Consider the following 139,259-nt stretch of genomic DNA (forward strand, 5'->3'; position numbering starts at 1 on the left):
GAAGGATCAGTGCTCACCCCATAGGTCACTCCTCTTGCCAGCAGCCCAGCACCAAGCCACCTTCAAAATCTGGATAAGAAGATGGGTTTGAGCTGGTTTTGGGGAGGATTTTGATGTATGTGTATATATATATATATATATATATATAAATCTTGTGTACACAAAAATATTTGTAGTACATTAAAATACACTATATAGCATATTGAACCTCACTATAGGAGTTTAGTATTAAATAAGTAGTGGTATATGTATCACAAATACATATTTTCATTACGTTGTGGCTCTGTCAGGGCTCGGAAGGGGGTTGGTGTTTGTGGTCCATACCAGCCCCCCATTTTCCCATCAGAAGGTGTCTGGGCCAGATGTGCCTTGAAAGGGCCAGTGAAAACCCCATCTGGAGCTGCAGGATGGGGACCTTGTGGCCTGTCAGTGAGGAGCAGAGCTACTCTTCTCTGTGCTGGTGGCTCTGGGATGAGCCCAGACCTCCCTTTCCAGGAGGCAGAGAAGTCCCCAGCCCTGGAATCTGCTTTCCCCACCCCATTTTTCTCCTGCTCACACCCTCGGCTGCATTGTCTGGAGCAGAGAGCCGCCACCCCACCCTGTTCTGGGGAGGTGACAGTCCCATCCTGCACCCCACTCCCTTTGTCCCAGCCCTTCGTGCTTCTCCCCATTGCTCTGCCTCATTCCAAGGGGGTACAGAGCCTCCTCCCACACCCAGCAGGGCTGTGCCTTCCCCGGCTGGCCCCTGACCCATTGCCCTCCTGCTGGGTCCCCACTGCAGGAGCTCCTGGATGGGGATGCCACATGCCCAGGGCAGCTCTGCAGAACTGGGTGTGTGGGGCTGCTGAGCTGCTCCTGGGGGACTGAGAGGGACTGGAGGCCATAAAATCATAGAATCATGCAATAGTTTGGCTTGGAAAGTCCTTAAAGCTCATCTCATTCCACCCCCCAGCCACTAGAGCTTCCACTATCCCAGGTTGCTCCAATCCCCATCCAACCTGGCCCTGAACACTTCCAGGGATGGGGCAGCCACAGCTTCTCTGGGCAGCCTCTTTACTTTCATTGTCAAACACTTCTTCCTTATATCCAACCTAAATCAACCTCTTTTAGTTTAAAAATGCCCCCTCCTTGTCCTATCCATCCCTTTATTTGGACTTAGCAAGAGGAGCTCAAGGCCCTTGTGCCCAGAGGTCTTGCAAAATCATTTTCCTCCTTGAATTTTGGGGAGTTTCCCCACAGAGCTGTTTGGTTGCCCCCTCCCCTCCCTCCCTTTTCTAACTTGTTGCCGGTGTGGGGGGAAATAAATGCTCTTAAAGAGTTTTGTGGCTGTAAAGCCTCTGGATTACACAGAGCCCTGGAACTGCCAGGGTGGAGAGGTGCTGGGGCAGGGCTGCAGCAGTGGGATGAGTTGCCTCCATCCCTGGCCCCAGCCCCTGCCTGGTGGAAAGAACAAAGCAGATGATTTCAAACCAGCTGAAAACCACCTTGGTGTGCTCATGTCCCTTTGGGAGAGGTGCTGCAGGAGGGGCAGTTTTTGCCCCATAGCCATGCCTGTTCTGCCTGAGCCACCCTAGGGTTGGGTGGATGCTGTGGTGGAGTGAGGAACCAGAGACCCAGAGAGAGCCAGAGGGGATGGGAAAGTCGGCGAGGGGAGGTGATGAACCCATGAGATGGGCTCTGTGAGCTGCCCCATTAGTGGGCCAGGTTTGCACGGAGCACATCCCTGCACCGTGCACACACCGAGGTGTGGAGGCAGAGCTGCTCCCTGCCTCGGGGGGGCTGGGACAGGGAAGCAGAGCTGCTCTCCCCACCTGTGGGTGCTGCTTTGGGGGTTGGGGAGCAGCGTGGGGCCATGGGCTGGTGGGAGCTGGGGCTGGCTGCCCCTTCCTGCAGCCCCCACACATCCTGGCTCCATCGTCAGCCTGACCCCTGATTCCACTCCACAGGCTCTGCATCGCTGCCGTTGCCCCAGCAACGTGTCGTCGCCACAGCAACCGTGACAACCTTATGCTCATTAATTTAAAAAGGTTCGCAGTGTAACAAATGAAATAGTTATAAGCTTGTCAGGGTGTTAAGGAGCAGGGGCTGACAACTTGCCCCCCTTGCCTGTGCTGCCAGAGCAGCCTGGCTCTGCCACGAGGTCCCCACCCCAGACCTGGCTTCATCCCAGCAGCTCCGAGTGCAGTAATTCCTTCAGGCCAGTCCTTGGAGCATCCCAGCAGTGCAGCATCACTCAGCGACCTCCCCAGGAACCACCAGGGCCCAGATGCAGGTGGGGGGCTGTGGCAGAGGTGGCTTTGAGGGGTTTGAGCCAATGATGCTTCTGTTGGGCCATTCCTGCTGGGATGGAGTCAGAGTTATCCCGTTGTCCTTCTCCAGGGTCAGCATGGGGTCTGTCATGGAGGATAATTATTTTAATGCCACATGTAGCACCTCAGTATCTGCACTATTAAAATTAATATCTTTACCTTTGTACCTAATAGGATTGGGAGGGGGAGGATGAACAGATCAAATACATGACTATACACACATATATTCCTTAGGAAACCTGGACAGATCACAGATACCCTGCATATCCTCAGCTGGGGGAAGTTAATCCCAGCTGGCTGACCCTGGCAGCTGAGGTAAATCAATGTTTCCCTTGAAGTCCTGGGCCAGGTTGCTGACAGGTACAAAGAGGTATTGGAAAGCTGAAGCTGCTGAAGCCAGGGCAAAGGACACCAGTCGAGGATTTGGCTCTTGCTTCATTATATACCATTTTACTGAAATCCCAGCAGATTTTAAGTTGACCAAACCTCTTTAATCTCAAATAAAGGCTATTCTCTGGCTTTTTGTAAGTGGAAACACGAAAGGAACTGTTTTTTAAAAAAATCCTGCCATCTCAATTCTGCTTGGCAAGCTGAGAATAAGGTCATTTTTCAGCAAGAAAAGTGTCCATTCAGTTAAAAATAAAAATGGTGAATTCTGGACCACGTTCATTCCTAATGGAAGCTGATGCTGGGATTGCACTGGTTTTTGTGAGCTGGGACCCAGCATTTCCCAGCTTCAACACAGTCCCTTGTGCCAGACAAGTGTTGGTTTAGGAATGGGGTTTGTCCCATTTGTCCCTCCTGAGCCACTCTCCTCATGACCACCCAGTGGTTCCAAAGCCCAGACCTGCTCCCTCCATACCTGCAGGCCAGCACTGAGCAGGCTGGAGCTGGTGGCAGAGGATTCCTGTGGCAAAGGGGAGGTGGCAACTGCTAGGGCCCTGCTCTCTGCCCTGTGCTTGAGGATGGGAAATCCAGTGAGCACCCCAGGGGCTTGTTTCCTTGCCTTCAAGAGATCCTTCAATACCTCTCTCAATAATTAAACAAGCAAGGCCTAAAAATAGCACCAATATCTATTATATGTGGCAGAATAATTTAAGAGGAGAGCAGGGAAGAAAGTGTCCTCAGTGTCCCAAACTTCCCCTCCCCAAGCTCAGTGATGAGTGCAGGGAGGCTGCTGGATGTCAGGAGCCCCAGGTTCTGGTGGCAGGTGGCTGGGGTACCTTCCAAAGCAACCAGGTTTGGGGATGTTTCATTCCCTGGAAGAGGCTCTTTGGCAGCTTTTTATGCCATGGTGGGTTTTGGAAGGGCATGGCAGCTTCAGCTGTGGGTCCCAGGCTGCAGTGAGGAAGGCCTGGGACCCACACCCATGGCTGGAAGCATCTTGTCCACCCTGGGCGCTGGCAGTGGGCACCCTAGGTCTACCCCAAAGTAAGCTGGTGGCACAGTTGGCCACCCAGCACATGGTGTGTGTGGCAGCCTGGGAACATCATCCCTGGGAGCAGCAGCTGGAGCCTTAAATCTGCACTCTCCTGAGCTCCTGCTTATCTCCAAAGCTCCCAGCACTGAAGAGGGGCTGTGCTGGAGCAGATAAACCCATCATTGAAAAGGGCTGCTGGAGCCTTGGCTCGAGGGAAAGGCAACGAGGTGAGGCCCTGGGCTGGGGGAACTCGGCCCTGGGGGTGTTGGAATTCGAGGCTGTGCCTTGTGGTCCTTGGAGGGGGCTCACAGTGTCCCGACTCCTGTGGAGAACCAAAATGAGACTCAGTGTCAGCAGGACCCTGGCACTGCAGTGTGAAACAGGACTGCCACTCTGAGGGCTGGTGATGGTCCTGGCTGGGAGCCAGCAGGGGTAACTGGGATGGCAGGTCGGGATGCCATGGCAGGGTTAGCCAGGATGCTGGGGTGCCATGCCAGATTTAGCCAGGATGCCATGCCAGGGTAAGCCAGGATGCTGTGCCAGGGTAAGCCAGGATGCCATGCCAGGGTAAGCCAGGATGCCATGCCAGGTTTAGTCAGAATGCCGTGCCAGGGTTAGCCAGGATGCTGGGGTGCCATGCCAGATTTAGCCAGGATGCTGTGCCAGGGTTAGCCAGGATGCTGTGCCAGATTTAGCCAGGATGCCATGGCAGGGTAAGCCAGGATGCCACGGCAGGGTAAGCCAGGATGCTGGGGTGCTGTGCCAGGGTTAACCAGGATGCCATGGCAGGGTTAGCCAAGATGCCATGGCAGGGTAAGCCAGGATGCTGGGGTGCTGTGCCAGGGTTAGCCAAGATGCCATGGCAGGGTAAGCCAGGATGCTGGGGTGCTGTGATAGGGTTTACCAGGATGCTGCACCAGACTTCACTGGGATGCTGTGCCAGGGTTCACTGAGATGCTGTGGCAGGATTCACTGGGATGCTGTGCCAGGCACACTGTGAGCTTGAAGAAAGCTTTTCTTGCAGCATGGAGAAGCCATGTAGAAAGGGAGCAGGGCTGAACCCTGGGGGATACCGGGGAAGATGAGAAGGGAAATGGATTAGGAAAGGACGCCCTGGGGCAGAGAGGAGGAGAGAACCAGCGTGCAGCTTCTCAATCCCCATTTGGGGCATCCCAGGACCTGCCCATTGCCCGGACAGGGTATCCAGCCCAGCCTCCAAAAACTCCTCACAGAGAAAGGCAAACAGCTCAGCCGTGCGTTGCATAACCAGGAAAAAAGGCGTCCTCGTCCTCGGAGCCGAGTGGCTGCCGGCCAACTTTGGCATTAAAGTGGAGCAGAGGATACCGGGAGGGGAGCGCGGATTAGGCAGGGAGGAGACGGGATCAAGTGAGCAGCAGCGAGGGCAGGCTGGGCACAGCCTCGCAGGGGTCACACTGCCCAGGGCCGGCAGGGATCCAGCCTCCCCTCCTGGGGCACAGCAGCCCTGGGCACCTCCTGTCCCTGCCAAGGGTGGGTTGGACCCACGGCAGCGAGGCTGCCTTGACTCACGGGTGATAAGGAACTCGCTCAGGAGAGGCTTTTTGTGTACGATGGGCTCAGTTTGTGCAGGTTTAACTGGCTGGGCAATGGGGAGGCGCCAGGCCCTTTCATTAGGGCCAGGCGTGTGTGCAGGAATCACAGAGAGCATCTCGAGGAGGAGGGGATGGAGATATTTGTGTTCAGCACCGAGGTTCTGGCTGCAGAGACCCGGGTCTTTGCTTTCTCTGAGCTGCTGAGTGTGGAGCTGCTGTGGACCTTGCACTGATTCAGCAAGACGTGAAGGCTTGTAACTTTTGGGAGTTCTTGGAAATTGAGCTGCTCCTAGTCAGCAGCTACTCCTACACATGGAGGAGATGCACTCGCCTGGGGAGCTTCTGGAGCTCTACCCGCTGGCTGCTGCAGCCACTGCCTGCACCACAGCGGGCCTGCCGTTTTATGCGGGGAAGAAAAAGGAGAGATGAAGTTAATTTAAAACTGCAAGGTGCTCCAAACTGTTCCCAGACTCCATTAGCTGATAAGCATTGTGCTGGGCTTAAGCCTCCTGGGTGCTAAAAGGTGCTTACCTAGCTGATAAACCCCCAGCAGCAGGAGGTGAGGGGTTCTGCTCTGCCTGTTCTGCCCCAGGAACTGCTGCTGTCCCAGCTGGAAACCTCCAACACAGACCAGCAAAGCTGCCGCCAGCTTGGGCTGAGCTAAACCCCAGCTGGGTTTGCTGCCTGCAGAATCACAGAATTATAGACTTGTTTGGGTTGGAAGGGACCTTAAAATTCATCTTGTTCCACTCCCCTGGCATGGGCAGGGACACCTTCCACTATCCCTGGTTGCTCCAAGCCCCATCCATTCTGAACTTGAACACTTCCAGGGATGGGGCAGCCACAGCTTCTCTGGGTAACCTGTGCCAGGGCCTCAGCACCCTCCACAGAGAGGAATTTATTTCTAGTATCTCATCTTCTGGACTTGCTCCAGCAGCTCCACGTCCTTCCTGTGCTGGGGCCCAGAGCTGGAGGCAGCTCTGCAGGTGGGGTCTCACCAGAGCTGAGCAGAGGAGCAGAATCCCCCTCTTCAGGTGATGCCCAGGCTGTGGGATGAGCCCCATATATGTGGGACAGCATTGTTTGTATTGGCTGCCAGTTTGTACTGCCAGGTGACATCGAGCTTCTCATTCCCCAACAGCCCCAAGTGCTTCTCTTTTGGACAGGGTTTGGCCCTGGTAGTTACCCCACAGAGTGTCAGCCCTGCTGAGCAGATCCCACACCCTGCAGCGGGGTGAAGGCAGCAGCGTGCTGGGATTGTTGGCAAATAGTCCTGACCAGTGGCCAGGCCAAGGCAACACTGATGCTTTACAACAGCAGTGGGGTCCTCCCCACCTCCTTGAATTTATCAGGTGCTCTCCAAACCCAGCAGACATGGCAGCCCAGCTCAGGACTGATAACTCTCCCCTTGATAACACCCTGAGTGGCGTGTCAGGGAGGATGAGGATGGTCTGTCCCAGTGAGTGTGCTGCTGGCCCCGGGGATGCTCGTGCAGTGCTGCCTCTGCCTGTTGCCCGTAAGGGGTGGCCCCCACTTATGGTGGCTGCTTTCTGCAACTTGAGTTATTTTAATTTTCCCCCTCTCTCTCGTGGTGGCTCCTGTTGGAGGGCTCACCACGATGGTTCCCACTCACCCATCTGTCTGCCTTTGGAAGCTGAGCATTCCTCAGGCTGGGTGCGAGCGTGGCAGTGCCGGAGGCTCTGGGCGGGGGCTGGGGATGCTCCAGGGGAGGAGATTCAGGGCTGCAGTTTTGTGCCATGGGGAGCTGAAGGGCGGCGTGTTTGCGCTCAGCTTTGCATCAAAACCAGGGTCAGAGCCAGGAATGTCTGTCCCCCAAGAGCCTTGCAGTGCCAGCGCCCATGGCATGCTGCCCAGGCTTCCCGGCCTTGGGTGCAGGATCAGGGCGAATCCCGTTTTAAGGCAAAAGGTTATGGGCGGGAAGGAAGCAATCACAAAGCAAACACCACAGCCTTCTCCAACTGCACACGGCTCTGGCACAATAAATAGAAGGAAAGGGACAAAAATAGCCCCCCGTGTTGCAGCATGGACACAAGCAAGGAAGCAGGGCTGTGCTTCGGGGTGGGGGGGTGTTCTCTGGAGTCACGGCCAAGGGGACATCCTGCAGCGCTGCCAGACAATATCCCGGAGCAGAAATGACGAGTGGGCTTCAGGGGAGGTACCTGAGCCCTTGTAAAAGTCACTGCACCCCGCACCTGAGCCCTTGCAAAACTCGCTGCATCCCACGCCCTGGTAGAGCCCTGGCACTTCCCCTGCGTGCAAACCCTGATCCCAGCCCCCCGGACCCAGCTGAGCTGCACCGTAACTCGGGCAGAGGCAAAGCCCAGATGTGAAGGCACAAGGACTGGCTGGGGGCCCAGCAGCCGGGAAAAAAACACGCGAGTCTGGCGCTGGCTTTGGGAGCGGGTTTGGGGAGCTCACAATGCAAGCTGCCTTCCCTGGCCAACAGAGCTGCCGGTCCCCATTTGGGGTGGGCTTGGAGCACGGCGGGGAGGAGGGGAGGACGCAGGCATAGACCTGGAAGCAAAATGCGTTCACGCTGCCGTGCAAGCCTTGGGCGAGATGGGCGAGAAAAAGCCTCATCTTCCCCCCAGACTGCGCTGATTGCCCCTGGGGTGAGGCACGAAACACCTCCCGGAGGCACCGGGACCCGGGTCCCGTTTGGGTGGGGGGTTCAGGGGGTGCAGGGGTGGCCCCTCCCCGCACAGCCCCGCTGCTGGGGTGCGCAGCTGGAGCCCTCCCAGGGCCCTGCCGCTTTAACCTGCCTCTCCCACGTGCTGTCTGGTTGTGCTGGAGACGGTGACGCAGGCAGGACGTCAATGGACGCTGTGGGAGAATTTAGACTTGGAGAGGAAGGGGGGGCAGGGAGGAAGGGAGCGTTTGCAGGAGCGGGGGGCCGGCGGGGGTGCACGGCCGGGGCAGGACAGACCCCGCTGCCAGCCCTGCAGGGTCGCCCGGGAGCATCGCTGGCAGCTTGGTCCGTGCAGTGTTCTCCCCCTCCCATCTCCCCGGCATATGCTGGGGCCTCGGCCAGCTGCGAGGGCAAATAATCCTCCTGCCGTGGCCAGGCCGGGGTGGGCAGGGGGGGCCCGAGGGGCCACGTGAAGGCGGCGCTTCCTCCCTGCCCCCCCGCCCTGGCACCACACGTGTGCCACTCTTGTCCTCGGCTGTGCCGTGCTGTGCCCTGGGCATGTCAGCCCAGCGCAGGCAGGAGGCCACGGGTGCCCCAGGACAGGAGCGGGGCTGGCAGAGACCCTGGCCGTCACCGGGGCTGTCCCTCGGCTCGGGGCTGTCCCTCGGCTCGGGGCTGGCGAGCTGGGAATGACCCCGGAGTGCATCTCCGGCTCTGCTCCTTGCCCCGTCCCGAGACGGGCTGTGCCACTGCCAAGGGCGTCAGCCCCACCCCGGGCCAGGGTCCAGCTGATGTGGCATGACAGGACCCCCATCCCCCTCCCTCGCTTTCAGCTCTGCATACCAAGGGCACTGGCACGGCCAGGGACAAGCTGGCAGCAGCATTTCCACTCCGATGAGAGATGAGATGAGCTGAGCTATGAACTTTGATTCCTCCCTGCATCCAATCCCAGTCTTTAAGAGCCAAATTGGTCTCCCCAAAACTCCCATGGAACCCGGCTCCCACTTGGTTCAGAGGGAGGAACACTGGCAGAGAGAGACAAAAAGTCGTGGCAAGGAGGCTGGAGACGCTGCTCTGCAATACAAGACTCTGCTCTCGGCCTCTTGGCTTTGCCACCAGCCCTCACCCCACGCCCCTCCCTGAGCTTTGTGCAGGAAAGGAACAAATGTCTTTCCCACTTTAGGTTTTTGGGTGCCTTTTTTTTTTTTTAATAGCCTGAAGGGTGTAGGTGGCTGCATATCTTGGAGGACTCAGGAGTCCTGCCTCCTTCCTGCTGGCATAGGACAAGGGAAAGCAGTTTCCACTGTCAAGAGGCTGCGCACCAGCTGTACAAAGCAGCAGCCTGGTGTGGGAAGGGAGTTACTCAGCATTCAGCTCCCAAGAGACAAAAAAAAAAAAAAAAAAAGAAAAAAAAAAGACAGCTCGAACTGACTTTCCAAAATACTTTGAGGTTCATAGTAATGTTCTTGTCTTTGTCTCATAAATATCCTGGGTTGGATCCTTCCCTCGTTTTCATCCCATAACTCATGGAGAGGCACCAGAGCGCGGCTGCTACGTATTATTGTGACTATTTTTATTTTTTATTTCTTTGGATACATGATCTCAGTTGATTGGAAAACAAACCCCAGAGAATCCTTGAGGAGAGACTGCAAACAGCTCTTGGTGAGATGACTAATTCCATCTCTATCTAAACCAACAGTGTGCTAAAAATAGCCTTATTTCTAACAATAAATATAATGAAATAACTAACTGACAACAAACAGCCCCAAAAAGCCAAACCCACTGAGAAGTCCACTAGAAATACATATTGGGATGGGGGAAGGAGCCAGCAGGAAACTGTGTCACTGAGTCAGAGGGGTGGCAGCAGCTGAGGTGCACATGCCACCAGCGATGCTTGGTCACATCCAGCCTCTCTGTTGAGACCATCGTTGCCTCTCGCCCTTGTGCCTTTGCTTTCTTTGTCCCAGATCAGTGTGAGGGAGGTCCATGGGCACCAGACCCTGGGGAAGCTCATCCCAGAGTCACTATCCCGGCCTCAAGCACTTGCTGAGAGCCCTGGAGTGGGACCCCCTAGCCCAGCTCTGGGTGCAGGTCCATCACCCCTGGCTTGCTCTGTGCCCACCAGCCTCCCCGGGCCCTGAGCTCACCACACACCTCGGGTAATTTGGATAATTTGCCGCCTACTTTCCACACACCAGGAGCCTCCCACACCCAGAGTGTTGCAAAACAACCCCCTCAGCTGAGTCACTGGCATCGGGGAACTTCTTCCTGCCCTCCCGGCCTGGGATGGGGCTCAGGGCAGAGCCGGCCGTGATGAGCAGCAGTGATGGGAGCACACCCCAGCCCCATCCCGTGTCACCCCAGGCGTCTGGGGAGGAAATTGGGTGTTTTGGGCTTGTACAGTGCCCTGTGTTGTGGAGGCCAGTGCAGGGGGCCCACGTGCTGCTGCATTCATGGCTATGGGCATCATCTGGCTGAAAACACAATAACTGTGTCCCCATGCCCAGGAGCTGCCCTGTGCTGGTTTTGTGCTCCAGTGACACTTGGAGCACTCGTATTCCCAGTGCTCCAGGGAACGTGACCCAACAGGGCTGGGACATCCCTGTCACTGCCCCCTAGCCCCCCTTGAGCTGGGACAGCGGCTTTGTATGTGACAGAGCCATCACTCAATGTTCTTATGGAGCACTGGAGTTGCACCAGACTCGTGCTGGCTCCTTGTCACCAGTATGGAAGGTGGACTGTGTTCCGCCAGTCGGGGGAACCCATGGAACATCTACCATGGAGGCTCTGACCAGTCTTTTCCTGTCAGGAGCAGTCCCACATCAGCCTGATTTTTATTTTTTACTGCTTTGTGCGGCATGTGGGAGCCTGTCCAGGCCTGCCATGCCACATGTGTCCCTGGGAAAGGAAAACCTATGTCCCACGCTGACCCCCCCAGCCCTGCCATATGGCACTCCTCCAGCATTCCCAGTGGTGGGAGAGCTCATCCAGTGGGATCACCAGCTCCCACCATGCCACTCAGTGCAGACCTGGGGTACAGGTGGGTGGTCTGCATCCCCCCAGCCCCAATGATGCTTGTGCCCACCACTGACTGCTCTGAGGCTGTGGATAAGTGGCACTGGACATGGTGGTGAGAAAGGAACAGAACCAGTTACCCAATCCCCTAAAAACCACATCCCTGCCCCAATTCACAGCCCCAAACTGTCGTGGCACAGAGATGGGAGTCACTGTTTGACCTGTTGGATTTCTCACAGGTAGCACAAAGTGATTTATCTGGATTGCAGCTACTTTAGGAGCTGGGAATGTAGAGCCCTGGCTTGGAGCAGGGTCTGGACGCTGTGGCCTGGCTGCCGAGGAGCACAAGGAGCCCATTGCTGGTGCCATGTGCTCGGCTGAGGAGCTGGTGCTGTGGGAAGGGCTGGGAGCCCCAGGAGCCCAGGGCAGTGAGGACACTGGAGGCAGAAGCACACTGGGCAGCATCGTACCCACTAGGGCCCTGCCAGGCACAGAACTGGGACCTTCCACTGCATCCAAGCGCCAGATCCATCATCCTGGCAGCACAGCTGGCACCTTCAGGGGCAGCTGATGGCACCCGTGTAGCTTTAGGGACACCCGGACCCCACTGACACACTGTCTGATCCCACCCCACCATGGAAGCTGGGGCAGAACCCACCATGCCCTCATCACCCTGGGGCAGCTGCTCCGTTCACGGCGCTGGGCCGGACGCTGCCGCCCACCCTGGGCAAAACGAGTGGGGCCAGGCCCAGACGCTGAGGGTGGCAGAGGGGAGGTCCCGGCCCAGCACACCCTCCCGCCGGCCACCATTGCCCCTGCCCGGCTCGGCGGAGCCCCGGGCCTGGCTCGGCCGCCGGCTCAGCCCCGCTAGGCCCCGGTTCCCCCCCGGCTCAGCCCCCCTTGGCCCCGGTCCCACCCCGGCCCCGCTCGCTCCCCCCCGCCGCGGCCATTGGCCGCCCGCGCCGCCGCCGCCGCCCCTGACGCTGGGCCGGGCCCGGCCATGGTCGCTCCCCGCCGGCTCCGCCGCAGCCCCGGCAGCGGCCGGTCCGCTCCCCGCTCAGGTGGGTCCCTCCCGCTCTCGCGCTTCTTCGCTGTCGGCTTTTTTCCCCCCCTTCCTTCTAATTGTTATTTTGTGATTTCTTTCAACGTTTCGCGATTCTGGCGCTACTTCCGAGAACGCTCCCCCCACCCCCCCCCCACGTTTCCCCGGGCGGCCTTAGTGGGGGGCGCGGAGCCCCGCTCGTCCCGGCTGTGTTCGGGGTGGGGGGAACGCAGGGACCCCCCGAGCCCCGCGCCGCACGGAGCCGCCCCGAGGCGCGGGGCTGGGCGGGGGCGGGAGCAGCGGCGGCGGCGGCGGCAGCGGCACATCCTCCCCCCGCGCCCCCCTCCTTCCTCCTCCCCCCTCGGCTTCAAAACAAACCGTCACCAAAATGGTGCAGAGGTGAAGGAGGGAGCGGGAGGAAGGGGAAGAGGTGGCGGCTCGGCCTGAGCGCTGCGGGGACAGGTGAGGGCGGCGCGGGACGCGGGACACGGTGGGGTGCGGGACACGGTGGGGTGCGGGACACGGGGGGGTGCGGGACACGGTGGGGTGCGGGTGCCGGGTGCGGCACACCGGGATGGTCCCGCTGGGTGCTGCCGGTGGGTGGGGGGCGGCACTGGGGGTGCCCATCCCGCTTTGGGGCGGTGGACGACGTGCCCGTGGGACCCCCGTGGTGACAGACCCTGAGCCCACCCGCGACACTGCGTCCACCCCCGAACGGGACCCGCTGCGGCCTGGCGGGACCCCGGGAGAAGCAGGGCCCGGTGGATTTCGGGGGCTGGGGGGGTGCCCTCCCTGGCAGGACATGGGGCGATGACAGGGGCACTGTGGGGGGGACCCGCCGGCGAGGCTCCGGGTGCCGGTGGGGGCTGCGTTTTGATTGGCAAGAGCAGATTTTGGGAGAGCCGGAGGTAAATCGAGTCCTGGAGCGTCCATGCCTTGGCCGTGAGCCGGCTCCGGAGCCGACAGCTGGGATTGTTTGTCCGGGGGGGCTCAGCGCCTCGGCTCCATCCCACAGCGGCCGGAGAAGGGCATCGTGGTGGGGCCACACCGCGTCACTAAAGCACGGCCTCCCCGGGGTGCCGAGCGCTTCCTTGGCCAGAGGCACCGGCGATGCTGAGCAGGGATGCGGTGACAGGGCGGCCGGCATCTGTGGCTCTTCGGCATCTGTGACGCCGCTTCGCCTGCAGCTTTTTCCTTCCCTGCAGCTCCCAAACCCCTTTGGCTTTGTCGTTGTTTTTTATTTTTTTATTTATTTTCCTTTAGTCCCCTCACGCACAAGAGCAACACACGGTCAGCACACGCCTGTGCCACACGTGCAGCTCTTCCCCCTGCACCCGTGGAGCCCCGTGGTACCCCCAGCTCTGCACGGCCACCAGCTGGGCTGTCCCCTCTTCATCCTCCACAAGTGTCGGAGCTGCCACGCAGTTTTGGCTGGTGACTCCCCCTTGCCGTGGGCAGGGGTCTGGGCAGGGGCAGAGACACCTGTGCTGGTGCAAATTGCCCTCGCACTTCAGCTCAGCACCTCTGCCTGTCCCCACCCCGGGAAGGCCGGATCCTCTCCCTCCAAAGCCGCTTGTCCTACAGTGCTTGGCCGTGTGTGGATTTTTGGGCTGGCGTTGTTTGACCAAGGTGGGTGTTCTCAATCCACCGTCCTAGGACAGCCAGCCTGAAATCTTGCTGTTGATGGGGAAGGGGCTGTGCCGGCCTCAGTGCAACGGGAACGCTCATCAGGCCAGGGGTGCAGGTTTTAGGTGTAGGTAAAGGTTATTCTGGCTATGTTCTGTCCTCCCCTGAGCTGATTTGGTGCTGGTGGCGCTGAGCTGCCCCTGTCTCTTTGGACCTCTAAAGTGAGCTGCTTGTCCTGCCCTCAGGATCACTGCCATGGGCTCCTGAAGGTCACAGACCTCTGGATGGGCCTCATGAATTCTCCTTTCCACCCCCACCACCATGCCCTTCAGCCCCTGCAGTTGTCACGGCTTTGCCAAGCTGAGGCATCTGCACTTGTGCCGGCTCTGAGCAGGTGGCCAATGTCCCCGCAGCAGTGGGGGCCACTGCTCGGGTTTCGCTGGTGCCTCTGCCACAGCAGGGATTTAACGTGCTCATGTCGAAGGGGCACTGGCTCCAGTGTCAGGTGGCTCAGGGCTTCCACTCCTGCCCGGGCTCTGCCTCAGCACAAACCGGCTCGGGGGCTCCTCATGCTGGGTGGTCACATCCCTATGTGTGCTCAGTCCTGCTGGGGGGCTCTTGGGACCTTGGGAAGTGCTGCCTTTGTCAGTAGGTGACCTTGGGCACATCCCTTTGCTTCCCCAGGCTTTGGTGTTGTTCTCGGACTGGGGGAGGTAGTTAATGTGTTTAATCCCCCCCTCCTCACTGCTATGGGGCTCCTGGCTCCTCTTGGGAAGTGCAACTGCAGAGCTGGAAAGGGCTGTTGCTATTTTGTGCTGTCCCTGAGCGGGCAGGGCGGAGGCATGGATGGTGCTGGAGTCACCCAGGGTGGATTTTTCCCAGGCTGCCAAGTGAAACAAGTGGGGTCTGAGTCTCATTTAATGCTGCAGCCCTTTACTGTGACTCTGGCAACATAAAGGAGCCTAAATATGGTCATAAACTGCATCCACTTCAAGGTCCCTTCGTGCTGCCAGGGCAGCCTCACGTCGGCTTTGTGAGAGGGAGAACAAAGCCGAAAGTGTCGGACGAGAAGTACGGGAGCGGGACGCAGCTGCCGCGGCGCTGGCGTGTGCCGGGAGCTGGTGCCGGCAGCTGCCTGGCAGGGAGGTGTCCATGCCGGAGCAGGCCCTGGCTCACGGAGGGATGGACGTGAGGGTGGGGGGAGATGGAGCTTGGCACATCCCGAATGAGCAGGAGGGCTTCAGCTAGGTGTGGAGGGCTCAGCTACAAGCTATGCATCTGGCACCCTGGGCGAGTCATTGGAACCTAAGAAAGCATCTGTGGTGAGGGGCAGAAATTGCTTTTCCCTCTTTTTTTTTTTTCCGCGCCAGAGTGCTTCCCAGGGTCAGGTTGGCATCGCCTGGAGCGTGCTGGGAGGAACCCGCCATGGGGTGCTGCGTGGTGTCTCTCCTCTGATGGATTGCAGGGACATTTTGGGAATGAAGGGGAAAGAGAGAGGGATGTGGGTTGCTGACATTGCCTCCACTCCCCCGGACCACTGCTGCCTCACTGGGTGCCCCTGGCAGTGGTGGCGAGGTACCGTGTGGAGCTGTGATGGTGTGAACTGGCCTGGAAGGTGGTGCCTGAGGCTCAGGAAGTGAGCAGGCAGCATCCCATTAAATCCTCTTAATACCCAGGAGTGCACACGGAGGTGACCCAGGCACGGTGAGCTGCACGGGCAGCCATGGGGCTGCCGTGTCGATGCTGTGCCGGACTTCCCCATCTGCAAACAGAGCTAAAAATATTCCCCTGCCTCACCCCGCCGCCGTCCCATCTGTTCAGAGGGTGAACTCCTCGGGCCAGGGGCTCTTTCTTATTTTTATCGCTATTTTGGCAGTTCCTGGAGGCTGAGCCGTCCCGAGTTCAGAGGTGACTCTATTGTAGATGACAGTCCTGCTCCCGGGAAGGTTCAGCTCTGCTGCTGAGCCCGACGCGGTGAGCAGAAAGCAAGTGAGGAGGAGGAAGGGGAGGAGGAGGAGGAGGAGGAAGGCTGGAGATGTGTGGCTGTTCTGGTGCCACGGGGTGAGTGCTGGGTGCCCCGGCTGTGCTTGCCCTCCCTGTGCCAGCAGGACTGTGGGGTGCATTGCCCCCTCAGCTTCACCCAACACTGTCTGGGACTTCACCACTCGATGTGACTCTCAGGGGTTTGGTTTTGTATTTTCCTTTCCTTTTTTTCCTCTAATTAGAGAAGCTTTCAGTAAAAAGCTGAGATTTGTTAATCACTTTGTTTGATCAGAGCACAGGCAGTGCTGAAGACCTCTAGGTTTTTCCCTCTGCCTGTGTGAGCAGCAGTTTGCTTTTGCTTTCAAGATGGATCTCGCCGTCTGCCTGCCAGCAGCTCTGCCTCCCTGGATCTGTCGGTTTGCATCTTGCACTCCACTTTGCTTTGCTTGTGGTTCTTCTTTAATTTTTCCTTTCCCCTCACTCTCGATGTCTCCCTGCTGTAGCTCCCCACTGCTTGCAAAACAGACAAGAGTCTGCATCCTTTAAAAAAATCCTAAAAAAAGTGCCCACGTGGAGAGCAAAGGTTTGACAAATACTCCAATTTGAAGTGATTTATTTTGGGGGGGTGGGGTCTAGGTTTGCTTTCTCTTAAATGGGAGCTCAAAAGAATGGGGGACTTGGGTCTCTGAGCTGCTGGGAACAGTTTTTTGGGGAAACTTGTCCTGTTTTTGTGTGGGTCATGACAAGGCTGGGGGGACACAACAGCTACTCCACGATTCCCAGGCTGCTTCTGAGCTATAGGTGAGCACCTTCCCCTATGTAAAAGGGGACAGTGAGATGAGGTGCATGCAGTGGTGGTGGGTCCTTGCTGCCGCCATTTGTGTCACCCTTCGGGAGATGTCCTGGCTGTGGTTGACTGCTGGAATTCTGGAACAGCTGCCGGGGCCTGCTGCCAGTGCTGGGTACTGCCATGGTGCCCAGTGGGACTTTAAAACAGCTTTGTGCCCCTCCAGTCCCCAGCATGTGGTGCTGCTCTTTTGCTGCCAAACGCGGAGCCCGAGCAGCCGGAGCGGTGCTGGGCGGGTGTCCTGGAAGGGTGGGATGATGCCTGTGCTGGGATGTGTCAGGCTCCAGCCACCACTCAGGAGCCACCATGGTGTCCCATCCCAAAGCAGCCAGGCTGCACGTTTCAATCTTTGTGTTGAGCAGGACACGTAGGATTTCCCAGCTTGCAATTAGCCGTGGGTTTTCCTGGAGGCAGCGCACGGCCCTGCCCGTGGCTGTGCGTGGAGGGGGTCGCAGCACCCATGGCCCGACCCTCCTTGCTTTTAGTGAGCAGCACTGGGAGGAATGCAGAGGTGGGGAGCTGAGCCCTGGCTGTGCTGGCACAGCCCAGTCCTGCTGGCACAATGGCTCAAGGTCAAAGCCGTGCACGGTGGCTTTGGGCTGCTGCTGGGCATGAGCCGGCACAGGGTGGAAGCACTCCCACCTCCTGTCCTGAGTCAGTGGTGGTTGGGTTTGGAAAGGGGGTAATTAAATTACCTATTTCTGGGCAGGGAGGAAGAGGAGGAGGAGGAATAGTTTCTCTTTCCAGAGCTCCAAACAGCTTCCTACAAGCGTCCGGCACAAACCCCAAACCGCGTCCAGGAGGAGATGCCTGCAGCCCCCCCAGCTTGGGGCACGGGTGGGGAGCTGGGGGCTGTGGGGAGGGGTGACCTCCCACTGCAGCACTGCTGTTGCATCAGCCTTTTTCTTTTGGAAGGAGGCAGGACAAATCCATGGCTCCCGAATTATATTTTTTTTTTTCCGTCCCCAAAAAGTAGTAATGAAATTTGGGGAGCGGCACCTGCCTGTGGGGCCAGGTCCCTGACCTGAGCCCAGCCCAGGGCTGCCAAGGGATCATCTTAGGATTCCTAGTGAGATTCCTCCTTCTCCCCTCTCCTTCTGCCATAGGGGGATTATCAGCATCTCCTGCATGATGGATCCTGCAGCTCACGGCCCTGGGGCCGTGGGCCTGGGGGTACCTGCTCTGGAGGATGTGGTGGAGCTTCGGGTGCAAGGAGTTATTGATGGATATAAGCAGTGGTAGTAAATAGCCCTGCTTGGAAATTTTCATCTTCTTTTTTAAATGGAAGTGCCTTTTGGAACAAAGTGACTTTCCTCCATCTTTTCAGAAGCATCTTTTTTCTTTTAATATTTTGAAGATAAAATTTTTCTTTTTAATTTTACATTTTTTCCTTTCCAATTATTGGAAGAAATTATTTTTCAGGGAAAAATTGCTAGGTGCCATACCCAGGAACACATCCCATGTCGTGCAGGTGGGGAAAATATGTGGAGTCAGATTCATCTGGTTTAGTTTTCCTTAAAAAAGAAATTGAGAATTGGAAATGTTCATGGCATCGATGAGAATTTTCTATCAAAGCAGATAAAATTTGAGGGGCTGAAAAAAACAGAGCTTGCTTAAACCTGCTGCATCAAATGCAAAAAAAACCCATATAAGTTAAATAAATTAATTGGATAAAGAACTTATGTTCAGTAAAAAGCTGGCAACATTTCTGGGTTTCTTTCTGGAATTTTTCAGTTGTAAAACCTGAAATCCTCCCCCACCCCTAGCAGTAACCTTGAGACATGGTGCCGGAGCAGGAGTTTCCACTAGCAGGGAAGAAAAAAATTACAATAAAGAATGTGGACGAGTTATTTTGACCGACCAGCCTTTTTTTATTTTGCACAGGCAGTCACTGAGACCGTCCTGCACCGCAGCTGCTGTGCTCAGTGCTGGGAGCAGGAGATAAATGACTGTGGTGAGGGGCTGGGGCAGGGAATGGCAGGGACCAGGCTCCAGGCGTGGGTGCTCTTGGTCTGTGGTGGCATCCATGGGGAAGGACCATCTGCAAGCTTGGGCTGGCCAAGAAATGGGTGTTTTTCACCCATTTTGGAAATACAGAGGCAGAGTGGCTGTGCATTTGTTTAACTATAGGTGAGGGCTGAGCTGTCATGCTTTGTCTAAATGTGATAAATGTCCCCATGGAACTGGTACCCGCAGGCTTCTTGCTGGCATCTGAGCGAGCTGCCAGCCCTGGGAGGAACAGCCCTCTTTGTCCAAATGCCAGTGGTTGGGAATGGTGTCCATCCCTGGGCTGTGGTGTCCTGTGGCACCCCTGGCACCTCCTCTGGGTGGGGACCCTGGTACTGCTCAGCTCAGTGGTGGGTGGCAGGTTGGAGTGGCTGAAGGTGAAGACCCCAGAGCTTGTTAAAATCCTGGCGTTGCTGGAGCCTGGCTCTGCCACCAGCACCCTCTTCCTGCTGGGAACTGTGGATTTTTGGCCTGTAGAATTCCCCTGCAGGGAGCTCTGGCTTTGGCTCTGTCAGACACGGAGCCTGACATGCAGCACTTGGACTGGTGCAGAACTTGCTGGAAAAACCGTGGGGGAAAGGAAAGTGTTTGTGTGTCACCAATTGTGTCTGGTGCTGGCACCACTGGGAAGGTCATGGAGGTGAGGAGGTGCCTCTAGGCACAGTTATCACAGACACATGGAATGGTTTAGGTGGGAAGGGACCTTAAAAATCATCTCATTCCAACCCTCAGGTTAATCCCAGGAGTAAACCACATGTTCCCTGGAGACACGTCTCTGCCCCTAGGAAAAGCCTGCCGTAGAAGCAAATTTATTTCAATAACTGGAACGGGATGTGGAAGGGTTGGGTGAAGGCAGGGCTTGCTTGGACGTGGGCATGGGGCAGTTTTCCATCGAGTATTCTGGTGAGGAGCAGCCCTTGGGATCACACGGACATTGTGAGCATGCCAGCTCTCCTCTGAGAGCATGGGCCAGCGTGGGGGCTCCCAGAAGGGCTCAGGGGGTTGGGATGCAGCCAAAGTCAGCCTTGTCCCTCAGGTGGTGCTTTCCCAGAGAGCTCCATGTGCCACTGGACATCTCACTTTGCATGACTTAGGAGGATTTGACGCCCCATCTCCAGGGTTTTAAGCACAGGGATCAGTCACGGATCCATCCTCAACCTCCCCTGACTCGCCATGGCCGTCCTTCCCACGCGCCGGCAATGAGCCGCCGGGAAAACTAGCACCTCTCAGCTCGCTCGATCAAAAATATCCCCAGTCCTGCGTGGATGCTGCTGCCAAGATGGGGAGCGGAGCCGGCGCTCCCCCTTAGCAGAAATATGTCGCCTTGCTCGGCGGTGGGGAGGCTGGGAGGGAGGCTGGGATCTGCGGAGCGCCGAGCCCCAGCGCTTTCGAAAATAGAAGCAGAACAAATGGTTGGAGCAAGATGCTGGTGGTGAAGGCAGCCAAGGCCCCTTCCCGCGGCAGCTGGTGGCTGCTTCTTGCTCCTCCATCAATCCTCTCCCCAGAGCTGGCGTTTCCTTGTGGGAGGGGGGAGAGGGGGGCGAGACGTGAACATCTGGCTCTTGGGGCAGCCTGGGGCACAGCGATGCTTTATTGGGTTCGGTGTGATGCCCTGGGGTTTTGGAATAGTTGAGATTTGAGTGAGCTGTGAGGATGGCAGGGCAGGAGGGGATTCAGTCGGTGTGAGATAAGGAGGAGACAAGGAGGAGACAGGGAGTCGGGTGGCGCCAGTTCCCGAAGGGACTTTGTCCCAAAACGATGGGACAGGTGCTGGGCTGAGCCACGGGCACCAGCAGGTGCTGACCTGGTGTCAGACAGCTGAGCACAGAACTGCTGTGCTGGGAGAGGTGGGGGTCCCAGTGGGATGAGTTCCTGCTTGCTCCCGGGGGCCCCAGGGGACGTGGGAGCTGCTGGGGAAAGGCCAAGGACTGGGTTCCTCCCCTCCTGCTTCCCCATGGGCACTGCTCCCGGGGGGATGAAGCCGCCTGTCCTTGTGCCAGACACTGGCATCCAGGAGAGGAAAACGGTGAGCCCAGCTCTCAATACAGATTGGGAGGGTTTGGAAAAATCCCGTTAGTTGCCCTCAGGTCTTTCAGCCTTAGGGCCAGATGTGAGTTCCTGCTTTATCGAGCAGGATTTCACACCTGCCTTTGTGCTGGAGAGAGGTGCTCCAACCGGACGAGGTGGAAGTGGGAAGGTTGGGAAGATGCTTTCCTTATGGGAAGACGTTCTTGCCTTGTCCTTTCCAGTGGAGAGGACCAGCCATGGCGAGCTCAGCATCTGTCTGGGTGACCTTCATCGCCTTTGCTTGGCGAGAGAGCCTGCTTTGCATGTCCTCTCCCCTGCCAGCAGCACTTGCACCGAGCATCGGGGTCTTTTTGTTATGCAAATGCAGCTTTGGTTTTAGCTTCTCAGAGATAAATACCTTTTGAGGCTAAATTTGGAGCTCGGGGCAGTGCTGAAAGCGCCCTGATGGCCCAAGGCCTGACAGGTCAGATGCTGAAGATGGTAGTTTGGGGGTTTGGCTCCCCTTCGGAAATAAAACAGTCACGATATTTTTTCCGCTGGGGTTACACGAGCTTTTTTGTAGTGAGGAACGAGCGCGTTGAGTCCTGGTAGAGGGTCCTTGGCATCTGCTGCCACCCCACACCTGGAGTTCCCACTTTTGCAGTGATATGCTGTGGTTTTGTTTAGGATTTCAGAGCTCAGGAGAACCTTTTGTCCCAGCATCATGGTGGGATTCAAGGATCCCCACTGAGCTGTGCCCAGGCACCGAGGCTGCAGTGCAGAACTGAGACAGTGATGTCTCAGTGCCCCCCAGCACTGGCCACCTGGGTTTTGTGGTCAGGATCTCTGTCCCAACCCTCAGAGAGGCTGAGGGGTGCAGGCTGCATGGCCAGAGGACGCGGTGCCAAGTGCCACGCAGCAGACCAGAGCTTCTTCTCACCTCCCCACTTGTGCGTGGTGTGGACCTGGCATCCCATGGGGCAGCCTGGCTTCCTCTGGGACCCTGTGAGTCCCTGGCAGCCCATCTCTCTTGTGATGGGGTCATGGGCCGTTGGTCTGGGTTTGGGCAGAGGTGTTTGTGTATGATCTTATTTTTATTTGTGCGTCTTTCGGAAATCTTTCGTCACAGCAGGTGCCGGTTCAGTGCCTGGCAATGGGGCGGGAAGGGCTGCGAGCAGAGTGGAAACGTGCCTAAAACTGGTTTGGCTTCTGTTCATACAGTTCTGCTATTTCTGTGCCACAGGAGAGCTTGAGGTCCCCAGGGTCTGGGGCGGGCTGAAGCCATCAGGTTCCTGGTTCATCCCTCCTGTGGGGTCACAGGTCACCTACCAGCCTGAAAACTCAGAGACACCAGCCCAGGGGCTCTCCAGGGCTGAACCAAGGTGGTGTGATGTTAAGAACACCCAGAGCTATCTCATGTGCTTGCAAAATCACAGGCAGTGGTGGTTTTTATTCCAGCTGAGAGCTGGACAGGAGCACAGGATCTCCCACATCCTACTTGCATGAGATACCTTGGGGACCTGCTATGGGCAAGGCAGGCAGAAAGGAAAGGTGGTAGGAAATAGAGGTAAAAAGGGGAGGGCAGCTCTTTTGGAATTGCTTCTTTGCAAAGTTTTGGCATCTGCTGGGTGCTGAGCTGTGGTGGGCTGGGCTAAGGCCACCCCAAAATGGGGTGCTCCTGCTCAGGGCCTCCTTGGACTCCACAAGGTTTTCTGGGGGATTTAGGACTTGTCGTTGTGTCCTGGCAGGGTGGCAGCCTGCATCCCCCAAAGCCCTGTGGGGTCTGGAGTATCCATGCCCAGGGAAGCTGCTGCCCTGACAATGCCCCAAAGTGGGTACTGTGGCTGTGGGACAGGAGCAGGTCCCATTCCAGGGAAGAGAGTGCTCCAGGTAAATCTTAGAGCCTTTTCCAGAGCCTAAAGGGCTCCAAGGGAGCTGGCAATGACTTTAGACAAGGGCCTGGAGTGACAGGACAAGGGGGGAGCAGTTTCATGCTGACAGAAGGCAGGGTTAGGTGGGATGTTGGGAAGAATATGCTCCCTCCGAGGGTGGTAAGGCCCTGGCAGAGGTTGCTTAGGTTGCCCCATTCCTGGAAGTGCCAAAGGCCAGGCTGGACAGGGCTTGGAGCAGCCTGGTCTAGTGGAAGGTGTCCCTGCCCATGGCAGGGGGTGGAACGAGACCATCCTTATGGTCCTTTCCAACCCAGCCCATTCCATGATTCTGTGATCCCCTGCATCCCTTTGGCTCTGACATGGCCCAGCCTCTGCTGCCCAAGCCGAGGTGCTGCCTTGGTTCTTTCTTTCTTTTTTTTTAATTCTTTTTTTTCTCTAAGTGCATTACCAGCGCAGCTCATCCATATTTCTACCACCTTCTCCCTCCTGTTCTCGCGCTGAAGTCTATAATGCTGAAATTATAGCATCCCCCTCGTCACCATGGCAACGCTCAGGGATGTATTTAAAAAAAAAAAAAAAAGACCAGAAGCCCTCCAAGGATTATGACTTCAGTGAGGGATCAGGCTGGAGGGGAATCTGGGTCACGGCTGGAGCAGGCTTTTCTTCCAGCCTGTCTTCAGTAATTCCCCTTACAGCGCCCGGGGCCACGTCAGGGCAGGGCAGGGCAGAGGAGAGCTGCCACTGGCACCCATGGGTGCCCTCGAGGGGCTCCAGCTGCTCTGGGAGGTGCTGCCTCCCTCTATACGAGATTGCTTACTGCCCATGTACACTCTGGGAAAGAGCATCCTCTGCAAGCTCAGTATTCCCACCCAAAATTGAGGTGTTTTAACTCAGCCTTTTTGATTCCCAAATGCCTGCAGGAGTGCCAGAGCCTCACTCCCCCTCCACCCCGCTTTGTGTGCAGTGCAAGCTTTCTCTCTCATCCCCCAAAATAAACAGCACTTTTTTTATATATTTTTTTTACTCCTCTTCTTCTTTTTATTTTTTTTCCTCCCTTTTTCCACACCCCCAGAGCCGCTGTTGCTGGTGGCAGGGAGCCCAGACTCTGTAGGAACTCAGAAATGCTGCGAATCCAAGCCCTGGCTGCCCTCTCCGTTTCGCAATCCTTTGGAAGGGGGGAGAGAGAAGGAATAAAATAGGAGGGGATTTTTTTTTTTTCTTTATTAGAGATTTATAGACTTTCCCACCAGTAGGGACAAGGAGCTGGAGCCGAGCGGCCAATTTCCTACAGTAAGTTTCCAACACTGCTCCTCTCTGGCCTCTGCAAAACCCTCTGCAGCCTTGCCTATGATGGGTGGGTTGGGTTAAATTTTTGTAAAACCATCGGAAATGCTGGTGGGGGGTTGGCAGGGTGAGGGGCTGCTGGTGTGGGGGTGGTGGTGCGGCTCAGTGGGCCAGCACCTCCCATGGGTTAGGTGATGAAAAATCAGCTCAGGTGGTGTTTTTGAGCTGTTAAAGCCTTTTTTTCATCTGTTTTTTGGTTGCATGTGAACCCTTGGGCTTGGGCTTCATGGTGGTGCCGTGATAGCCACTCCTGGTCCCTCCAGCCAGGCTCGGTGCTGCTGGGGCACGTTCCCTGCTGTCCTCATCCCCCTCAGCCATTTGGCCTCTCGAGGTTTGTGGTCCATTTATTTTTAGGTAATTGCAGTGTCCGGACGCTGGAGAGGCCGGTCGGTACCACGCAGCCGGACAAGGGAGGGGTTTGTTGGCCAGGGTATTTTAAGCAGTTGGTTTTTTACAGGCAAGAGCTTGTCCAGCTCCTTGCACTGGTGTGGAGGGGCCCAGCCAATGCCACGGTGGCTCCTGTCCCCACAGATGCCACTTTACCCGTGCCTGGTGCTGGACGTGGGGCAGGGTGCTAGGGTTCAGCTCCTGGCCTTTCTCTGCACCCTCGTGCAGGATCTGACCCTCTGCCAGTGCTCCTGCTGAAGGAAAAAATCCTCCCTTAAGCTGTGCCGGATGAGATCTGAGTGCTGGCAGCTCTGCTCCCAGTATCCAGTGATTAATGGGATTAAATTGGTGCCCCATGTGAGGTTTTTTTATTTTGCATCTGGTTTTCTCAAGACTTTTTAAGCAGGGGGAGGCCAGGGCCATGTCGCACTGAGATCTGATTAGATAAGGGAGAGCTGCCTGTGAACAAAATTCCTACCGGATAATTATTTATACCTCCGTGTGCGTCACTAATAAACATCTGGATCTGCTCCAAACATCTTCATTTGATTTGTTTTGTAGTCTCTCAACAGGCATGTTTCTCAGCTCCCCACCTCCCTCTTGTCGCGTGGCTTTTGAGGATTTGGCTGAAATGAGGGGTGGGTTTGAGCAGTCGCCCCACTGCTCATGGAAAGAGCCCGTCCTCCAGCACCAGCCTTGTTTGTCCATTTCCCCCTGGGCATTAGCACTCTTGGGGCTGGTTTAGCAAATTCCTGGTCCTGGATTTCCATGATGGGGTGACAGTCACGTTGCCCTTTCTCAGGAGAAGAAAATTTGTGGTGTTGGTGGTTGCTGAAAAAAATATGAGTGGTCAGAAGAAGCCAAAAAGCAACCCCAGATGTGTTGCCTTCTATTTTAAACATCCTCGTTTGATTTGGGGGTGAACCAGACTCCTGACCTTTCGGAGCACGTGGGGCTGGCAGTCACGCCAAGCTCTCCCAGGCCAGGGCTGACTTCTTGCTCTGTTTGTGTAGAGCCAAGAAATTACTATTAATAACTTTCCCTGAATGAGAGTTGAGTACCTGCTTCCCTGGGGCTCCTTGGAAGGCTCTGGCTCGGGCGGATAACATCAGCAGTCATTATGAACGGGATTGGGAGCATCGGGCGCAGCTGGGATGCAGATGGGAAGGGACTGGTGTGGGAGGGGAGAGATGAAGGAAGCCTCTGGCTGGCTGTGAAGCGCCTTGGGCAGGGCTTGCAGGCGCCACGAGCCATTTTTTGTGTGTTCCTCCATGGTTTTTACAGCCCTGGCCCCTCTTTGCACAAATGCGATGCGAAAACCATCCCGAGTCGCTGGAGCCGGCGGCGGATGCCAGCTCCATCCATGTTGGCTGTAATCCGTGTCTCACCTCTGATGGGCTGTCAGGAAAAAATTAAATAAATAAAAAAGTTTCAGTGCTACACCCAGACTTAATCTCTTTAAACTGTATTTCGCTAATCCTTCATTAGGATCTCATTGTGAGCTTGTTATCCCGTTAGGGCTGAGCCGTGCGTGGCGGCGCCCGTGGAGCCGGGTGGCCGGGGCTGTGCGGGCCCTGCCCAGGCCATGTGCCCCACCAGGATGTGCCAGCAGTGCCAGCGAGGTGGGCTCAGCTCTGTGGGGATGGGTGTCCGTGCTCCATCCTGCTGCTGTGACAATTGGGGTGCGTGCTGGGGAGCTGCTGGGTTCTGGTGATACCGGGGTCTTTGGTGTGAGCCGTGGGGAAGTTGTTCCTGTTTACCTTCCCCTGCATTCCTTGACGTGCCCATTGGGAGTGTAGGAGCTGGGGGGAAGGGGTGTCATGTGGAAAGTGCTGGTTTTGGTTTGTACCAAGGCTGGGTCGGTCTTTGGAGAGTTTCTGAGAGTTGCAGTGCTGGGGCCACACACCAAGGGCAGGGTTTTAGCTGAGGTTGTTATCCAGGAGGCTGGTGGGAGATGATCCCAAGGGTCTCACCAGGAGCAGGGCAAACTTGTTGTGCCCTGATCGCCCTCCCTGCTGCCACAGAGCGTTAGAAAAGGGCATCAGTTGGACCCAGCATGCTCAGGCAGATTCCTTCCTTTAGTGAGAGGTGCTCTCCTGCTGGGAGGCTGCGCTGGTGCCCTGCTTGGTGCTGTCCCAGGGGGCACAGCCATGCCAGCACCCTGCAGCACCCAGCCTTGGCACCCTCCCCTCCACACAGGCACCTTCTCGGAGTGACTGGCAATGGCAACAGCTCTGCAGCACCCAGAGGGCTGCGATAGCTGCAAGCCTTGTTTCTGGAAGTTCTTGGAGAAGGAGAGCGGCCCTGCACAAGGCTGTAGCACAGAAGTGGGAAGTCCACCCTGGCGGATAATGGAGCTGGGCTGAGCCTTGCAGGCTGCGATGGGCGAGAGCAGGAGATGGTCTGCAGAGCCGGTGCAGAAAGCAAAACAAAACCCACACACCCACACATTCCCACAAGCGCAGGCACACATGGCAGCGAGCAGGCAGGGAGGGGGTCTGCCGGCAGCCAGAGCCCAGACTCCACTTCATTTGGTGGAAAATGAAAACCATTGCGGCAAGCGAGAAGGTTCCTGGCTTTTCTTTTTCCTTCCTCAAAGAAAACATTAGGTGGGATTTTTACCTTCTCCGGGTTTTGTTTTGTGCAGAAACGTGGCTCTGAAGAGGAGCCTGGTGGTTAAAAGAGTTGCTGCCTGTTTTGTGCTTTCCTGCCCAGCTTCCTCCCTGCCGGAAGGTCTCGTGGGCACACGTGTCACCATGTCCTTGTCCACTTCTGCAGCGGGTCAGGGGAGGGAGGTGGCTCCTGTGACATTGCTCAGCAAGTGACAGTGAACTCAGCTCTAAGCCTGCACGTGGCTTTGCCCGAGAGCCTTGGCTAGTGTTTAAATTAATGCACATTTATTTGCCTCCAGGTTGGGGAGTGTCTCTGCAGGTCTTGCTTTTGGGCAGTGCTGGGGGACAAGGGCACACTGAGGGGCTTTTGCCGTCGTTCACCTTTGGGTGCTGGGGCTCTGCAGGGACCCCAAACAGCTCAGGTTCCAGGTGTGGGACTGACAGACTCTGGTTCTTGCTGTGGCCAGGGTGGTGCTGTACTGATGCCTGACCTGTGCCAGGGCAGTGAGGGTCCCGCTCCCCCCGAGGGGCTTCCCCTCTGCACCAGAGCACTTTGGAATTGTGAAGTATAGTCAGATGAGATTTATGCTGGCGCTAGGCTAGTGAAGTCCAGGAGGATGGGATCCCTGGGATCCCTGGGTTTTGCAGCCCTTTGGGGTACTCCCATTGGGGGTTGGCTGTGTCTGTGCTGCCCTGCTCCCCATGGCTGGGAAGGTAGAGCTTTCCCAAATGCCTCTCTCCCCTTTTCCTGTGCCTATAATTAGCCCTGGCTCCCCGCCACCATATACTGTACGATCCTGGAAAGAGGTCATGGCTTTGCTGAAATTCTTGGGAACAGAGCTGCCTTTGCAGCTGGGAAAGCAGCACAATTTCCAAGCAGATAAGAAATAGGGCAAATGCAACTCTGTTCCCTGCTGTAATTTATGGGCTCTGGGGATGGCATCCAGTGGCCTCCTTCCTCCTCTGGCTCTCCACGTGCTTGGGAGAGTCTGGGTTGGTGAAGAGGTTCCAGCTGGTTCCCAGCTCCGGTGCACTGTCCCATGGTGGTGGGTGAGGAGGTTCCTGTCTTCTCCTGGACTGCTGGGTCTGGTTTTCCCCTTCTGCTGGATCCTGTTGTGGTCTTGTCCAGGGCTGGAGAAGGAAACAAACCAAACCCATTTCTGGGTGTGCGTGGTCCTTTTCACTTCTAAAACTTCTCATTTTTATCGAGTTCCCCAGAATGGAACTTCCTTTTCAGCAGGAAAAGGATCATCTTGATGACCTTAAGGGTCTTTTCCAACTGAAATGATTCTGTAATCCTGTGATTACATGATCTCTGGGCAGGTGAGGAATAGGACTTGGTTTTTCTCTCAAGGAGGCCAAAGCCCACAGAAGCAGAAGGGCCTGCAGTGGCTGGAGAGGGTTTTCCCACCTCCAAACTCTCCTGTGCAAACTGGTGAAAAACTCAAAATGAAAAGAGTATTTTGAAAAGAGAAAACTCCCTTCTTCAGAAAAGAGATACAGAAACGCAGCAAAATCCCCTGTTCAGAAGTTTCCCAAAGTTTTGCTATTGTTTCTCTGCCCCTGGACAGTCATTCTGAGAAAAAAACCTGGATAAATCCACCCAAAAGGACAGGATTGGAGAGCAAAGACTTGAGTTTTCATTCCAGCCAGGACTCCACACGTGCTGTATCCCCCTGGCAGCGTCCTGCTGCTGAGCCAATCGTCCCTTTCCAAAGGAGAGATTAGCTAAAAAAATCATGAGATTAAAAAGCAAAACACTTTCCATTTGTTGTAATTGGCTTCTGGGCCAATGAGCAGCTTCCCTTTTCCCTTCCCTTCCCTTCCCTTCTCTCTCCCCTGAATTTTGCTATAGTGACTGAAGGGTTTTGCAGGGAAGAAGCACAGAGGATGCTGAGGTCCACAGGCTTGATAAACCCCTTTTTTTTAATTTTTTTTTTTATTTTTTTTTTTTATTTTATTTGGAATTTGGAACTTATTTTTGGTCACTGCTGTGGTTCTGTTAGAAGGAGGTGATGTGTATACCAGCCATGGAGGTTTGGTTGCCCCACGAGGGACTGAGTTGTTTGAGGAGCACAGGACAGTCTCCTATGGATTCATGCTGTTTGGTTGACTGATTAACCAAATTATGCAGAAATCTTATTTTTTCTCTGTAGGTGCCTGTAAACCCCCTTCTGCTCCCCCCTTGCTCCGGTGTACGTGGGGGGTGGTGTAGGAGTTGCTGACGACGGCATCGAATGTGCAAGTGTTTCTCTGCACCTCACTGGGGAGAAATATTTAAATCTTTTTATTTTTTTTGTTGTTGTTGTTGTTTAAATTTTCTTTTTTTAAATAGTGGATCTGAGTTTTGGGGAGTAGGTGCCCTCCACGCAGAGATTTGCCAAGGATGCAAAAGGAGCTGATCTTGAACTGGGAGATTTGGGTAACCCCAAGGATGATTTTGTCTCTGGCTCGGAGTTTTCCCCAGCTGGGTTTTCAGAGGGAGCTGGGTGTCCATCACGATGTGACACCTCCTTTCTGCCTTTGCAGCCAGTGAAGAGCCACGCTCAGCCACGGGACTCCGAGTTTGTGTGAGGGGTCAGTGTTTGCACACTGGCTGTGGGGTGAACACCCTTTTTGCTTCCCAAGGCTGAGCAGCCCTGGCTCTGGCTCAGGTCGTGTCTGTGCCAGGTGATTTTCCAGCTGCTTGCAGGGGTTTGTGTGGTGGTGCTGCTGTCAGTGGCTGGCACTGCTGGGCTGGTACTGGAGTGGTGCCAGGAGGGGTTGTTGAAGGGTGCTGGAGGCAGCAGCCCTGGCATAGCTGGCTCCACTCCAGACACACTGGAGGGGCCATAGCACAACCCAGAATTAAGTGGGAGTCTCCCAGGTGCTGGTATGTGACCATGGAGCCCCTCTCCTCCCCACAAGGAGCTTTCTTTTCTTGTTTGTGAGTTGCCCTTACAAACAGGTTTAAAAAAAGCTCTCAGCTTCCAGCAAGGGTGGCAGGGCTGGGCCAGGATCTGTCCCCGTTCCCTGGAGTGGGGGACAGCAGCAAGGGGCAGGTGGAGGTTTGCCTGGTCCCCCTACCTCACATGTGCCCACTTCCTCCTTCTTCCTTTTCAGTGGTGTTGGGAGGGATTTTGGGGGATCATCTGTCAGCCCATGCTGGAAAAGCTCTCTGCCAGCCCAGCATGTCACCCAGTTGCAGCTGAGAGGTGTCTTAGGACCTGCTACCATCTGTCACAGTGAGGAGATGGATGGGCTGGAGGTTTTGGACACGGGTGATGATGTTTGTTTGGTTTCCATGGGGAGTGACCGGTGGTAGCCTGAGCCGCCTGCCGAGGCTGTGGCAATGAAGAAGGTCCCCATGGTTGGTGGTTCCTGACTCAGGTGATGGCAGAGCAAGGCCATGAGGGGCCAGGGCTTTTCTCTTAGAGATGGTGATTGTCTCCCCCACCTGGCTCAGCACTCACTGCTCGGCCACACCTCACCCGGTGGCCCTGGAGTTTGGACCTGTGTGGCAGAGCCAGAGCTGGCCTCAACAGCAGCCGGGGTGGAGACAGCCAGAGCAGCTGGGTTCCCAGGCTCTGGGAGGGAGAAGTGCTGTGTCTGCCTGGGACAACTCCCATGGGGTCCTTGGAGACCTGCCCAGTGCAGGACCCTTCCCAAAGCAGGAGGTGAGAGGAGCTGGCACCCATTTGCCAGGGCTCCGTGTGCTTTGCCCATGCTGGGCATACACACAGCAGCTCCTGGTGCCTTCTGTGAGCCACTCACATGAATAGATCCACGTCAGTGCTGCCATCATGTGAATCCTGCCTGAAACGAGGCCCCTGGTGGTGGCCAGGCTGGTGCTGATGTATGTACAGGTGTGCTGGGATGAGATTGTGGGTAGGGTCCCATCCAACATCACCCACCTGCTCCTTGTGTCTGTCACCCCTGCCAGGGCCTCCCAGACCTGCTGCCCTTCAGGAACAGTGGCAGCTCTCCACGTGTGTGTTGAAGAACCACACTCTGTATTGATTTTCCTCAGGCTCTGATTGTGTAACCCATGGGCAGTTGTGTTAGTCAGCGGCCACGGAGTGTCAGGGATGAATTGCTGGTGTTTGTCAGCATGTGTGCAGGTGAGATTTCCACTCCCCCATGCCTCCTGTGGGGTTTGTGTGGATGGATGCAAGGATGGCTGCAGAGAGTGGCAGGGGAACCATCCCCCCATGTCACAGAAGGGAGAACGTGGCCTGGGGACAGGTGGGAATTAGATCCGTGGCCTCTGGGGAGAGGCAGCAGCAGACAAAAGAGGTTGTTGGGCGATCAGGAAGGCTTGAAGGAAGTCTAGGGGGCAAAACAGTTGATGATGCCATCTCTGCTTTACCTCTGCCTTGGAATGCCAGCAGGAGCTGGAGCTGCACATCTGGAGCAGCTGTCATCGCTGCTGTGAAGTCTCCTGCACCCCTGGGGCAGCACTTTCACATGGTGCTCCCAGAGAGTATGGGGGGTGTGAGCAGGGTGGAGGCACCCACAGCCCCTCTCAGCACCTCTGAGATGGGTTTGGGTTGCACATGCACTGTCCCAGGTTGCCATTAAATTGGATAAAATTAGTTCAGGAAAGTGAGCAGTGGCTGCTCCAGTTGGATGTGGCAGTGGCCCGTTGTACCCAAACCTAGACCTGGACCCAGACCTGACACCCAGCACAGAGCTCCTTGCTGTCTCCACCAAGGAAGGTGCCAGTGCCGTCAGCCCCCAGGGCTGGTGCCAGCAGGTGGCAATGTGGCCTGAAGTACTGTCACTGTGACCGGGCTGAGGGCAAGCACTGGGTGCTTGGGGTACACCCACATCTTGATATCCCTGTGCTCTCATGAGAGCCCCCATGATGTCCTTGGGACTTTTCTGGGGTCAGTTTTGGGGTCTTCCTTGTGCTGCTGTGTCAGCGGCTTTGGACAAGGAGGGAGGTGAGTGGCTTCGTCAGGGGGAAGAAATTGGGATTTGGGAGATGCTTGAGTGTCCAGCTCTGCAGTTTGCTTCCCTGCTCTGTGCCTCAGAGGAGGGACACTGCACTGGGAGGTGCAGGTGGTTCTGGTGCTGGGACCACTCCATGCAGGCAGTCATGGTCCTGCTGACCAGCACTTGCCCAATGGACTGGGAGTGCATTATCCTGCAGCAGTGTCAGCCCCTGGACAGGCCTTTGCAGTGGGTACATGCCAGCTGGAGCCTGCCCAGGTGTGGGTACCTGCATGCACAGGGGTATTTCTGCTCCCACCAGATGTGCTGGGTCCGAGGAGATGGGTGGCCCAGCTGTGCAGAGAGGGCAGAAGCAAGATGGGTGCTGTGAGCCAGAGGAAACCCCTGTCTGCTTCTGGTCTTATGCTTCCCCTGGTGCCCCCAGCGGCCCTTGGTCACTGGTGTGGTGGTGCATGGCTTTGCTCTGAGAGCTGTGCTGGTCCCCAGCCCTCCTGCACCTCCAGCCACCCCCACGTCCATACAGCTGGAGGTTTCAGTTCTGCATCTCTGCTGCCCAAGGGGAACTCAGCCAGCGAGAGTGAAACTCGGTGGCTCCAACGGTTGCACTTGTGCCCCCCCTCCCTGACACCCCCTCATGTCCCCTAGGTCCTGGCAGGCCCAGCAGCTGCTGTTGCAACACTTGCAGCGACAGCTGTGCCACTTGGCTGCTCTGACCTTCCCTGGAGTGTGGCTCAGCTCATGGAGAGGGATTTCCAGCTCCCCTCCCAAATCCAGGATTTGGTGCCATGCTGGGACCCTTGTGAGGCAACACCTCTGCAAGGTGACCTGGTGGAGTAGGGGTGTGAGCCCCCACAGTTCCTACCCTGCCTTGAGCTGGGGTACCCAAACCCCATCCCTGTGTGGGGTTTGGAGGAGCTCCAGTGGTGGTGGTCACACTCTGCACGTTGGCACAGCTGGCTTGTGCCATCGTTCTTGCTCATTGCTCACTGCTGCATTGTCGTGCTGGCCAGCTGGGCCTCCTGTGCCACTGGACGTGGATTTCCTCCTCCTGGCCCCCACGTGTCCCCCTTCCACAGCCCCTGGTGCTGTGCTGCTGTGCTCTGGCACCACTGGATGGTTGGGAGCTGAGTGGGGTTCCTCACTGTGTTTAACTGCCAGCCTGTCCTGCCTGATGCTCCTGCTTGCAGTGAGATGTCTCCCAGTTTGTTCCTTCCCACCACTTGGTGTCAAGCCAGAGGAAACCCAACTGGAAAAGACTCAACAGGTCTAATTAAACCCTGGGGATATTCCCAGTGGCTTGTGCAAACTGAAGCCTGGGCCATGGCTGAGATGCTTTAGTTTCGTGGGCTGGGGAAATTCAGAAAAATGGAGAAAAATGGAGAAAAATAGAGAAAAATTGAGAAAAATGGAAAAAAATGGGGAAAGTACTTTTTTCTCTTATTGTTGTTGGAATTCCCTGGATGGCACAGCTCTGGGAAATGGGGTCTGGAGTCTCCCTGGTTTGGGGTGGGAGTCCATGAGCACCTGGCAGAGGAGCAGCAGGCTGGGTTGGGAGCCTGAAGTGGGGAAATTTGGGTTTGGCATCCAAATGTTTGCAGCCCCAGGCCCGTTGCTAGAGGAAACACGAAAAAAGAGGAAGGAGAGATTGCGGTCACGGCTCTTCCCCTCCGCAATCTGCGCCTCCCTCTTGGCCCCTCCAGCTCCAGAGCTGCTGATTCTGCCCATCCATCTCCCCTTGACTTTCCAGCTGTGTGCTTGGAAGTCCCCATGGCAGTACCCACAGATGATTTATTTGGGGGTCTTATCTGTATATATGATGTAGGCAGGTGTTGTATGTATTTGGGGTTTATAGACATGGGAATAAATATGTATTTGGGGGTTTATCTATACATATGAGAATAGATATATATTTGGTGGGTTACAGATATGGGAATATGTGTATTTTGAGAGGGCTGTGTGTATGGGAATATTAATATGATATTTTGGGGAGTTATATATGAAGGAGTATATATGTGATTGAGGGTGTAAGCAAAGACCAGCTGTGGCACAGGGGCTGCTAAGCATCAGCTGAGCAGATATCCAGGGAAGTCACCAAAAGCCATTCCTGCACATCCTCCAGGATCCTCACGGGCAGGTTGGAGCAGCTCTTTGCTGCCTTTGCATGGCAGATTGTGCCAGCCTAACTGCATCAGTTAAAAATGGGGTCCCAGGAGGTTCCCCTCGTTCTCCTGCCCTCAGGAATTTTGGTTTGTTACTTGGTCAAACCAAAGCTTTGGTTTTCAAATAGGAGCAGTGTTATCACCTGCTCAGCATTTCTGCCCCAAGGCTGGACATAAAGATTGTCTTGTCTTTACCCCTTTCTCTCCCCTTCGTTTTTCACTCAGGAAAGGGAATTCACTTGCCTTTGCCACCTCCATCCCTTCCCTGTGTGTTTTTTTCCCCTCAGCTTATAAAATAACAGAACATTTTGAAAACATAATACTTTCCCCCTCCCTGGGCAGCATTTCTCTGTTGATAACAAGAAGGCTTCGAAGGCACATGTGTGGTGGGGTGAGAGCTGGGAAGTGCCCAGGAGCCCTGGGGGCAGCCAGTGGCCTGACCCAGCCCCAGCCCCTCACCAGGGCTGCTCTCACTGTGCTGGTCAAATGGTTGGTCACCTTTTGAAATACTCCAGAGTTTCTGGGAGCAGTGCCAGGATCCTCGCTTGATGGGGCAAAGGACATGCATGGACAGACAAGGGAGCTGGCAGTGCCAGTGAGTCAGGGCTTTGCTCCTTTGTACCAGCTCAAAATGTTGCAAAATGAGGAGCTGGGGATTCACTGGGGTTTGCTGGTGCTGGATGTACCACCAGGTCCAAAGGGCAGAGGCTCCTGCAGCTAGGGTGGGGCATGAAGCAGCCCGGGAGCTGTCAGGCTGGGGAGGGTCAAGGCCTCAGGACTGTCACCCCATGTGTGCTGTTCATCCCTGCCTCGGATGACACTCAGCTGCAACCCTGCAATGTCAGAGCTGCCTGCAGGCTGAGCACCCCAAGACCAATCCTGCTGGCCCTGGAGTTCCCCATCTTGGCCCAACATGGGGCAGCAAAGGCACTGCTGTTAGTGGTCACGATCTGGGGGCTGCGGCACAGCCAAGGGCTGTGTGGGGTCAGCTGTTGGCCAGAAGTTGTTCTCCTGATGGTCTGGTGGGTTGTGGGAGCCAGGGATGTGGCTGCTGCCAGCCACCAGTCACGGGCAGTTGTATCAGTGTGAGTCTGTGGGTGGTGATTGTGTGGCTGTACTGGCTGTCCCATGGCACCATGGGCATCCTGGAGCTTCTGGAAAAGGACATTCCTGGCTTGTCCAGCAGCATCTCCCACTGAGAGGAAGCAACTCTGTGTACAGACATATGAGGACTTGCCTGGCCACATGTCCAGTGCATCCTATTGGGCTGTAGAGTTGACCAAAAGCAGAACCGGCCTGGGCACAGACCTTGGTCACATCCTCCACCAGCCTAGCCTGTGGTCCCTGGTCCCCACGTGGCTCTGCCACCAGCACTGCAGTGCTGAGATCAGTGAGAGCTGCTCGGACAACAAGAGGAGGTTCAGGAACCCATTGAGAGACCCTTTGCATTAAACATCACTTCCCTTGTTCTGGCTGGGAGTGTGGCACTTGCAAAGTGGTGTTTCTTCCGTGGGTGTTCCTGTCTCCACGTGGTCAGTCATTCTGTAGGACACTCTGTTTTATTCAGGGAAATAAAGGAGTGGTCCTGGGGTGATGCCAGGTTGGTCTGGGCATAATGGGTGCAAGTGTGGCAGTACTGGAGCCCCCCATCCTTGTCCCCACTGCTCCTCCGTCGTGGAAGACAGACTCATCTGTCTGTCCTGATGAGGGAATCCCTGGGACTGGTCCGTTCACAGAACCCCAGCCCAAGTGCTGTGAGGTTTGAGGCTGGAAAGCCACTTGCACCTCGGCTGTTTAGGGGTGTCCCCTCCACTTGGCTCCTCGGGAGCGAGAGGAAGGTGCAGCCCCGGACAGAGCCACACGCTCCTCGCTCTGTCTTTGTTCAGGCTGAATTTTGTAATGTCAGGAAATGAGCTGGCTGTGGGAGGGGAGGCAGCCGGGGGAGGAAGGCTGGTTTTGTGGTTGGAGCGGAGGATGAGGACGCCGGAAAGCTGAGCACAATTCCTCGCTCTGTTGCAGGTGCTGGGGGTGAGGCTGCAGCTTGGGAGCTCGCGGTGCTGGTCTCTGTGCCTCAGTTTCCCTTTTGTTCAGCACCGTTCCTCTCATGGGAGTGTGCTGTGGTGATGGGCTCTGCACAAGTGCCAGATGGTTGTGACCACCGGTAGTGACCAGCACAAGGCCGGCTGAAGGCACTGGGCTTTGCCCCATGGGTCTCCTCCCATCTCCTAGTGGTGAGTGGGATGAGTTTAGGAGCTGCATTTCCTTCTGGGCCATGGCAGTTTCTCCTTGGGTCAAGCACATGTGCTGCTTGCATTCCCTGGGAGAGTGTCTGAGAAAGCAGATCAGTGCTTTTTCTTGTGGGATGTGCTTGAGAATCTTCCCAGAAAACACAAAGTTACCTAAACTTTGAGCAACTCTCTGCCGGCCACGCTGTCTGCCTGGGCCACATCCCTTGTTAATGTTAACTTTTGGTTTTATGATTTGTTTCATTCCTGAACTCTCTTTAAATTCTTTCCCTCTGGTCTCACTGGGATGCTTTCCACCTTGCATAGCCCCAGGGCTCCTGGTTCCCTGGATCCCTGCAGGTGCCTGGCCAGGTCCCATCCATGGCATGGCCCTTGCAGTGATGTTAAGGATCAGGACAGTGCAGGGGGGGACCTTGCAGCCCCTCTCCCATCAGCCAGGTCTGCTGGGGCTACTGGGCTCCCCTCACTGTTCCCTCCATCTGGCTGTGCTTGGATGGGACACATGGGGAGTCCTGTCCTTGCCTCTGTCCCCTCAGACTGACAGCTGCTTGCTTTGTCTTTGCAGTTGGATTGAGGAGCGGTGGCTGCAGCTCATCCCTGGCAGGAGCTGAAGATGCAGGAGGCTGCGTAGCAGGTACGGGGGAAATCCCGAGCTCTGGGTTCCTGCTTTCCCTTTGGGTTTGCTTGGCCACATGCACGTCCCCTGCTACAGGCTGGGAGCGAGCAGAGGGTCCCACAGAGGATGCAGCTCAAGGGTCTCAGGCTCCCACAGTGGTGCCAGCCAGACCCTGCAGCCCTGCTCCAGTGACAGGAGGAGCAGTGAGGTCTGGTGCTGGAAGGGCACAGAGAGCATCCTGCTGCACTGTGCACTCCTCACCTGCTCTGCATGGGGGGGTCCTGGTGTGCAGGATGGGGCAGCAGAACCTCCAGAGCAGGGCAGGGAGGTGGCACCCAGCAATGAGTGCCACTGCTGTTCTCCAGTGCCCGTCTTCCCCTTCACTTCCCCATCTGGCACAGCTCTGATGGCTCCCAGCCGTAGCCACAGCACTGATTTGGGGCTCTTTGGGTGTTTTGCAACACAGCCCCATGTATCAGTGCAAAGGAAGGTTTTCCTGCCCTGTTTTCTCCCAGTGTAGAAAAGACTTGTGGCCAAACCCGCTGTTATTTTGTCCCTTGCATTCCTCTAAAATAAGGCACTGCTGGGAGAGGCCTCACATCCAGGTTTTCTTCCTTTTCACCTTCTTGGCCTGTTTATTGCTCTTACGGTAAATGTTTGTGTCTCCTGTGTCTGCAGTGAGGTTGTGGTACAGACACCACCGTGGGCTGGTTTATGAGGGCTCTATGGTTTCATGTAATGCATCTTCTGTACCTGAGAGTGAAATCAATAAAAGGAAAGATTTTTAAAAATAATATGCCCCCAGCTCCTGAACGGAGGGGGCTCTGTCACGACTGCTTAGTGAGCAGTTTTGTGGGGTTGTGATGGCTTTTAGTGCTGGAGAGGGGGCAGGTGATTAATTTGGAGGCCTGGTGGTGGGAGATGGGGGCAGCGTCACTGCATCTTCTGCAAGGTCAACACCAAGGACTTCATCTGCTGATAGAAACCATGAGCAGCTCCCCAGGCTGGGTCAGGGGAGTGCAGCAGAAGGGCCCTGCTGTGTCTCAGTGGTGCTTGGGGTGTGCCAATGGCTCTCTGGGCCATGGTGTGCCAGAGGACAGGAGGATTGGAGGGCTGGGCCGGGTCTGTCCTGCTGTGGCTGAGCTGAGTGCTCCGGGAATGTTCTGGGGGCTGCTGTGGGACCAGCTCTGATCCACTCGCTCTGGGCACAAATGAATACTAGCTGAGGGCCACGTGTTTCCATGTGGTGAATGATGACTTAGAGTGCTGGGGCGATGGGTCTGTCTGCCGTGGCTGTGTGTGGAGGGCAGGACCCTCCTTGGCTCCCAAACACTGCAGTCCTGATGGACCGTGCACATTCCATCTCCCAGCCCGGATGCTGGTGGGTGGTGGCAGAATCTCTTGGTAACTGCCTTCTCCCCCACATCACTGCTTGCTGCTGTCCTGACCAGTGACAACAGCTCCTTGTTTTCTAGTTTCACACAAATTCTCGAGTTTTGGGTTGGCAGTGTCCTCCCGCAAAGCCCTCGTACTGCCACTGGTGCCAGCACAGAGTTTTGAGCGGGGAGGAGCAGTTTAGTGATTTCTGCAACTGCAGAACTGCTCGCTCCAAGGAGCAGCTCAGCAAGTGGTGCGCTCGGGGAGGAGGATTTTGAAAAGCGTCTCTGGGGACTGCTTTAAGACTTGTCCCCTTCGCTCTGCGAGTGACAGGAGCTGAGCAATTAGAGGAGCAATATCGACCCAGCCTCAGAAGCGTGTGACGGCCGGCACCGGGCGATTTAATCCCACTGAAGCCACGTCCTCACGTCCTGGACGTGCAGCATCGCTGCCTGCGATCAATAGGCATTTTGTCTGAGGCCAGCCCCGTTTGAGGCGAACCAGGCAAACCTTCTTCTGTGACAGAAGACTCTTCTAGGGCCTGTGACCTTAATTGAATCGGCTCTTTCATGTCCTGAAGACGGTCACATCTCTTGCTGCAGCCATGCTCGGTAAATCACGTGTCCATCCCTGCATGCACCTGCTTCTCTCCCGGTGAGATTTTGCAGCCTGAGGCTCATTTCCAGCTGCTTGGGAAGAGACCTTGGGTCACCAGGTCTGTTCCTCTGCTGTCTGAGGCCTTGCCTGTGTTCTTTGAAGGTTCATTGGCAACTGGAATTTGCACCTTCCAGGCTCCCACTGTGCTCGAGGTGTGAGTGTGCCACCTCACCTGGCACCTGGCTCTTCGCAGCTGGCAGGATCCTCCTGATCTCCAGAGAGAGCTTGTAAAATCTAGACAGTGGGTGCACTGAAACCAAATCCCCACTGCTGACCCTTCTGGATATGGAATACTGAATTTGGTAAAGCAGTGGCTTCCTGCTGTGTTTGCCGCAGCTGAAACGTGGCTGAGCTGCTGGAGGTCACCTTTCCAGTCCCCCTGGAGCCGGGTGGCCTTCTCTGGTCATGGCTCTGCCCTGCACTTTGGGTTCTGAGCTCATCCTCTATTTTGCCACTGGCGGGGAAAAAAAACTGTCTTCAAAGCTCTTTTCCCTTGGGGAAAAGCCAGCGTGGTCAGAAACGTCCGCGCAGAAATGTCATCTGATCCAGCAGCTGGCTCCCGCCTCCCCGGGGGTCCTGCGGCGTCCACTCCCCGCGTCCCAGTGCTCGGGCTTCGGGCTGCCGGAGGAAGCGAGCCCGGCCGCTGCTTTTGGCAAGCTCTGGCCGCTCCCTTCCCCCCGCAGGCTTCACCACCCCCTTCTGCCTCCGCATCTGCCTCTGCCCTTCAGCCGCGGCCCCGCTCGGGGGGCTCGGGGGGCTCGGGGCCGGCGCTGGCCGGGGCAGCGCTGCCGGCGCTCGGGGATGGCGGCTCCGGCCGGCGCTTCCTCCCGGCCGCCAGCGCGCAGCAGCCGTGGAGAAGGACGCAGCCACCCTGTCTCCTGTAAGTACCTCTCACTCTTTCCACTGGAGAGTTAAAATTAGCAACTTCTTTTTTTAAAGCAGGCGTCGCTTTAAACCTCGCCAGCCCAACTGGGTTTCCTTTTATTTCCCCCCGTCCCCCGGCTCCTTTTCTCTTGATTTTTTTTTTTTAATTTTGTTGTTATTGTTCAACGTGTGCATGCACTTTTCTCCCTTTTTGTTTCTTTATTTATTTTTTTATTGTCCCCCCTCCCCTTTTTTTTTTCGTTCCTTCCTATTTTAAACACGGGTGACGCTGCAGTGTCGGTGCGGAGTTTGGAGCCAAATAAACAGCCCGGCGCTCCCCCACTCCGATCGCCTTTCAGAGCCCGGGGCCGGAGCCCAGCTCCCAATTTAGCCCCTTATCTATTGTCAGACTCGGCGGTCGGCGCTGCTCTGCCAGGGGGGTTGCCCCGGACCCCCTAGTTGCTCCTGACACAGATCCTCGCTGTGAGTTTGCCGCTTGTTGTTTTCCCCTCTCCTTTGTGTTCGTGGTAAAGCACAGAAGTGCCCGTAAATCAGGATCCGTTCCTTTTTTTTTTTTTTTGTTGTTGTTTTCCAGGGCTGGGTGGGCAGGGAGGGAGAGGGGAATCCGAGTGATGTTGGGCTCCCATGCTGGAGAGACGGGGAAACTGAGGCACAGAGCATGGCTCCATTATGGGGAGTGGGTGAGCTGGGATTTCCTCTTTTTAGAATCAAAACAAACACAGAGCAGGAAGGCAAAGGCAGCAGGCACGGGCTCAGATGCAGGATCAGTGCCTGTCCCGGGGGATAAATCCCTTTGGGAAGCTTGTGCCCACGGTCCCCTGTGGCAGGGACGGTCCCGGGGCCCGACGTGCGGGTGGAGGGTGCCAGTGACAGCACGGTGGCAGTGACAGCACGGTGGCAGTGACAGCACGGTGCCACTGACGGCTCTGCCGTGGCCACAGCTCGGCTACGCCAGCACGGGATGGGGCCAGCAGTTGGAAGTGGACGTCCCAGCCCGGATCTGCGAAAGCAAACAGGAAGGCGAATGGGGAGCAGCCGCTGTGTTTACTCAGAGGTTATTTATTGTGGTTCCTCAGGGGTTGGTACTGGGGACTTTTAACACCTTCCTGCTTGGTGCTGGATCTTTTTGGCCAGAGCTGGATGCCCTGCAGGAGCATGCGGCCACACCGGAGCTGAGCCAGGTACCAGCACTGGGTGTCAGGTGAAGTGACACACATTGGGCTCTCTGTCCAGTTCCTTCTCCTCCCTGGACTGTTTCCTAAATGTTTGTTTTCCTCCAGAGCCCAGCCTGGCCGGGGTGGATGTGGTGGGGATGGATGTGGTGGGGCTGAGACTGGTCCTGAGCTTGGATCATCCTTAGAAAAATCTTTTTCCATTTGATTTTTTTCAGAGTTTTTATGCTGGTACTACTTTGGGGCAACAGTTAATAATGCTGATAGTCTTCATATCTATGTCTGTGAAAATGGAGATGCAGAGCCTGTAGGAAGGGGATCTTTCAGAAGTACTTTTTGTTTTTCCCTCCCAAGAGGGAGGGAGAAGTGTTTTCCTTCCCAGGCATGTGCTGGCCTAGCTCTGATGCTTATGGATCAGGCTGGAGGATAAATTTTGGGTGTACTTTGGGTTAAACCCAGCCCTTTACCCGTTGCTGGGCATGGGTGAGGTGGGTTCTCCCCTCCTGACTTGGAGGGACTTGTCACAAGGTGGTCTCCTTTGTTGTTGAACCACTACAGGGTCCCAGGATTCTGCTTTTGGAACTGAATGGCTGCCCTCAGTTCTGCCCTGTGCAACAGCAGCTGCAGAGTCCTTTCCTCCTTCTCCTCATTTGGGCAACTCTTTATTGATACATTTTTACATCCCCACCCTTCAGCAAAAATTGTGACTGAAATATTTTAATTTCTTTCTACAAACTCATGCCTTGCTTTTTCTCATCCCACCTTTGCATGGGGAGTATTGACAAAAAACTGTGGTATTTGATTTTCTTCCCCAATATTTTCCCTTTTCCAAGAGGAATTGTGACTGGTGTTAATTCATGACATTCCTGCACTCACAATGTCTCTTACCTGCCCTCAGGGTCCATCTCTGTGCTGCAGGAGCATCCCAGTGGCTTTTTTGCAACCCCTCTGGTACCGTGGCTGGAAACCATGACAGACCCTTGGCCTGGGCTCTGGCCATGTGTCAGTGATGCTCCACATGGGATTTTGGAGTGTGCCAGGCCAGGATGTAATAGTGCTCCTGGAAAGTGCCAAATGTTGGCATTTCCCACAGTGTCTGAGCATGCCCACTGCTCTCCTGAGCATCACCTCCATGCTTTGCTGGGGTGTCCTTGAGGACCATGGGGGCAACATCTGCATCCTGAGGACTGGCCAAGATCATCACTCTTCTAGCATGTGGCTTTTGGTGCAGCCACAGAGAAAGTCTCAGCTAGCTGGGGACCTTCCCCCACCACCTAAATCCCCCTTGTTGAGACACAGAGTTTGGCTTTAAAAAGTCTCCTTGTAAGACAGAACGCTGTTCCTCGAGGATGTGTGCTGGGATGGGCTCTGGATGAATCTGTCTCCGTGGGAGCCATCATCCAGGTCTGGAAGTGGCTGCCATGGGGTGGGCAGACATGATGGCCTCACCCAGTGCCGAGGAGCAGGACAGGATCTGTGTGCCTGGGACAAGAATGTGTGTCCTGTGAGTGAGCAGCAACAGCTGAGAGGCAGCTGTCCTGGTGGATTTGAGCTGCCTGATGAGCTGGGGCTGGATTCTTACCCCTCTGGCTCATTGGCATGTGGCTCAGGATGCATGTGGGTACAAGCTGTGGCTGAGCTGGGGAGCATGGTCAGGTCCTGGCCCATGGCAAAGCCTTTGTGGCACAGGGGGCATCCCCTGGTCCCAGCAGCCCTGAGTCACACTGGGGACAAGGGACCTTGAACTGGTTTGTGTGTCTCTCCCCAGCCTGGCTTTGGCTGCAGCAGCCCTGGGATGCTCCAGTGGTGCCCTGCTGGGGCTCTGGGTAGCAGAGTTCTGGTGGTGGCTGATATTATTTATGTGCTGGGTTGGAGACACTGTGTTTTCAAGGCAGCACAGGGGAAGAGGAAGTTAAAACCTGTCTTTGCCATGTGGCATGTTGTCCCAGTTCCTCCTGTTTGCTTAGAGTGAGTTGGGTTGGGGTTCAGTGGAGCCAGACCATGGTCTGTGCCTCCTGGTGGGCTTTGGTGGTGCCTCCTGAGCTGTAGATCTTGGGGCCAAGGGACACATTCTCATGCCCAGGGCCTTGATCTCTGGTTTTGGTGCTTTTACAGTCCCAAACAGCTAATGCTAGGTTTGGGCCTTTGTTTCTTTTATTAAATGGAACAACGATGTCTGGTGGTGAGCTGTAGTACAGCAGAGTGCTCTGAGCACGAGCCTGTGGCTATGGACCAAAGTGGGTTTTGGGCAATGTGTAAAGACCTCTGAGAAAGGCAGATGGCCACTATGACGATTTTTGTGGCTTTGTTTCCAGGCTAGAAGTGCCACGGGCAGGTTGGAGCTGTGATGGTGGAGTCTGAGCACTGGAATGGAGGCTGGAGCATGGTCCTGCCTGCTCCTGTTGGTGTTGGCCAGATTTTTCCATCCATCTCTCCTAGGGACTGTTCTAGTGAGCTCTGCTGTGGCATCACCCACATTAGCATTGCCTTATCAGTGACAAATTAAGATCTTTTGCTTCTTGTCCTTTGACTGGTCAAGTGGAGCTGGTCACCACTATCATCTTCCCAGCAATGGGAATCTCCTGACTTCACCAGCTCCTTTGCACCCCAGATGAGTGCTGGACACTGCAGCCCCTGGGGAACCTGGTGCTTCTTTCCCAGGAGCTCAAGACTTGTAGACCCTGATGGAGAGTGTGGCATGGGACAGTGCAGGAGCAACATCTGCTTCTGCATTGCCCGCTTTGGACCCGATGGAAGTGATGCTTGCCTTGGGCATGGATGCAGTCAGCAGTCGGTGGATGCAAATCAAATCAGCAGCCCCGTGACTTTAGGCACCATGGCTGTTACTCACCAGTGCTTGGGGGTGCAAAACCAACAAAGAAATGATTGTGGGAGACTGGTTTGAAAGATCTTGGTGGCCCTTGGGAAAGGGCTGAGCCTTGGGAATGGCACTGCTGGGAGGGAGGATTGGGCTGAGTTCCAGGATCACTGGGGACCTCTCGGCAGCCCTGGCTCCCGGGCTGAGCCAGCACTGGGCTTTGGGTGCTGGAGGGTCTGAAAAGCTGCTCTGGGGTGTCCCTTCCTGGGTGGGGATGGGACACAGAGTCATGGGACATGTGTCTGGGCTGGGGATGGAGATGAGCTGGAGATGAGGCTGGAAGAGCTGGGGATGTTCAGCCTGGAAAAAGGGGAATGCTCCAGGGAGACCTTAGAGCCTCTTCCAGTGCCTAAAGGGGCTTCAGGAGAGCTGGAGAGGGGCTTTGGACCTGGATGAAGAGGGACAAGAGCCTGGAATGACAGAACAAGGGGGAATGGCTTCCCACTGCCAGCAGGCAGGTTTAGATGGGATGTATTCAAATTCTTGCTTGTGACGGTGGTGAGGCCCTGGCAGAGGCTGCCCAGAGAAGCTGTGGCTGCCCCTGGATCCCTGGAAGTGTTCAAGACCAGGTTGGATGAGGCTTGGAGCAACCTGGGATAGAGGTAGGAATCAGTTTGAAGTTTCCTGCCAACCCAAACCATTCTAAGATTTCATGATTTGTGCCACAGTGCCCTTGGGCAAAGGGTAGTAGGCCTTTATATGTGCAATAAATAAATAAATATGTCCCAGGCTGGCTTCAGAGGACATATCCCCAATCTCCATCCCACTGACACAGGAGGGAAGAGCAGAGTTTCCCCTGGCACAGTTTGATTCTCAGCCATGTCTTTTGGGGCTGCTGTGGGTTTCCATTGCTCTCACAGATGGCCTGGAGCAGCAGTTGGGTCTCATGGAATTTCCCCTGGGTAAAACCCACCAGGAGGAGAGAGTTGTTCCCTCTGCTGCTGGAGGAAATCCTGTCCCCTTCATGGAGAGCCCCTGAATTCCCAGCAGGGAGGGCTTTGCCCTGGTGTTGCTGAGCTGCCCCTGGGAGCCCCATTGGGTCCCAGTGCTGAGATCCTGCCCCCTGTGCTGGAGCTGAAGGCAGTGATTGTCCCCCTTGGGCGTATTGTGCTTTGGGACACACAAATCACCAATGCCCTTGGTGACCACAGAGGGGACAGTGACCCATTGTAAAGGCCACTGGGGTCCTGGCTGGGCTGCTCTGGGGGATGGGGGTGCCAAGGAGAGTGGGGGTAACGTTGGGGTGCTGCTGTAGGATTCATTGAGAGAGAAAAGCCCTCAAAAGGAAACACCGCTGCCGTTGGGCGCTGAGGCTTTTCCTGGGCTCACATCCCCCCACCCCAGAGCGGCAGGCAGCTCTGTGGGGAGCAGAACTGGATGGCCCCAAGAGCTGTAGCCATGTCCTCCCCCTCCATGCCTCCCCTTTCCTTCCTGTGGCCTCAGCACCAGTGATAAGTCCCCAGTGTGGGGCTGGTTTGGGGTCGAGAACTGCTCCTGCTCCCCAGCAGTGCGGGGTTGGCTCTGACAGACTCCTGATCTGCCGAGTGCAGGATCCGACCCCGAATTCAGCTCCCTCTCCTTCTCGCTCTTTTTTTTTAATGAGTCAACCTCTCATCTGTCATATTAAACCTCCTCATTACCAGGTATCTAAATTTTGCTCTGACAATAGTGACAGGGGAAGCTGCGATCTCATTGCCATGGCGCGGGGCTCCGGGGAGCTGGCAGGTGGTTATTTCATGCCCTGCAGGGAGCCGTGGGGGTGGGCAATGGAGCTGGATAATGGGCTCTTGCTTCCCATCATTTAGAAAACCCTACTTAGTGCAGAGGGAAAAATTACCCCCAGTCTCTGACTCTGGAGCTGGTGATAGATAGAGAGCATGGGGGAAGTGGAACAGCTTTGGGGGTCTGGCTGCTCCTCCCTGGGCACGGAGGGTGGATTGGGATGAGTGGTTGGGGATGGAGGGTAAATGGGGATGAAGGGTGGATGGGGATGAAAGGTGGAAGGAGATGAGTGTGGCTGGGAGCGAGGATGGATGGGGATGGGGATGGAGGATGGATAAGGATGGAGATGGCACAGGGCTGCCCTGTGCAAGCAGTTGGTACCTGCTGGGGAAGGGGATGCTGCGTGCAGACTGGGGAGCCCTGGGGGTATGCAGGGTTCCCAGCCTGGATATGCACATGTGGGGAAGCTGCTGAGCCATGTGGGGGACCGTAGTCGGGCTCAGGGTGGTAGATGACCCCTGCTGCAAGGATGCCACCACCAAGGTCGCTGCTCAAGGTCGTGAGGCTTTTCTGGCAGCTGCAGGCTTTGGTTGATGTTCTCAGGGTGCTCTGAAGGTCACTTTAACAGGGGACTGTCCAAGCCCTCCTGTTTAACACCGAGACCTGCAGCGACTTGTCCCTGCTGGTCCCTCCCTGTAGCATCTCCAGGAGAGAGGACCAGTTGCCTCTCTGGGAAGCCACGTGCTGTGAGGGGCTGCAAGTCCCTGCTTGTCCTGGTCCTGCAGGCTTTCCCTTCCTGAAATGGTGTCCTCACCTTGGGTGAGGGTTCCCTGGTTGAATTTTGGACAGCACCAAGCAGTGTCGTGGGTTTCTCAGTGACTTTGCCTGGAGCTGCTGCCCAGTCTCCTTTCCCTGTGTCCCCTCCAGCCCCTGCTGTCTTTGGCCATGCTGGCAGTGCAGAGAGGGTCACTGGCTGTATCTGCTGTCACCCTGCCTCTGCAGAACCATCCCCAGTCCGGGCTGTGCATGCTCCTGTGGTGCTGCATGTGATGGCATCCCTGGCTACGTGTGGTGTGGGATGAAACTGTGATTTGGGGTGTAGGGGACCAGGATTCCTGGTTTGGGTGCTGCCTCCAGTTCTTGTGCTGATGTTGGGACTGTCATCATTTCTTGATGGTGTCGTCTGACTCCACACTGGCACACAAATTGCAGGGGAAGAGAAGATCAACCCAAGTTTAATAATTTCCCCTAAATCCTTTCTTTCAGCCACCCTTGCACAGCAAACACCAGTTCTCCAGCATTGTGTCAGGGCTGTGCTTTTCCTCAGCTTCTGCCGGGCTTGGCACGGTGCGAGGTTTTGTTACAGCTCAGCAGAGCTGGTTGCAGAGTTGGCATCTGCTTTTCTTCAGAGAGTGCCTGAATCTGGGTCAGGAATATATGTGTCTCTTTCGAATTCCTTGGGGGCCTGACTGAATCCAGCCTCACTGCTGCTCCCCTGAGCTCCCAAGGTTTTCACCTGCAGCTGGCGGGACTGGTTCCCTCCTGCAGGCAGGAGGAGCTGAGTGCTGGTTTGGCTGCCTATCCCAGGGAAGTGGGGCCCTGACGTGGGTGTCAGGTGTGCAGCAGGGATGGCAGCTCAGCACTGGGTTGGCACCTGCCTGGTGAGCCAGGATTTGGCCCCGGCAGGGTCAAGCAGCTGCGTTTCTGAGCAGGTTTGCTGTGGAGCCACGTTTCGGCCACCTTCCTCTCCCCTCCCCCTGCCTGCATCTGGAGGTTCAACACAGGAACCCAGATAGCATCATCCTGAAACCAGAATAGAAGCTTTGGAGGAGACTTGAGCATGTTTGTGTGGTTTTTATCTCGGTTTGGAGATAAAGAGGTGCTAAACAATGCTAAGCTGGCGAGTTGGAGTCCCTCACGGTGTGTGCACTGGGGCTGGGGACTTGCTGGCACCTGCCCTTGCTGCCTGCTGTCCTGCCAAGGACGTCCCCATGTGGGTGCTGCATCCCTCCTGGGTGCCACATTCCCGTGGCAGCACTGCCCCCCGTCCCACAGCAAAGCAGGGGTGATGACCAGCACCATGCCAGTGGCTTTGCCAGAGAGGAAGAGCAACACTAACATGAATACTGGCACTGTGTTTTAGGGAAGGGGGCTTTGCAAAAGGAGAAGGAAGTTAGTCCTGCTGATCCAGAAACCACACAGAAGGAAACTAAAAGTCCGTGGTGTCAGCATGGAGGATATGTTAAAAAAACAACAATTAACTCACAAAAGGCAGCAAGAAAGGAAACAGGAAGGCAAGAACTGCAGTTAAACAGGCGGGTTCAAGAGGTGACTTGGGCTGAATCCATGTCCTAAGGGATGGGATCCAGCCCTGGTCATGGGCGGGGAAGTGCCTTGGTCTTTGTCAGTGCAGGGCTTGGTATCCTCGAGGTGAGGCTCAGAGACCTTGGCTGCAGTTGCTCTCTATTTGCAATTGCTTCTGTAGCTCTGTGCAGCAGGTGGAGGGTCACAGCTGTGCTGGGGGCTGCTGGGCAGCACGGCCACGTCGCCTCTCAACAGCTGCTGCTCGTGGTAAAAGCTGCACGTTTGTGGCAGGAGCGATGCAGCAGAAGGAGGGGCTGCTCTTGTCACCTCCAAAGCATCATTGCTACCTTGAGAGCATCATTGCTTCCTCCCTCCCTCCCTCCCTTGGCCCGTTCCCCCCACCCAGCAGGGCAGAGGCTCAGTGTGGTGGGTGGAATCCACTTCCCCTTGCAGGCTGAGCTCAGGGGCTGGCTTTCAGCAGCATTTCCTCACCTGGGCTCTGCTCTTGTGAGTGGACAGACAGGTTGAGTTGTCGGTGGATGAGAAGATGGACATGACCTAGCTATGGGCACTGGCAGCCTGGAAAGCCAGTGCTGTGCCCAGCTGATCCCAAGGGCATGGGCAGCATGTGAGGGGCTGGGATTGTGCCTCTCTACCCCACTCTGGTGAGACAGCCCTGCAGTGCTGCCTCCAGCTCTGGGGTTCCCAGAGTAGGAAGAATACAAATCTCCTTGGAGTGAGTCCAGAGGAGACCATGGAGATGCTCTGAGGGCTGGATCCCCTCTGCTCTAGAGACAGGCTGGGAGAGCTGGGGCTGTTCTGCCTGTAGAGGAGTCTGGGGAGACCTTATAGCTCCTTCCAGTACATAAAGGGGCTCCAAGAGAGCTGGAGAGGGACTTTGGACAAGGACCTGGAGGGATGGAACAAGGCTTCCCACTGCCAGAGGGCAGAGTTAAATGGGAAACGGGAAGAAGTTCTTCCCTGTGAGTGGGTGACAGAGAGGTGGGATGAGATGAGCTTTAAGAGTCCATCTAATCCAGACCATTCTATGGTTCTCTAACACCCTGCACCTTGTGCCCCACATGCCTGCTGGTTGTGTGCTGAAGCTCCCTTGCAAGGACCTTTTTACCACAGAGAAGCTGCAGACTGGGAAATGTTATTGCTGTCATTTCTTTATGTGGATAAACCTGACACCCCCCAAAATGTGTTGGGGCTTGAGTCAGTGAATTCAGTCGTGTCAGGTTCCTTGGGAGTGGATAGTGGTGGGGAGGACCCTCCCTTTACTGTCAACCTTGACTTGATGGATCCTGTTAAGGAAAAACACTCATTGGGGAGCATTCTGCAAATCTTGGATAAAAGATTGGTTCCACAGCGAGAGCACTGGGTGCCTGGGGGGAGCAGTTGCTGGGTTGGGCTGTGATCTGCCATACCTGTCACCTGCATTTCTCCCTTCAAACTGGGACTTTCTGTGCCTCCATAAGATGAGCTGTATCTTTGCAGCGTGGCATTTTTCTTCTTTTCCCCAGCCTCCAAATGCCCTTTGAAACTCCTTTTGCAGATTTCCTTACAGCCAAAGATGTCCCTATTGCACTGGACCTGTTTTGGGGATGGAGATCAGGAAAACATCCCTCGAACTGGTGCCATGTTGAACCCATCCCAGTTTTGCAGTCACTCGTGTCTCTGGCTCTGCTGCGTGTTCCTGCACAGGCACGAGTGGATTGGGGAAGCACGGTGCCACATGCTGGGAAAAGCAAAGAGCTCCAAAGGAAAATACATTTTTGGAAAGGATGCATTTATTTGCCTTTATTTATCTTCCTAAGGCTTTCAGATTAATCTTTTTGATCTTCCCTCTGCAGCTGCGTGGCCAAGGTTTGGTTTCTTTCAGCTGACATTGTGCTGAGAGCACACGGCGTTGCAAGGCGGGTGTTGAGGAAGGGCAGCTGAATTCCTTCGCCCTGGAGAGGGGCGGTGTGTCGAGCTAACTTTAGTAAGGAGTGACTAAAAAGGGATGCAATAAAAGTATATTAAAAATAGCAAATGGCTGTAGAAAGTGGATGTGAGACTCTCAATGTCCCTGCTCGTGCCAAGAGAAACGTGGGGCTGTTCAGTAGGAATGGAAAAGTGACAAGTTATGGAGCAGTGCAGAGCACCCCGCTGCTTGTGCAAAGCAGAGGTGAAACCACTTTGAAGTAGGTGAAACAGATCAGAAATTTGTACAATAGATAAAAAAATCCAGAAATAAAGACTTGAAAGAGATATCAGCTCCTCTGTGTCCCCAGCTCTTGGAGCTGGGGATTCAGCCCCACAAATCCCTTGTTTTGTAAAAACATCTTCCAGCTGAGATTCCTCTGTGCTTTTTCTTTCTTCCCCCATTTGCAAAATGCTAACTCTGCTCTCTCGCCTGTCTCTCCAATTTGGAGCAATTTACTGGGAGCCGGGGATGAATTACTCAGCACAGAGTTAACCAGCACCTGCTCGGAGTTAATTGGCATGTGTGCTAATTGCCGTGATAGTCACACTTGTTCGAGCAGAGCATAGGGAGGGGGAAGCGGGTGCTGGCGGCTGCCTCCATCCCAGAGCTTCTCTGCCTCCCCAAGTGATGCCAAATTCCCTGATCCTCGTTGAGATTCCTGGGAGTGGAAGAGGGTCAGGGTGGCTTTTTTCCAGTGCACCACCCGTCATTTGCTTTCCAGGGGATTTGTAGGGCCCTTTCCATGCCCTTGGACCCTCCTTGTCGGGGTACAGTAGCTGGGATGCTTGGCAGTTTCCTTGGAAAACGAGGCTCAGGAGAAAGAAAGAAAGAAAGAAGCTGCTGTCTGAGAAGGAGGAGATGATGATTTAATGAGTGGGGTTATTGTATATAAAATCATTTGATACCCCAAAAGTTAGAAGTTATTTAGGAGCTCAGCTCCTTGTAGCTTTGAGTGCTTGGCTGTGTAGGTATTCAGGTGCTTAAATTCCACCTGGGCACGGAGGAGGGTCATGGGTGATCTTGGCTGGGCAGTCAGGGTGCCAGAGCAATTTGGTGGTGAAGGAGAGGGAGCTCCAGGGCCAGAGGGGATGCTCCTGGGTTGGGGCTGAAGTGCAGCAGCAGTGCCAGGGACAGGAGAGATGGGGGTGGCTCTCCAGGTTTCTTGCTCTTCCAGCTGCTGTTCAGAAACTCGAGCCAGTGGTTGGACTTTCTGAAACAGCCACCTGGGCAGGAAACGTGAAAATACCTGGGTTTAAAAATACGGTGGGGAAAAAACCCAACCTCAAAACAAATAAACTCACCCCAAAACCCCAATTCCATGAAGAGAAAAGGGAGGGGTTTGAAATCCTCTTTGTCAGGTGCATTCGGAGGGCAGCAAACATGCCGTGCTCTTCTCCACCCCTCCTCTTCACCCCATCCAAGGGCTGCCCTCCCTGTCGGGTGTTTTCCTTCTCATGCAGGGTAGAGTGGTCAAGAGCATCATGTGGCAGTTCCTTTTCTGCCCATGATGAGCAAAAACCTCTTAAGTGAGCTTTTTCCTGTGGAAAACTTCATCCAGCATCATGAACAAACCCTGAGGCTGGGACAATGGTCCCCATCCAGCCGAGGTGCTGAGGATGCAGTCAGAATTCAGAGCAGCACGAGGGAACCTGGTTTGGTGGTTGAAAAAGGGGATTTGGTTTGAAACACTTGAGGTGTGTTTGTGGCCTGGGGCAGGAATGTGGTTTGATCCCACTGCTCCCATGCAAGAAATGCCAGTTCATGTGGAGCTGAGGGCAGGGATGAGCAGCACCAGGGTTTTCTCCTTATCCCTACAAACATCCCATCTCTTGGAGCACTGTGGAGCTTTTGGCTGCCATAGCATCCTGTGAACAAGTCTCGCAATGAAATTGTGTTAAAATATGTTTCCTTTTACTCAGTTTAAATTTACTGCCTGTTGTTCTCCAGTGTTTATTGTTGCTTCTGGAGAGTTCCTCTCTGGTTTGGACAGCAAATCCGCTGTCTTTCAGAGGGTTTCTCTGTCCAAGAGCTGCAGCACACGGAAAGAATTAGCATCTTGCCCTGGTCTGGTTGTGGAGCTGCTGCTACTTTGTGCTGCCACTGGTGGTTTTGAAGATGCTGAAGGTGAATATTTTTCAGCCAGTTTAGAGAAGTGGAAACTCCGAAGGGAAAAGTGGCAAAGCAAACCCAACCCAACAAAAAGTTCCTCCTCTTCCAGAGTTTCTTTGTGTGTGCAAAATCCTCACCTTGGTTCTGAGCCTTTGAGCTGTGGGTTCTCTCCTGTGTGGGCTCACAGTGAGGGAAGAACCGAGCAGACACTTCAGGTGGATGAAATAAAAATCCTCGTTTTCCTTTTGGCTCTTCCTGTATTACTGATCTTCAAGGGATACTCACATGGTGCAAGCTGGAGCAGTGATGCTCTGGGACCTGTCTTTTTTAGGCTTCCCATGGTGGGATGGGGAGCAGCAGCCAAAGGCTGGCACTGGCTCAGTGTCCCCCATGGTGACATGCAGCTCTCCTGGCCCCAGGTTTTCCTCATCACAGCTGGATGGTTGCTCCTATTTGCTGCTGGGAGGGAAACATGCACCTATTTTGGTAAATAATGATTCAAGAATTAAATGCCACCCCTGTATGGTCTGTCCTTGCAAAGAGTCTTACTGGTGGGATTTATTTATTTATATATTTATTTAACCCAGGTTTTGCTGCCTTTTGTCTCTCTGGTCTTCTTTCTGTGGTCCCCATACCTCATCCTCCCTAGAGGGCAAATTGTGGATGTCAGGATGGGGAAAAGATTCCCCATTCTCCTTGGGGCTCCTCAAACTTGCACTGAAACCATAGAGCATGATGCATGATGAATAACTTTACCCCCAAAAAAAGCAGAGAAAAAGATCAAGTGACTTACATGACTCAGTGAACCCCGAAAAAAAGCGTGGGAGTGAGACCATTAGGGCTTGTTTGTTGTTGGAGCATGGTCTGATGAGGAGGCAAAGGATGGGGCCAGGTTCTTCACCGGGGTCTGGGGTGGGAGAGGAGCAGGAGGAGCTTGGTCAGGTTGGCTGTAGCTGCTGCTTTGAATTTGGGATGATGGTTTGGGAGAAAAAGCCTTTGTTTGTTTTTACGCTTTTTGCAACAAGACCGAGGGCTGGGGACTGCCAAGTTGAGGCAGATAGGAAGCTATTTTGGGACTGGTTTTTCCCTCTGCCTGGGTCTTGGTACAGGGCACCTTGCCTTAAATGCAGTGTTATCACTGCTGTTATGCTAGTCGCTCAGAGAGAGAGCAGGGAGAAAGACATACCTGTGGAAAATGAACTGGCTGAAGTTTCCTCTTTGTCTCCTCACTGCAGTGCAGCACATGCTGGCACACAGGGTGGGATGGCTGGGGGGCAGTGCCAGCAGGTGCCCTGGTACATCTGGATGCAGCCTCTGGCCCTGGGAGGGATGCAGGTTACCACGGGGAGGCTGCAGAAGGAGTCCCTGATACCTGCAGCACTTGTCCCTTTGGGGAGAGATTTGGGCACAAGATACCCCCGAGTCAATCACATGCCCCAGACCCATGGAAACATCTGGTGTCTGGCTGTGGCTGAGCCCAGTGGAAGGCCAGGCTGTCTCAGCTGCCTTTGGAGCCCTCCTTCCCCTTAAGAATTAGGTTTCTCTGCCTGGTTATAAGGTTTCTTTCAAATAATCAAATAAAGACATTTTAAAATTCCAAATGGAAGATTAGTGCAGAAACTGGAGACGGATTTAAATTGCCCGAGCTAATCACCAGCCACTCGACTGCTTATGACTTTATTAAGAGAAAAAAAAAAAAGTCTGGAGTGTCAGGGAGGAATAGGGAGTGATTCACGGATGCATTGCTGCCGTCCCCTCCTCCTGGCCCAGCGTCAGTGCCTGGCCCACACGTGTCCTGTGGCATTCCTGGCCTCCATCCTTGGGCTTCTTTGAGAGCAGTTTGGATAAATCCCTCTGCAGCTCTCCTGGCCCCAGAGCTGGGTGGGACAAAGAACCAGAGACCACCCTGGCCTCGGGGGTGGGATGTGTGCTGGTGGCAGGAGGATGCCAGTGGGGTGCCAGGTTCTGGATGGGGTTTGGGAACGGAGCATCTCACTGCTGTCTCTCTCGTTGTGCAGGTTTCTGAGCAGCTGCTGACATCTCAGCCCCACTGGATCTGGCTGCGCACGACAGTACCATGAACTGAGCACAGAGCCACGCAAAACTGATTTTTTTTTTTTTTTTGTTTTGGCTTTTTTTGGGTTTGTTTTCCATCCGAGAAAAAAGCCCCCCACACTCTTTAATGCAAGCATTTTAAAGTGGGGTTGCTTCTCCCCTCCCCTGAGCCGAAGTCGTCCCGGGTGCGGTGAGGATTTCCGGAGAAGATGGGGAGAAAAAAGATCCAGATCCAGCGGATCACGGACGAGCGCAATCGGCAGGTCAGTGCTGTCCCTCAGCCTTCTCCTCCCTTTGGGGATTTTAAGTGTCATGTTTCAAAATGACCCATTTCCATCCCATTTTGGGTCACCGGTGCCGTGTTTTTTCCCAAAGACTTGGTGCTGAGGCCGGATCCAGGCGGATCCAGGAGCAAACGGCCCCACTGCTCTGCCCCCATCCAGGCATTGCTCCTTGCCTTGGAGCTCCTTGAGCCGTTTCCATCTAAGTGCTTTTCCAGAAGAAAGTATCTTCTCCACTTAGTTCCCCCTTTTTTTAATTTTTGTCTTGCAGAAAATATATTTCGGTTGACATTTTCCATGTGGTTTTTCCAATAAAAAACAGCTACAACCAGTATCCATTTTGCTAAACGCAAACAACTCAAATTATTCCTTTTTTTTTTTTTTCCCTCAATTGTAAACTTAAATGACTCCAGGGCTTTTTTCCTTGGGCTCTCTTGAAGCCAAGCCCAAGACACATACGCATGTGTATGTGTGTAGGAATGTGTTCATGTATCTCCGAGGAAAAACAGAAAACAACAGATTTTTCCCAAATTTCCATGTTCCTTAAACTGAAGTGGTGGAGCAGCAGCACTTTGCCAGCCCAGGTTTGCTCTGGGATGACTCTGTCCATGTATTTCCCAGAACCACAAGACTTTCAGGCAGGTCCCTTTGCTTTCTCTGCTCCTGGAGTTTGGCTCAGCAGATCCAAACCTCTGCCTTTAGTCCAGCCACTGCTGCACCCCAGCATGATCTGCCACACTTCTTTCCTGCCACTTTCACTCCAGAAAAACAGAAAAAACAGTAAAAAGGCATGTGGATATATTCCTAATCCTTAAAGAATGGCAAAGAACAGAACTGGATGAACCACTTTATTGCTCTGCAGCAAAACAATAGGAAATGGCAGGTTTTCCTCATTATAGCTTCACTTGGTGGTGGGGGCTGGGATGGGCATCTGATAGTTTTTGCTGATGTCCCAGTGGCTCCTGGGGCTGTTTAAATCCATCCTGAGGAGCAAACAGGGCCTTAGGGGTTATTGAAGGATCCAGAGTGTATTTTATGGGGCAGTGCTGCAGAGGGGACTGAGAGATCTGCGGTGACTGGAGCCCTGCTGAAGTTCAAACAAATGGAAAATAATTGGTAATGCTGGAGGGGGATGGCACAGCCTGGCCCTGCTGGATAGACCTTTGGAAAAGGAAAGAGGCACTTCTCTGCAGGGGCAGCAGCTGAGTGATGGGACTGTTTTTGAGGGATGAGCTGCTCTTTGGCACTGGCTGGAGATAAAGACCCTTGCTGAGGTCTCACAGCATTGTTTGGGGCAGCAGGAGTTGCTTTGCATGGCTGGGTGTTATGGCTTTAGCACATCTCTGATGTCAGGTGTCCCCAAAGCCCAGTTACCCGTGCTGGGGGGCACTGGTTTTCCCCTGGCTGGGCTGGTTCTTCCAAAACCCAGCACGGGAGCATCTCTCCCCACCCCAGTGCAGCACATCTTGCTTTGCTTCCCAGAAACCAGCCTGATCAAACTGGGTGTCAGCAAAGCAGCAGCTGTTTAATTGGTCACCAGCACAGCTTTGCAATCAATTTTCACTGCTCCCTTTCTTTGGGGAAAAAAGGACATACCAGGAAGATGGGACATTTCATGAAAAAGGCCTGCTCCAGGCAATGGGATCGGCTCTATCCACTGTGGTAGGAGCTGTAAAGAGGGTGAGAACCCTCTTGCTCTGCTCTTCTGGTCCATGCTGTACATGTGCAATGCCAGGATCCACTCCCCAGAGTCAGAAGTGTCCCATATTGCTTTATCTCATAGAATTTGGGTTGGAAGGGATCTTAAAGCCCATCTTCTCCCACCCCCCTGCCATGGGCAGAGACACCTTCCACTGTCCCAGGCTGCTCCAAACCCTGTCCAGCCTGGCCTTGGACAAGTCCAGGAATGGGGCAGCCACAGCTTCTCTGGGCACCCTGTGCCAGGGCCTCCCCACCCTCACAAGAAAAATTTCCTCCTAATATCCCATCTAAATCTTCCCTTTTTCAGTTTAAAATCATGCCCCTTATCCCATCACTATCTGCTCATGTAAAACATCCCTCTCTGATAAACTCCTTTAAGTGCTGGAAGGCTGCAGTGAGGTCTCCCTGGAGCCACCTCTGGCTCCTCACTCTCCTTCCCTCCCTCTCCTGCTGTTGCTGTGGATCAGTGATGAGGAGAGGAGCGTCCATGTGTGCGTGCCTGCTGTGGCTGCTGGCTAAGCTGCCTTAAACCCAGCGTCTGGGAGCATCCTCAGCCCACCCCTGTCCCCATGGCAGCCCCCTGCTCAGGCTGGGGGCAGAGGGCACAGTCAGCTCTCCCTGCCCAGCCCTGATGAATTCTGGATGGGGCCCATTGCAGTGAATGCAGGGCTGGCTGCCCCAGCTGCACTGGTCCTTGGCATGACTGGGTGGCTGCAACAGCACCTGCACCTGCTGGCAGAGGAATGGGAAGGGTGCAGGGATGCCCTGCAGAATGAGGGACTCACCAGTGGTGCTGCAAGGAGGTGGAGGCAGAGCTGCTTTTGACACCTGCATTTCCACTCGTGCTGCCAAGGTCACCCGAGCAGTGGCTTGGGGCTGCTGAGGCATCACGACCCTCAGGGAGAGCTGAAGCTGAGCAGGAGCTCTCCAGAGCCTCTGCTGCGAGGTGAAGCATCTCACACTGAGCCTGCAGCACCATCTGACCCTGGTCGTGTCCCACGAGCCCCCATGGAGGATGTGGAGCTGCTGGAGTGGGTCCAGAGGAGCCCATGGAGATACTCTGGGGGCTGGAGCACCTCTACTCTGGAGCCAGGCTGGGAGACCTGGGGGTGTTCAGTCTGGAGAAGAGAAGGCTCCGTGGAGATCTAAAGGGGCTCCAGGAAAGCTGGAGAGGGGCTTTGGACAAGGACATGGTGTGACAGGACAAAGGGGAATGGTTTTAAACTGAAAAGAGGGAGATGGACGCTCCTCTCCTCATCACTGATCCACAGCAACAGCAGGAGAGGGAGGGAAGGAGAGTGAGGAGCCAGAGGTGGCTCCAGGGAGACCTCACTGCAGCCTTCCAGCACTTAAAGGAGTTTATCAGAGAGGGATGTTTTACATGAGCAAATAGTGATGGGATAAGGGGCATGATTTCAAACTGAAAAAGGGAAGATTTAGATGGGATATTAGGAGGAAATTTTTCTTGTGAGGGTGGGGAGGCCCTGGCACAGGTTGCCCAGAGAAGCTGTGGCTGCCCCATTCCTGGACTTGTCCAAGGCCAGGCTGGACAGGGCTTGGAGCAGCCTGGGACACTTGAAGATGCCCCTGCCATGGCAGGGTATGGGACAAGATGAGCTTTAAGTTCCTTTCCAACTCAAACCAGTGTGTGATGCTGTGAATTACAGCAGCAGCCAAAACCAGGGCAGGAGAGCAAGTAAGAGTCACTAATGTCATTAGAGGAATTACTGGAGAGGATTTGCCACAACAGATCAGGCCATCAGTCCTTCAGGGCCAGGCCGCTGACTCTGGCAACTGCCAATATGGTTTGCATCAGGGGAAAGGCAAAAAATCCCCTGCTAGTGTGGGGCAGTAATTCCTTCCTGACCCCTTTGGTGATCGGCTTATGCCCTGAAGCATGAGATTTGATTACCCTCTTAGACTTACAAGGTTAATTCTTCTAGATGAGGCTCGTGCATGGCATCAGGGGAAGGTTTGAGGTTTCTGTCCCGGGTCATGAGTGGATGCACAAAGCAATCTTAGGTGATGCTCTTGTGTGATATGATGGCTAAATGGCCAATCTTTGCTTTTCTCTGCAAGATGCAGAGGTGCCAATAGAGAGGGATGCTCTTGTGCCCTGTCTGCAGAGGGAATGTCCCCTCATCTCCAGAGGGATAATTTGGTGTTTTGTGTTCTGCTCAGCTCTGCCCAGGTTTCTGGTTGATTTGGGGAAGATGATCCTACACTCTTCACTACTCAAGGGCAAAACCCTTGTCATGCTTGTCACTGGTCTTCAGGGCCAAGAGCTGCCCCATTATTTGGCCCCCACGTCTTGGCCTCTCCCCATTGCCTCCAGTCTTGGTGGCTGAGCCTGTCGTGGTGCCTGGCAAGGTTTGTTTTGGCGAGGTGTCCCTGGCACTGGCAGCTGCAGGAACAGCCACCCTTGGCTGTTCCCTCTGTTCTGTTCTGGTGGAGACTCTCCTTGTTTTCCTCCTCGAGCTGCTCGGGGAGTGTTCCCAGCAGGGACAGTGAGACTGGCAAGGCTGGGGAAGGGGGCAGAGAGACACGTCCTGCTTTTGATGGCTGTCCTGCCACGGCTGCAGGAGCAGAACCATAGCTGGGTCCCACCTGAAGTCCCAGTGCAGCCACAGCTGTGCTGTGACACTGCTGGCTCCTGGGCTTCGCCTGGCAGCAGAGGTTTTGGGTGACTGAGAAGTCTGGAATGCTACTGGGGACGGAGAGTTATTGGTGAGACAGAAGCTGGCCCTCAAGTGATTTAATTTGCACCAGAGTGTGCCGGGGCTGGGGCAGTGCTGGCAACGTGAGTGGCCCGGCTGCAGCCCAGCCGTGGCCAAAGCAGGCGCACGTGGCGGCCACAGCAGCACAGGGCACCAGCCCTACACTTTGCAGGGGATGAGGCGATTAGAGCTGAATCTCGTTACTGCTTAATCATCTCTGGGAGATGGTGGGGAGGGGCAGCAGCTCCCCTTGCCAAGTGTGCCCAGAGCTGCCCCTGCTCTGCCCTCCCACCACACGCAGGGAATGTGGTTTTGTCTGGAGGGGTGCGGGACCCTGGGGGTTCATATGGGTGCTCCTGGCAGCTCCATGTTGAGCTTTTTGGACCGTGGTTGTGACACCACTGACAGGCTGAGCAAAGGCAGCAGCCTCATTCACTTTCCTCCCTCAGCTCTGCGAATTAAAGCTGCTCAGTTGCAAAACTGATGCTGTGGTGGAGGCCCAGAGTGGAGTCAAGCCCTCCCATATGGAGAAGGGAGCAGGTCTTGGCACTCAAGGGCATCTCAGCTCATCTCCAGCCTTTCCCCTGGAGGCTGCTTTGGACCCAGAGCAATGCTGAGCATCAAGTGGTGACCTCCTGCCTCTTATTTTCTTTTTCTGCTTTTTATTTGCCGAGAGGGCATTGGCCAAGCATTGCGCCTTCCCCGTCAGTGAGCTGCGTGTTTGGGGGGGTGGGGGACCCTCAGCAGCTGTCTGTACTGCAGCCAGGACAGGGAGCCCCAAACCAGCTCCCTCCACACCAGCTGGGTCCTGTTAGGAGTGTGGTGGTGAGAGCTGAGCGTGGGCTGGGAATCGCAGCCCAACGTCTGCCCAGCAGCTGGAGCTGGTGTTGGAGCCAGCACCCAGCCCCAGTCCTGGCCCCAGCCCCCAGCCAGCTCTCCAGGATCAGTCCTGCAGAAGCTGCCTTGTCAGCTGACAGCTCTGGTTACAGCTCAAGGAAGGGTGGGCTGGGGAGATAGGGACCCCAGTTGGGCAGGCAGTGAGGAAAAACACCCCGGTGAGGTTACACAAAGGGACAGGGAGATGAAAGCAGCAGCAGGGCGGGCCCCTGGCACAGGGGAGCTTGTGGTGCCCTTGGGGAAGCATAGCCTACCAAGATAAGTGGGGGCTGGTGAGCAGGAGAGTGGGTCAGAGGAGGGGTGGGGTGGGCACCAGTGGGCAGTTTTGGGGTGCTGAGCCCCAGCTCTGTGGCCCCTGGGGTTGGGCACTCACAGTGCAGCTGCAGCGAGTGAGGACGAGATCTCCATCGCTTGAATATTCCACTTAAAAACCCGCAGCCCCCGGACAGATGGCAGCTCTGCTGGGGATTTTGCTGAAATTTATTTTCTCTTGATTTGGCAATATGTGATTTCCAACGCTGATAATCATCTTTGTGCTTGTGAAGTGTCTGCCTTTGGAGGATCCCAAAATAGGCAGCAATATGAACCGTTTGGAAGAGGGAGGCGAGAGAGGAGAGCTTGGGGTTGGGTCCAATTGGGGAAACTGAGACAGAATATTCCCCCTGCATTCCCCTTCCTTTTGCACTTCCTCCAGTGGTCATTCTATTTTTCTCTGGGAGGTGTTGGGTCTGTGGCAGCATGGACACAGCTTCTCACCACGGCTGTCCTTGCTTTCAGGTGACCTTCACCAAGCGCAAGTTTGGCTTGATGAAGAAAGCCTACGAGCTGAGTGTCCTGTGTGACTGTGAGATTGCCCTCATCATCTTCAACCACTCCAACAAGCTGTTCCAGTATGCCAGCACCGACATGGACAAGGTGCTGCTCAAGTACACCGAGTACAACGAGCCCCATGAGAGCCGGACCAACGCAGACATCATTGAGGTGAGGCCTGTCTGCTCCCCAGCTTTGCCACCGTGGTAGAGCCAGGGCTGAGGCTGCTACCACACTGCATGCAGGAGGGGATGGAGCAAGCAGATCTCCCATACTCAATGCCAGATGGATTTTGCATGGTTTTGGTTCAGCCTACAAAAATACTCCATTCTGGGTGGTAGAGTTGAAGCTGTCTCCAGTTGTGAGTTGACCTGCTGCCTTGAAACTTGAGGTGTGGGTTTGCTTTGTGAGACTCTGCTGTGGTCCAGGCAAACCACGAGATGGATTTGGAGGCAGCTCCTGGGGCTGCTGCACTGGAGTGCCTGGTGCAACTCGTGACATTGTTCTGAAGTGCCTGGTACAGCTGGTGACATTGCCCCAGCCTGATATTCAGACAGGCACAGTGGGGTTGCGGGAGGGCACGAGTGGCCAAATCGAAGAGGAATTCAGGTGGGATGGGCCCTGTGCCTCTGGTCCAGTGCCTGCTCAAAGCACAGCCAAGTTCATGGGTTGGTGGGTTTGCTCAAGGCTTGTCTGGCTGCATTTTGTGGGTCTCCAGTGATGGCCCAACCATGTCCAGTCTGACCCATCCCCAGCACTGCCACCAGTGGCACCATGCCCAAACTGTGCTCACTTCAAGGCTGCTCTCCTCCAGCCTGCTGACATGGCAGGAGGTGCTCAGCTGCCATGTGCTGCTGGTGCCCCCACTCCGGCCCTCTCCACAGCTCTGTCCTTGTCCCTGGTGCTGGCTGAACATCACTGGGCCAGAGCACGGGGCACACTTGGCTCACAGGAGAGTGCCAGCAGTGCCTTGGTCACTGGTCACGTCTCTCCCTCAGCAGTAGCTGTGCAGATGGAGCTGCGTGGTCCTCAGCGTGGGGGCAGCTGCCATTAAACCTGGACAGACAGGCAAATGAAGGGCTTGGCTTTGTAATTAGTGGCATTATGGGCATCAATTAATGCCCTCAGAGCCACTGGTGGCAGAGTGGAGCAGCATGGCCTGCACTGCTGGAGGAATTGGACTTCTGCTTCTGCCTTTGAATCCCTTTGTTGCCGCTTGGCCAACGTGCCAGGCTTTGATTTCATGAAGGAGAAGGGAAAAAACCCCAGCCTGCCTCCACCACCCAAAATCTTGCTTTCTTTTTCTTTTTAATGCATTGTAAAATTTGTCTTTTTGAGATGTTTGGACTTGAGGTTTTCACCCCGCGGCTGAGCCATGACCAAGCATCTCGCAGCATCTGCCTTCCCTTGCTGGAGTTCGGAAACTCTTCTGCCACAGCACAGTTTTGCAGGGGCCTTCAGAACGGTTCAGTAGTGTCCTTTGTGGCCTGTTTGAGGCAGGTAATGCCCCTTCACTGTGCAAATGCCAGCAGTTCCCTGCCGTGCTCGGCGGCGCAGCCTCTCCGGGATGCTCAAACTGCGGCGCTCGCGGCGTTGAACAGATTTGTCTTGGCCTAAAAATACCGTAAACATTTTGGGCAGCGTTCTCTGTTCCCTTATGGTCCAAGATGCAAACACTCCCAAGCCGACAAGTTACACACAGTCCTTGGCACCCAAAGAAACACTGTGTTTGCACCACATGAAAAGCTGGATCTGCTTCCAAAGCCAAGGAGAGGAACATCGGGAGCGGAAGGATATTGGTGGATGGCAAGAAAAAGAGCCCAAACACGCCGGGCTCGGCATGTCTTGCTGGCAGAGCTGTCATGGAGCAAAACCTGCTGGGGTGCAGTCAGGTTTGGAGGCTGCTCAAGCATCCCTCCTCATCCTTGTCTTGTCTGGGCACAGGGTTGGGGCTGCTCTAAGATTTTTGCTGTTTTCTGAATCCATGCTCCCAGGAGACCATTCCTGTTCTTGGTGCTGATTTCCATTTCCCCTCGCCCAGGTCAGGTTCCACCAGCCCAGCTATGTCCCCACTGCACACAAATCCAATTTATCTCATGTTTCTTGGTGGCTCCCAGTGGAACTTGACTCACAAAAAGTATCTTCTCATTCTGGAAGCTTCCCCACATTGAGCATTTAGAGACCGTGAAAACCCAGGCTGGGAATTTGCCACCAAATATGATTTAAAGTGGATTTCAAGGGGCTGCTGCATCAACCCATCTTCCCTGTGACCTGCAGCCCTTTCCTGCTGAGGAATTCAGCCCTGAGCAGCTCTGGCAGGAAGTGGCTTCCTCATCAGGAAGGATGAGGAGCAGCCAGGACCTGGAGGAATTGAGGCAGAAGCCTCTTGATTTTGTTTTTCTAGTGGAAGGGGAGCGAGCAGTGACTCCAGAGGGCTAAGCCAAGCACTGCCAGGCTGGGGGCTCCTGAGGCCAAAAGCACTGATACCACAGCTCAAGGCAGGATGAGTTGCTCTGTCCAAATTACATTTTAAAACAATGTAATGTGACATCTCTTGGTTTTTGGTTCTGGGGAGGTGCATCTGAGGGTGGGACTGGGGGCACCCCATCTCATGCTGCACAGGAATTTCCTTGAGGGGCTTTTCCCCATGATATTTAGTGAGAGACAGAGCTGCTCCATGCTGAGCATAGAAGTTCAAGAAGGGTTCCACACCCCGGCTTCTTTTGGGGACCCTTCCCTGCAGGGACACCCCCGTGTTTCAGCTGTGCCAGGGCTCAGCAGCGGCTGTCAGGAGTGAGATTCAGCCACGCAACCCCTGTGGCTTCTCTGCCGGGCAAAGTCCTGGTTATTGCAGGCTTTTAAGTCGGAGAAAATCTCTCTAATGCAGAGAGGGGGGTTTCCTTAATCAGGCGGGGGACAGCTGAGCCCCCAGACAGGCACGCTGGGTGCCACGTGCACGCCCGGCCTGGGATCACGCCGGCTTTGGTCCTCGCTGTCGCTTCTCGTTTCCCCACAGCCTGCCTGATGTGCCAGTTCCTGATAAGGGGCTTGGGCAGAGCAGAGCTCGCTGGGCACCAGGATGCTCCACAGCCAATTAAAGCCACACTGCTCTTTCCTTGGCTGAATGTCCTGGAGGGGCTGATTTTCTCCTAATTCTCCTTCCTGGGGTTGTCATTCCCCAGGATGTGTTAAATCAGACATTTTGCAGGATGCTGGGGAGGTGGTGAAATGCAGAGGCAGCTGCCAGTTTTCATCCTCATTCTCATCCTTATCCTCATCCAGACTTCCTCAAAGCCCAGAGTGGTTGAGTCTCCCTGCTCTAAGGGAAGTCAACCCGCATCCTGGTTGAGCATCGTTTCCTCTCACATGTTCTGCATTTCCTGCTGCTCTCTTACCCTCTTCAGGTTGGAAATCTGCTCCCGTGTGAGCTGGGATCATGGAACTGAGACTATTGCCTGGAAAAGCAGGATGTGCAGTGGGTCCTGATAGAATGAGGGTACCTGAGTGTGGCAGGGAGAGGGGCAGGTAATGACCGAGGTGGGTTTTTGCTAAGGGAAGTTCTCACCCTGGTTTCTCTGAAAATTTTCTGCTGGAAAGGGATTGCTTCTAAATCTCTTCCATATGAAAAATTGCTGTGTTCCGCTGGCTGCAGCCCAGTGACAGAAAGGTTTCCTGAAAACCTCTTTGCATCTTCTGTTTTTTCCCTGGCAAAAAGAAGGAGGAGGAATGAGAAGGAAAGTTCTTTTCTAAAAGACCTTGTGGAGGTCCCAAGAACAGGAATCTTTGGGTTTGATTCCTGCTCCAGCAGAATTGTTTTCCTTTTACATCATCTTGACAAAAAGCTAAAAATGTGGGACACACATTTTTTTGTTTTGGTAAAAAAACCCGAAAGAACCAGCAGCCAACGCCCGTATGGCTGGAAATGGCATTTTGTTGTCCCAAACCTCTCGTTGAGCAGCAGATTGCTGCAAGCCACTCTGCCTTGGCTCGTGTCCTGCTGTGACTCCAGCCTGGTCACTCCCTGCCGCCGGTGCTTCCGTCCCTCTGTGCAGATCAGCCCCGTGCTCAGCCCTGCCAGCACTGGAGCTTGTCCCCATCGCCTTCCCTGCAGCCCCTCACAGTGCTACAGGTCACAGTCCCAGCCCCAGGGTCACAATTCCAGGTCAGGGGCACAGTCCCAGCTCACGCTGCTGCCGGTACGTTCAGGAAGGATTTTTTTCCCTGTGCACATCCTGGGGCTGCTGGCAGGTTTCCTGCAGGAGCAGGGATGGTGGCACCACAGCTGCCCCTTACAGCTCAGCTGCTGAGGAGCCACCCCTGCTGGAACTGTGGGTCTCATAGACAATGAAGTTATGACTGATTTTACAAAGTTGGTGGCTGGGGAGAGCAGAGAGGCCGAGGCAAAGCTGGGACACCAAATGTGTTAGGCCCACAGAGAAAGACCTTGGGAAAGATGAAGGGGTGATGCTGTGAGCTGTTTCAGGGTTTGGGTGAGCAGAGCCACATCCCCCCCTTCCACTGCTTTCCTTGACAGACTTGTTGAGGGAGCAACCCCCAGGGATGATTTTATGTGGACCTAGAAATGGCAAAATGCTGCAGCTGATGGTGGCAGACCCTTGCTCATCTCTGTGCTGGGCAGAGCTGAAGGCGCTGGGAGCTGCCTAAAAACCTCCCTGCTGGCAGCGTTGCTGCAGGTTTTAGAAAGAAGATTTTTTTTGCATGGCTGAAGCCTTTTGAAAAATCCCATTGTGAGGTTCCCTCTCGTCCATCCCCCCAACTTCTGGACCTGCCAACAGCTGTTGCTGGAAGAGAGGAGTTTTCTGGAATGTGAGGGGTTACCTTCCCGATTTCCAGGCAGGGTTGGGAGGGCAGAGATGAGAGGTCCAGCTCCTGTCCCTGCAAAGGGAATCGTGTCAAGGTGGGCACAGCCCCGTTAGACACCAGAGAGTGTCTGCAGTGCCTGAAGGAAAGCCGGCTTCATTGCTTCACTGCTCATGGAACAACTTTTTCCATTTTGCCTCTGAAAGAGAAAAAGGAAAAATCTTTTTGTTTTTTTAGAGGAAAGCTCAATTTTCCGTCTTTTGGCTGCGTCGGCAAGACAAAAGGTTTTGGAAAAAAAAAATCCACAAAAAGCAGTTTAAAAAAAAAAAAAAAGGCAAAGCTGTTCCTTCCCCACCAGCAGCACCTCTTCCTCTTTTGGGCCATTCTGAGAACAAACAAGGACACGTACAAAAATAGAAAAATAATAGGGAAAAGTCCTCGGGAAACTGCAGAAAAAGCTCTGGGAATCTCCTGTTCATGGCAGTGACTGATTCCCACTGCCTTTCTCTATAGAGAGTGAACACAGGAATTACGGATGCCAGGAATTATTATTAGGTATAGTGTTAATATTAGATATAAGAATTATTCATAATCATTATAATTATTAGATAATTAGTTAATAATTATTAGGTATCAGGAATTACTGGTGACACCAAACAGGGCATCAAATGCCACCGTGGTCAGGAGTGAGTTTCTTGTGGAGCTGTGTGTGAACGAGGACATTTCGCCTCTGCAACCGAATCCAGTAATGAGGGTGAAAATGCCACCTGGGAAGGCCCAGGAAGGAGTAGTTTTAATGGAAAATATTGTGAAAAGCTTCAGCTGGATGGAGAACAGGCTGGGGTGGGTGTGGTGCCCATTGCTTGGCCGTGGCTACCTGGCACAAGCATCCCTGAGCCCGACCTGTGGTGCAGAGCAGTGCCGAGCAAATCCTGCCCACAAATCCCAACCCTTGTGGAGCCATCCTGGGTTTGATGTGCTCCAGCAGCATTTCCCCCAGAAGCCCTGTGTTTCCTGGAGCTCACAGGTAGTTGAAGAGCCACTCCCAAACATGCTTTGGCCTCAGAACGGAGATGTTTGTTGCTGTTTAGGAAGACAGAGAATTGTCAAGACTCTTTTTTTTTTTTTTCCCCTGCTGAATTTGGCATGAAAAGGGATCAAGACTTCCAGGAAATTCTGTAGCTTTGACTTCTAAAAAAAAAAAAAAGGAGTTGGCGAGTGCTGGTTCCGTCATAACGCCTAATTGCTTTTGGTGTGTTGAAAATAGAGGGATTCAAAGTGGATCTCAATTGGCTGCAGAAATATGAGTGGGGGACTTTGGGGTGTCACCGTGCCCTGCAGTCACCAGGCTCCTCCTGATGAGGAGTGCTTGTGTCACCTCATTCCCTCGATGTAGCAGTGCCCAGGTCCTTTCCTGTTTGTGAGCCCAGTCTTGGTGTGGGGTTTGCTGCCCAGTGTTGTCACCATCACCCCCTGTGATGGGTGACAGGGCTTGCAGCTGTCACCATGCCACATGCCCTGTCATGTGATGCTCTTCCTGTGGCACCTTTGCATTTGGCAAATGCCACTTGTCTGCTTTTGTCAGGAAATTCTGACAAATTTGACAATTTGCCTGTATTCTGGGGTTTATTTTCTTACTTGGCTGTTTGTAAGCAGGTTTTCCATGTTTTTTGCAGGACAACAAAGAGCATTAAGGTTTTTTTCCCCTTCATGGTGTTGTGGCGCCTGAAAGTGACGAAGATGCCCGAGTTCATGCAGGGCCAAATTCAGTCCTGGTATAAACAGAACCTTTGAAAACAAGGAAGTTTCGCTCCGTCGCTCTCCGTGCTGTAATTCCTAAATTAGAGACACCCTGGCATCAAAACCCAGGGGCTGTATCCTGATTTTTTAATCCCATTGAGGTCAGCGACACCTTGGGGTGATGGTGTTGATTTGTACAGGGACAAGTCCTGGTCCATCCAGGCCAGGGGATGCTCTGGGGGGAACCCGCCCGTGTTCCCCATCTCCACTCCCCGATCTCAGACTGTTCCGGTTGTGTTTTCAGACGTTAAGAAAGAAAGGTTTTAACGGCTGTGACAGCCCAGAGCCCGACGGCGACGACTCCATAGACCAGAGCCCCTTGATGGAGGATAAATACCGCAAAGGCAGCGAGGATCTGGATATCCTGTTCAAGAGATATGGTGTAAGTACCTGCCTGTGGCTGGAAAACCTTCATTATATGTTCTTTTCTGTTTTGTTTCTCTTCTGTTCGACCTCCCCTCGACCTCGTCCCCGCTCCCTCCCCGACACCCCCGTGTCCCCCCACACGTAACAGGCGCTGAACAAGAAGCACAGGGAGTGCGAGAGCCCGGAAGGGGATGAAGTGTTTGCGCTGACCCCGCAGACGGAAGAGAAATATAAAAAGATTGATGAGGAATTTGATAAAATGATGCAGAGTTACCGGCTCGCAGTGAGTAGCTGGTGGCCTGCAGCCCCCCTGGTCCCCTCCCCAGTGCCTCCAGGTGATGGGGGGGTGGATTTTGCATGGCTTTGCTTCGGAGCCGTGCCATGCCTTGGGAGCCGATGCCAACAGCCCCTGAAGCCCTGAATGCACCTGGCTCTTGAGTGCCCTTCCTGTTTCCCATCCTTGGGAAGATCCTTCCTACTAGCTCTGGCAGTCCTGACTCTCGTTGGCTCTGGCCAGGCAGTGCAGGATGGTATTGCTTGTCTCCTCTCCTCTACAAGCAGTGGATTAGGGCCTCCTTTTTTACCCTCTTTTCCTCAAAAAATCAGATTTTTGTCTGGGTTAAGATCCCAGTGTTCATGTGAGCTGGTGGCGGGTGCTGACCCCCTCACATCCTTGAAAAGCTCAGCCTGGTTTGGGCTATTCCACGTTAATTCCCCCCAAATCCACCGAGCCCTCAGGGCAGCTGGTGGCCGTGGCAGAAATCCAGGGAGGTTTTAGCCTGTGATCCCAGAGCTGTCACTGGCACCGGGGTGGCATCAGGACAGTGCTGAAAGGGATTTGTGTCAGGAGACGAGAGGAGGAGGGGGACACGTTTCAAATTAGTTGTTAGTTCAAGGGAGCAGAGACTATTGATGCAGGCAACGGCTCTTGGGGGATTAGCCCTGAGTCGCTGCAGCCGTAATTAATGCTGCGGGAGCAGGGGGGAGGCTCCTTTTCCAGGGGGGAATGCAGCCCAGCAAAAATGACACACACACAGCCCCACCCGAAATAATCTGCCCTTCTGTGCTGTGCAAGCCCCCACAGGTTAAAGTTCTGGCTTTTCTCGAGAACTGGGCCTTGTGAAATCCCCAGGTTTTGTTTTGCTGACTCAGCGTTGTGTTGCTCCACGAGCCTCGAAAGGATCCCAAAATCTGCATTTCCATTCCCTAGATCTCAGGGTGGAGGGGGTGGGGAAGCTGCCCGGAGACCTGAGAGGGCTGAGGAGGTGGAGGAAAGTGGGATGCAGGTGATGATAATCTCTGGCAGCTCTGCTGTGACAAGCTCAGCCCCACGAGAGGGGTTCAGGGCAGGATTAGCTCTGTCAGTACAGGGATCTACCTCAGCCTCCCCGGTTTCACCAGGGGGTTGCAGGTTCCCACCCTACCAGAGTGTGTGGGGTGGGAGTAGAGCCCCAGCAGGCCATGCATCCCCCCAGCACCTGGCACAAGCCCTGCCACTGGTGGAAAAGAGGCTCAAAAACCACCTGAGCTTTGTCCTTAGTGCAGAGCACCCTCATGAGCAGGGGCTGCTCAGCCATCAGAATGTGTCTGCTGCGAAGGGAGGGCCCCCATCATGCAGACATGCTGATCCAAAGGGACAATCCCAGAAGTGCTTTCAGCAGGTGGCATTCAAGTGCTGGGTGGCTTCTCACCAGGGCACAGCATCTGGCTCCCCCACTAAACCTCCCTGGCAGCGAGGGGCCGAGCAGTGCAGGTGGAGTGTGTGTGGTTGAAGAAGATGCTTTTCCATTTTAACTGCTGGGTTGGTTTTGTGTGTGACCAGAACTAACCCAGCGGGGTGGCCGGGGCAGATTAACGACAGCCGCTAACGAGAGGCCTGGGCGGGGCTTGTGCCTCTGGTGTTTGCCCTCACTTCTAACGAGAGCAGAAATCCTGGATTTTGGCTGATGTGCGCATCTTCTCCCCCAGACTTTGGACCAGTGTGCAAAACCATGTCCCTCCTTGTGCCCTGGGTAGCCTGGGTGTGCTGGGGCAGCGTCAGCCTGACGCTTGTCTGCAGGTGCAGTGGGGTGGAGCTGGATTAAGGCAAACCTCGGCTCTGGGGCCGGTGTATCCAGCTCGTGGCTGTACCCCCATGTTGCTCATGCTGTGGTGTGGAGGAGCTTTAGCTCTTCCTCTCCCTCCCTGGGAACGTTGTGCACACATGGACGCGTTGGCAGTGATTTATTACACAACGCTGCTCCGGTGTTCGTGCAACGCCCAAGAAACCTTCCTCCTCCTCCTCCTCCTCCGATTCTGCTGCCGTGCAGGATGAGCTCCCGGGCTGAGCAGAGGTAGGGCTCCGTGTTCCAGCTCTCCCTGGTGGTGTAGGAATTGCTGAGCCTGTCCCTGTGAGCGGCAGCCCCAGGAGCGGTGCCACAGCGCAGGCTCAGAGCCGCTGTCCTCGTGGCTTGGCTGCAGCCACAGGATATCTCTGAAGGACAGGATGCCCTTGGGAGGCAGGTGGGGAGAGTTCCTGGCAGCGAGGCGTGGGTGAGCACTGTCCTACTCCTTCCTCCCATCCCCCTCTGTCACCTAAGGAGCAGGACCTATCCAGGAGCAGATTTCTGGAGGAGAAGGCAAGGCAAGGCAGCAGGGAGCTGCACCAGCTGCAGTGAGGGGACCTCAGCTCCCTCTTCCATTGCTGGTGCAGCCTGTGGGGCTCCACCTCTGGCCCTGTGATGGTCCCATTCAGTGCTGGGCTACTCTCCCTCTCCATCCTGGAGTAAATTATAAGTGGGACTTTAGCAAAGCCTGTGCTAAAGCCTCTAAGCAGGTGCCAGCTCCTGTTAACGAAGAGCAAATCAGTGACATAAGACAAACGGCTGGGATAATCGCAGCGGGTCTGGCTCCCACAGGACGCTGGTAGGTGAAGCTGGTCCTCAACCTGCAGCCAAGGATAGGGCTTTAGCAATGCTCCTGCATCCCTGGCATCAGCTCCTCCTTCCCAGCAGCTCCCAGAGGAGACAGGATGGATCCCAGAGTCACCCAGGGGCTCTGTGGAGCAAAACGAGTGTTTCCCAGCAGCAGCAGTGCCAGCCCAGCATGGGGATCCACTTCTGGCTTCCTGCTGCCTGAGGAACTGCATCAGAGAATCCTGCTTGGGGTGAAGGGTAGTGCCAAGTGCCAAGCCACCAGGCTGGTGCCCACCTTCATGCTCTGGGCTGCTCCCAGCCTCTCCTTCATGCCTGCCCTGAAAACACAGGGGATAAATAAATACAAGCTGAAAATGAGGCCAAAGCAGTTGTTTGCAGAGCTCTGGCGTGTCCGAGAGGATAGCCCATTGCTCTTCCCAGTGTTCCGTGGTGGGGAACTGGGCTCTGGTGCATCCCCCCCAAGGTGCCAGTGTGGGTTCGAGCACAGCACTGCAGGTCAGCAGTGGAGGCTTGAGGAGACCTGACCCCCTTGGTCAGCAGCAGTGCTGTGCTGCAGGAGCTCGGCTCTGGCTCCCCTTTACCCCCTGCTCTCTGTTCAGTCCACAGTGCCCGCTCCGAACTTCGCCATGCCCGTGACGGTGCCGGTGACCAACCAAAACACGCTGCAGTTCAGCAACCCGGGCAGCTCGCTGGTGACCCAGTCCCTGGTGACCTCCTCGCTCACAGACCCCCGGCTCCTGTCACCGCAGCAGCCGGCCTTGCAGAGGAACACGGTGTCCCCAGGGCTGCCACAGCGGCCAGCCAGTGCAGGTGAGCCCCACCCTGCCCCTTTGCACCCTCACCTCCTCATCCTTCCTGCCTGGCTGGGCTTGCAGCACCGAGCAGGGGGCATCCCTGAGGGAGGGGACACTTCTGCTGCTTCCATCCCCTGTCCAGGGTCCACATTCCAGCACCTGTGGGTGGCAGGAGCATCCTGGAAGGGTTGTTGCCCCTCCATATGTGCTCCTGCCCTCCTGCCAGACACTGATGCCTTCTGTTTGTGCCGTGGCCCCGAACTGAGGCCAACCTCCCCACCTGACCTAGGTCTCTTGGAGAGCTGGATCCCTGCAGGGATCTGTTTCAGGTTGGGCAGTGCAAGATGAGTCACCCGGCGCCATTCCCGGGCTTGGGGGTGGCTGCTGGCATCCTGCTGGCTGGTGGCACTCCGGTGACATGGGTCTGGCTGCCTAAAAAGGGCTGTTCTGAGTCGGGCCATGCTGGTTGCAGTTGGCCGTGGGCGATTACTCATGTGGCTGTGCTGACAGATCAGAGGAGCAGTCATTTCCAGCAGAGACCGGTGAAGGGTGGCAGAGGACAGGGTGGGGGAGAGGAGTTGTCACCCACGTCCCCTGCAGTGGCAGGGCGGGACAGGGACAACGTGTGACCACAGCCCGGCTCTCCTGCAGTATGATCATAAATAATAATAGTGTGCAGAAAGCCCCTTCCTGCTATTTTGGATGTCGCAGATGGTCTGTAAAAGTCGCCCGGGCTGCAAATGGCAGAGCTGGTGCCAGTGGTGTCTGGGCCCTCAGCTGTGGCCCCTGGGGCTTTGAGAGCTCCAGGGAGCTTTGCAAAGGGGATGGATTTGGAGAGAAGGGCTGGGAGGTGCCTCCAGAAGCGGATTGTGTGGTGGGTCAGGGTGGGCAGGAGGAATGGCCTGGCTGGGATGCGTGGTTCAGAGACAGTGTGCTCACTGCTCTCACTGCAGAGTCTCCAAGGTGCCGTGAAGTACTCAGGTATCAGGATGAGGCCCAGACCTGCAGGACAGGGGTCATTCTGCTCTAGGACTGTTCCCAGGGAGCAGCATCTCACTCCAGGCAGGGTGGCAGAGCCCTCCTCGGGCACAGGCAGCCATCGCTCTGGCTGCAGGGATCTCCTGCCCTCTCGTAGGCCCCTCAGCTGAGAGCAGAAGAGGCTTCCTGGTAAAGCAGACCCCTCTGGGGGCTCCCATTTCCAGCTCACTCACTGCTCGTTTAGGGGGATCATTTTGTGGTTGTGAGCTCTGAGGTGTTCCAAGTCCAGCCATCTGTGTCTCATTCACTCGCTGCCTGGGACACGGAAGAAATCCTGTTTATAGGAGCCAGGGCCTTGCATGTTAGAAAAACTCCTTTTTTTCCCTAAAATTTTTTTAGCATTGCACCAGAGCTGGTTGTGTTGTTTCCAAAGCAAATGCACAGCAAGCGCTGGGTGGGTGCCTTGACAGTGCCTGGTGCTGTTGGCTCGGGGATGGTGTGGGAGAAGGGCAGCCAAGGGGGGGTGTACAGGGCTGGGGGTGGGGTTGGCATCACCCACCCAAGGAGGTGAGCCCTCTTTGGTGGCACAGGCACCAGTGCCTGGGGTGCAAGTGGGGTCCCCCAGCAGGGCACAGCCACAAAATCCTGTTGGAGTCCCTTCTCTGGGACTTGGGGGGCAGAGAGACCTCTGGCTTTGCATCCCCATCCCTTGAGGGGAGGGTGCTGCGGTGTCACATTTGGTCACTTCACCCTTTCTCAGGCCATACAATTTTTGGGACCCCTGCCGTTCCCAATCCTGCTCCCATATGGGGAACAACTGTTCCCTGCTCCCTGCACAGCAGCAGCTCGGCCCTCCCACCCTCCTCCAGCTTCAAGGGGCTCGCTGCAAGCCCAAAGCTGAGAGCCACGGGCTGGTAGAGGTTTGTGTCTCAGGTTTCCCCATCTGGGTTGAGAAGGGCTGGGCAGTGGTTAGAGGTGGGGTTTGGCATCCAAAGCCCCTCGTTTGCCAGCCCAGGGCTCCGGGTTGACTGCGGTCGCAGCTCTTGGCTGCAGTCGCTGCCCGCGGCGTGGCCAGGCAGCCCCAGCTGGGGAATAGGTGGCTTTCAGAAATAACTTCATAACAAGGCAGAAAAAAGATCAAGTCTTCTACCAGGCGAGGCAAAACGTTCTGGTTTTGGGGAATAAAAAGGTCTAGTTTTTCTCAGCCTGATTGGGAGCGTCGGCTCCCAACTTTGCTGCAAGTGTTGGGACCTCGGGAATCTGCATTGCTGTGGCATCCTGGCAGTGTGGGATGGTTTCCATTCGGTGTGGATGTTACAGGGGGGATTGTGTTTCCCGTCTTGCTGCTGGGGCTCTCTCCCCCCCAGCAGCACCGGCCCCGTGTCCCCCAAAGGGGAGTTTGGAATAAAATAGCTGCAGTGTTTTCCAAGCTGCCTCCTTTGGAACAGGCTCCTGTGCACCTGGCTCCTTCCCAAAGGAAACGGATCTGCCTGGATAACGTTTCCCAACCTGATCACCAGGAATGCTGCTCGTTTTGCCCAGGACTTTCTCCCCAGGAATGCAGTCCCGCTTTTTTTCCTCTGCCTTTCTCCACTGTGCTCCCTGCCTTCTTGCCCCCCAAAAGCAGGGATGCTCACCCTGGTTCTGTACTGATGGTGATCCCATCTCTCCTCTTGCTTTGCAGGGGCGATGCTTGGGGGAGACCTGAACAACACGAATGGAGCCTGCCCAAGCCCCGTGGGTAAGTAAGGAACCTTTCAGCCCTGTGCCTCCAGCTATGTGACATTCCTGCCCTTGGTTTCCCCATGTGTCCCGTAGGATTTTGCTTTGCTGTTGAGCTCCGCTGGTCCATAGGGTAGTGCTGGAGAAGGTTTTGCTGCTCTTGGCAGTGGGAGGGGTTGGCATGTGGAGCTCCAGGCCAGCGCCTTTGTAGGGGTTGCTGGTTTCAGTGGAGACCCCAGTGATCAAGGAGTCTCCCTCTACTCAGGATCTTTCTCTCAGAGGAGAGCTGCAGATCAGGGAGGTGACCCCTGAAGACCAGGATTTGGGTAGCTCTAGGTTTAGTTCCTGGTGCTATAGCCAGTTCTCCACCATCTTCGGGTGATCAATTAACACCCAGTTTCTCCTCGTGCTTGGGCCCTATAAAGGAACTTTACTGCAAGGAAAAAAAGCTCATTAAGGGCCTTTTCCACTGTGAGAGCTTCAGTGCTAATGAGGCTCAGGCCTCATGGCTCAGCTCCTCAGCTGTAAAATGCACTAACAATATCGCCATCCCCACATCTGCCTCTGCTGTCTGCAGGCTGAGGATGTTGGGCTACTGCTGGTGTAGGCACAGCCCAAAAACCAGCAACGGCCCCAGCTCTTGCTGGGAAACAGCTGCTGCTATCGGCACTGGGCTTGGCTGTGGTCCCAGGCTTGGCAGGGTAGATGCCATCCATCCCAGGGCAAAGGCAGCCTTGCTCCAGGAGCCTGACTCCTCACCCTTTCTGGGCTTTTTTACAGTGAGTGTCCAGCTGACAGCACGGACGAGGAGCGTTGAATTCCACATTGCCCCAGTTAAAACCAAACTGGAGCCAGGTCTCACTGGTTTTTGGGTGGGGTTGGTCCAGTTGTGGTTCTGAAGCACCGTGGCCACCCAACCCCATCCCCTGCACTCTGGCTACTGCCAGGAGTAGCCATTTCCCTGTGCTGGGCAGCAGCCGTGCCAGTGCCAGAGGGATTTCTGCACAGAGCAAAACCTGACAGGGTGGTTTGTTGGGGCAGCGTCTCCCTGGGTTCTCACAGCACCCAGTGCAGAGATCCTTGAGGGCAGAGGGAAGGGGCCATCATGGCACGGCCCCCAGGCACCTGCCTGGCCCCAGTCCCCTGCAGCCGCCCCCATGGCAGCTGTCGGGAGCAGCCATGGAGGGTGCAGGGCTTGGCAGGGCCCCTGAATGTCAGCATTGACGTCACCCAAGCATTCCCTGCGTTCCTGCTGCCACTGCAGGAAATGGGTGTGAGGAGCAGGGACAGCCTGGCTGTGGTCAGCCCCGGACCCCTGCTGTCCCCAGCCCCCTGCCCTCCCTGGGGCTCCCCTTGTGGCTGCAGGAGGGGACTGTGGCTCTGGCACTGCGCTTGCAGTTTTCAAATACCTGGTACATCTCTTCCTCCTCCTCTTCCTCCTCCTTCTCCTCCTTCTCCTCCTCCTCCTCCTCCTCCTCCTCCTCCCTTGCAGTCTCTGCAGCACTGAGTGATCACCTGCTGCCTCTGAGTCATCAGCTGCGGGTGCCTGTGGCCGGATCCTGCAGCGATGTCGCTGTATCCCTGCATCCTGCCCACGCTCCATGGCGTGTGCCACCCAAAGGAGGCAGCACCCCCTCCACCCCGCCTGGCCATGGGGGGATGCTGAGCCCTGGCTGTCCCCACTCAAATTCACACCAGGGTGGTGCAAAGGCAGGCCAGAGTGCTCCTCTTTCAGACTCTTTTTTTGGTTGGGAAGTCCTGGTGGGAGTGTAGCCCTCTCTCTCTGGCTCACAGGGGTGGCCAGGTCCATGCTGGGTGGACGTGGCAATGACAGAAGCAAAGACAGCCCAGGGCCATCCATCTTTGGGGGTGAGTGGCAGCACTGGAGCCTAAACCAGCTCCTCTCCAGCACAGGGAGCCACCCCAGTCCACACCCCAGGTGATGCACAGGTAACATGGTGTACCCCAAACAGGGAGTCACCAGGAGAGCCCTGTGTGCATCCGTGCCGGTGGTGCCTTGGGAAGGAGAATATCAAAGGGTTTAACATTTCTCTTGGCTTTTCCATGGCCGCCAGCACTGTGGGTAGCCAAGGTCACCTGAGGAATTTGTGCACCTTCATTGTTAATAAATCTAAAAGCCAGTGGCCTTGTGAGCAGGATTCCAGCAGCTCACGGTGCATGGAGGTGCCAGGGCCTGATGCACCAGGCACATGCCTTGTGCACGCTGCTCTCAGTGATTTGGGACGGGGGGGGATAACTTTGTGGGGACAGGAAGGCTGGTCCTGTCCCTCCATCAGGGACACGGATGCCACAATTGCCAGCCTGCAGCAGCCTGGCCACCATGGGTGTCCCTGATGGGCACCCCCTGGGGCAGCACCTCCCGACCCGGTGCCGTCTGTGGGATCAGTGCCCAGGGAGCGTGGCCACCCCCGGTGCCTGGCTGAGCCCATCCCTGGGTGTCCAGGCCAGGACAGCTCTGGGGAGGCAGGGGCTGGCACTCGGCCCCCACACGCTGCAGCGTCACTGCCACCAGCCGCCTGCTGAAATGCAGATGCAGCGCAATGGTAGATGTGATTAATAATGCAATCAGCGACCTATTTTTCCTGGTCTAACGTGCAATGAATATGAGGGCTGAATCCTGGTGATTGCTGAACGCCTTTCTATCTTTGGGGCCTATTCATGAAAAAAAACCAACCCTCATCAGAACAGTAATCTGATCCAATTTATTCCTTTCCTGATGTTCATCAAATCTTTTCCTTTTTATTTTTTTTCTTCCTTTCCTTTCTTCTTTTTTTTCCCCTCTCCTTGCACATAAAATCCTTAAGTGGGGCAGCAGGAGGAGGAGGAGGAGGGAACCTTAGATCTTCAAAGGGGCAGTGGGAGCAGTGAACTGAGTCCTCACTCTACCACAGCCCCTTTTCACTGCCCCAGTACCATAAAGAGACCTTAAAAGTGAATGTGCCAGTAATTACCCGTCTTGGTAGGGCTGCAGTGCCCGGCCAAAGCAGGGAAAGAGCCTGGCTGCAGATCAGGCTCTGAGATTTGCTGGGTGTTACTGCAGGAACAAGGGGGAATCCCTGCAGGTTAAGGAGCTGCCCTGAGCACTGTGGGCTCAGGACTGCTGCCTGTCCTGGCTTCACCCCGCAGGGTGAGTCTGCTGGGGTGCAGGGGGGTTTTGGGGAGCCTGGGGGGAGTACAGTGCTGCTCTCCCACAAGGAGGAGCACTCATGGAGCTCCACTGCAGCACCGCTCTCCATGGATGTGTTTAGCACAGCTATGCATTCACCATTCATCACCAGGCATTCACCACTGCTCGGTGTTCACCACTCTGCATTCACCATTGCCATGCATCCAGCTGTCACCGTGCCTTCACCTCCTTCCTCTCTGTCACCCGTGTTCCTGCAGGAAATGGCTACGTGAGTGCCAGAGCCTCTCCAGGTCTCCTTCCCGTGTCCAATGGCAGCAGCCTGGGCAAGATCATCCCGGCCAAGTCCCCACCACCACCCTCTCACGGCACGCAGCTCGCCGCCAACAGCCGCAAGCCAGACCTGCGTGTGATCACCTCACAGAGCGGGAAGGGGCTCATGCATCACCTGGTGAGTGCCTGCAGCTCTGTGGGCCACCAGCTGGGCTGGGACTGGGTGCCCTGCCAGCACACAGCCCGCAGGGCAGTTCGGTGCTGTGGTGGTGGGAGCTGGCTGGGGCCGTGCCGGAGGGGAGATCCGAGAAGGAAGGGGCTTGGATTCCTGCCTGCACCATCCTGGATGGGGCAAAGCCTGTAGCAGGCAGCACTCCAAGCTGTGTGTGCCCCCAGCGGGCACATCGTGGCGGGGATGGGGGGCTTGAGTTAACGGTGCCTCTCGGTTCTCTCCCTGTTCTCCCACGGACAGACCGAGGACCACTTGGCTCTGGTGAGTTCCCTGCATGGCGGTGTGGTGGGACATGGGCTGCTTGTCCCCTTGGTCCTGCCCTGGCTTGGCGAGGCATGGGGCACACAGAGGGGGTGGACACTGGCTCCCTGTGTTGGGAATGCGGCGGGATGTGGGCACCAGGGTTATATCCAGTCCTGCTGCAGAAAATAAATCCCAAGACAAACACACGTTTAGGAGAATCAGGTTCCCTATGGAAAAGGAGCTGACAAAGAGCCTGCTTCTCCACCACGGCCAAAATTGCTGTGTTAGTCCCCCTGGGGAGGTCAGCCAGGGTCTCTTTGGGGACTGTGGAGCTGGGCTGGGCACTGCCACTGTCCTGGACCTGCCCATGGTGCTTCGCTGGAGCCACCACAGCTACAGCACAGGAAGACCTGGCCCATTGCCAGCACATGAGAGATAGGGAGTAAATCAAGCTCTTCCCATATTAAAGATATTATTTAAAGCCTGTGTAAATCCACTGGCTGGCTAGTGCACTCCCTAAACCTCCCTTGTGCATGGGGCAGTTCTCTGTGTTATTTTTATGTATTTTTTTCCTTTCCCTGCCAGCAAAGTGAATGCCACCTTGTTTGTGGCAAGGATTCACTCTGCTCCGTTGCTATTCTGGTGCAGGGCAGATGGGTGACAGGTCAGCACAGCAAGGGAAGGGCAGGAGCTGCTGCGGGATGCAGCTCACACAGCCAGGGAAAAGCTCTCCAAAAACACAGGAGAAAGCCAATCCCTCTGGCACAGAGACACTCTTGGCCAGGGCAAGGATGGGCCAGAGCTTTGGCAGACATGAATTCTGCTGCTCTTCGTGTCCCCAAACCCTTCTTGCCTAGTGGTCCCCTTCCAGCATCTCTGTGCCTCAGTTTCCCCATGTGTGGAGGGAGATCAGCCACTCCCCACCTCCCCAACTGCTCATTCCTGATCCCACTGCCCGGGGCATTCCCTGACTACACACTGAAGCAGCATTAGGTAAAAATCCACTGGGATTTGCAGTTTTAATTGTTGGTCTGAATTAACCTGGTGGGTTTTTGCCTGAAGTGAAAAACATCCTCGCCCCAGCCAAGGTGGCAGCAGGGGGGTGGAGGGTGATGAAATGTGGGCAGGGAGGGACAGAGACCTTGGCACTGCTGGATCAGGAAGGGGACTGCAGAGTGTTGTCCCTGCAGATCCCTCCCGCCTGGTGCAGATGCTCCCCTGCTCCGCTAACCTTCTCCTCAGATTTGCTCCCTCCATATTGCTCAACCTACACACCAGATCCTCTCTCCAAATGGCAGCTCCCACCTCTTTGCAGGCAGCTGTGAGATGAGTCAGCAGCCCCTCGGCTGCTTCCCCACTGCCCACAGCCCCAGCCCTGCCACCCTTGGCGCTGCTCCTGCAGCTCTGAGCGTGCTCTCCTCCCTTAGGGGGCTCAGAGAGGTGTCCCCCCATTTCCCTCCACACTCCTAACACGCCAGGGGCAGCAGGGTCCATTTCCTGGGAGCATGCTGCATGGTGTGTTACCAACTGGAATGGCAACTGGGAGCCACGTCTGTGGGCACAGGGTGTGAGTGGCACGATGTGGGGGGCAGCTTGCACACCTCCTCCCTGCATGGATTGTGGTGAAAATTGGGGTGCTTCCCCCAGGGCAGCTGGGGCTGACATCCCCACGCTCGTCTTGTGGTGTCTAGGAGGTTCCTGGGGCTGGCAAACCCTGCCCAGCTGGTGTGTCACCAGCCCTGCCCTGTGGCATGGCCACCCTCGTCCCTGTGCCTGTGCTCTCCCAGGAAAGCTGCAGAGCCCTGCAGAGAGGGGCAGAAGGGATGGGTCTGCGGGGGCTGCATCCCACTGGGCTGGCTCAGGGTCTTGTGCAGTGTCTTGCCTTCAGTGAAGACATTCCTTGCCATGTCCTTAACCCACAGCAGTGGGCACAGCCGAGGGTGGCTGCCAGCAGGATGCGTGCCAGCAGAAGCTGCTCCTACAGCCCCCCCGAGCTTTAGCAATTAGAGCCCTGGTAATCTCCTTCCCCAGGCCACAGGAGGGACCTGGGCTGGGCAGTGTGTGGGCGCAGGGTGAGCAAATCCTGCACAGCCAGGTGCTCTGACCCTCTGGAGGTGGCCAGGGCAGGGTTTTAGCCTCCAGCCTTGTCCCAGGGGAGTCTCCCCGGCCATGGGGAAGCACTGCAGAGTCTGTGCCCAGCCCTGCAAGGCCCTGGGAGCCCTCAGTTGCACAGGAAGGCTGCTCAGTGTGTCCCAGCCAGCCTCGTGCCAGGCATGATTTAAGCTGGGCACTGCCCCAGTCTTCACAGGGTGACGTGTGCTGGGGTGCTTCGGATTAGAGTCAAGCCTCTTGAGTCTGATTTAAATCAGATCAGCAGAGACAGCCCAGATTATCTGCCTTGTAAACAGGGCTGAATCTGACCTATAGATCCGCCCACGTAACTGCCTGGAAAACCATGGGGGGAGGTTGGTGAGCACTGGTCCAAGGGCAGAATTTTTCCACAGTGGACCTGCTAATACCTGAGTCACCAAATCCTTGTGAGGGCACCAAGCACTAGACTTTGAGTTTTGGGATGTGAGTCCCTTTAAAATCCTGAGGCATGCTCAGCTTCCCTTGAGGCAGGGACTTGTTCTTGGCCACTGGAGCTGCAGGGAGATGTCAGCTCTGTGCTGCCTCGGCCGGTCTTGGTTTGCTTTGGTCTGTTTGTCACTCCTTGGAAACTCAGCAAGCCTCACATGCAACCTCTGGAAAGCAGTGAGGAATTGTCTGAGGCATCCTGCTGATATTCCCCCTCCATGCACACAGGGACATGGCTGGTGCTGGTGGGTGAAGCCCAGCCCTGGGCAGGAAGGGGACTCAGGGCCGTGACCTGTGGGGTGTTGCAAGGTCCAAAGTGTCAGTAGCTGGTGTGGTTTGTACTTTGCTTTTTTGCAGTGTGCAATGGCCGGAGGATCAATCCTGCCTGTCCCACGGTCTCCATGCTCAGTCCCAGTGCATGCCCAGGGGGTTTAGGGGGGCCACAACCCATAGAAACGACCAAGTCAAACCATCTGGGCTTTAACTCCTTCCCTGTTTGCTCCCACAGCAAAACACACAGAGGTTGGGTGTCTCTCAAGCAACTCACTCTCTGACCACACCAGTTGTTTCTGTGGCGACTCCGAGTTTGCTGACGCAGGGGCTGCCCTTCTCAGCCATGCCCACAGCATACAACACAGGTAAGGCCTGGCCAGGGCAGAGCTCTGGGGTGGGTCAGGTAACACAGGGGGGAGATGTGCTGCTGCAGGAACGTGCCTGGTGCTCCCCCAGCAGCTGCAGTGATGCTCGTGGAACTCACCGCTGCAAGACGTGTTTGAGTCCAAGGGTTCCACAGGATTAAAATCAAGGGGAAACTCATTATATAAGTGGTGAGAGCTCATTGTCATAGCCAGAAGGGCTGTGAGGGCTGATGTAGCCCATTGCACTGTGCAGTTGGATGCTAATTACAGCTACACCCATCCCCGAGCTCTCAGAGCTTAAGGGATGTTGTAATCATGACAACAGGCGTAGGCCCCCCAAAAGTTTGGGAAGAATGCAAACCAGCCTGCTCACAGGCACATCTGATTTGGGCTGGTGGGTTGAAATCAGCCTGAGGCGACAGTGACAGTGCACTTGCCCAAGCAGAAGGCTTGTTCATCTGCCACCTGTCAGACCTCCACCAAGACTTTGGGGACTTGCTGCCTGCCTGTGTAACTTGTTCTGGCTTAGAGAAAAGTTTGCAAAAATGTAAAAAGCTGCTTGTCTGGAAGAACCCGGAACTGGCATGTTGGAAACTCCCTCTCCTAATTAGTAGGTGTAGCCCCAAAGATGCTGGTTGTGTGTGATGAGGCTCCTCTCCCTGCGTGACCGTGCGGTTTACCAGCCAGGCTGGGCACAGCCAGAGTCCCCAAAATAGGTTTTAATTGAGCCCTGTCCCACTGCTCAGGGCACAGGGGCCTGAATTTCAGCTCTGTGTAGTTATTTTTTCTCACAGCTGACCATGGGTGGAGCCGTGTTCCTGCCCAAGTGCCCGTGGTGTCTGTTCTGAGGTGTTTGCTCTGGGGGTGAGCATGGGGGACACCTTTGCTGTAGGGTGCAAACTCTGAACCTGGCAGTTCTACCAGAGCTGCCCTGGTAATTGGATAGGAATTGTCTTGATTTGTGAAGGGTTTGGAGCACGAGGAGCTGAGGGCATTCAGCCTGGAGAAAAGGAGGCTCGGGGGGACCTTCTCACTCTCCACAACTCCCTGACAGGAGGGGGCAGCCAGGTGGGGTTGGGCTCTGCTCCCAGGTAACAAAGGGCAGGACAAGAGGAAACAGCTCCAGGGTGTGCCAGGGGAGGTTTAGATGGGATATTAGGGAACATTTCTATGTGGAAAAGGTGTTCAGGCTTTGGAACAGAGTGTTCAGGGCAGTGGTGGTGTCACTATGCCTGGAGGGATTTAGCAGACATGGCTCTGACACCTGGGGACATGGGTTAGTGCTGGCCTTGACAGTGCTGGGGGAACAATTGGACTCTTGGACAGCCTTTCCAACATAATTAATTCTGTGATTCTCTGATGCTGCAGAGATGATCTTTGCATAGGTGGTGGAGGGGTGCAGATGCCCTGAGCAAAGTCCCAGCTTGGAGCATTGCCACTTGTTCTTCCCAGGACTCACCTGTTAATTGGGTGGATACTGCCTGGATTTCAGGCTGGTGCAGTTGTGTTGAGCTGCCCTCTGGCCACGGTTATGTGCCTGTGTGCCCTTTCCTGTGCTGCCTCCGCTGCCGGATTCAGTCAAACCTGACCATTCCCAGCTCTGTGATCCAGGGCAGCTCCAGCTCAAGCCCTGCTGGGGGCTGCAGGGGCAGCCACCATCCCCAGTGAGTGTCAGGAGCTCCCAAACCAGAAGAGCCGGTGCAGGGGTGGAGGATGGTGTGGAGCAGGGAGCTCGCTGCCAGGATATTGGGTGGGGCGTGCCGGGATCCGCCAGTGGCGTTGGCAGCAGTTCAGCACCAGCACAGCCACCTCTGTGTGTGCTGCTGGGGTGGGGACAGCTGAAACCACAAGACACCCAAAATTAGAGAGAGAAAGGGGGAGGAGAAGGTGAGAGGAGGGTTTGATGGGTGTCTGTGTCAGGCTGACATGGCTGACCAAGGTTTGACCATCTCCTGAAGGAGCAGCGCTTTCCTCCCTGGCTTTTTCTGCCAGCATTCACACCCTTTATAAAAATAAAATTCCCACCTGGTTTGAGGTGTCCCAGCGGGATTGTCGATGCTCCCGAGGTTCTGCATGGGGAAAGCATTGCCCTGCAAGTGGGAGGGGAGGGTACCGGGGGGGTGTGAACAATGGCTTCTGTGGGCAGGGGCTCTCAGGGTGTGGGGTGCCCGTGGAGGGGGGGACACGGTGACAGCTCCGTGTCCCCATGGCGGGCAGGGAGCGCCCCCTGCTGCCACTCGGGACACTGCGAGTGTGGGGCTGTCCCAGGCATGGGTGGGGCTGTCCCAGGTACAGCCCAGGTGCAGGTGAGGATGCCCCAGGCACACCCCAGGTACAGGTGAGGATGCCCCAGGCACACCCCAGGTACAGGTGGGTGTCAGCTTCCAGGGTCTGCTGCCCCGGGAGGGGAGGAAGTGTGTCTGTGCACTCTGCACCTGGCTGGAGGTGGCTCTGGGGGTCTCATATGCTCATGGCCCTTCCTGGGGGGAGCCAGACATGGCTGCATCATGGGGCTCCCCTGGCCACTGCTGTGCACGAGGGGCAGGGGCACTGGGGGTGTTGTGGGGTGTGGAGGTCCTGCCAGCAGCTCATGCCTTGAGGGTGGAAGACAGCTGGATATCAGGAGGAATTTGTTTGCACTCAGGGTGGTGAGGTGCTGGCAAAAGCTGCCCAGAGAAGCTGTGGCTGCCCCATCCCTGGCAGTGTCCATGGCCCGGTTGGGTGAGGCTTGGAGCAACCTGGGATAGTGGAAGGTGTCCCTGAATGTTGGACTAGATGTCCTTTAAGTGTCCCTTCGGTGGCACTTAGTGGATGTAGTGTTTGGTCATAGGTTGGACTGGATCTCGGAGGTCTTTTCCAACCCAATTGATTCTGTGACTGCAGCACAAGCCATTCCACAGGCACGAGGTGTGTCCCCTGGCCAGCATCCCTGTGCCACTCGCAGCACGAGCTGATACTCACATACATGTTGTTTATTTGTGTCTCTTGTGGGGCTCTATCCTCTCAGTGCTCGGGGCACTGTGGGGGCAGGTTTGACATTGAAATGACTGCAGGGCTCTTTCCCTCCCAGATTATCAGCTGACAAGTGCTGAGCTGTCCTCGCTGCCAGCGTTCAGCTCACCTGGAGGGCTGTCCCTTGGCAACATCTCTGCCTGGCAGCAGCAGCAGCAGCAACAGCAGCAGCAGCAGCAGCAACAGCAGCAACAGCAGCAGCAGCAGCAACAGCAACAACAGCAGCAGCAACAGCAACAGGCACAGCAGCAGCCGCAGCAGCAGCACCTGGTCCCGGTGTCACTAGGAAATTTAATGTAAGTGACACGAGAGGGAAGTGGGGAGTTCCTCTGAGGGTGCCAAACCTGCAGAGCCCCCAGCCCTGACTACTCCCTGGCTTCTCCAGACCCCCAGTATGAGGCCCTGGTGGGTGCACGCTGTGTTCCCAGGGGGTAGGAGCTGTGTGCCCACGCACAGCTGCAGGAGCACAGCTGGCTTGGGAAGTTTGGGGAGTCCTGTCCCTGTCACTGTAGGAGTGACCCAGAGTCCCTGGCTGAGATCAGGGTACTCGGGGATGCTCCAGGAGCCTTGTCCTGCTGCCTGTCCACAGTGGGATCGATCACTCACCCGAGGGAACCAGCCAGAGGCAGTGTTAGATGGGATGGACATTGCAGGAGAAGGTGCCTGGGACTGTGCCCTGCTGGTATAGGAGATGGCTTTTAGTATTGCAAAGGGATTGCTTTTCTCCAGGGCAGAAAATACAAGCACTTGAATATTAGAGCAGGATTTTTGAAGTGGATCTGCTTTTAGTCTGGAATAAAGCATTCACACACAGAATTACACAGTCAGCATAAAGATTTAAGCCACTTGCCCATGATCACATTGAGACCATGGGACAAAGAGAGGCAGGAATTGAAGAGGGGGGATCAATGATTGCCCCAGCCACTGAGTCAAACACACTGACATTTTCAGCATGAAATGCCAGATGGATGGATGGATGGATGGATGGATGGATGGATGGATGGATGGATGGATGAAGAGGGGATGAATAGGGGACTGTAAGGATAGATGGACAGATGAAGGGGTGGGATAGATGGATAGTTAGAGGAAAGGATGGAGGGGTGGATGGATAGGCCAGGTTTCTGTGTAGGAGTTCAGTGTTCCCTCACTGCCAGGTGAATGTTTTCCAGGCAGGGCAGGCAGCAGCTTCCTCAGTAGCTGCCTGGGCCTCGTGCACCAGTGGGGCCACAGGATGTGTGGAAAGCCTGGACAAAATTTTGTGTTGTAGTAGAGGTTGAGAAGGTTCCCAGTTTTGAGCAAAACCATCTGGCTGAGCCCTGTGCTGTGCTGGATCATCCACAGGGATGCTGGGGCAGAGCTGTAGGGACAGCCATGGGACAGGGGTGTCACAGCCTGTCCCTCCCCTCCATGCATTTGGATCACTGCTGAGGGACAGTGGGTGGGATTGGGGCTGGATCATGGGGTGCTGGGAGAGAAGAGATGCTGCCCATAGGGTCTGATCCCAGCTCCGTGGTGATGTGCACTGGTGACTGCACGATAATGAATTCTGGAGTCACAGTTCTGATTCTAAAGTCGTAATTCTGTTTATTAATCCAGATTAATGATACAGTCCAAGTTTATAATCATGGGTTCATTCAGCTGCAGTGTGTGCAGGTTCTGATTTCTGTGCACTGGAGGGTAAGAGGCCACCGAAAAGATAATAATGAGAGATTTCCCATTATCTCCTCCACCATCTTTTTCCTCCCCCTTCCTCCCCTTCTGCTGTCCTCCTCCTCCTCCTCCTCTCCCAACCTCTTCCCCCCACCTTCCGGATGCCCAGACAAGGGAGTCACTTGTCCCACACCACCACTTTGACTGTCAACACCAACCCCAACATCAGCATCAAGTCGGAGCCCGTGTCACCCAACCGCGAGAGGAACACTGCCACCCCGCTCAGCACCTTCCCCCACCAGCCCCGGCATGAGCCCACCGGCCGCTCGCCCGTCGACAGCCTCAGCAGCAACACCAGCTCCTACGAGGGCAGCAGTGAGCGGGACGATCCCGCCCGCCCCGATTTCGGCTCCTCCCTGGGGCTCCTGCGAGCCACCAGCGAGCCCGAGGGCGAGAGCCCGTCCGTGAAGCGCATGCGGTTGGATACCTGGGTCACATAACGGGGTCCTGCCGTCCCTGGGAGCTCCAGCAGGGCCGTGGGGAGGGGGCTGGGAGGGGCGGGGGGGGTGGGCTGCAGGGGCGAAACGGGTGATGGGGACGGGCTGGGGTGGGAGGGGGGGGAAATTATCATAAACTGCCTGAGAAATAGCTTTAGGATTTTGTAGGCATTCATTCTAGCGCAGCAGGCGACGCATGCAGTACATACGGCGAGCTCGGGAACGGCCGGGCGTGTGGGAATGGGGGGCTGGAATGGGATATCCCTGTCCTCCCCAAAAACAGCAGCCCCTGGCAATGCTCCCCCGCGGGCGGGAGGGCTGGGCACTCGGTGCCCACTGGGAAGTGGGACTGTATCCCCAAAGCAGAGCACCTGCAGCAGGATGGGCTCTGGGGGCGGACAGGGCATAGAGCACCCCCAAAATCCCGGCCATTCCCGGGTGTTCCCGGGTCCGTGTGCAGGGAGGGGCAGTTCAGACATGAGCCGGCTCTCTGGAGGCTCGGAGGGCTTCGGTAGGCACTGCTTTTCCTCCAGAAGGGTTTTCCTAAACTAGCTGGGAAGGGAGGTAGAGGGCGGCTCCGAGAGCTCAGCTGTGATATGAAACAGGATGCAGCCACATCCACAGCCTGCTTGAGGCTCCTGGATCCTGGAAAGCTGCATCAGGAGACTAAGAGGCAGATTTTTAAGGCTTAATCCTGTTTGCATGACAAGTGGATGCAGACAGCATCCTTCCTACCAGAGCAGGGAACTCCACTGTTTCTGACCAGGGTCATTGGAACATTGGAGTTCCCATTCCCCAGGAATGCCTCACCTCGCCCTGGGCACAGCAGGTGTGTGGAGAGAGGATAGTTTAGTGCTGGTTTTAAGAGAGGGGATGGTTTGGTGGTGGTTTAAGAGCAAATTGTGGATTTTAGCAAACAACATCCATAAAAGCATTTAAAAAATGCTTTTCCATTGTGCATCGGCCAAAGCTTTAAATCAGGAAAATGGGAAGAAACAATTTTTTTATTGAAAGATGCAACTGAAGTAATGATCCTAATGAGATTTTGCCTGAAGGTTTCTAGGCCTCAAAAGGCAACGGTGAGCTGTGCAGAAAATCTGCTTGAACCTTGAGCAGTGACTTAGTGGAAGGAAAAAGGAAAAAACGAGGAATTTCCTCATGTTGCCACTTGATCTGGCAGTTTCCCAGGGATGGGTGTCAGCACCCTGATCCCAAAGTGCATCACCCTACTCGTGGTTGGAGGGTTTGGAGGAGAAGGGACCGTTCCTGGCTGGCATAGCCATTAGGGATGGGCTTTCTCCCTACAGGTGCTCTCAGGGATGCTGGTCCCCTGTCCCCCTCCCAGCCTGCTTCCCTGTCACCCTGTGCAGGGACACCCCAGCCCCACTCACCCCTGGGCTCGCTGTCCCAAACTGGCACAAAACCTGCCTGGATGCCACCTGTGCCAGCTGCAGCCCGGCTGGCTTTGGGGGGCTGTGGAGGAGCTGGGAGCTGACTGGGGTTCAGCTCTACCCTGAGACAGAGCAAAGGGAGAGGAGCTGAGCCACAGTGGGGTTTGTCCCCCTCCTGGATCCCTCTGCCAGGTGTCAGCTCAGCATTGCAGTGAGGTGGATGGCATAAAAATGTCCCAGGATGAGGGCAAACCAGAAGCAAATGTATGGGGTTTTATAAACTTTTCCCAACCAAGCATTTATCACAAAGTTTCAAATTGGAAAAAGAAGACCAAAAGTCGGATGATTATTTTGAAATGAATAGGGTGGCCTAAAGGGAGTGGTTGGAGGCGGAGAGGAAATCCTTCAGAAATTGGGTGAAAATTAGTAGCTGTTTTCGTGTGGAGATGTGGTGGAGGGGTCAGGGTGGTGGATGCTCAGCAGTGCTGCCGTTCTGGGTACTGCTCCTCACCAACATCCCTGCTTGTGGCTCCGGGCATGGAGAGACGTGCCAGATAAAACCCGCCCTCTACACCTTGAAATACCAAATTTCTGCCACAAAGGCTTTCCCAAATGATGGTTCAGTGATAAATTTGGAATTCCCTCTCCTGTCCCCGTGCTCCAGAAAGGCCTTGGGTGGAAAGGACCCTTGGCAGGGCAGGTTTTGTGCAGTTAAACCCCCCCGCCCCGTCTGCCCTCCCCGAGCCAAACCCAGCGGGCAGCACCGTGTGCCAGGACACGCTGGGGCCTCACCTCCGGAATGCTGGCAGCAGAAGCAGATCTCCCTCCCTCCCTCCCTCCCTCCCTGCATCTCTGTCAGCCCTTTGGGAAGCAGGAGAGATGCTGTGGACCGTGCTCTTCCTCGCCCACGCTGACGCCCCGAGCTGGCGATGCCGGATGTGCCGGATGTACCTGAGCTCTTTGCACGGCCTTGCTTTGGAAATTAGGCGGGATGACGACGTCTCATCGCTCTCGTTTTGTATTTTATTTCTTTTTTTCTTCACAAAAAAAAAAAAAAAAAAACAACAACAACAACAAAAAAAAACAAAAACAAACGAAAACTGAACCCAAGGAGCCGGGGCGCGCCCCGCTGGGAGCAGCGAGGCAGGAGGGCCCAGCAGAGGGGCTCGGCTCCAGAGACCCCGGCGAGGAGGCGGCAGCAGAGACCCCCCAGCCCTCGACAGCATCGGTGCAGAGCAACCGTGAGGGGGGAAACCAAAAAAAAAAAAAACAAAAAAACAATTTTTTGCTCATTAACTTCATGCCCTGACTCCCAAGTTCACACTTCTGCCTGGAAGCTGAAAGCCTGGAAAACACAAAATGCGAGCCACAAACGCTCTGGGTTGCGTAGGTGCAGGGCTCTGCCTGCCTGGCCCCGCTGTGCTGGAGCGGATCTGCAGCTGCACTGGACTCCACGATCCCTGGGCTGGTGCCACGGGCAAGTACAGCTCGTGGGGGGCGGGGGTGCCCTGGCTCACACACAGCCTTGGCTTCACGTCGCAGTGAAAGGGGTTTGGGGGCTGTTTGTCGGGGTCTTTATTTTGTTGGGGGCTTGGGGTTATTTTATTATTATATTCTATTTTTTTTTTTTTTTTTTTTTTTGGTCCGGGTCATTATCCTTTATTTCCCCCCAGACTGTAGTATCTGGTAAACTCCTCCTAATTTTCAAAAGACAACGAGAAGAATGACAATCTAAGAAACCAACACCCTCCTTTGTGCTTCTATAAATATGTTTCTGATCTAATTTTATTTCTCGTGCTCATCTGTACTGTTGACAGTTACAATTGTGTATAATTTTTTTTTTTTTAATTTGGAATTTTTGCGTTGTATAGGGTTTAGTTTTAAAATATATATATATTTTCCATTTTTTAAAAAGGGGTGTTGCAAAAAAAAATTGCACGATTTAAATGACAATAGTTAAAATGCTGCAGTTTTTAGAGATGTGGAAGCAAAATGGAGCTTATTTATTCTCAAAGGCTATAAAGGTGTAAAATGCATGAAAAAAAAAACATTTACAAAAAAAAAAAAAAGACAAAAAAAGTGTAACCTGAACAAAGTGTAGCGTTAAAGATTTTAAAGGATGACAACAACAAGAAAAAAAAAAGAAAAAACCAACAAAAAAAACAGCTAATATATTGTGTTTGGGCTAGTTTGCTTTTGTTTTTAATTGTTCCTTTTTTGGAGAATGAAATACATTTGTGTATATTTTCATATAAGAAGTATGCACTGAGATGTTTCCAAACTGATATATTCCTTTCTAAACGTGTGGTTACTTACCAAAGTCTGTTTCTGATCTTTACCTTCTAAACTCTCTGTGGATCCTCCAGCCCGCACCTGAGCACAGGTAAGAGGGGTGGGGGCAGCGGCATCGCCCCCTCCCCATCCCTGCCAGGGGGTGCAGCTGAGCTGGGGGGGGCTGGCAGATTTTGGGGGGCTGTGACCCCCGGCCCGGGAAGGCTGGTCTTTCCCAGGGCTTGGCAGAGCTGGTTTTTGGGGTGTCGGTGCCGGCAGCCGGGGCTGTTTGGGGTGAGCTGATGCCGGGGAGCAGCTGCTGGGGACAGGGGCAGAGCCAGGGCTTCGTCCCTGGGGGCTCTGCCGGGGTGGCCCAGGTTTGGTGCAGAAAGGAGGAAGAGGAGGAGGAGGAGGAGGAGGATGGAAGGAAGGAAGGAAGGTCACAGGGTGTGGCTCAGGTGATGCTGCTGCCGGCAGCTGTAGGAGCAAGGATGGGGTGGGAAGTCACCTGCGCACCCCTGGAGGAGATTTGGGGATGGAGCAGGACCCTAAATGATGGATAGAACCTAAAATACAGGGAAGGGCAGGGCTGCAGGGGCGCAGTGAGGATGATGATGGATCGATGGGGGTGGTCCTGCCCTCTCTGGGGGTGTGGAGATGCTCAGCAGGGGGACAGGGTGACTCCGTGCTCGAGGGCTGATTTTGGGGGGCAGCAAGGAGCCTGGCAGTGCTGGATGTTTGGATGAGGGGTCGGTGCTGGGGGAGGCTGGCAGTGGGCCGTGGTTGTGTGAGGGGCACCCGAGCCCCCACGGGGACGGTGGCTGTGGCAGGGAGTCTCTCAGGGTCCCTTGGGGAAGGGGGTTGTTGCTGTCGTTGTGTTTGAGGCCACTGCCAGGGTTGGGGGCTGAGGGCAATGGAAGTGTTAAATCCAGATGTGGTGGCAACAGGCCACGTGTGAGCCTGGGGGAAAGCAGGGTGGAGAGGAAGAACATGTCTCCTTTTCCTTCCCCCTTTTTCACTTCCCTCTTCCTCTCCAGAATAATTTCAGCAAACCAAGGAAAAAGCAAATTTACAAAAAAATACACCTTTTCCTTGAAAATTTCACTTTACCTTTTTCTCCCCTTGTGTTGTGTGGTTGGGGGATTCCCCCCATCACTTTGGGTGTGAATTGGGGTGTTTGTCAGCAGTTCTGGGGAAGAGGCTGTGAACTGCTGCTGCCATCCCAGAGCTTGGCTGGGGGTGAGGGGTACTTGGTGCTCTGGGGGTCCCCTCCACCCTCTTAGGGAGAGCATCCCCCACCCAAAGTGATGAAAATTCATCCACCTCTCCCTGGTGTAGGAGAGTCTGTAGCAGTGGGCTTCAGGTGAAGGTTTGCTCTGGTTTCCCTTTCCCGTGTTCATCCTTTTATTCCACCTTCCCCTCTCACTTCACTTTTTTTTTTTTTTTTTTTTTTTTTTTCCCTCCTGTTCCACAAAAAAACCCAACCAGACCCAAGTATTATGTTTTCACTACCTCCATCCATCACCCTTCCTTGTCCAATGCAGGAAGCCACACTCGGGATGTAAGAGGGCCTTTCCCCCTTTATTTTTTCCCTTTCCCCTGGCAATTTTGTCTCCCTTCTGTCCCTCTTCCCCTCCTCTCTCTGGTCTCTCACCTGTAGTATTTTACCTGGCTACTGTAACTGTAAATAGCAAGTTTCAATCTGTTAGCAATGGTAACAGTACAGAAAACTGGTTTTGGGGTTTTTTTGTTGTATTGATATGAAATGAGATTATATTTTTGTCAGAGTATATTGTAATAATACTGACTTTGGACATGGCCGAGTTGTACAGTGATTTCTTGTTTAACCCTTTTGGCTCTTCCTGTGCACCCCCTCCCCAGACCTCCCTGCTCCCCAAGTTTCCGTGTCCCAGACCCAGACCCTGCCAGGCTCCTGGACTGGAGCAGCCACTTGGCAATGGTTTTGTGCCAGGGCTGCATTCCCACAGGGTTCCCAGCACGCTGGCGTGTCCCCAGTGGGTCTGGAGAGGTCGGGAGTGTCTTTTAGTGAGCCTTGGAAATGGGGAGGTCCCGGGTGTGCAGGGATGCTCTGGATCTCTGCCACGCTCCGGGCAGGAATCGGGAGCAGTGAGCAGGATCGTTCCAACTCACCTCTTCCCCCAAGTGAAGGGAAAACCTCAGTCACTTCCCAATTTCTTCCTCCCGAGCTGCGTTCTCTGGAGGGATGCCTGTTTGCAATGTGCTTTACTTAAGCCAGAAGAGGGTGGTGTGGCTCAGGCTGCGCCAGGAGCGTCTCCAGACAGGCTGGGATGGTTTTCAGGGAGCTGAGACATTGAGAGTATCCCCAGCCCGACCTTCACTGCTGGGGATGGGCGGCTGCTGTCCCCCCATCCCCTCACATCCCCCGCGGGCCAGGGGGAGCCCCCAGCATTGTGAGGGATTTTTTTCACTTCAGATGGGTTTTTCAGAGCGAGATTTTCGTGCTGGTGCCAGTAGAGACTGGCCCAGATCCTCCCTGTGCAGGAATGATGCTCCACAGAGCCGTGGAGCATCCCCTCCCCGGGCATCTCTCGTGGGACCCTGCTGGGATGTCCCCCCGGGCTCCTGGCATCTCCAAGGCCGAGGGGTGAAGCAGCCCACCTTGGGCCATGGCTCCCGCCCTCCCCACGGCTCTTTCCAAGCATTTGCAGGCAAATCAGAAGCTGAAGGGGTGGGAACCATCGTGGCTGCTCCCCCTTCCTGTCCCCCCACGGCCTCCGGGTCGGGTCCTCGTTCTCCCCCATCCCCTTTGCTCCCCTGGCTCCCCGTAGCTCAGTTAAGCAGGTAGGTGTTAGCAAACTCTGGGGTGTCTGCAAAAACCTTTGTAAAATAGAATAGACCCTTTAAATGATGCACTAAAAGGAAAAAAAAAAGAAAAAAAATCATAAATGCCCCCCCGTCAGCTTCTCTGTGTGATGGTTCGTTGGATGTCCCCGCTCAGCCCGTCTGTACCGGCACAGGCAGCTCTGCATCCTCCCCCCAGGGTGCTGCACAGGTAGAAACAAAACAGGACGTGCACTTCCCCCGAGGAGTTTTATTTATTGTTTTGAGAAGCAATTTAAAAGGGAAAGAAAAAAAAAAAAAAAAAAAAAAAGAAACTGTATCTATAATATATATATATATACATATATATATATTTTTAACCTCTTTTTTTTCCTGATGCTCCTCCACCCGTGTGTGTGGGTGTGTGTGTGTGTGCGAGTCAAGGGATTCGGCGCCCATGGGTGGCAGCTCGGGGCAGCCGCGGGGCACAGGGACCGGAGCGTTCCCTTCCCCGAGTCCAGCTCTCAGGGCGATGCAGTGGGAGCCCAGCAGCAGCAGTGGGAGGGGAGGGAGGATTTATGTCGAGCGCTTGTAATATTTTAACCGGGATCTTTGACTAATTCCATCTTTCTCTGGAGTGTTTGCACCCTCGGGGTCTGGCCTGACTGAGAACCTCCCGCGCCCTGGGGACACCATCCCCACTCCCTGTCCCCATTCCCTCCCATCCTTGCTCCCTTGACAATCAGTGGCTCCTTCCCAGGGACTGCAGCACGTGGTTGAGACGTCTATTTCGTTTTTTCAATATTCCTTTTTTTGTGCTGTATGGTGATGCGTTATTGTATATTCCACAATAAGAAAAAATATATAAAAAAATGATGATAATAATAATAATTACCATGAAAAATTCTTATGAGTTTTGTTTGGAAACTCTTTCACTATATTTGTTGTAAAGAGGTTTACTATTAAAAAGAAAAAAAAATACACGTTTCTGATAATTTTCCATGCCTCTGGCTCTTTCTTTCCTGCTCTCTGCATGGCAGGGTGCGGCAGGGTGTCCCTGCAGGCCCCAGCTCCAGCTCCTGGTGTGGTGGGGGTGCTCCGGTGTCCCCTGGCCTCAGTGGCTGCAGGTGATGCTGCTGTCCCCGCTCCTACCTGGGCAGGATTTCACGTGAGTGCAGGGCAGTGGGACACACCTGGAACAGCTGCAGGGATGCAGGAGCAGGGGTGACCTCGCTGTCCTGCTCAGGGGTTCCCAGTGTCCCCTCCCTGTCCCATGGCTGGGAAGGACCCTGCCAGGCTGAGGACCAGGACAGCCCTGGCTCGGTGGAGAGGCTGCCCCAAGGCAGGGATGGCTCCCCTGGGATGCTCTTGGCTCCCCTGGGATGTTCCTGGCTCTCCTGGGATGCTCCTGGCTCTCCTGGGATGCTCCTGGCTGTCCTGGGATGCTCCTGGATGTCCTGGGATGCTCTTGGTTCCCCTGGGATGCTCTTGGCTCCCCTGGGATGCTCCTGGATATCCTGGGATGCTCTTGGCTCTCCTGGGATGCTCTTGGTTCCCCTGGGATACTCTTGGCTCCCCTGGGATGCTCCTGGTGGAGATGGTGATTCCCACCACCCAGTCTCTGGTACAGTCCTCAGGATGGGATGGGATGGACACCCCAAGATACCCCAAGACACCCCATGCTGTGGCTCCCACAAGCCCTCACAGCCTCCTTACAGGTCAGGCACTGCCTTTCCCACCCAAAGCTTTTCCTGGTGGGTGTTTGGACCATCCCCTGATGCCCAGTGAGAACCACGTGGGCTGGACTTTACACCTGGGCCTCCCTCCAGCTGGAGGTGAATTTCCGTGGAGCTTCCAGTGAGGATGTCAAGGGAGTGTGATCTGAGGGTGTGTCTTTGGGGTGGGGTCCCTGTAGCACAGCCTGGCTGGGTACCTCTGGATTCAGGATATGCCCAGGAATGCTGTGAGGCTGGTTCTTGCAGGAAGGGCAGCAGGGCCTGCATCCTGGGGCTCTCACTCCAATCCTGAATTCAGTTTTGGGCCCCTCGTGACATCAAAGACGCTGAGGGGCTGGAGCCTGCCCAGAGAAGGGAATGGAGATGGGGAAGGGGCTGGAGTCCCAGGAGCAGCTGAGGGAGCTGGGAAGGGGCTCAACCTGGAGAAAAGGAGGCTCAGGGGGGACCCTGTGACTCTGCACAACTCCCTGACAGGAGGGGACAGCCGGGGGCTCGGGCTCTGCTCCCATGGAACAGGGACAGGAGGAGAGGAAATGGCCTCAAGTTGCACCAGGGGAATTTTAGGTGGGATATTAGGAAAATTCCTTCATGAAAAGGGCAGTCAGACACTGGTACAGGCTTCCCAGTGCTGTGGTGGTGTCACCATTCCTGAAGGGATTTAACAGACACTTGGATGTGGCACACGGGAACTTGCATTAGGGGTGACCTTGGCAGTGCTGGGGGAACAGTTGGACTCGATGACCTCAGGGGCCTCTTCCAGCCTTAAATGGTTCTATGACTTCAACGAAACCAGGCCAAGAGGTCATTCCCAGAAAAAATCATCTTTTCACCCCAAAGCTGATGCAGGGGAGGGGCAGATCCTCTTGGCCCCTGGTTCGGCCGCGATTTTTTATTTCCTTGGGTGCTCTCAGAGCCCCCCCCGGCCCGGCCCCGCTTCCGAGGCGCTGGGTGCAGTTCGCCTCAGCGGCCGCCAGGTGGCGACAGAGAGCGGCGCCGATTGACAGGTGTCAATGGAAATGGGGGGCGGGGGTTCGGGGGTTCGGGGGCTTAGAGGTTCGGGGGTTGGGGATTCGGGGGGGTTCGGGGATGTAGAAGTTCAGGGGTTCGGGGGTTCGGGAGTTTCAGGAGGTTCAGGGGCTTCTGGGGTTCAGAGGGTTCAGAGGTGCGAGAGTTCTGGGGGTTCAGGGGTTTTGGGGTTCGGGGGTTCAGTGGTTTGGGGGTTCGGGGGTTCAGAAGTTCAGGGGGTGCGAGGGTTTTGGGGGTTCAGGGAGCTCGGGGGTTTGGGAGTTCAGGGAGTTCGGGGTTTCGGGGTTCAGGGGTTTCGAGGGTTTTGGGAGTTCAGGGAGTTCTGGGGTTTGGGGGTTCAGGGGTTTTGGGGGTTCGGGGGTTCAGGGGTGCCAGCCTTTGGCCATCCCGCGGCCGCAGCCTGGGGCGCTCTGAGTGCCCGTGCTCTGTCTCCATTTTTCATTGTCTCATGTCCTTCGTGGCTGGGGAGTTGCTCAGTCTGGAATGAATTCCCTGGGAATGAGTGAAACCACAGCTTGGTATGAACTGACCACGTGCATTGGCAGCACAGAAATCCAGCTCTGTGCCAGGCACATCCCCAGCAGTGTGGGCATCAGGTGAGGGGGGAATCTGGCCCTGTGTTCTGCTCTGGTGAGACTCCACTGCAGGGTGTGGGATCTGTCAGCAGGGCTGACACTCTGTGGGGTAACTACCAGGGCCAAACCCTGTCCAAAAGAGAAGCACTTGGGGCTGTTGGGGAATGAGAAGCTCGATGTCACCCGGCAGTACAAACTGGCAGCCAATACAAACAATGCTGTCCCACATATATGGGGCTCATCCCACAGCCTGGGCATCACCTGAAGAGGGGGATTCTGCTCCTCTGCTCAGCTCTGGTGAGACCCCACCTGCAGAGCTGCCTCCAGCTCTGGGCCCCAGCACAGGAAGGACGTGGAGCTGCTGGAGTGAGTCCAGAGGAGGCCACGGAGATGATCCAGGGGCTGCAGCCCCTCTGCTCTGGAGCCAGGCTGGGAAAGCTGGGGTTGTTCTCCTTTGAGAAGACTCCAGGGAGACCTTAGAGCCCCTCCCAGGGCCTAAAGGGGCTCTGGACTTTGGACAAGGGCCTGAAGGGACAGGACAAGGGGAAATGGCTTCCTGCTGCCAGAGGGCAGGGTTAGATGGGATATTGGGGAGGAATTCTTGACTGTGAGGGTGGTGAGACCCTGGCACAAATTGCCCAGAGAAGCTGTGTCTGCCCCATCCCTGGAAGGGTTCAAGACTGTTGGACACGGTCTTGGAGCAGCCTGGGATCGTGGAAGGTGTCCCTGCAAGGACAGGGGTGGGACAAGGTGAGCTTTATGTTCCCTCACAACCCAAACCATCCCCTGACTCTTTGCTGGCCGAGACAATGGCAGCAGCCTGGATGATTTCCAACCTGTGTGAGTGAGGTGAGGACCTGGACCATCCCTGCCTTCCCTTCTGAGGTCTGGTTTTTAGAAACCACAGGGTTGACAGCACTCCCTGAGATTAATTTCCCAGTCATGGGAAAAGATGGTTTGGAGAGTGGGATCAAAGCCATCCAACTCTGAGGGGCTTCTCCTTGCAGTGCTTTGTATCAATGTGCTCTGTTGGCTCAATTCTGCCAGCCAGCCCCAAAATACCCCACAAAACATTTTTGCTGATCTGCAATCTGTTTTTTCCACAGAGCAGGCTAGGAGCTGCGGGAGCCAGGCCCCTTGGACAAAGCTCTCGCTCTTCCCTGGCCAACTGGAGCTGGGAATGGCAAGGGTTTATCAAAAGGAGCTTTGGGAATGGTGGATGATTCTGTTCATCTCACACTCCCCTTGTGCCAGAGGTGCTCTCTGGCTGTGCTGGGAAGTGGCTTTGCTCGCCAGGGATGTGGCAGCCAGGGGAAAGGGAGGAAAGAAAGAGAAAATTCTTTGCCCTGCTCACTCAGCTGGCAGGCTGGGAAGGACCTGGAGTTTTTCTTGCCTGTATTTCCAAGTTTCACTAATGGAGGAGGGTGGAAGCTGAAGTTTGGTTCCTCCCTATGTATGGAGTGACCCTTGGTCAGAGCCTCTTCCAGCTCCAGGTTAATCACTCCCTGCAGCCACAAACTATTCTCTATGTGGTCAAAGAACAGTAGAAGAAAAGGAGTAGTAAAAGAATAGTGAAAGAGTAGTAAAATAATAAAGCCCAAATTTGTATTCTTTAATTTTTGAGATGTGGTCTCAGCTCAGGAGAAGGAACCTAGAGTCAGTAGTTTGAAGGAATAGAGGTCATTTCATTCTCTTTTTGACTGTATTTGGTGAGAGCACCTTTCCAGAGCACAGAGTTTCTCTCTGTGGAATCCCATGCTCTGCACTGGTGTGTGCACTCACACTCTGAGATGGTCCAAAAGCTCCCAGCTGCTCCAGAGTGTTTATTTTACACCCACCCTACTCACACTTTGAAGTAGATTTAAGCAACAACAACAAAATTATAGGCCCAGTATAAATCTTTAATCAGAACATGTTTCCCCCTCCGAGCCTGCACTGCTGTGCACAATCAGAAGGCAAATCAAAAGAAAGCAGAGTAAATTATTCATCGGGAATCTATTCCTGCTTTCCCTGCATGGGAGACTCGGAGGCAGAGTTTGGGGGGTGTGGCTGGCTCAGGACTGTTCCCATTCACTCCACTAAGTAGAGCTGTGGCCACAGAGCCGAGGGATGGGCAAATCCCAGCTCCTGGTTTCTCTGTGCCATCCCTGGGGGTTGATCCATGGTGGGAGCTCCAGCGCTGCCCCCTCCAGCCCTTCCTGCAGGGCCCCTTCTCCCACCCAGCCCGTGGGAGCATGGCTGCACCTCCCCTCACACCAAAACGTGTCTGCACGGATTTACCCCGGGGAAATGAGCCCCACGAGCATCTCCCCAGCTCTTCCCATCCCTCCCTCATCCTGCACATTGCACCCACCTACACAGGCTATTTCTGGAATGCCCAGCAGACACCGAGCCACACCTGCCCACCGAGCTGCTGTTTGCCACTGACGGGACACAGAGGTGTTGGGAGGATCTAAACGTGTAGGCAGAGTTACTGAAGCTGTTTGGAGAATGGGCTTTTGGAGGTGGCATTATTATTATTATTATTATTATTATTATTATTATTATTATTATTATTATTATTATTATTATTATTGTTGTTGCTGTTATTATTATTATTTATTATTATTATTATTATAAACTTCACAATATTTGTCCAAGGAATGCCCAGGCCCATCATTGCTGTGTGTCTGACACACTGCATTGTTCTCGGCTGTTAGTGGAATCAAACCCTTTTTTCTTGAGGTTTTTTTTATTTTATTTTATTTCAGAGTCACGCTCCATGGCACAAACTGTAAAAATACATTTTAAAATGGCCAAAACAGACAGGTCGAGACCTTTCTGCTAACAATCCTCCACCCCATCCTTGAAATCTAAAGTAGTGAAGGATTTTGCAGAAAATAATGGATCATTTTCCCATTTACCCATGATTCAAGGATTAATAACTAATCCCATCAAAGGACATCTGCTTAGATTGTTCCTTGTCAGTGAAAGTAAATAGAGCCTTTTAGTCTTTAGACCTAAACTCCTCTGAGGTTATTATGCAGAGGAACCTCCTACAAGCGGTCGCTTTCTCTGTCGCTCCTGCTGTGACTAACCCTGGAGGGAGAAAGCAAACTTTGCAAGTCCCTGGACATAAAGGTTATTTGCTAGAATGGAGGAGACTTTTATGAGAGGCCGGGTAAGCTGAGACCCTCACCCTCCCCTAAGGCTTGGCTCGGGCAGGGGGCTGCAGCCCGCCGAGCCCTTTGAGCCGCTTTGTGCTGCGCACATTCCCCGTCCCGGGGCGGGACTGCCGGGGCTTTGCTCCCCCGAAACGTTTTCCCCTGTTTGCTGCTTCAGATCGGCTCTTCTGGGGTTAAACGGGACCACGAGCATCTGGTTGGGTCGGGGTCTAAAATGCCCAGGGGTTGGCAGGTAAATTCTGGGAGGGGGGTGGATGTGGGAGGGGTGAATGGGGTTGGGGTTCCAGGGATCCACGGGGCTGGCAGAGGAGCGGGGACCTCGGGGGAAGCGGGGAGGGGGCGACACAGGACTTGAGGGAAAAAGAAACCTTGGAAACAATGAGCTACTTGTCAAACAACGGCCTGTCAGAGCACGACTTGGGTTTCCATCAGTGGGGCTCCCAAAGCTGCTTTTTGGGGGGATGGAGACATCCCAAAGGGGTTGGTTAAGCCAAAATGTGAGAAAATTGCCCCAAACGGGAGGAGCCCCGTCTCTTCTTTTGCCCAGCAGCTGCTCCCTGTAAATATTGCAGCCTGGCAGTGCCCAGGGCAGAAAGGCTCCCAGAGGGGAGATCCCTCCAGGTCACCTGGGGAGAGCCTGGTGCAAGGCACAGCAGATCCCAGGTCCTGCTTCTCTCCTTCTGCCGTGGTGGAAATAACCACTGGTGCCCGTGCCAGGCTGTTGGAGGGATGCATGTTGTAAGCATTTCAGAACATCTAAAATTAGACTTTGTCTTTTTTCCCCCTACCAGAACATGGCTGAGTGTCTCATCCACCAACACCAGCTGTGGATTTTTTTTGCTCTCGCTTTAGAAAAAGCTTCCTCAGAGATACAGACAAAAAAGAAATGCTGCTCCACCCTCTCCCTGGCGCACACAAAATATGAGAGTAATTACAAACTGGGGCTGTGGGCCTCAAACCCAGACCCTGCTCTGGGCTATTGAGGGAAATCTTTCAAAATCCAAATGGAAACCAGCCTCATCAGCCTTTTGCCATGTGGGGAAGCTGGTCCTGCTGTGCTCAGCCCTCCCAGCCCTCCGGACCCGCAGCCCCGATGCCGCCGTAATCCAGACTCGGCTCCGAGCTCCAGCAAAGGGAACAATTGCAGGCAGAGCCAGTGGGAGTTCAAAAGGAGCAATACTGAATTAAACGATAGCAATTTCCCTTATTTTCTGCCGCTTAAAGGTGCACGCTGGGAATGTTTAAATATCCTTGTTATCCCCTTCAATACCTAGGGAACATTTTTTTAACGAGCTGGGCTGTAATCAGGCCGTGTTCGTGCCAGGCATCCCTTACAACAGCCATTCTCCAAAAGAGCTGTCCAGATCGAAGCCCTTTGAGGGAGAAGAAAAGGCACCTGCTGGACCGAGGGCTCCAGGCAGCTGAGCCAGGGTAGGTGCCGGGGGGACACTTCACCCAATTTTACCAAGACAAAACAGAGCTCCCTGCCAGTACAGAAAGAGGGAGTTTTGGTATTCAGTTTAGGTTTGGGGTCTGTGGGTTTTTCCTGGTTTGGTTTTTTTTTTTTTCATGTTGGTTTGGAGGTGAGCTGAAGGTGAGGATAACATCACATCTGAGGCTGAGATGATCTGATATAAATGCATCTGCTTGTTTTCAGATTTCAGCCCCCTTCCCCTCTGAAGCTACTGAGTTACATGGGTGACTTTGAAGGCATCGAGCTTCTGCTCAGCCTTTGGGGTGAACTATTAAGATATCCTGAATGACTAAACCCTGCACCTGAGGTAGGAAGCACTTGCTGGGGAGAGCCAGGTGGAAACCACGAGGCTTTCCAGCCCTGAGGGGTTTTTTTGCAACGAGGGCTTGTCTTGCTGTGAGGTTCTTAAGGGTGGAGCAAAGGGTGCTCATACCCAGGACAGAGGCTGTGGGAGCCCAGGACAGAGGCTGCAGACAGGCAGGAGTTGCCTGAGCACGGCTGGCACAGCCCTGCAGGCCTGGGGATGGCTTTGGAGCTTCTCTGCCGCTGCCCTTCAGTGTGCACCCACTTGCTTCAAAATGCAGCTTTTGTTGGCATTTTCTTTGTCTGGGGGATGCTGGAGCGGTGGCACCGCATGGCCCAGGCAGCAGCAAAGTGCCCGGTGAAGGTAGGAAAATGCCATCCATGGAGAGCAGGCTGGCACCAAGACAAAGACATTTATTTAGAAATCTCCCAGCTCCAGACCCTTTCCCCTTCCCTCGAACCTACCAGCCACTAATCTCCTCATCTCTACCCCAGATTTTGAGGTGACAGGGACTGCTGGGGGAATCTCAAACAAAAACCTGTATCTGAACGTCCCAGGGCAGCAGCCACACACACATTCAGAGGCAGGGCTGCTCGTGTGGACATTGTGTACAAAAAAGAACCCACGGCTTGTCTAAAGTCCCATGTCCGTGTGGACATCTCAGTGCAAATACTTAAAAAGCCAAAAATCCTCTTTGACCCATACGTGGCATTTCTTACAGAGCTCGTCCATCTCCCACACTGAGCTGGCAGGCAACAAAGGAGGGAATTTCCTTTAAAGACCCCCGCAGGGAAGCTGCAGGCTGCTCCTCACCGGGGCCCTGCAGGCTCCCTGCACCCTGCGTGGCCTCAGAGGTGAGGCAGCACCCATTGCTTTTCCCCGAGTGGGGAAGGGCTGCAGGGCATTTTGCAGAGGGTGTTTTTCCCCCTCTGCGTGCACAGGGGCACGGAGAGCATCTCCCTGCAGAGTGGAGGGAGCCGGGAGCTGCTGGCGTGGATGGAGCTGGTGTCTGTGCAGGGGGGTGGAAACGCCACCGAGCTCCCACCCTGCCTGCACCTTCCGTGGGACACACCCGGGACACACGAGGGACACACATGGGACACACGAGGGACACACGAGGGACACACACGGGACACACAGGCACGGCCGAGGTGCTCACAGACCGGGCACACACACGAGGGGGCACCTCTGTAGGGCACGCCCGGGTTTAGGCACAGCCCAGGGGCTTCTGATAAATTTTGGGGTGAATTTGGTGAATTTGTTGAATTTTTTTCCCCCACCCCCACTCTGATGGGCTCTCCCCGGCTCTCATCGTGGCAGGGGTGCAGGTGGGGAAGGGGCTGGAGGGGCAGAGCTGCACCCACAGCCCCGCGGTGCCTTGCCGGGATCCTCCGGGATAAACCCGGGTGGGACACGTTCCTCTCCTCTCCCCTCGTGCGCTGTAAACCAGACCCTTCTGAGGGGAATTACGGGTTTGTTTTGGGTTTCCTGGAGGGTTTTTTTTTCAGTTTTTAATGGGTGCAGGGGCTGCGCGGCTCTGTGCGGGGGAAGGGGGGAGCGGCTCCTCCTCAAGGGTCCCTGCCCGCCTGCCTCCCCCGGGACACCCACCGCCGAAAATCCCGGTTTTCCGAGGTGAAAATCCTCCTGGATCATCTGAGACTGACCGCCCTCGCCGTCACAGCCCGGGATTTACCTTCCAGCAGAAACTCTCTTCAAAAATAAGTTTAAAATGCACTTATTTTTGCGGCACTAACGCTCCTTTGCATGCCCTGTGGCAGAGCCCGGCACTGAAAAAAAAAAAAAAAAGTGAGATGAGATGGGCACAAAGCTCCTGAGCTGGAGGCAAAGGCTGCGTGCCTTCCACTGGAGGACCCAGCATTGCCGAGAGGATTCCGAAAAAAATGGGATAAATTTCTCTACAGCTTTGCTCCAACCCCTCCTCTTTAAAGTTCAGTATCAGAGAAAATAAAGAGGTGCTTTGAGACCCAAAAAATGAACATCAGTCCCGACGGAAGGCAAAGGTTCCCACTTTCTTTAATTGCTACTTTGGGATAAGGAGGGGAAAAAAATAATAATCCACTTTTTTTTTTCTTTTTTTTTTTTTTTTTTTTTTTAAGCATAATCTGGTGGGCGAAGCCGCCGTCCTCGCTGGCGGATGGGGAAGTGATGCCAGAGGCTCTCGGGTCTGCAGTGAGGATTTCTGCAGGGAAAACGGCTCATCTCGTTGGTCGTCGGTAGCTGCGAATTTGCCAAGAGAGGGGGAACAGAAAGGGAATTTTAATTTTTTTCAATTTCCTTTCCGTACAGTGTTTCCTGCATTTCCAAACTCACTGGAGGTTTGTAGGAACGCCGGCTGAAATCCCGAATAATAATAATAATAATAATAATAATAATAGTAATAATAGAAACCGGGACGGACAGAAATGGTCGGGGTAACACACGGTCCCTCCGCCCGCGGCCGCCCAGGATGTTCGTCTGTTCTGGCCATTCGTAGTAAATAAATGAATTTTAAAAATATAATAATAATAGATGTCATTTTTAAAAATAGTAACAAATCCTGGTGACTCGGGAATTAAAGAGGAATGGGGCAGAGGAATGCAGAGAGCAGCGAGCAGGACGGGGCTGTGAAAAGCGGCTCAGCTGCCGAGGTGGGAATAAAACTGCAGAAAAGGGCTTTTCCCAAATATATATATATATAAAAAATTAATCTAAAAAAATTGGAAGGAGAGACGGAAAGAAACACCCGTAATTCCTTCTGTTTCCACGGCTCTTGCGAGCAGGAATTAGCCGGGCTCGGGCTCGGAGGCGGCCGGGCTCGGGGGGACGCTGCCGTGCCCCGGGGCTGGGCTGTGCCACCCCCGCCGCCCCCATCCCCCGCGGAGCTTTGGTTCACTTTGGGTGTTTCTATCTATATTTTTATCACTTAAAGTGAACCACAAAATGCTTTGAGAGTAAGGAATTGATTCCTGATTTTGAGTTCATTCTCGTTATTTGGGCGGTTTGAACGGCGGGCAAAAGGGAGAAAATATTATTTATTAAAGGGAAAAAATAAAATAATCCTGAGTAGGGGAGAAAATCGGAGCCCAACTTGAAACGGGCGTTATATTTTAACACGCCGTGATTACAGCTTGTGCGAGGAGGGAAACAAAGTCAATTCCCAAATCGAGGGGGAAAACCCAGCGCCGGGGGAAACTCCGTGAGGAGCCACCGGCAAAAACGCTCCGCTGCCGCCCCGAGCCAAAAACGCGCTCCTTGCGCTACTCGTGCCGTGACCCCCCAGCTTTAATCAGCATTCAGGAAATGCCAGGGAGATTTTGCCCCTAATCTGTGCTTATTAAGCAAAAAACCCTGCGATGCTTTTATAAAATCGCAGGTAACAAGGGAACTCGCCATCGAGCGCGTGTGCCGGGGGTCTCCGCTTTATGCTGGGGGTTTTGTTATGAATAAAACGCAAGAAGTCAGTAGTTACCTTTAAAACACTCCCTCGGGCCGGGGCAGGAGCGGTCCGACCCCGGCACCGGCCCTCCGCGCGTCCCCGAATTACCGGGATATTCCCGGGATATTCCCGGTGTGTGCTGGGGGCACCGCGCCGTTTTGGGGGGGGGGATCCTCGGCGGGCGGAGGAGCCCCCTCCACTCCGGCCGGGCCGTGCTGCTCGCCGGGCGTTTATGTCAAAGGGAGAAAAAATTTATTCGAATTAAAGAGCAAATTCGGAGCAGCCGCACGGGCCCCAGCCGCACATGTCTGCGCCCCCAGAGCACTTTGTGCCCCCGCGGCTCGGCCGCTTTCCTTTAAAACCACCCAAATACCCTCAAATAACCTTTTTTTTTGCCCCCTTTTCCCCGTTCCCCCGCACGCCTCACCCCAGTTCCCACCCCCAAACGCTGCTGCGGTTCTCTCTGCCCGCGCCTCCGTGGCTGCGGAGAGAGAGGTTGCCATATTTGCATATATGGTAATGAGCTCCTAATTGCCAGGCTTGCTGCGCTTTGCTGATCGATTTCGAGCAATTCAGAGGTTAAGGAAGCTTGGAAATAGCGCGGCTCCCAGCTCCCCCCTACCCCCGAAGCCCCCACGCAGCCCCCCCGCGGGATGGAGCTGGCCCCGCATTTGCATCCCAACTTTTTTTAACTCTCACACGTACACTTTACGTATCGGCTACGTGGAGGCTCCTCGGCCGCTCCTATATATCCTTACGCCGGGCACGGCCCCCGCTCCTCCGGCGGCGGCTCCGGGCTCGAGGCCACCGCCAAGACCCGCGGGCAGCGGCGAGCCGGGCCGGGGCAGGTGAGGGCAGGGCAGGTGAGGGCAGGGCAGGTTCGGCAGGCAGGGAGGGCAGGCAGGCAGACAGAGCCGTGCAGACAGGTTGGCTGGCAGGGCAGTGCGGGGAGGGCAGCAGGCCAGGCTGGCGAGCAGGGCAGGGAGGGCAGCGCAGGCAGGCAGGACCCGCTGGCCATCGGGAGCATCCCGGGCCCACAGGCGCCCCTAGGTGGGTGAGGGAGTCGGGGTAGCCCGGGAGAGAGAAGGGAGGCCGGGCCGTGCTCCCCCGGCCGAGCATCGCCCACCCACCCCCGCCCGGTGCTCGCGGCCGGGCCGGGGCGCGGAGCCCCCGCCGAGCCCCCCGCAGCCTCCCGCGCTGCCGGACAAACAATGTGAGACTTGGCGGAACAAAAGCGGCGGGGCTTGGGTTGCTGAACACGTCTGAGGCCAGACGAGCCGCGCGATTTATTGGACTCGGTGAGAAAACCATAATAAAAAAAAAAAATAAGGGGGGGACGGGGGGCGGAGGGGGGAGAGGAGTCTCAAAGCGTCTTTATGATGGGCTGGGGGCAGCAGAGCTGCGGGCCCGTGGATGATGCCCCGGCAGCGGGTCCGGCTCCTGCCTGGGGCTGGTGGTGCGGGTCCACCCGGGGTCGGCTGCGGGGTCGGAGTTTCTCCCAAAGCCCCGGGGGCAGGGGGAGCTTCCCTCCCTTTTCTTTTTCGTCCCGTCCCGCGGCATCCCGCATCCGAGCTAAGAAAGTTTGGGGACGGCCGAGCGGAGCCCCCCACCCCCCGTGCTTTTCTCTCGGTCCGCGGGTGACCCAGAACCACTTCGGGTGAGGAGTTCATTTCTTTCACCTTCTCCCGAGTCGAGAATCCAGATTTGGGGGCTGGGCCCCCCCTGCAGTCCCCCACTCTGTCTCGGGCAGGGGATGGGAGCGGCCTGGCCGGACACGGCCGTTCCAGGTTCCCCTCCCTGCTCCACGCGCGCCCGTGGATTCTCTCCACGCCAATCCACGGGGCTTCGAGCTTTGCTCGAGGGGATTCTCGCCGTGTGCGGAGCCTCCCGGTGGGGGTAGGCAGAGGCACCCCCAAATCCTCGCTCCTGCAAAGCGCCTTCCCTGCGGGAATGGCCGGGATGCTCCGGGGGTCGGGCCGGGGCGTGGGGCGTGGGCGGCTGGGACACGCACACGGGTGACCCGGGTACCCCCATGCGTGGACAGGATTTTGGGACGGGTGGGATGCGCAGAGCTGGATCCCCGTGATGGAATAAGCAAATGCCGGTGAACGAAACGCGCGCGGAAATAACCCCAGGGCGAAGGTTCCGCGCATCCTCCTCCCCTGTCCGCGGCAGAGCGCGCCCGGGTGCGGAGCCAAGGGGGCACGAATCCTCCCCACCTCGGGAGGCATTTCTGAAATTTCTCCCCGCACCCCAACAAGGTGGGAGCCGCTCCATTAATACTCCTAAACCCCGTGAAAACCTTAGGGGGAGCGGCCCCGCTAAGGCTCTCCCTCATCAGGCCGTGCAGGGCACCCAAATTAAATAGGTTTAGGAGTTTTTTTAGAAGTTATTGAAGCCAGACGCGATGCCTCGGCCGAAATCCACCTCTCGGTTGCAGCGGGCCCGGGTGCTCAGGTCCTGCTGCCGATGGAAAATCCCGCATGGCTTTTCTTTTTTTTTTCCTGCCAAGGAAGCTTTTATCTTTATTTTAATTTTAATTTTTATTTTAACTTATATTTTAATTCTTATTATCTTTTTTTTTTGGTTTTGTTCTGTTGGTTCTTTTGGTCTTAAAAAGCCTCATCTCTGTAGTCTGTTCTTGATTCTTTCCTCAGCGCAGGGAGGAAGAAGCTGCGCTGAAAGAGTGCGAGGAGAAAAATCGACCCGAGCTTATTTTGGGCTATTTTTCGGGTCGTACGTGGACTCCCGGCTCTGCAAAAAAAAAAAGCACATGGTACCCACGGGGTTAGGTCCTGCCCAGGTCGGCTCCGTTTTTAGTCCCCGGAAATTAAGTTTTTATATATGCACTGATGTGCGCGGAAGTTCTAAGGCTGGAAATCCTCAAATCTGCCGTTTTAAGGGAGATCCCGCGATCGCGGCGGCGGCTTCTTCTGCTTCCTTGCGGTTTAGATTTTTTTTCCCCCAGAAATACAGCAAAGCACGGAGCGGGTTTTCATTTGTTAAGACACTCAAAACACACCCGAGCATTTTCCGCAAATCGCTCGTGCCCTTCCCTAAATCCTCCCAGATCAGGCTGGTTCTAACACGATATTAAATAAAATTAGAAATAAAAATACACTGTCATCGGGGTGATCCCAGGGTGAATCCAAATTTGGAAGAGAAATCCCCGTCTTTGCAGCTTTTTCAGGGATAAATCGCAAAATTCGTCGTGTTACTCCTTTTGGCATGTTTAAAAAAATAATTATGATTTCTGGAGGGGACAGAAATAGAAATTTAGAAAAAAAAATTACGTGGATTTAATAAAGAGGAGAATAAAAAAAAAGAGGAGTAGACGTGCGGCTGTGTCCCTAAAATCCCATCTCAGTGAGGGTGGGGAATGGTTAAATCCGACCCCACAGAGCTGTTCCACGGACACCCCCGGCGTGGGGGCTGCGTGGGCACGGCGGGCGCTGCTGCCTCTTTAACCGGCTCCTCTGTGCCTTCTCTTCCAGGAGAGCCCCGGGCCCGGCCCCGGCCCCGCTCTGCCCGCAGAGGAGAAGCCGCTGGCGCGGGGAGCACGGCCCAGGTGGGTGATGGGGAACCACGGAGGGAGAAATCCCGGGGAGCGCCCACCCCGGGCTGCGAGCGGCTCCAAGAGGGGTCGGGGCGGGCCCTTTTCCTAAAAGAACTTGGAGGCTGTAATTTGGAAAGGTGAGGGGACCCCTGGATTCCTCCAATGGGTGCTGCAGCCCCTCCCTTCCCCCGTGAGCGCTCACAGAATTTCCCCAAAATCTGCGTTTTTTACCCCACCTAAGTCTGGAAGTGGACGGAGGGAAAGGGGAAAGGTGGAACACAGCATCCCCCAAACGCTTTTGTGCAGGGGGGGCTCACAGGGAACCAGGCAGGAGAGCACGAGGACGGGATGTCGGCAGAACAGCCAGGATATTTTGGGGCTATTTCCACATCCCTCATCCCCTTCTCCCATCCCCAGGTAGGGCTGAAAGTGCTGGGCCTGATGGGGGCCAGACCAACGGGTTCCCATTTTCCCAGTGGGGGCAACTGGGAGAAAGGGCCCTGACAGGGTGGACTTGCTGCCCTGGTGATGGCAGCGGGAGAATCCAGAGACAAAAGCCATGAGTAACTTCCCAGCCCAAACTCACAGACCCAAACCCAGCTGGCTTTCCACTAGGAAAGAAAATAATTCCAAGGCAGAGAGAATTTTAAGAGAAAATTAAGAAAACACAACCCCAAACCTCTGTTCTTGTTCAAGGAAAAATCATGGTATTGTTTTTTTTAATTTTTTTTTAAATGGGATCTGTATTATAGCAGGAAAATCAAAGGATAATTAATGGTGGGGTTAAAACTACAGAAGTAAAACAGCATTTGATTCCATCCGGGATCTGTGCACTGCGGCCGGGCCCTGGCACTGGTGTAGAGTGGGGTTCCCCTTCCCCGAGAAAGGGAAGCCAGAGAAGCCGAGCTTGGGGGGCAGAGAGGTGGACAGAGGTGGTGGTGGGAGGATGGTCATGGCTGGTGGAGGAGACACTTGGCGTTGGCGAAGGGTGGTGGCGATGAGCGGTGGCCGATGGCGCTGAGGGCGGTGGCGATGGCGATGGTGATGAAGGGCATTGTGCTGAGCGTGGTGGAGCCCACGGTGATGAGGGTGGCGATGAAGATGATGATGATGAGGAAGGTGATGGTGGTGATGGTGGCGATTGAGGGTGATGGCGGAGGTGCCGATGGCGGTGGCACTGGGCGGGAAGGGACCAGAACAGCGGAGACGGTGGCGGCGATGGGGCAGGCAGGGGGGTGGCGGTGCTGGGGGGCGATGGCGGGGATGGGGGTGACAGCTGGGGGTGCCGGGTGGCGGCGGCGCGCGGCCCCTCCCCAGCCCATTGATGAAGCGGGCAGCGCTGCAGAGGGGTGGGAACCGGGCTTGGTGACGTCACGCGGGCCCGGGCCAATGAGCGGCGGCGGCGAGGGCCGGAGTGTGAAAGCATGAATGAAAAGTGCCGCGCGCCGCTCCCCCCGGCGCAGAGGCTGCGGGCAGCGGCTGCGGGCGGCAGGTACGAGCCGAGCCGAGCCGAGCCGAGCCGAGCCGAGCCGAGCCGAGCCGAGCCGAACCGAACAGAACCGAACCGAACCGAGCCGAGCCGCCGTGAGGGCCCCGGCCCCGCCGCGCTGCCGGAGCTCCGCTCGGCGGGAGAGGCGCGGGCGGGGGAGCCGCGGTGTCTCGGCGGAGAGAGGGCTCCGAGCCTCCCCGCAGCGCCAAGGGTGAAAGAGGGATGCAGGTGAAGAAGGGATGGAGCGGAGCAGGTCACTCGGCGGCGGGAGGGACGCGGGTGGAAGCGGGCGGGAGGGGAAGGAGAGCGATGCGGGTTCCTTCCCCGAGGAATGGAGGGATGCGGGCTGCCCTGGAGCGGAGGAACGGCGGGGGGATGCGCGTTCCTCCCCGGAGGAAGGAAGGGTGGAGGGACGCAGGTCACTCTGGAGAAGGAGAATGAGGGTTCCCCCCCACCCCCGGAGAAAGAAAGGATGGAGGGAAGCCGAGCCCCCGAAGCAAGGACGGAGGGATGCGTGTTCCCCGCGAAAGAAGAAAGGACGGAGGGATGCGGGGAGAGGGAAGCGAGGGATGCGGTTCCCTGCTGGGGGAAAGCGACGCTCTCCCCCTGAACGAACGGAGGGATGCGGGTCCCGGTCTCTGCCCGAGATGCGCGGTCCTTGTTCAGGGCCGGGGTCCTGAGCCGCGAGCAGGAGTCGCTCCCTTCCTTCTTTCCTCCCTTCCATCCCTTTCATCATTTCCTCTGTGTTTTCTGTGTTTATTCATCGCTATTCCCTCAGATCTTGGCTGAATCCAAAGCATCACAAGTTACTATTTATATTAACCAGCAGGTTTTTCTCGCAGTCATTTTGTTTAGAGAGCGTTAAACGCATTTGTGGGTGGGGAAATGTCCTTTTGGTCTTTTATGCATATTTTAAGTTGTGGGTGCAAATTATATTTGCTTTGATTATTACCAGTTTGAATGCATTAATTTGATAGTTATTAAAAATAATGTGGGCTTAATTCTCGGCACCTGCAGAAAATCATTTGGTTTGCAAATGAAACAAATTGAAACTCGGCAGAAAATAGGAGCCCTTTGCGTGGTTATCCTGTAATTCTGCTCCAAATTGTGTTTCCGAGGGGCTTGATCCTGCCTGTCCCAGTGATGCTCTGGACTCTGCCCTGGGCTGGTTGGGCTGCAGGAACAGGGCCAGGGCTGTAGCTGTGTGAAGATATTATGGATCTGGCTGCTAATATTTGCATCTCTTTTTATTCGTTTTCCTCCCTCGTTCCTTCCTTAAAAGCCACGTGCCCCCGAGCCCCTGGAGAAGAGGAGGTTGGCTTTTTCCTGCTGATGCTGTAGACTCCAGGGGTTGGTTGTTATCTTTGGTTATCTAGCTGTATGAGTGGTGTCGATTCTTCATAAAGCTAGATAACCGAAAGTAAAAATAACCCCATTACACGCCTGAGGAGGATGTGGAGAAGAAAGGAAATTCATCAAAAGGAAGAGGAGGAAAAGAAAAAAATTAAAAGAGGAGAAAAAAAAAAAAACAAAACGAAGAGAAAGGAAATGAGAGGCGGAAAAAATGAGGGAAAAGACAACTTTCAGAGACTGGAATTAAAACCCGAGGTAGGATTTTTTTTTTTAAATTTTTATTTTTTTTTAATTTTTATTTTTTAATTTTTAAAAGAACCTATTTGCCTCCTGTGATTTTAAGAGTTTACTGATTCTGGGCATGTGAAGAAACCGTCTGTGTTGAGAAAGACAAAGATGTTGCCGCTCTCTCCTCGGCCGTTAACTGTAATTGAATTAACAAAGTAAAACTTCCAATCAGATTATGAATTAGTTAAGTCCAGGACCCAGACTACAGATCAAGGATGAACTTTCATTGCATAACCAGTCGTAGAGCATCAGAGAATCCATAAATCAATACAGATTACTGTGTTGGATTATCTGTTTAATAAAGCAGCAACAGAGCAATGTTTATTAATGGTTGTTTTGCAAATACGAGTGCTGGATTCTTTTTCCTTTTTTCTACTTTCCCTCCCCCCTCTTCCCTATCTGTTATACAGATACATATATTTTCCTCCCTGACAGCTATAACTTGATATCAGTATTAGAAAGAAGGATATGGTGATTTGGAAAATGGTTTCTTGCAGTTTTCTTTGTTTTTCTTCCCTTGTGTCTCTATCCAAATGCTTTCTTTCTTCTTTTAACCCTTTGTCTACGAACGTCTCATTGAATGGACTCAAGGTTCTAATTTGGGGATTTACAAAGGATATATGTGTGTATATATATATAAATAACTTGCTTGTGGAACCGCATGGGACTAATTTGGGGAACTTGATTTTGCTTAATTTATCTTCTCTGCAAATTTATGCTGGCTCTTATCCCTCTTTAATGGATTATGCATCAACCTCTTCCGTATGGAAACTGGAATTTTTTAATCTGCTCTACCGTAGAAGGGAATTTTGAGTCAAAGAGGTGAACTGGGTGCTTCCCACTTTCTTTTAATAATCAGACTGGGTGCCTGAGATGCCACCTACAAAACACAACAGCCCATTTGAAAAGGTGTTTTGATTTTGTTTAGAAAAACACAAAGATCTCATGTTGGATTAAGATAAAATAGTATCAGAACGGTGATTCCAAGGAGGAAAAAAAAAAAACAAACCAAAGAGACTTTAAAATAATAAAGAGCTAATGTGGGTGATGGCACCTGAACTAATTTTGGAAAGGAGCAATTATAGCTTTGTGACTTTATGAAAACCCTCTTGTGAGAGATGTAGAAATGAGCTGCCTTTTGACCTGTACTGGACCCGCTCGTTTTGCTCATGTGCTCATTGGGATCTTTTAAAAAACCAAAAGGGCAGAAGGAACTGCCCCTGGCACTTCGTTCAGGGAAGGGCTGTAGTGCTGGGTGTGACGTGCAAGATTTATCCTGCTCATATGATTGCTTGAAATTAATAAACAAGATATTATTCCCCCTCACCCATGGCCCTGTAATTCAGAATAATTTAGTACATGTGTTAACTGGGAGTTCTGTAATGATCTGCTCGGGAAGCTCTTAGGGAAAACCTTCTTCCCATCTTCCCGTTGAGGTTCACCTGGGTGCTGCCATTGTTCCTGGCGCTGTTCTGCAGCCCATGGTGACAGTGGCAGGGATGTAGGGAAGTTTTTACAAGATCTTACTGGATTCCCTCTCCTCTGTTGGCGTCCTGCTGCTCCTCCCTGGGAGGAGTGAAGCTCTGCTCTCCTGGCCAGGCGGTTTGTCCCCAGTCAGAGAGGGGCATTGCAGAGGACAGGACAACAGGGAACCAGCTCCAGAAGCTGTGGTCCATGGACAGGGAGAGCACCCTCCAAGGAAAGGGAGGATCCTCCAAGGATGCTCACACCCTGAGCATCTCACAGGATGAAGTTGGACACCCTTGGCTTTGGTGACAAAGCGGTGACAAAGCTCTCCACGTGGAGCTCTTGCCATTCATCCTTCCAAGGCAAACCAGGAGAGCTCTTGCTGGTCCAGCTGGGTGGCTGCCACCCCAGCCAGGCTGGTGGACCAGGACGTGTCTGTGGGCAGACACCAGCACCGAGTCCGGGTGTGAAGGGGTGCGGTGGCTCCCCAGGGGGACGAGGCACTCTTATCCTGGGTGAGCACTGGGAAGCTGCCATGTGCCATCCACCATTGGCCAGTGGCTTCCCTCAAGGAGGGGGAAAATGCCTTTTCTCCAATCAGGGGCTGGGAGCCGTGCTATGTGAGCAGCTTTTGGTGTTCCTGGGTGACCAATCCTGGTCGGTGCGGCACCGCCATAGGCTGGTTTTGATGGTGTTACTTCTTGGCTGTAACAAAGGCTTGAGCACGAGTGGGGGGATGTAAACTGGGACAAGGATGAAACTCGTCCAAGAATTTAGTGAACCATGTGTGTGGAGGGCCTGGAGCCAGGGGCAGGAGTTCCTGTGCTGGTTGATGATGGAGAGGGTGGGTTTAAAGCCCACCAGGCCCAAGCTGGCTCTCTGGAGCTTTTGCACCTCATTTCCAACTGCAAAAAGCTCTCTTTAAAATGCCTGTGACCCCCTCACTGCCATTCAGGGTCATGGTGACACTGTGGGGCTAGAGCACCTCCGTGTTCATCACCCATCCCTTTGTGCTCCCAGCCTGGGAGGGAAATGGGAACCAGTTCCAGCCCACTCATTGCCCCTCAGCCGTGGCATGGGTCCCTTGGGGTTCCTGGTGCCACAAGCTTTGCTGCAGTCCCTGGGGTCTGTGGGTGCACATCACTCTTCAGCTGGCTGCAATTTCTTTTTCATTTGAGTTTTTGTTGTGGCGGGAGTGTCAATGGGACTGTGAGCTGGGCTCTCTCCAAAGGCTTTGGAATACTCTTGCAAACAGCTGATTTTTAATTTTTTTCCTCCTTTTCTCCCTGATTTACTCCTGGAGTGCACTAGCAGTAAGCCCTGTGTGTTTGCGTGACGTTGATCCAAATTGCAGTTTACATGTGGCTGTTTAAGCTTGCTTGGACACTATGATTTGACTGGTTAACACTCAGCACTGTCTACTCTGCTCTCCCTTCTGGCCACCTAACTGCTGGAGACATTAATAGGAGACCCATTCGCATGTTTGGGAGTGAGGTATCAGCTCTCCACATCATTCTCTTGCTTAGCAGCAGTTTGGAGTCGGGGGAAAAAAAAAAGGAGCAAATGCAAAACTAATTTTTCCATGATTCAGTGAGCCGATGAGGAGAACGAGCCTATAGAAATATAATTGTTAAAAATTATTAATTTCACGAAGTCGATCCCCTTTAGCTTCTGTCTTTAATGCTTATGTTGGCAGTGCAGAAATGCAGCAGAGCAGTTTGTTGCTGAGGCCAAAGCCTTTTTGCACCACTCTCATTGTACGAGCAATGTGCTGCGGGTCGGGGCACTGGCAAAAGGGCAGAAATACTTGTGCTGGTCGATGCTGCCAGTGGATATGAACTTTTACTTTGTGATGATAAAATATGATATGTGGTGATAAAATATGTATATTTTTTACATTTCATATTTGAAAATTCTCAGCTCAAAACGATGAAAAGTAGCCAAATAATGTTTTTTTTTTTTAATCATTATTTTGTGGTATTTGAGGAAAATAGACATTTCCCTATTGGGGGAATTTTTTGCTAGCCTTTTACAGTTTTAAACTGAAAACAAAAGGAGGCCCTGATGGCTCAAGCCCTTTGAGATCTCCTTAGTCCATGAAGTGTCCCTTGTCCTCCAGGCACAGTCCCACGGGTTGGGCAGGTGTGGAATGGCACTGCAGTGCCACCACAAAGAAATCACACCAATATGATAGAAATTTGAATGTGTCTATTTAGTTTTGAAATGCATAGATAAAATTCCTTCCCACAAGCAATCGCAGCTGGATTTGGAGGGAGAGGGGATGGTTTCCAGAGATGCTCTCGCAGCAGGGCTGGCAGCCAGCAGTGACTTGTTCCCAGCAGCAGTCCTCAAAGCTCTGCTCTTTTTGGGGTGCCGTGTGGCCCAGCTGGTCAAGCTGGGTTTGGGGGGGATCTCTGTGCCAAGGAAAGCAGGAGGGTTCCTGCCATGGGCACCTATGGGGTCAGAAATGCTGATTGAAGCCTCCAGCTGCCGGACCCGGGCTGAGAGGGGAGCACATCTTTGTGCTGAGAACAGAGTCTTTCCTCTTCAAACAATCAGGGCTTCAAGCCCCTGAGCATTTTCAAGGGAGTGATTTTTATGTCGGGATTATGATAAATCGGCTGAGTGGGCGCGCTAAGCCGCCATAGGAATCAGATCAGGCCCTGCTTTAATTTCAGCAAGTGGCGGGTGTGTGGGAACGGAGGCTGAGGTGATGTTCGGAATTAACCGTCTGGGCTCTGGGCCCCGCTGCCCCTGGCTCGGAGCACGGGCTGGAGGAGGGATGCGAGCAGGATCATGTTGTCCTTGTCCCCGCCGTGGCTTTGCCGATGGGGTCTGGCCGCTGATGCACGGCACTTCACAAGGTGCAGGGATGATTTTGGTGTGGCCAGTGCCGATCTCTGTATGGCAGGAGAGGGGATTTCTGGAATTACCCCGCCCATCCCAAGGTGCAGACGTGGTGCTGGGTGCCCAGCAAACGTGGCCGGGTGGCTCTCCCGCACCTTGCCCGGGGGAAGCGGGTGACAGTGCCCCGAGGAGGGTGCAGCTGGAAGGAAAATCATGAGCTCTGTGGTCTTCAGGCTGCTGGGAGGAGACGGGCGCTAGCGGGCAGGTCGCTCAGATGCAGCCGGGGTGATTGGATGTGAAAGCGGAGCCGCGGCTCTCGCCGCCCGCGCTGGCAGCTTCGCTCTCCCCCATTGCCCGCCGCGGTGGCGGCAGGTTTTGCTGGCCCAGGCTTGTGTCACAGCGCTGCCAGCATGACGGGGGGGCCCTAAATATAGTCCTGGGGCAGCATTCCGGCGTGCCCGGCGGGATTTTCAGAGACAGATATAGAAAGGGACGGGTGCGTGTGAGTCCCGACGCGTCCCCTCGCCATTCTCGCTGTAGCTGGGGAAGGGGTGGCGGCCGCCGGGCGCGGGCAGGATCGGCTGCCGGCAAGGCTCTGATGGCCCTCGGTAGTTTTGCAGGAAAAGCGATGGGAAATTTTGTTTTAGGGGTCCCGTGCCATCTGCGGAGAGGGATGCCCCGAATCCTGAGATTATGGCTAAGGGGTGTCCGTATGTACTGAAATCTGCAAGACTGATGGAGAGGTCTTGGACCGACACTCCTGGCTGAATCCAGCTCTGGTTATCAGTGGATCATAGTCTCTTGCTCACTGTATAACTCCGGGATTTATCCTGCTACAGCTGAGAGCAGACTCGAACCTGGCATTTGTAACTGTACAGCTAAAGGCTGAGTAATCCTCACCCAGCATCGACAGCCATGGCTTGAGCTTCGACTTTGACAGCCCAGGCTAGGTGTAAAAATAATTGTAATTCCACTTTCAGCGGTTTTAATTTTGCTGGAGCAGGGACAAAAGGAGCAGTGCCAGGATGCTGGTGCAGGAGGAGGGAGCATCCATGTTGGGTGCACTGCTGGCTTTAACTGCTGGGTCTCGTGTGATGTATTTTTACCAGCAAGTGGAGGACATGAGGTGGAGCTTGCTCTGGGATAGGGAGAAAATGCAGATCCTCGGAAGGGAGAAAAGAGTGCTGATTAATAAGTGTTGGGAATGAAAAAGACTGGGTACTCATTGGTGGTGGATTGGCCTGTGTGGCATCAGGGGGCTGTTGGTTCATCTTGTGGCCTTGCATTGTTTAGATCAAGGCAGGTAAATCAGGTTTAATTTGACCTTCAGCAAGTTCCTGCCTGCTGGAAGCTCATCTTTTACTGGGAAAAAACCCCAAACAAGCACAAAAGCTTTTCTGGATCAGTGTGTGAGCTCAAGGAAAGCGAAAGGGGGTCCCTCAGATCCTCTTCACCCTCTTGGAGGCACAGAATGGTCTTTGGGAAGAAGGAAGAGTTGTCCCTAAGGAATGTGCTTTGTTTCATCTGTCTCTTCCCTTCTGTTTTTTAGTAAGTTTCTGCTATTTTGGTTGAGTGCTATATTCAGCTTTTACAGTATTTCATAGGAGTGCATTGTTTTAGGGATTCCTGGGCTGAACCGGGCAGGAATATGTCTGAGCCAAATAACCTTCCCCTGGCATCAGCAGGCACCAGCTGCTTGGGAGGAAAGTGCTTGAAACCCTACAATTATGGGATAATGTATTCCAAGAGAGTTTCTTGGCTTTCCCTTCCTGAGCTGGAGAGTTTACATTCCCTCCCTGATCCTTGTAAAATGTTGCTGAACTTGGATGTTCTTGTCACCTGCTCCTCGATGGTGCCGGGAGTGGGGACAATCCCACAGCAGCAATTGGCAGGGGTTTGGGTCTGGGCAGGAGGGAAAAAAAGCCAATTTTTCTGGCATTTGCTTTGAATTTGCCTCTGTGACCCTGCTTGTGCCAGAGGAATCATATCTTTGAAAAGATCTGGAGGGGCACCAGCTTCCACAGCCACATATAGCATGGAAGTGGAAAAGCAGTGGGGAATTGACAATATAACTTGGGTTGCTCAAGGGAATTAGGCACGTAATTCACTCAGGAACTTTGATTAATCCTGCAGGACACTGTCAGTATCCAGAGGACTTTTCTTCCTGCTGGGGCCAGGCCAGAAGGTGCAGCAATGGACCCCTGTGGCTGGGGGGAGATTTGAGAGCTCGGGATGCTGTGCTGGGCTGGAAAGGGACCGTGGAGGACGGGTGGCCCTGGGCCACCACCCCACCCCACAATTCTGCAGCCAAACTCCACTCCCTGGAGATTTTTCTCTCTTCTTCCCCTTTGTTTTGCTTTCGAACAACAAACCCAACTAAAAAACACACACATATATTTTTCTTCTTTTTCTTGAAGAAAGATCTTTTCAATATTAAACCCACCCGTGTGCAGGAGCATCAGCAGGGCTGGCTGGGTTTTCCCCTTGACGCTGCTCTAGAAAATCGCTGATTTTTGGAGATGAGAGAGCGGGAAGGAGCCTGCCCGGCCCCTCTGCCCAGCTCAGCTGAGGCTCTGACAGCATCGGGACAAGCTGGCAGAGATGCCAGAGTGAAAGCAAGCTGCCTCCCTCCTCTGGTGCGAGGGATGGCCACAGAGCAGGTTGCCATGGAGAACCGGGATTATTGCGCGCCTGTGTGTACAGGCTGGGGGGGAATATCGTAATTTTTTTTTAAAAAAAAAAAACAACATTTTTTTGATGGAGTGTGATGCCATCAGCGGCCGTGCTCACCCAACCTTGGGAGCTGCAACCTCCAACCCCAGCCCCATCCCCTCCTCCCCTCCTCCTGCAGCCCTAGCTCCTGCCCCAGCCCCTCCATCGGACTCTTATCTCCAATAATCCCCCCCTAAGAGGGCTTTCTGCTTGTTATGACACCCAGTGAAAGCGTGGGAGAAAGATCCTTTCTTCGCCCTTGTCCTCCACAGCCAGCCACTAGCCTGAATGGGAGGCTTTTTTGTGTCTGTGTGCCTGACTAATTGAGCTGAAGGACTTGCGTCTGGAAGGGCTTGAAAGGGACTTTTGTTGCCACTGCGGAGTTTGTGGAAGGCGAATGAGCCCTGCTTTCTTAGGGAACGCGGGTCCTGGGCAAATTTGACTCTCGAGTGCTCACGCCTCCCAGTTCTTTGGGAAAATTAGAAAAAAAAAAAAAAAAGGGTGGTGGGATTGAATTTTTTGTGTTGTGTGCGGGGTTTTTTGGGGGTCATTTTTGTTGGTTTTTTTTTTTTTTTTTTGAGCACTGTTGGCAGCCCCAGGCGCTGGAGAATTGAGTCTGGCAAAAAAAAAAATCTGGCCCTGGAAGGTTGGTGAGCTGGCCGTAAAAAAAGGGCTCGGTGAGATGAGTTAAAACCGGCTAAAAATAACAGTATCCGAAGCCCTCCAAAAATAACAGTATCGAGAGCACTTGCCTCCAAAAATAACAGTATCGAGAGCCTGTGACTCCTGCATTTTTTTTAGGCGAAAAATTGGGAAATTGTTTTGTGGTCCACGGATGTTTTCACATCCCGTTGCATCCTGAGAGACTGACGAGCACCAGCTATCACAAGACAGTTAATTTTGCTGCTGCAAAATTCCTCTTTTCCTCTTGGCCTTAACACAAGTGATGAAAAGTTGGGATTCTCCCTAAAAGTGCTTTAATTGTTGCTTGGTTTCAGGTGACTCCTGGCAGCACCAGTGCCAATGTTGGCACGCAGGAAGGAAGGAATCCTTCCTCTACCTAAAACAGCCCTGACCCCACACTTTCCTTAAAACACCCAACATCCTGCTTGGTGGGAAAACGAAGAGGTTTTGCCACAGCAGTTTGGGATTTTAAAGACTCTTTTCCATCGGGAAGTTGGGTTTGACTCTCATCCCTCTTGGTATCTTCTGCTGCACTTCTGTTCCCACCACAAAAATGTGGTGTTTCCACCTCTCCAGGATATTTTCTTGCTGCTTTTCTAATTTTTCATGATCTGCTACTGGATTTATTCCAAGACCTTCTCCCGCCTGTCTTTTCCCCATGGCATGGCCATGCAAAGCCCACTGCTGAGTGTCTCTCGTGGAAAACACCCTCTAGCAAGGAGGGAACACAGGGCTTGGGAGGAAAACAGCTTTTGAGAAAAAAAAACTTCTGCATCTGGCAAAGACTGGGCAGTGGCTTTTTAAGTGGCAGGTGGGAGAAATAGGGAAGAAAGTGGCTGCATGGGCTCACTTCATTCCTGTCGCTTATTTCCCAGCCCCTGCACCTCACTGAGAAGCTTCTTGAAATTACTGCCCATAATATATTTTCAATAAATATATTTCCACAGTAATTTCTCAAACTTCCCACCCCTCCTTCTTCATTCCAGAGGCCTTGCAGGTCTCTCCACACAAGAAATGACTGTGGAAGCTGCCAGGCTCCATCCCATCCTCTGTGTGCATAAACCCTCGCAGGGTGTGTTATTGATTTCTAATGACCAGGGATTAAAACGTGTTGAAAGTTTCATTTTTAATGGGGTGATGTAGAGGCTGCAAATGCCCTTGGCACCTCATTTCCCACCCTGTGCCCAAAATCTGCAGCTGGGTGTCTTCAGGAGTTCTGCAGGGCCAAAGAGGCATCAAGGATGGGGGAAAAGCAGAACAAAGGGGTTTGAAACAGATGCAGACATGAGCAGTGAAACTTGAGGTGTAGGCAAAGAGAGGTGAATGAACAGGAGGCCTTCTAAATAAAAAAAAAATCAAAAAATTTAAAAATCGCTTTTGGACATGGAGCCAAACCCCTTTTCATGTGACTCCACTTGGGGTTTTTAAATCCAGCAATTTCTGCACCGTTCTTTGCCAACATTGTGCTAAACCCAACCTTGGTTTTGTGTCCTGCAGCCCGAGGCCCGTCCTGCCACATCCACGGGGATGCCTGTGACACCAGGTATTTGTTAATGCATCCTGACTCCTTCCTGGCCTGGGAAATGACAATTTCTGACAATTTCTGTGAGTTTGGGTGCTCGTGAGGCAGCATCTGAGGGGTTTATCCTGTTTATCCTGTCAGCCCCACGAGCAGGTCCTGGCCATGCTGCATCCTCCAGCCCTTCTCCTGCACAGGACTTGGCTTTTTTTCTTTTTTTTTTTTTGGGTGTGTGTTTGGTTTGTTTTTCGATTTTTTTCTTTTGTTTGCTTTTTTTTAATTTTTTTTTTTAATATGCTTTCCAATAACTAATTTTAAAAAGGAAAAAAAGAAATCACCCAATTCCGATTCTGAAATGATGTGTGTACCTGGAAATTGGGGCTTGGAGTCAAGATGAGGGAAGCAGAGCAAGGCTCCTGCTCCTATGCCTTTAAAAAAAATATTAATAATGATTTGTTTATTTTTAATTTTTTTTGTTTGTTTGATTTTGGTTTTGTTTTTATTTTTGTTTTTTTTTTTGTAGATAGAGGGGTTTGCCAAAGTGCACACCTCAAGTATATTTTACCCTCTGCAGAGGCCTTATTATGCTGGAATCAGCTTAATGAAATAAAAGGTTTTTTTTTAATATAACTGTAAGTAGTTCTGGGGTCATGCATTTCAAGGCACAGCTAACTGACTCTGAACCAATAATTTTTATGGTGTCTCAAACCAAACCCCTAAAATTTGGGAAATTCTTGTCCTTGCACAGATTATTGCTGCTGCATTTAACACCTTACAGCTCAAATAACGAGAGATTTTGAGTAGAGTGGGGAAAAAGATGAAATTAAAAAGAAGATATAGAAAGTAACAGAAAAATCAGGAGATTTTTGAACAGATAAGGAATAATTCTTGGGCAAAACATAGCAATAATCCTAAAGTGTTTAATTATTGTGAATCTATGCAATGTTGCTATAAAATATTTAGAATTCTGCATGCATCTATTTCCCTACTTTACAGCCCACTGTAATATTCCTAATTCCTGCAAACCCAACATTTGGTGAGCACCAGGCTGGTACCCAGAATTTCCTTTTCTCAGTTTTTTCAGCACTGGGGCCTTGTCATCTTTGGGGCTGGGATCAGGAATGAGGATTTTTACAAAGGTTTGGAGGAGTGGGGCAGTGGTGCCACAGTGGTGCCACGCTCGTTTTGAACACACTCTGAGCATCCCAGGATGCTGGGCAGGTCCCAGGGATGTGGACTGGGGCCCCAGTGCCACCACTGCCACCTCTGCTCCTCCCTCCCTCTCTCCTCGGAGCACCACGGCCTCACCCAGCACCGGGGAAAATTGTAATTTAATTTTTTTCCTTAATGAAAATAGTGAGAAGAAAAAAAAAAGGGTGGAGGGGGGGGAAGAATGGAATCTTGGTGTGTTTTGTGACTTTGCTGCCAGCAGAAGAAGAGCTAGGGGCTCCAAGGCCAGCCCAGTGAGCGGGTTTGGTGTGAGCAGCCAAATCCTGGTGGCTGCCAGGACCCTTCACTGCTGCACCACCTGAGGGTTTCACCTTCTGCCAAGAGCGGCCTGCTCCTCTTCTTTCCCTTCTTTTTCTATTCTAGTCGTTATTTTCTTATCTAATATTTATTTAATTTTATTTTCCAATTATTTCTTAATTTTCCTTTTTCATTATTTTCGTTTTTCTTTTCCTTTTTCTTTTCCTTTTCCTTTTTACTTTCCATTTTCCTTTTAATTTTCCTTTATATTTTCCTTTTTAATATCTCATTTTCCTTTCATTTTATTTTTCCTTTCCTTCTTGTTGCTTTTTTTCCTATTTCCCCCCCCCCCCCCCCTTTGTTTTCCTTTCCCATTCTCGTTTCCATTTTTTCCCCCCAATTTCGTGCTTAAGCCTGCTTTGTCTTGTCTCCTGCCGGAACGTTTAACGAAGGGGCAGCCGCTCCCACGCCTGTAGGGTTTTTATTGTTGTTATTTTCCTGGGGCTTTGTTCCACCCTCCCCACGTCGGTGCCCATCGAGGGGTGCGGGTCGGGGTGCCCTCGATGCATGGGGGAAGCACAAAGCCCCAAGGAAGACACGAGGGCTCTTGTTATCCGGGGCCGTGCAGGAAAGAGTTAAGCCATTAGAAATTCCGAGCCCTTCTTCCGATAGTTAAACCTGATTTGCATGCATTTGCATAATGAATGTCATTTGCATTCTTGGAGGTTGGCTACTTCTGTGGGAAAAGTCAAAGCGGGATTGCGGGGAGGGTGAAGGGGGGTCGGTGAAGAAAGAAGGGAAGATTTTTTTTTTTTTTCCCCCGCAGCCCCGCGCATCCCTGCCCCTCTCCATCCTCACCCAAACGCTCTTTTTCTTCCCCTTCTTTCCCCCCATTTTTCCCCCCTCGAGGCCTTCCTGCCTCTCCCTTCCTCGGGGCGCACAAAGCCAACCATCGCTGGCTAGGCCGCGGCGAGGCGAGGCGCATCCTCAGCCGCTTCCCCCCCTTCCCCTCCTTTAATTTCTGCCTCTAATTCCATCTTGGCTCCCGTTCCCGGCGCCCTCGCGTGCGGGGGGCTGCCCCTGTCCCTCCCCTCGCCGTGGGTGCATGCGTGCTGAGGGGGAAGGCAAGGTGGGAGCCACCATTTTAGGCAGCTGATGTGTAAAATGGCCGATCCGCCTTCCCCGCGCCCAGCCACGCGGGCGGCAGCATTCCGGCAGCTTCCATGGCATGGGATGGAGCTGATGGGGTGGGATGGAGCCCTTGGGGTGGGATGGAGCTGATGGGGTGGGAGGGAGCTGATGGGGTGGGATGGAGCCCTTGGGGTGGGATGGAGCTGATGGGGTGGGATGGAGCCCTTGGGGTGGGATGGAGCTGATGGGGCGGGATGGAGCTGATGGGGTGGGATGGAGCTGATGGGGAGGGATGGAGCCCTTGGAATGGGATGGAGCCCATGGGATGGGATGGAGCCCTTGGAATGGGATGGAGCCCTTGGAATGGGATGGAGCCCACGGGATGGGATGGACTTGATGGGATGGGATGGAGCCCATGGCATGGGATGGACCCCATGGGATAGAGCCCATGGCATGGGATGGAGCCCATGGGATGGAGCCCATGGCATGGGATGGACCCCATGGGATGGACCTGATGGGATGGGATGGATCCCATGGCATGGGATGGACTCGACGGGCTGAGACGGACCCGATGGGACAGACCTGATAGGATGGGACAGAGCTCATGGGATGGGATGGACCCAATGTGATGGGATGGGACAGACCCCATGGCATGGGATGGACCCCATGGGTTGGATGAGCCCGCTGGGATGGACCTGATGGGATGGGATGGGATGGGATGGGATGGGATGGACCCACTGGTGGTGCCCCAGGTGCCACAGCCTCACCACGGGGCCACACCTCCAGGGGCTCATCCCGACCTCGCCGGGGGCATTTGGGATCTCACTTTTCCTGTTGTCACTGGGGCCACAAAACCCCCCCAGCCAACCCACACCTCAAAATCAGCCTCTTTTCTTCTCCTCTCCAGGTTTTACACATAGGAATGGCACCAAAGGCAGCTCTATCATATTTTTTTACCTTATTTTAAAAAAACTATTGTTCCAAATACCCTTTGTACCTCCTGGGGACACTGTGCAGCTTGAGGCTTGGCTTCATAATTTTTTCCTAGATGCACTAGGTGACGTTTCATTCTTTGTGTACTGTGACAACATTAGAGACACAGCTGTTTAATTATTTTTTTTTTCACCCCTTCTCCCTCTTTTGGACTAGAAAAATTCAATAGCATCATTTTTTTCTGTTTCTGAAACCATTTCATGGCTGTTTAAGAAAAGGGAAAAGAATCAATGTAAAACAAGAGTGACTTCATCCCCTCCAGTGCGTGGTGGGCTGAGGCATGAGAGGCTTCGCCTGGTCCAGGTGATCTGTGGGCACAAAGTTATTGTGCTCAGGTTAATCTGAGAGAGGGGGAAAATCTCTTCACACAACTGGTGAGGTGGGAAGTGATTAATTTTACTACAGCACTTGAAATATCTCGGGGTGTTTTATCTGAAGACCCATTGCAAGAAGTTTGTGGTTTAGGTGAAAATCTTGGTGTTCAATGAGGCCACGTTTGTTGTTCTTTTTAATTTCTCCCCATCCCTCTGTTGCCATGAGACCTGGAAACTTAAAAGCCTAAATATGCTAAGTGAGTTTAACCCTGGTGTGACGGGAATTTTGAAAGCAGATTAAAACCAACTCAAAATTTATCCCTAGAAGAAAAAGAAATCACATTTTTTGCTTGCGGGCTGATGCCGGAGCCCCAGACACGCCTGGCTGGGGGCAGCCCCGTGGGGAACGTGGCTGGGCTTGGCTCTAGCCTGGTCCCTGGAGGGGTCTGTGAGGTGGGAAAGGACTGGGGAAGGGGTGACTGTCACCACTGAAGACCTTTAGCTGGAGCTGTGAAGGGTGTGTGGCCACGCGCTCTGCTCTGCCTGCCAAACATGCTTAGTCAGGAATGGGAAATACTTCCCTAAAACTTACAAAAATGTGCTAAGGCTCTTAGCTCTTGGGCTAAGCTGCAGCTACTTAGTCCATTTCTCACTGTCTTTATTTATAAACTTCAGCCTGTGCTGGGGGATTTCTTTTTTTCCTTCCTTTTTTTTGGTTCTTTCCCTGGGATGGGGCACAGGAATGTGTCGGAAGTGGAGCTGGAAGGAGAGGATGGGTCTGGGCATTGCTGCTCTGCTCCCACCAGTGCCACTCGCTGCCTTTGCACCACTGAACTTTCACAGGATCAGATTGTCTCTGATTTCTGTAGTGTTAGAGATGATTTATGTGACTAATGGACAGCAGAACGAGCTCTTTCTCTGGCCTTTCCTCAGTTAAACCACGTCTGTTCTGCACTGGGTATCTAAAATCCTTGTGTAGCCTGTGAGTAGCCATAGCTGGAGACAGAGTTTATACAGATGGAAAGGACATACAGTGAATATTAATATATTATTAAAATATAAAACAATTTCGTAAGGATACTCCATCCAGAAGGTCGGGGCTGCTCAGTTTTGATATTTTCAAGCAATGCTGGAGCTTTGCCACTTGGTTCCTGCTTCATTGAGGGTGGCAGTCACAGGGTGCATCCCTCCAGGCTCCTCCTTTGATCCAAGACTCTTCCCTCAATGAGGCTCTTGCTGGTGATGGGTGTCCCTGTGCTTGACCACAGTGAAGTGTTCAGGACAGCCAGGATAAATCCCCCTGGCCTCAGGATAATCTGGGCTTGGGTTTGGCTTTGGGCACTGGTGGAGCAGTCACTGCCCTGGGCAGGGAGGGAGACCTGGAGAACACAGCTCCCCAAAAGACAAAGAAAGAATAAAGATGGTGGTTTTTGGACATAGATGTAGAGGTTTTTGGTGCTGCTTGCAGCTTTTGAGTACGTGGAGTTGTTTTGCTACATGACTGCAGTGAGATGCTGGCACTACACCTGGCAGGGACAGGGAATTATGCAACGAGAGCTTTCCCCCATTTCAAATTGCCCCAGAGCAGACCCCAGCTCCTCTTGCACCCTACAAGGCTGAAGCCCCACGGAGGCACCTCAGGGTAGGAAACCAGCCCAGTTTTAAAGATGCTGAGAGTTTTCCAGATGAGTTCTCTCTTCCTTGTTCCCTTTTCGTGTCAGAAGTGTGGCTGTAATCTCCTGTCCTGGTGTAATCCAGCCAGGGAACACAGGTCTGACATTTAACAAGTTCCCATCCTCTTTTCTCTTCTTGCCAGGATGGATGTGGGTTCACCATACACGATGCTCATTTTCTGGCTGACAAAAATTGTACGTCTCTGGCCCTGGTGAGAGTTCACTGGGAATATCCCGGTAAGTGGGTTTTTAAAAACTTTTAATTTTTTTAAAAAACCACGTTTCCTAAGCTCTTACACTGGATCTGACACCATCAGGCTGCTGGGATGGGCTGAGTGTCTCCATGGCAAGTGCTTGGGGACTGGTGAGAGCTCTTGGTGACCATGTGGTGGGGAAAAAGAGGAGCCAAAATCTCCGCGGTCACCAGCACCTTCCTTGCTGACCACTTGGCCCAAAACCTCAAACATCTGGATTTTTTTCTGTTTAGCATCTTTTTTGTGGGTTTGTTAACTCATAGTGCCCAATCCCTGGGAGAAGTGTCTGTCTCATCCACAGGAACAAAGGGGTCTTTTGGGGTTCTTTGGGGAGGGGGGGTTGCCTGCTAAATGGAAAGGGGATAATAAAGGTGTTTCTGTTCTGTTTGGTTTTAGCTCAGATTGGCTCATTATTACATGAATCAGGAGTGGGGGTTATATGGAAAACCTCCCCCTCCAAAAGCCACGAGCCGTGAGGAGCTGCCAGCAGGATTTTGTCTTGAGGGACCCTCAGCAGAAGCCCCTCACCACGGCTGATGCCTCTGCAGCCTCCTCCTCCTCTCCCTGCTCCTGCTGGCAGATCCCGGAGCGTGACGTGGATCGTGATTTACACCAGAGTCTGTCCAGGCTGCCCAGGGCTGCTGGACCAGCACCAGGCGTGGGGACACAGCACCAGCTGAGGCCCGGACAGGGTGCCGAGGACACCAGGACGTCCCCGTGCTGCCACTGCACATGGCCCCGTGGGCCACTCACCGGTGAGCCTGGGGCTGTGGTGGGTCACACGGGGGCGTGGGGAAACTGCATCCCTTGAGGGCTGGGGATGGCAGGTAGAGCCCACACCGGCCTGAGGCAGAGGTGCTGGGAAGGGACAGTACATTTATTATTGAGGCGCAGCTGAAGCGAGTCCTTTGCCAGTGGTCAAGTCTGAATCACAAACTCTGCATTGTTTCTGAGTGTGTTCAGCACATTTCCCTTCTCCCCCTCCCTTTCCCTTTCCTCTCCTCTCGCCCTTGCACAAAGCTGTCATTGTGCCGGGGACTTGGTGATGGCAGCGTTGTTATTTGGTCAGAAAAAAAAATAGAAAAAGAAAAAAAAAAAAAAAAAAAAAAAGAAAAGAAAGAAGTGGGGAGGGGGGACCCAACAAGGTGAAGAGGTTTAAATCAGCTTAGCCCAAATGCCAATTAAAAACCAAAGAGGATTAGGCTTGTGATCAGCAGAATAGACAGTCATTGTACCCTGGAGGAGGTTCCCCCTCCCCAGGCCCGACACAGCGGTGCCGCAGGTTTCGCTGGGATCGGCACCGCTCTGCTCCCTGGGCAGGGCAGAGCAGGGCAGGGGCTGCCCTGACCCGGGGCTGGGCTTGCAGCCACCGAAGCACTCGGCAGGACACAGACAGGTTCCTGCTGCAAATTCCTTTTCTCACATGTTTTAAGTGTGTGCAAGGACTTTTGTCTAGCCTTGAGTCCAGCTGAGCAAGGAGAGGTTTCAGCCTCTCTGCCAAGGGGAAGGTCTGCCCTGAAATCAGCTCTTGGGCTGGAGCATCCCTTGGCTGGGGGCTGGTGCAGGAACCCTGCTGGGGGTCTGAGGGGACACTGTCCCCATCTTGCCAGACCCCCACGTGCATCTCAGGTGCCTGTGCTGGCTGAGGGCTCTCTCCAGCTGCAGGACCCTTGGTCAGACCTTTGCTCCAAAGCAGCCAGCGCATCATCTTTGGCCCCAGGCCATGGTGACAAAGTGCCAGGACCATCACACAAGTACTACTCCAGCCAGTGGACATCCAGAGAAGACTAATTCTTCTCTGCTCCATGGCTGGAGATGTGATGTCAGTGCTCTCTGCCTGGTTTAGCTCTCTACAATGCCCACTAACTTGCTGCTTCCATGGTTTGAAGTCTAAGTTAGCCAGAAACCATGGTCCTTGTATCCCCCTCACCTGTGAGAGGAACCCAGGCTGGGTGAGGTGTGTCTGGGTGATTTCTTGGACTCAGAGTCATGTGGCTCACCCAGTTCTCTCCCAGTACACTGGCACACTGGTAAAACTCCAGGAATAGGAAGATGTCCTGCAGCATCATGGTAATGGGAATCAGTCTGTGGCCATTTCATTCCTGACTTTACTGACAGACCAGGAAGGCAAATCTCCTGCAGCCAGAATGGTGTGAAAAGGGTCAGAGAAGGAGTGTCCTGATGCCACACTGGCTACTTAAAATGTGCCCTCATTTAGGCAGAAAATGCAATTCTAGACTAACTTTGAGGCTATTTTGTAAAGAAAAGTTGCCAAGCGTAAGTGGGAGCTGAGCCAAGCAGGGAGAGGTTTAAGGGACATCAGCAACAAACTCAGGTGGAGCTTGAGCACCTCCATGTCTGAGTGGGGGTGAACAGTCTGAGCCCCCCCCTCTTTTACCCTGATGCTCCCTGGCAGCTGGGGGTGCAAAGAGACCCCCTGCACATCCATCCTGCTCTTCTCAGTGTCTCTGCAAGGTGGATCCTTTCTGCTAATGGGGACCATCTCCTGGCTGAGGTGACCGTGGTGGGTCCCACTGTCCTGCTTTGCATGGGGGTCCAGGGATGGCTGCAGAGCAGCCTGGTCCAGCTCCAGCCATGTCCCGGAAGACACTGAGCTGATTTCTTGCCGCTGTCAGCTCTAGATGGAAAATGCTCCCAGCCTTGAGCCCGGGAGAAGAAAAAGGGAGTGAGAGGGTCTTTCACCTCGAGAGCAGAAGAAGGAGAAACTCTCTTGCTTCTGGAACTTGTCTCCGATGCTGGGCACGGTCAGCACTGGCTGGAGGACCACAGCCATGGTGCAACAGGCTGAGGTGCCGGGGCAGCGGTGCTCAGGGCAGGCAGAGAGCAGAAAAGCTGTGGAGCAAAGGAAATGTGCTTTGAGGGGACAGGGGAAGGGTGAAGGGGATGCTGCGGGCGATGCCTGCACCTCCCTCCTTCGGGAACCCCTCGAGCCGCCGCTGTCCCCATGCCCGGGGATGCCCAGCGAGCGCCCGGGCTGTGGGAGCGGGGGAGAGGGCAGGATCCCCTTTTTGTTGCTGCCGTGTAATTTATGATATGAGAGAGAGCCATTGTCTGGACCCATCCTGTATTTTTCCGAGGGCTTTGCCTCTCTTCCCAGACCCCCGCTGTGCTGCTGCTACTGTACGGTTGCTATGGGGCTGCTCCCCGAGCCGCGGCTATGCGGGCCAGTGCCGGGGAGGGCTGCCCGCCGGGCCGGACCCATCTGGAGCCCCGAGCCCGCTGCCGCAGCCCAGCCGCCCGACGTGCCGAGGGCCTGGGAATGGGGCTTTCGGCCCATCCAAGTTCACGGCCACCGGAGGCATTCAGCTGCCGGAGGGGCGGGGGGGTGGGTGGGCAGCGGGATCTGGGGCGTTTGGCTCCATTCTCCCTTCCCTTTCAGCGCCGGCAATGTCCTCGGTGCATACAGATCCCCCGTCCCTTTCTCCTCCTGACAAGTGCGCACATAAATAAATTACCCCACCGGGCGAGTGTGGAACAATCTGTCCCCTAAATTCTATTCATCGCCAGACAGGACTCATTATTCCCCCGATTAAAGCCGCTGGAGTAGCTTGCAAGGGTTACAGTTACTCTGTCAAACTGTAAATAAGACACTAAAAATAAAGGGCGCTGGCGAGAGAAGGGGGAAAGGGAAGCCAGACTAATGCCTGCTGCTAGGGAAACCGAATGAATCCCTAATGACGCCTGTGTACAAACTGCAAATAATGAAGGAAAAGTGACAAACAGACCTCAGCCAGGCTGCGGCGAGGTCTTCGCTCCGTGATGGCAGCGGGGACCAACTCAGCCCTTCCTCCAGGGAGAGCCAGCCGGAGAGCAGGACCCTCTTCCACACCCCTCTGAGCACAGCGTTCCAGCCCTGTCTTTCTCTTACAGGAAGGTTCGGGTCTTGTGGGTGTGTTTATTTTTCAGGCACAGAACCACTTCTGGCTGAGCCCACATTTTGAGATTGTAGGGGATTGCCTGTGGGCTCCGGGCAGCGTGCAAAGCAGCAGCCCCCGAAGTTTAGTTTGTGCTCTGCTGTTAGAACGGCTCGGAGCTCTGACTAGGACAGCGCTAGGACCAGGAGGTTAAACCCATCCTTCTGCCCAGAGCCCTGAGTGATGCAGCCCAGGCTCCTTCCCACCTGCAGCAGGTCATCACTCTCACGGCTGAGATGGAGATGCAGGGCTGGGTCCCAGGTCTGAGCAGTCTGGCTCTGCTCCTCGTGCCTTGATAGATCACAGGACGTGTCCAGCCCTAGAAAGGCTCTTTGGATAAAACACAGTTCCTTCCTGGCTGCTCTCTTGCTAGCCAGCAATGATAGGGACATTCGCCTTGCAGCAGATCCTTTTTCTCCTTTGATATCTTGGAGCTGAAGAAATGAGGCAAAAAAATCAGGCTTGTCGTGGGTGTTTCTCAGTTCCAGAGGGACTGAAATGTGAGTTTTATTTCAGGTCCTGCTTGGACTATTCCCACCACCCGCCATGGGTGAAATGCTGGAATTCTCTGTATTTCTCAGGGAAATATTTTGATACACACCCCCCCCAAGCATGTAAAAGATGGAGCAAAACCAGCTCTGAGCTGTGCCCCTCCAGGTGGATTCTTGTTCTCCAAAGGCTAGCACGGAGCAGGGGAGCTCCTGGTTGGACTGTGCAGACCAGGCTGTGACCAGGCTGGACCCTGAGCCCTCACCCCAGATCTGTGTGGATGCCTCAGTGCACTCCCATCCTCCCACAGAGCCCAGCAGTGCTGGGGCCTTTCTGGAGCCTGATCTCCACCAAGGAAGGGCACAGCCAGGAGCAGAGGGAGCAGCAGATGCTGATGATCCCTGCCCTGTGGATGCTGTTCAGTGTCACCCACCTGTTCTCCCACCAGCAGCAGAATTGCAAGGCACCTCATGCAGAGGTCTCTGCTCTGCTTGGGGCTCCTACAAGGCTCAGACATCTTAAAAAGGATTTTTCAGGCCAGCTGAGCTAGTCTGGAGCCCAGTTGCATTTCCCAGTCAGGTCAAACCTAGGCTTAGCAGATTTCTTTCCCTTCTGTCTTAGGGGAGACAAACCCTTTCCACCCATAATTCCTGGCTGTGAGGCCTCATGACTCCAAAACAGCATTCCTGGGACATTCCTCATGTCATGGTATGCACAGAATTTCAAACAGAGGCCCATGGCTCCACATCTCAGTGTGCTCACCCAGCTAGACTCTATTATTTGGGAGAAGGATGGAGCTCCAGGATGGAGCAGGAGATTCATTATTGCCATTGGAAATGCTGGTGTCTGTGCAGCTCCCACAGACCCAGGTGGGTGTGTGCAGGTGGTGATGAAGGAAGAGCTGTGCTCCTGTCCCTCCCCTGCAACATTTACCAGCTTAGCTGGAAAAAGAGCAATTTGAAAAAAGTCTCATAACCAGCCAGACCTGAGCAAGTCAAACCCACACCTGGGTTGTCCTGGTGCTCCCCAGCCATGGAAATGGGCAGCTCTTCACCATACCTGCTCCCTGGAGTTTGCCTTGAGAAGAGTTTTGGGCTTAGGGAACCTCATGGTATCCTGGCTTGATCCCATGGGTTTTGCTCACCTACCAGGAAAGTCTTTGCTTGAAGACTCAGGTGCTGGGAGCAGCACTGGGGCCAGGGATGCAATTGGGAATACTCAGATCCATTTGAGACCACACCAGGAATGGCAAAAAGGAACTTACTTGCCTTTCCCTGCCTGAACCTCTTGGGTTACATTTTCCAAGGTTTCTATCAACCTGTAAAAATAGGATTATCACTACTTTTTAATGGAATCCGTGTTCCCCTCCATATGAATCACCCAGTGCCAGAAACTCAAGCTTTAGTAGTGTTTGAGGAGTCTGGGGGATGTTGGCCCTTGAGCAAAGCACATCCTTGTCAGATTTGCCCTAGGGCCACCTAGAGATGAGGACAATCAGGGAGTCCTTCATTTCTTTCTGAGAAGATCCTGTGGCTCCTTTCATTTCCTCAAGACACCTGACTGTGCTTTTTCACCTCTCCATGGATGTCATCTGGATGTGTCCATGAAGCAGAAGCTGGCAGCTCGCTCTTGGACCTTCAAAGATGGCTCCACAAGGTCCAAGGGGCTGTGTTTCAGTCACACCACTGTCAGTTCCCTTCCCTTTTCAAGGATTAGGATGAGGCAAATACCTTCAGTCTGGTTTAATCCTCAATACCTGATTCTGCAGGAGTCTGCTGGCACACACGTAGCACACACACATTTCAGTAATAGCCAGGTAACTCACAGGGCTAAATCACTCTGGGTTTTTTTTTCATTATAACCTCCTTTTAAAGCACGTTTAAATGCTTCCCTGCAGGCTCATGCAAGGGCTGTTAAGGGCTTCATTTGAATAAATAAGGGCATAGGTAGAGGAGGAACATCACCACAGCCCCCTGGAAACCCAGCACCAGCCATGGCAGCAGTGGGCTGGCGAGTGGCGAAGGGCCTCGATGTTATATATTCCATAAAGTAGAGTAATTAAGTATTACTAGTTTTGATGACTTCAAACAGAGTGACTCCAGGAAATAAGCCCCTTCTTTATAATTAGTGGGATTTCCTCTGCATCAAACGGAGAGATTGATTCTTTAATCTGCTCACATGCTTTTGATTTGGTCTTTCAGCTGCTTGTACCAACTGCTTCTACTCCCTGCTCTTGCCGATAAAACCTTGCAAAGGAGATTTTAGGAAGGCATGACCTGAGTTGAGGTCCAGGATTTTCTTTGTGTGTGGCTGTTTTGTATATTCCTAATTTGCCAGAGATGATGATCATGATGATAACAATAATAAAAAAATAACGCAGACATGGGTTTTAAACATCCACCTATGTTTAGGTCAAATAATTGGGGTTTGGAGTTTTGTTCATTGTCTTCTCAGCATTTCTCTTAGCTCTGGCTCATGCTCTTTAACACCTGAAAAGGTCATTTTGGCTTCCTGTCTGCAGGTGAGCTGACCCAGGTGGGACTCACTGCAAATGCTGCTCTTGTAGGAGCACACACCTAACACCAGGCTGGTCTGTCAGCATTCCAAAGGCTCCCCGAAGTGAGGGCTGCATCTGTGCAGAGTATTTCAGAGAGTATTTAGAGTATTTCAGGTGTTGGACCTGGTTCAGTACTAAACACAGGAGCTTGGAAAGCTCTGCTTGAAATTAAAGGGATTGTGGCTGCCCCATCCCTGGAAGTGTCCAAGGCCAGGTTGAACAGGACTTGGAGCAACCTGGCTCATGGCAGGGGGTGGAAAAAGATGAGCTTTAAGATCCCTTCCAATCCAAACCATCTCATGATTCTATGAAAATCCCTGCAAATGTTGCTGTTCTGCAAATGAAGAGTTTGGCAGGGAGTGGGAAGAAGCTGGTGGTGAGCAACCAGCTCCTCCCTGGGCATCTCCACGGGGTCAGTGGAGACCACACCAGACATGTGGGAAATGTGGTCTGGGGTCTGCTGTGGTTCCAGGCACGGACTAAACCTCCCAAGTGCTACTTCCCCCTCCAAAGCAGCTCAGATCTTGAATCATCTCAGCAAACAGCCCCTGGGTGGATTTCCTTCTGGCACGTGAGGTTCTTGTGGGGCTGCTGAGGAGATAAAAAGGGGAGGGGGGAAACTGCTTTCCATCCACCTTTTGATCGTGTTGGAAATGTGCAGGATGAGCAAGAGAGAGGCCTGTGGGCCTCATGTGCACCCCAGAGGGTGAAAATAGGAGGACAAGGCTCTGTGTTGGCAGCTGTAGGGCAGGGACTGGCCTTGCTCTCTGTGCATCACCCACAAACAAGGTGGCAAGGGCAAATGGAGCTGTGGCCACCCCTGGGCGATGGCAGCAGCAGGGAGGAGCCGTGGGGAGGGGATGGATCCTCCTGAGCTCACCTGAGCAGGAGGGGATGGATCATCCTGGGCTCACCTGAGCAGGAGGGGATGGATCATCCTGGGCTCACCTGGAACAGGAGGGGATGGATCATCCTGGGCTCACCTGAGCAGGAGGGGATGGATCATCCTGGGCTCACCTGGAACACGAGGGGATGGATCCTCCTGAGCTCACCTGAGCAGGAGGGGATGGATCATCCAGGGCTCACCTGAGCAGGAGGGATGGGTCATGCTGAGCTCACCTGAGCAGGAGCAGGAGCAGCCTTGGGGAGGGGATGGATCATCCTGGGCTCACCTGGAACAGGAGGGGATGGATCCTCCTGAGCTCACCTGAGCAGGAGGGATGGATCATGCTGGGCTCACCTGAACAGGAGCAGGAGCAGGAGCAGGAGCAGGAGCAGGAGCAGGAGCAGGAGCAGGAGCAGGAGCAGGAGCAGCCTTGGGGAGGGGATGGATCATGCTGGGCTCACCTGGAGCAGGAGGGGATGGATCATTCTGGGCTCACCTGAGCAGGAGCAGCTGTGGGGAGGGGATGGGTCATGCTGGGCTCACCTGAGCAGCAGCAGCAGCAGCAGCAGCAGCAGCAGTGCCGCGAGCAGTGGTTGGTATGCCCTGCACAAGCCTCCCCGCGTCTGCAGCGGTGTCGAACACAGATCGTATAATTAGGGAGCCGGTGAATACGTAACTGTACATTATGCAAATAGTGATCAAAATCACTGTTTTCAGCAGAAATGCCTGAAGATCAAGACAGAAGCTTCATGCAACCTTAATTTAATCTGGTCCTGCAGGAGTGGGGAGGTCTGATGGATGACCCAACCTTGTGCCTGCCCGTGTTTAGCAAGGCTGGGGTGGGAGGTGGGGGGAGGAATGCTGGAGCATGCTAAGCGAGGGGGAAATGGCACTGAAATCATGTTAGCAAACAGGGGAAAATGGCAGAAAGTGCTGATGTTTACAGTGATTTTATTTTTCTTTTAATTTCAGGTGAAGAACATAAGGATGGAAGAATAGGAAAAATTAAAAAAAAAAAAAAAAAAGAAGAAGAAAGAAAAAGAATCTCCAACCCCAGGAAATCTGTGTTAATTGCTTATGAATGTCTCTGTCTAAAAAATTATCGAATTGATGTTGTCGTGCTTTTTTTTGACAGCCTGTCTGTTACATTTTTTTAAAATATTCATGCACTGAAATCTAATTACTAGGCAAATTTAATGATAATGAAATGAAGGCACTTTAGCAGAAAGCATAGGGCCTTGTTAATGTTTTCTCAGCCTCTGTCTTGTTCATATTTTTAAATTTTTTTTTTTACATTTTTTTCTTGCATATAAAAAAAAGATTGCTGAAAATAAAACTCAGATTGCTGATAATGTTTGTGGTGGCTCTGTTTGTAATGATGGGGAATTTGCAAGGTGATTAAAGGTGTTTTGCAAAAATCAAATGAGCCTAACCTAATCAGATAAGGCAGATGAAATATTATTATTAGGGGGGTAACATTAAGAGCACGCCTGGAGGCTTTAACAAAGATGAAGCTTCTCATGCAGGGCCAACAACAGCCCTGCCATCCTCTGGGCCCCTGCAGCCCCTTTCCAGGGCACAGGACTTGGCTGTGCTCTCCCTAAGCCAGGCCTGGATGGGTGGAGGATGCACAAACGGTGGCAGGGTGTATGTGATGGTGTCAGGGTGTGATGGTTAGAGGATGGATGTGATGGTGTCAGGGTGTGTGTGATGGGTGCAGGGTGTGTGTGATGGGTGCAGGGTGTGTGTGATGGTGTCAGGGTGTGTGTGATGGGTGCAGGGTGTGTGTGATGGGTGCAGGGTGTGATGGGTGCAGGGTGTGTGTGATGGGTGCAGGGTGTGTGTGATGGGTGCAGGGTGTGTGTGATGGGTGTCAGGGTGTGTGTGATGGGTGCAGGGTGTGTGTGATGGGTGCAGGGTGTGTGTGATGGGGTCAGGGTGTGTGTGATGGGTGCAGGGTGTGTGATGGGTGCAGGGTGTGTGTGATGGGTGCAGGGTGTGTGTGATGGGTGTCAGGGTGTGTGTGATGGGTGCAGGGTGTGTGTGATGGGTGTCAGGGTGTGTGTGATGGGTGCAGGGTGTGTGTGATGGGTGCAGGGTGTGATGGGTGCAGGGTGTGTGTGATGGGTGCAGGGTGTGATGGGTGCAGGGTGTGTGTGATGGGTGTCAGGGTGTGATGGGTGCAGGGTGTGTGTGATGGGTGCAGGGTGTGTGTGATGGGTGTCAGGGTGTGTGTGATGGGTGCAGGGTGTGTGTGATGGGTGTCAGGGTGTGTGTGATGGGTGCAGGGTGTGTGATGGGTGCAGGGTGTGATGGGTGCAGGGTGTGATGGGTGCAGGGTGTGATGGGTGTCAGGGTGTGTGTGATGGGTGCAGGGTGTGTGTGATGGGTGCAGGGTGTGATGGGTGCAGGGTGTGTGTGATGGGTGTCAGGGTGTGTGTGATGGGTGTCAGGGTGTGTGTGATGGGTGCAGGGTGTGTGTGATGGGTGTCAGGGTGTGTGTGATGGGTGCAGGGTGTGTGATGGGTGCAGGGTGTGATGGGTGCAGGGTGTGATGGGTGCAGGGTGTGATGGGTGTCAGGGTGTGTGTGATGGGTGCAGGCTGTGATGGGTGCAGGGTGTGATGGGTGTCAGGGTGTGTGTGATGGGTGCAGGGTGTGATGGGTGCAGGGTGTGATGGGTGTCAGGGTGTGTGTGATGGGTGCAGGGTGTGTGTGATGGGGTCAGGGTGTGTGTGATGGGTGTCAGGGTGTGTGATGGGTGCAGGGTGTGTGTGATGGGTGTCAGGGTGTGTGTGATGGGTGCAGGGTGTGTGTGATGGGTGCAGGGTGTGTGTGATGGGTGCAGGGTGTGATGGGTGCAGGGTGTGTGTGATGGGTGCAGGGTGTGTGTGATGGGGTCAGGGTGTGTGTGATGGGTGTCAGGGTGTGTGATGGGTGTCAGGGTGTGTGTGATGGGTGCAGTACAGTTATGATTGATGGGGAATGCAGGTGATGGATGGAGAATGCAGGTGAGGGTTGGGATGTGTGTGGGCTGGAGGAGGCTCATGATGACCGGGGAACATGTAATGGATGGAGAACGAACGTGATCAAGCATCCACATGGTGGGTGGAGCCCACACGGGACAGGTGGGGCACACACGGGACAGGTGGGGCCCACACGGGACAGGTGGAGCACACACAGGACAGGTGGAGCACACACGGGACAGGTGGAGCACACACGGGACAGGTGGGGCACACACGGGACAGGTGGGGCACACACGGGACAGGTGGAGCACACACGGGACAGGTGGGGCACACACGGGACAGGTGGGGCACACACGGGACAGGTGGGGCACACACGGGACAGGTGGAGCACACACGGGACAGGTGGGGCACACACAGGACAGGTGGGGCACACACGGGACAGGTGGGGCACACATGGGACAGGTGGAGCACACACGGGACAGGTGGAGCACACATGGGACAGGTGGAGCACACAAGGGACAGGTGGGGCACACACGGGACAGGTGGGGCACACATGGGACAGGTGGAGCACACACGGGACAGGTGGAGCACACATGGGACAGGTGGAGCACACAAGGGACAGGTGGGGCACACATGGGACAGGTGGAGCACACATGGGACAGGTGGAGCACACACGGGACAGGTGGAGCACACACAGGACAGGTGGGGCACACATGGGACAGGTGGGGCACACACAGGACAGGTGGGGCACACATGGGACAGGTGGGGCACACACAGGACAGGTGGGGCACACACGGGACAGGTGGGGCACACACAGGACAGGTGGAGCACACATGGGACAGGTGGGGCACACATGGGACAGGTGGAGCACACACGGGACAGGTGGAGCACACATGGGACAGGTGGAGCACACAAGGGACAGGTGGGGCACACATGGGACAGGTGGAGCACACATGGGACAGGTGGAGCACACACGGGACAGGTGGAGCACACACAGGACAGGTGGGGCACACATAGGACAGGTGGGGCACACACAGGACAGGTGGGGCACACATGGGACAGGTGGAGCACACACAGGACAGGTGGGGCACACATGATGGTTGGACCTTGCACACAATGGACCTTGCATGTGACAGCTGGTTCACCTGCAGCCCTCTGGGTGAGCACTGAGCAGAGTGCCAGCACCTGGGGGGCAGAAAAACGCCCTGATCCCACCCGTGGGCCTGAGGAGATGCCACCTGGGAGCCACAAACCATCGGGGCAGCGGCCAGTCTGATGGCCAGGAGGGCGTGGGGGGTCTCTGGCCACGCTGCAGGCCATGGTGGGTGCCCATTCCATGGTGGGTGCCCATTCCATGGTGGGTGTCCATGGTGGGTGCCCATGCCATGGTGGGTGTCCATGGTGGGTACCCATTCCATGGTGGGTGTCCATTCCATGGTGGGTGTCCATTCCATGGTGGGTGCCCATGCTCTGGTGGGTGCCCATTCCATGGTGGGTGCCCATTCCATGGTGGGTGTCCATTCCATGGTGGGTGCCCATTCCATGGTGGGTGTCCATGCCATGGTGGGTGCCCATGCCATGGTGGGTGTCCATGGTGGGTGCCCATTCCATGGTGGGTGCCCATTCCATAGTGGGTGCCCATGCCATGGTGGGTGCCCATGCCATGGTCTCCAAGGTGTGATGGGTGTCCAGGCTGTGCTGGGTGTCCACACCATGGCCTGTCCTGAACTGCAGCTCTGCCCCTGCTCTTTGTTTGATCTGAAGGCTCTGGCTGGTGTTGAGGGTGGTGTTAAAGGTTTTACTGATGGTGCTGGTGACCCCAGTCATTTCTGTAGGATTTCCACTTTTGGAAGACCATCAGGAAATTTCTTTTGCTGTGGTTGGAGTGGCCTGGAGAAGGTGACATGGGTGGGAAGGAATGTTCCAGCTGGGCTTGTTGGCTGCCAGCAGCAGCCCTTTGTGGGGTGGCTGGAGGCCAAGCTCACACCATTTGGCTTCTGCCCTCCAGGCTTCCCCAGCACAGCTCCAAGTGAGGAGTCTCTGGGGTCCCTGCTGCTGTAGAAATGAAGTGTTGGAAATCCAGCAGTCTGCAGACCTGGCTGTCAATGTGGGTGCACAGAACTGGTTTTTCTTCCCCACAAATGCTGCTCTGCTCACTGCTGGCAGTGTAGTGGGTTTGAAGAGCTGTGGCAGGTCTTGAAGGAAGAACTCTACGGGGCAGGATGAGTTTTGGATCTCTTTTGACTTTGAAACTCCCTGCTCCCTCAGTTAGGGTAAAGGTCCCTGCTTGGCCCTCCTGCACTGCAGCCCAGATTTCTCCAGTGTGGCAAATCTCTTGGAAGTAGCTCCTGGACCACATTAATCCCCTTAATCCTTCCTGCAGCCATTCCCTGCTGGTGATCAGGCATGGAAATGTTTCCTGACACATCTCTGAGCTGCTGCAGCTGGCTGAAGAGGGATCCCAGCTCCTCAGAGTGACAGACAAGCCCTGACCCCTCTGTACCTCTGGTTTGCACACTGCTGCAGAGCCTTGGGCACTTGTAGCCTGAGTGGAGGACAGGGAGAGCTTCCTGACTGCTCCCAAATCTGCCACGCAGATTTGGGGTCTGGATTTCCAGGCTTGTAGCAAGGAA

General features: G+C 54.3%; 1 protein-coding gene and 2 long non-coding RNA genes across 11 annotated transcripts; all 3 read left to right on the plus strand.

Annotated features, from left to right (window-relative positions):
- The first annotated feature begins 11,947 nt into the window (after window positions 1-11,947).
- MEF2D (myocyte enhancer factor 2D) lies at window positions 11,948-85,914 on the plus strand. Of its 7 annotated transcripts, none has more exons than XM_088181136.1 (12): window positions 11,948-12,026; window positions 36,618-36,686; window positions 53,763-54,062; window positions 60,173-60,376; window positions 67,071-67,208; window positions 70,707-70,917; window positions 73,564-73,620; window positions 77,007-77,197; window positions 77,492-77,512; window positions 80,580-80,709; window positions 83,780-84,017; window positions 85,541-85,914. In XM_088181136.1, exons 3-12 carry the CDS (start codon window positions 54,009-54,011, stop codon window positions 85,869-85,871), a joined length of 1,575 nt encoding a protein of 524 aa, XP_088037262.1. In that variant the 5' UTR covers window positions 11,948-12,026; window positions 36,618-36,686; window positions 53,763-54,008; the 3' UTR covers window positions 85,872-85,914. The 7 variants fall into 7 exon arrangements, with proteins under 7 accessions (XP_088037262.1, XP_088037265.1, XP_088037260.1 ...); XM_088181134.1 differs by lacking the exon at window positions 11,948-12,026 and adding an exon at window positions 12,331-12,469; XM_014889339.2 differs by lacking the exon at window positions 11,948-12,026 and adding an exon at window positions 23,617-23,659.
- Window positions 85,915-98,537: 12,623 nt separating this feature from the next.
- LOC148220736 (uncharacterized) lies at window positions 98,538-103,137 on the plus strand. 3 transcript variants are annotated; one of them, XR_015798620.1, is made up of 4 exons: window positions 98,538-98,829; window positions 100,108-100,264; window positions 101,333-102,083; window positions 102,729-103,137. It is a non-coding gene; the product is annotated as an uncharacterized LOC148220736 (long non-coding RNA). The 3 variants fall into 3 exon arrangements; XR_015798619.1 differs by lacking the exon at window positions 101,333-102,083 and adding an exon at window positions 100,491-100,614 and having other exon boundaries at window positions 98,605-98,829; XR_015798618.1 differs by lacking the exon at window positions 101,333-102,083 and having other exon boundaries at window positions 98,668-98,829.
- A 7,369-nt stretch (window positions 103,138-110,506) lies between these two features.
- Window positions 110,507-135,013, plus strand: LOC148220737 (uncharacterized). The gene is made up of 5 exons (XR_015798617.1): window positions 110,507-110,700; window positions 119,941-119,986; window positions 125,684-125,777; window positions 126,191-126,549; window positions 134,634-135,013. It is a non-coding gene; the product is annotated as an uncharacterized LOC148220737 (long non-coding RNA).
- The last annotated feature ends 4,246 nt before the right edge of the window (window positions 135,014-139,259 follow it).

The sequence above is a fragment of the Sturnus vulgaris genome, chromosome 31, assembly GCF_052056855.1.
Source record: "Sturnus vulgaris isolate bStuVul1 chromosome 31, bStuVul1.hap1, whole genome shotgun sequence".
Classification (NCBI taxonomy): Eukaryota; Metazoa; Chordata; class Aves; order Passeriformes; family Sturnidae; genus Sturnus; species Sturnus vulgaris.

Bases quoted from the DNA above. Each gene is read 5' to 3' on its own strand.
- MEF2D (XM_088181136.1), top strand. From the start codon at position 54,009: ATGGGGAGAAAAAAGATCCAGATCCAGCGGATCACGGACGAGCGCAAT. The intron at 70,918-73,563 runs GTGAGCCCCACC...CTTGCTTTGCAG, and splicing joins ACAGCGGCCAGCCAGTGCAG to GGGCGATGCTTGGGGGAGAC. The intron at 73,621-77,006 runs GTAAGTAAGGAA...GTGTTCCTGCAG, and splicing joins AGCCTGCCCAAGCCCCGTGG to GAAATGGCTACGTGAGTGCC.